Source organism: Armigeres subalbatus, chromosome 3, assembly GCF_024139115.2.
Source record: "Armigeres subalbatus isolate Guangzhou_Male chromosome 3, GZ_Asu_2, whole genome shotgun sequence".
In the NCBI taxonomy this organism is placed as follows: domain Eukaryota; kingdom Metazoa; phylum Arthropoda; class Insecta; order Diptera; family Culicidae; genus Armigeres; species Armigeres subalbatus.
This window is the reverse complement of record NC_085141.1, coordinates 121,805,559-121,916,376: the sequence shown is the minus strand read 5'-3', so window position 1 is coordinate 121,916,376 and position 110,818 is coordinate 121,805,559. Positions and strand designations below refer to the sequence as shown.

Genomic DNA, 110,818 nt, shown 5'->3' with positions numbered 1-110,818 from the left:
GCGAGAAAGAGTCAAAGCAGTCCGTGCAGTGCCCTATACAACGGAACGGCGACGGCAACGGCAAATTTGACAGAAAATATATGGGCTAACTGTCAAATTTTCCGTTTCCGTCGCCGTTCCGTTCACGCTTAGCTCAGTTTACCTATTTATGAGTACTTGATTCACCCATATTTGGATATTGCACATTTGACTCATATTATAAGTAAAATATACTGAGAAAATCGGTAAATTTCACTTATATTGTTGATAAAGTGACTTTACCAATTTATGAGTGAATGAATTTACTCATATTTGGGTGAAAAAAAAATGACTTTGTTGTTTTTGTTTTCAAGTTGTTGTCGAACATAATCCAAAAACTGTTCTGTTCCGATCAGGGATGCCAGATGATATTTTCAAATGTCTTCACAGTCGTTTAAAAATGTCTTCAAATGTCTTCAATATTAAAATTATGATTATCAGTGAGAAATTTCAAAATCCAATAGGTATGTAAATTCAAAACAAATTCCTTGTTTTACTGATGTGGAATAATGTTTATTTTTTAACATTTAAATAGTTAGAATTCAAGATATTTTTAAATTTTTCGCAAGACAGTGTTTAACGAGCTTTCCCTGGATTTTCTATAGATCTTTGGTTATACTATTGACACACTGGTGGTATAAGTACCATGGTACAAGAATCTTGAAATGAGTACCATACCAATTATTGTCTTTATCAAAGATAGTCTTGGAATAATTTTCTTGTCCTCTTGTACTATGGTACAAGTACCAAGGTGTGCCCTTAGTATTAAAAATCCACCGGATATTTTAACTGAATTTCCACATGGAATTATTGCAAATATTTGTTCGAAGAATACCCAAAAATATTCAAAATTTACCGTGAAGTACTTGAAGAAACATCCAGAGAATTTTCTAAATGAACTTCCGGATTAATTCCTGATGGAGTGTTTTATGACTTATACTAATTTCTTCTGAATGTAGCTTCTAATTACTTCTGGAAGACTCCTGAAGAAATTTCCTGAGGAATTCCTATTGGAACATCCAAAGGATTTACTGAAGGAACTTCCGGAGATATTTCTGAAGAAATTTCCGGAGGAATTGCTGGAGGATTTTCAGGAGGAATTCTTGGAGAAACTCAAGAAGCAAATCCTGTAGAAACTTCAGTATGAATTCCGGAGGGATTTTCTGAAGAAATTCCTGAAGGATTTCCCTGATGAATTTCTGAAAGATATTCCTGAGGAATTACTGAAGATATTTCGTAAGAAACTTCCGGAGGAATTCTTGGAGGTAGTTCTGGATGAATTTTTGAAGAAGCTTCTTGAGGTATTGCTGCAGAAATTTCCAAAGGAATTCATGGAACCCCGGAGAGATCCCTGGTGGAGCTTCGCTAGAAATTACTGGGGGAACTTTCGGTAGAATTTCTAGAACTTCCGGAGGAATTCCTGGAAGAACTGCTAAAGGAATTTGTAAAGGAACTACCAGAAGAGTTCTGGAGGAACTTCTTGAATTTCTTCAGAAGGAATTCTTAAACGTACTTTCACAGGAATACCTTACGGAGGTGCTCCTAGATGAAATTGCAAAGAAATTTTTGGAGGATTTTTCGGAGAAATCCCTGAAACTTCCGGACAAATTCAAGGAGGAACTTCAGGAGGAATTTCAGAAAGAATACTGAGAAAACACTGGAGTAATGTCGAAAAATATTTCTAGAAGAATTACCAAAAGAATTCAAGGAAGAATTTAACGAAAGTGTGCAACAAGTTTCCTCTGAATTTTCTACTGATTCTTTGATTAAAATTCCACCGAATTTTTTGTGGAATTTCTTTGGATTTCTTTTAAGAAGATTTTCCTGTAGAAATTTACCATGGAAATTCTGAGAAATATCTCATTTAACACCAAAACAATTTCAATTTCTTGTTGATGAATTAATTGACAAATTTCTTGTGAAAATTACAAGGGATTGATTGTGGGAGTTTAGAAGAACTTGTGCAATACAATACACCAAAAATTCTTTTAAATTATCACTGAAAATTCTTTTAAAAATCCACGGGAGTTCCCAATGGATATTTAAAGGAATGTCACATGAAAATGACGAAAAGATAAGATGAATCCGGAAGGAATTTAGAAAAAAAAATCTGGTTCTAGCTCAACGGTTGAAATAATTAAATCAATTCATAGAAGAATTCAGTCTATTTTTGCCGCAAACTAGATCGATCATTGCGTTCCGATGTAATGATCGAAATACATTTTTACAGACACGTCAAAAATGCCGCCGCCGCCAAGGAAAATTCAAACGAATGCTGCCATCGGGAATTTTTTAACCAGTGCACAACTCAAAGTTAAGTGCGTATGAGGTCTAAAATGCGTAGCAGTTATCAACCGGTAGTGTGAATGTATGTTTATGTTTGAGATTCTAAGCCCGAGACAAAGACTATTATAACTTTTGTAATATTTATATAATTTACATATAGAAGTCGCAGAATTTATAAATAACTAATAAAATTGTATTTTCTATTCGCTTGCTTTATTGATTGTTTTCAAGTATCTTCAAATAAGTACATAACCCAAGCAACCAAAAGTTCAGATAAGAGGAGATGTTTTGGCTTAATCAGCTCGCATTTTAAGTAATTTTTTGTATGGTGGGAGCGCAAAAGTGAACTTTGAAGTTCCATTAAGGTGTCTGGAGCTCAATGTGAACCAAAAGTGAATTGGTTCGATTAGGAACAAATTTAAGTAAAATCTGAACTTTTGGTTGCTTGGGTAAGTCTTCAAATATTTTGAAAAGTCTTCAAAATGTCTTCACGAAATAAATGTCTCCACAGAGATTCAAATATCTTCAAATTGAAGACATGTCTTCAAATCTGGCATCTCTGGTTCCGATGGTTTGTAGACCAATAAATGTAAGTAAATATTTAATGCCGAAGATATAATATTACATTTTCTGTTTCACATTATAATTTAATAAATTCTAGATATCAATCTCTCTTGCGAGTGGTGCTATATACGACGGTGAAGCATCCACAAAGGGGCTCCAACCCAGCAGTCCATCTTCATCATTATTTAGCGTTCAAATCCGCGACCCAAGAAAATTCGCAACCGAATCAGCAGTGCTCCTTTCTCATCCCTCCATCTGCAGGTTTTGTGCAAGGGGCGCACCCAATTTTCAATCACTGGAGCATCAGGAGGTGAAGGCAACAACATTGATTCATTCATTGGAAACTTCCAAATGCCCGGAGCACCTTCGTTAAAATCCTACGTGTTCTGTTGCCTTTTCACCACCAGAGAAGCTTACACCTGTTGTGAAAGCCGCACAAAACACACCTGGTAAGTTTGATTTATTATCTATGCCTCCAATGTCCACAAAGAAACTCCTTTTTCCATCTTGCAGATAGGTCGTCCGCCGGAGCGAGATGACATCTAATTCACGGGTACTCCAACAGATTTAGTCCACCTGATTCGCAAGGCAGCGGTCAACACCCATCAACATTTGTCAAAACGTAAGTTGAAATAATTCGGCACTCTAACCCTTACCATGACACTTCATCTCCGACTGCTTGTAGGGACGGAAACGGCTTGTGATCTTCGCCGGTCGCTCTATTATATCTACTTCGGTACCATCCAAACAGTCTGACGATGGGTAAAACTGCAGACAACGCATACGACGATGACAACGGAGGTGAAAATGGTGCAGCTAGAATTATGGACGCAATTGACCTGGTGGTGGAACCGCTGAGTGGAAGCGGTCGAATGGAAGGACATATATGCCTAAGTGATCCTAAAGATTGATTATGTAAAAAGGATGGCACTGTCCTTTCGCGTAAGAGTAGATAGATCAATATGGGATTTGCTGCACTTATCTGTGGCTGCACGAAGCTTGAACTTCGGAGGAGGGCTGCTATGCACTGAACGAAACATCTTTGGAGGCAGAGAATGACGTAGTGGCAGTGGTCACTGGATGTGTCTTGGTACTGCTGATCAGATATGGATGCACCGAAAAGTAACGATTATCGTGCGCAAGGTAATAGCTACCGAGAAAGAGTGCGAAATATTCGCGACATTGCCCGAGGCCGAGAGAAATCTAAACGATATAGATTCCTGATTCACACGGAGGATCAATTACAATTTCGATAATTACAATGATCATTATCATCTATATGATCACAAGCGTCGTCGAGACGAGAATGGGCTTCCATAAACTTCAATTTCCGCCAATACAGCCACCGGAAATCTGCTACTCTACCTATAAGGCATAGATCCTGCTTTTCCCTGTCCAACAGTAACCAGTAGCTCCGATATGGTGTTCCAGTCAGCAAGTTTTAAAATCATGGATTATGTACTGCATCTTTTTGAAATATAATTTTAATAAAAAATAATACTTTTAAACAATTATTTAGATAATTTCAATATTTTGAATGTATCAAGCAAAAGAAAAACAAGGAAAAATTACCCAAATTTGGGTGAAATTTACTAATAAACTCTTGTCATTCAAGTACCTATTTATGGGTGAAGTTCGGGATGAAATCGGTTTACTCATATATAGGTAAATGTCACTTTACCCATAAATACGTATGTGCACTTTTTGGCGATTATAGGTACTTTTCACCTATATTTGGGTGAACTGAAGTAAGCGTGTTGTATTGCGTTTGGGGCTTAAGTACTGTTCACCCATATTTGGGTGAACTGAACTAAGCGTGCATATCCGTGCGTGTATTTTGCAATACTACTCAAGTTTAAACATACATGAACGAGCGTGTTGTCGGCACAAACATCAGTACGCAGCTTAAATACGTACAGTTCAGTACGCACCCGCAACCATCTTAAATATTTAATGGCCCGTTTCTATATTCGCTATTGCTATCGGACAATCCGGCAAAACTAGCGCGATTAGCACAATGTAGACAGGAATTGTCTTCACTAGTAAATGTTTGAATTATGTCAATTTTGCTCTATAGTATTATCGGATAGTGCGTTGTCCGCTAGAATTAGCAAATATGTAACGGTCTGTTGACATGTTTGCTAGTTCTAGTGGATAATGCACTATTAGCCCGCTTACATATTCGCTAGTTCTAGCGGACAATGCACTATCCGACAATACTAGCGCGATATTAGCCCAATGTGAACAGGAATTGTCTTCGCTAATAAGTGTTTAAATTAGGCTAATTTCGCGCTAGTATTGTCGGACGGTGCATTGTCCGCTAGACCTAGCACATATGTAAACGGGCCATTATCTGCATATATATTTATGAATAACAATAATAACTTCAAGCAGAACTTAGATGAGCTATAGAGTAGAACCAGGACGTCAGTTCAGTGATTCACCGATGAAAAATTAGTAATGTAAGTAAATTTAGTACGTATATATTAAATTTTAATATATTTTCCAGTATATTAGAAAATTAAATCACAACATTCACACAGTTTTTGTTCATACTTTAAAATCAATCTTAACTGCATTTGCTTATTCTTGAAAATATCTTGAATGCTTTTTTAGGAGCATTACTCATTGTGGGGACAGGTGCCGAAGGATCCGCCCACATGAAGTCGTTTGAAGAATGGGCTTAAATCTCTAATGATTTATTGTTCAAGCTGCAAGTATAAATATAGGGGAAAAGACGGCTTTGGCAGGTTTTGTTCTATTATTGTCAGGGGGGTTTTTGTCGACCAAGTTTTATGAAATTTGGCCACAACATTCTTTGATACACAAAACATGTTTAGGCCAAATTTGAGCATAATCAGTCGTGAAAAACCCCCCTGACAATAATAGAACAAAGCCGTCATTCCCCCTAATTAATTTGAAATATAACTAACCAGGGATGGTGTCCGTTTATTTAGTTACAGTTTGACTCGTTTACCAATAGCCCATAACAGTAGCTGAATTTTAAAATGACTTGTATGGTAGACTTGTGCGCCCTTCCTAGCCGTGCGGCTACAAAGCAAAACCATGCTGAGGGTGGCTGGATTCGATTCCCGGTACCGGTCTAGCCAATTTTCGACTTCCCTGGGCATACAAGTATCCAGGGTTGGGAAAAATCAAATTTTCGAAAAATCGAGAATGATCAAACTCACCCGCGATTTTACTTTTAAATTATCAAGTGATAAAAACTCGCCAGCGATTAAGAATCGTTTGAAAATCGTATCTTGATTTGAAGCATTTACCGTTACATTTTGAACTCTTTTTCCTCATTAGCATGAAGCTATAATGCCAAATAGAAGATATAACGGGACTGTTAACAATTAGCTATTATAAATGAAGATTAATGATTGAATGAAAATTCTGTGTTTATTATCGTTTGAGTACAAAATTTGAGAAGTTGTCGCCGGTGACAACTCGCCTACTGTTTTCACGTGAGAAGTTTTCACATGAAAATTGCAATCATGATCGTCTGATAATGATTAAGCACAACACTGCAAAGTATCATCGCGTTAGCCTCATGATCATGATATACGAATGTAAAAATGGTAACTTGGCTTAGAAACCTCGCAGTTAATAACTGTGGAAGTGCTGAATGAACACTAAGCTGCGGGGCGGCCTATGTCCCAGCGTGGGGATGTAAAGCCAATAAGAAGAACAAGAAGTATGGTAGACTTAGAAGCACTGCCCTTTGACTTCAACTTTGTTCAATTGTTTAGTTACAGTAACGTATACTAAATAATTGTAATTGTAATTGTTTATTTCTTTTTAACGATAACCAATTAGTATATACATACTTTTTATCAGGTCAATAATCGAAAGTAATCAATGTGATATTTAGTTCCGTTATTTCCACCGTTATTATTAAATATTGTAGGGTTATTATGTACTGTGCTCATTCAATCATTTAAAAAAAAATAAAGTAAATAAAAACTCATGCTTTCCAGGTCCTCAATCGCGACTTTGCTGGCCTTACTATTGATAAATGGAATTGTAACATCATCACTGGCGGAAACGTACGACTGCACTATTGAAAAGGACGGTGAAAAAGAAATTTGCGTATTCCGGAATGTTGAATACTTCAAAAATACAACACACATTGCTTTCTCTTCACCCGGTCCTACAAAACCGGAGAATGTGGCCTTCAAGGACAGTAACATGGTGGCTATCCCTCCAAACTTCCTACTAACGTTTGGGAATGATCTAAAATTCTTAATAGTAGAAAATTGTATGCTGCAAACGGTAACGATCACGAAAAACATGGAAGTTCTCTATGCCAAAAACAACTACATTGAAAAAGTTTTGATGAGTAGAAACACACAATGCGATAATCTGAAGGAGCTAGATCTGAGTAGCAACCGTTTGGGGAATGCCGGTAATATTACTAACTGCAAACATCTCATCACACTTAACTTAAGTGGAAACGAAGATATTTGGGAGGATGAAACAGTTGATCTATCGCTGTTCGAAAGTATGATCCAATTGCGGGATCTCAACTTGGCTGGAACAGGATTGTTTTACATTGTTAATAGCAAGAATATTGGTTTGCCATCGCTGCAAACTATAGATTTATCCAAAAACGACATTTTGCCAGTGGATTTTAACATCGAGATATTTTATCCATTTCCGGCTTTGGAAACTCTCAAGCTAAATGATAATGGTATGACCAGCATCGACTATGCCTTTCTGTTAAACATAAAAACACTGAAAAGCGTATATTTAAATGGCAATAGTTTCCCATGCTTAAAAATCAAAGTAATGCGAGATTTTCTACAAGCGCATAACATTGCAACGCCCACCGATCGGCATAGCAACTGCCAACAAAATGCTAGAGAAATTGAGGGAATGTGCTGCACCGGACCAATGCCAACCAGCATACCTCGTCCAAGTTCTCCGTCTGTGCCCAGCGAAACTGTTAGCACCGGGACGCCAACAAGCAAACCTCGTCCAACTCTTCCGTCTGGAGTACCCGGCGAATCTGATGCGACCCCCGATGATAGAACTAATAATGATGCAAATGAAAATGGAACATCCCATCATTGGATAATAGCTGTTGTGTTGATTGTTATAGTGGTAGCCGCTGGTGCAGCTGGTGTCTGCTGGTATAAAAAACGACAGCGTTCATGAACGAATAAAATTTGCTTAGACTAATAATAACGTCGAAAAAGTTAAGGTGATTGAAGCCTAACTCTATGACTCTAAAACCAAAATTATGTTAAGGTACTAATAAAAAGTGCGTCAAATGATCTTTTCGGTTACATCCAGAGATATTTTTTAACACTGCCTCGAGAAAATCAAAAGTTGTTATTGTTATCTGTTATCAACAGTTGAAGTGGTCGGGTTGGCCATTAACATAAAACTAAATACATGAAAATATACAAATAAATCGTCAAGAACAACAAAACCACATCTAAAATGACACTATATGGGTTAATGCAGAGGCGCGGCCACCTTTCAAGACGTGGGTAGGACAAAAACTGGAGTACCAAATGTATAGAATAGTTCTATGGAATTTCTGAGACTTTCCGGAGATCGTCTCGGATTTCAAGAGATTTTTTCGGACATCCTCAGATAAGTTATAAAACTTCCTATGACTATTAGGAGAATCATTACATTTCCAGCGTTTAGAAAACATTTCAAAAAGCATGTCTTCAAAAATGTTTACGAATTTCCAAAAGTGATCATATATTCCTGTAAATTTTATAAAATATTGGTAGATTTGAAGCAAATATCACTAACTTCTAGGAATTTTAACCTTTAGAAATCTTCAGAAATTTCACTACGATCTACCAGTAAAGCTTATAATCGTCCAAAAATCTTTAAGGGTGCTCAATACTATTAAGAACAATGTTACTCCGAATGTCAGACTTTTTTCTTTCTAACAAGATTTCATGCAAACGTAGGTATATATGTGATTCCTACAGATTACAATAAACTCTAAGAAGCCTTCAGAGTTCTGCTTCTCATAGGCCTTCTACCAGACATCCGGATATGCTACAATCATCATTAACTGCTTCATATTCGCATATTTCTGCGATTGTTCTCTCAAATCCTAAATACCAACCTTTATTAATATGGATTGTAGGGTAAATTACACCAGTTCTAACCAGTTACGGAGAAGCAACCATTGACAAGTACAAGCAGACTTACCTAAGTTAAGCTAAGCTATATCCTTGTTTAAAAATTCAACGTTTGATAATTCACAGTCAGCCTTATACAATTTCAAAAAATCTTTGAGCCTCCTTGAACTAGCAGAAATAATTACGTACTTCCAGAGAGTTTTCAATAATTTTATGTAAGAGTACATTTTATTAGAAACTTTAAGACTTCTTGGAAAATCTCAATATATCATTGAGCACTTGTTGAAATGAAAAGAATTCTTCATAGAATCTGAGAAGCCTTTCGGAATAGATTTCTTCTTTACAATCCCTGGAAAACCCAACGATTGTCCAGTTTAACCTCTGATAAACTTTTAATCCTCAGATTAACTGTGAAACGTTTTAATAATATTTTAAAAGATCTATAAATTAAAATACCTAGTATTGATAGTAATTAGATCTTTTAGTTATCCATATGGTATGTTCTTACCATAATCATGGGTAGGACCAGGGTTTGCAGAAATCGCTCTCAATAGATAACGAACAACGATAAAAGAGAGACAAAAACTGTTCCGAATATGTATACAGAGATGATAAGTGAGAGACTTGCTCTTTCTCTTAAGGATTCAATCTCTGGGTAGGACAATGCTTCGACTGTTCTACCCAGGTATTTTCATGCGTAGGACATGTCCTACTTGTCCCACCCACTCCCGGCGCCACTGGTTTAATGCGACACTTCATAGGCGTAATTAAAGTCCTGGTCCCGGGGGGGGGGGGAGGAGAGCAGGGGGTAGGCTTTGTGCTGGCATGGCCCCAACTGGTGAGGGATAATATTCTAAAGCTATAGTGCACTGCTCGCATGGGCCTCCAAGGGTTTTGACGTAGGACTTACGTCTCTCTTTACTATACCGGGTGTCATTTCAAAATACATATTCAAATCGACCGCGTTAAGGCTGCCTTACACCTCGGGAAAATTTTCCGCCGGAATTTGGTCCCCGTGTATTTTAAAGGAGGCCGGGATTTTGATTTTCCGTGTCCAAATTCCGAAAACATCACATATGCAAAAATACATAAGGAAAAAATCCGTTGATCAGATTCCCGAGGTGTGAGGCTACCTTTACGCTGTGTTGAAAGATTTTAAACGTTAATAGCTGGGTGATGCGAGTAGAATCGATTTGGTTGTCAAACTGAAGCCAAACTTTTCTATTGTGCCGGAGCCGAACATTGAAGATTGTGGTTATGTTCGATTCAGATCCTATATTGAGAAGTATTGTTATTATTTGGGAAAAAAATAAAAATAAACTTAGTTTGAGTTTTGTATTCTTTGTAACAAATATTTTCACATTATATTTCGAGTGGAAGATTAATAGGAATGCAATTAAAAAGCACTCGTTACGATATTTCACGAGATTCAACAGCTGATTGGGACAGGAATGTATGCAACCATCGTAAAGTCGTGTAGAGTCTCGCGCATTTGTGCGCCCTTATGCAGCATGGAAAGAGAAATTCGAAGAGCGGGAAATTTTTGACAGGCAAGTAACTGCAAAATAATTTTGCTTATGGGATTGATTTCAAAATATCCCTTTACTTGCTTGAGAGCAGGAAAGCGGCTCTATCCGCACCACCCAGGTTAATAGCGTTCGTCTCAGTGGACGAATTTCTGCGGTAAGCTCCTCAATCGACAGATTTCAAGTATGCCTTTCATGTCCATGCTTGATAAGACCCGAAAAACTTGTTTCAATAGGCATGAAACTGTTTTCAATGAAAAACATTTAGATCAAGGGAACCTATAAATATGGGTACCGCATAATTCTTGCATCATTCCATTATCACGTTCTGATTGGTGCAGACACCAGCGAATGAGCAGCCGCTGGGTCTGCCGAGAAGCCATAAAATAGCGCAACGCGATTTTTTCCTTTCATTCTGACCGGGACAAGCGAAGCAACCGCATCATCGGCACTCACACCTTTTAGCAGGGAATGAAGTTATCGAAGCCACCATCATCAGCCGAAACCTAGCCAGTACAGCAGCAGTCCACCCTACAGACCCGACAAAGCAGCAATGCTGAGCAGATACCGGCAGCAGCAGCAGAGTCGAGCTGAGACAGGCTGAAGAAAAGCCACATGATGCAGCATGTATGTCCAAAAAACAAACGGTTCTTCAGAGGGCCAATGATAGAGATCAATATCAAAGCTTTCAATTCCCTTCGGGATAGAAATTGCAGAGTTGTTACGGAGATCCTGAAATATTTTCCGCGCCAAATCCGCGCCGACTAAAATCAAATCCACGACATTTCCGCGCGACATGAAAATCCATTCTGCGCCAAATCCGCGCGACCCAAAACTAAATTCTAAGCAAATACACGTTAAATATCAATGTCAAATATTACGCTGAACATTACAACAATTTAGGCTGTGAACCATTCCACTGATTCGTTTAACTTTCAGTTAAAATTTGACATTCCGATGGTTATTTTCCCATCGTGGTTAAAATTTTACTCCGGAGCCGACCCATTTGAGTTTTGACAGATTGATAGTTATTTGGAACGAAATGGATTTGGCGCCAATTTTCTCGCGAACAAAGTTTAACTATCGAACTGTCAAATCTAACCATGCTCCGGAGCAGGGTTATTTTTAACCAAGGCGAAATAACCCACTTTCCAAGAAATCGAGCATCTCCCAAGAATCTACCTCATTAGGACGCCAACCATATGAATGTGTCACGGGTTTCATCCTAGCAACTGCACATTTTTAGTCCATTTGATCAGATCCACCATTTTGTTTTCGTACCGATAACCCTTCGTCTATTCTCTCGACTAATAAATTTGATTTCGACGAGAAAATAATGTCGTTGCTCACCGATTGTAAAAAAAAGGAAAAAATCAAAAAAAAAAATTAATTTGCCGAGAGTGCAAAAGGATTTGGATGCTCATGGCCTCTTGGTCATAGATACCAGTGGATCCGTCCGAAATTCAAGATTGCTGGACAGTTACCTTGAGCCAATTGGACGAAACCGATCCGTTGTACTTGCGGAAAAAGTAAGGCTACCTTCATAAACACAATTCCATCGAATCTTCCAGCACATCCCCTTATTTCAGGTTTTTCAATAAAGTTTGGTGTTTGGTGGTGGAGATCTTCTGTACTCGAGTACACACCGGAGAAAAGTATTTCACGATTATACATTTCGAAATTGCCTTTGCATAATCCATCCCTTCCCAAATCTTCAACAGGCCATACAAATGCATTTGCTCGAACGAACGACCATTCGTACAGCTCAAATAGATATTTTACGCTGCACATCCGACGGCACACGGAGAAAACGCCATACGTAACGCCGTAACGAACGATTCATCCAGGGGACGGCCTTGCGGCCCATCAGTGAACCGCAGGTCACTATATGAAAGACGTAGATATGAACGGTACACGATGGCGTCACAATAGTTCGATTCAGTGTTTGTGTATTTTTCCTCAAAGCATGATGTGTTTTTCGGTGATTGGAGAGTTCTGCAGGAGGATGTTTGGCTGGCACGGATGATGAACTGCAGCTCGATAAGCAATTGTATAGAGATTCTATTTGGAATCCGTTCTAAATTCTACCAAAAAATACTTTAGCTTTTCGATCTTTCTAGGATTTTATGTTCCCTTCGGAATCCTTTCAAGATTCCATTTGAAATTATGTCGCGATTCTATTCGCTATATCCTTTCGGAATTCTATTTGGTATTTCGAGATTCCATTCGGGAATCCTCAGAGGATTGGAATGGAGAATTCTCAAAGAACTTCGAATGGTATCAAAAGATTTCAAACGTTATCCAGAAATAATTCCGAATGGAATCCAGAAAAATCCTGCTGCAATTAATAGAATGTCGCAACACTTAATAATCTAAAACATAATCCTGAAAGCCGTTCCTTAAAATAGCTAATTCCAATGCCATGGTCATCGACTATTCAGCACCAGCGGGTTCCATTTGTTGCCTCTCGTCGATTCCATGGAGCTCGTATCTCGCAAACAATCAATAATCAATTTACGGACGTTTCAATACTGGAATAGAACATATTCCTTAAATATTGTACAAAAATGTAAAAAAGAATTCTAATAAAATATTTGAAATGGTTCTGAATTTTACAATGTAAACAAAAAGAAGCATACAAAGAACAAAAAGAAGAAGAATCAATAGGTACCCATGTCTCCATCATATCTAGCAAAAATCTAGAAGAACTGTGGTACTCATGTCTAGGAGATATCTCTGCGTTTTCTAAGAGAACCGATATGTCAAATTTCTTTCGGTTTAAACGGTTCAAACGGTCTACTCGTCTAAAATTTTGAGGTAGACACCGGTTTAAACGGTTGTTGCATTTGAGGCGGATTTGAGGTCTGACAGGTTCTAGACATCGAAGAAAAATATCTAGGAGACTATTTTTTTTGTCTCAGAGATATCACGGTAGAAGTCTAGAAGATCTTTCCGAGCGGACCACGGCGAAATAACCATCGAACTGTCAAATTTTAACTAAAAGTTAAACGAATCGGTGGAATGGTTCACAGCCTAAGGGGCCGTTCAAAAATTACGTCCAAGGTTTGAGGGGGGGAGGGGGGTCTGAGTTTTGTGACAGTTTGTGACAGGGGGAGGGACGGGGGTTCGTCTTATGTGACGTCCGTCCACAAGAAAAAAAATACTGAAAGCATTTTAGAAACAACTTGCATTTTAAAAACATTCAAACTGTTAGTAAGGGACATAACTCACTATGTTATTGTGAAAATAGTGTATTGTCTGATTTTCTGAAAATTGCACGCGGCGAACCCTTCATGAAAGGTACCGCCGCGCTTTCTTCACCCTGTTTACTTGATTCTTATGGGTGAATAGCATTGCGGTGTATCGTTTGGCGCGGCCGTACCTTTGGACAGTCATTCGCCGCGTGAAGTTTTGTGCAAGTACCCATTTGGGAACATTACAAACGCCGCGCAGTGTATCATATCCAGAAAATCTGACAATACGAAAAAGATAAACCACAGTAATCGCTAAAATATAAATGAGACATGTACGTACAGGGGGAGGGGGGGGGTCAATTATTTGTGACAGTTTGTGACAGGAGGGGGGGAGGGGGGTTGAAAATGCCGAAAAACGATGGACGTAATTTTTGAACGATCCCTTAGTGAACATCTTTTTTCGAGTTCGTTTTTATAATATTACTGATTTTAATTAAATGTTTTAACTTCAACATTACACATGTTTATACAAAATTGAAAATAGGATTAAGGAAAAAGCAGTTGATATAACAACTCATCTAGATGGTCCTTCTTGGAATTTCTGAAGAAGTCGCTCCAAAATTGTCTGCGGGTGTTTCTCCGAGAACATCTGTGGAAATTTCTCCATTCTTCCAAAAGGTTCCCCGGAAATTTATGCGGAATTTATTTTTTTCATAAATATTTGTGAATTGCTCAAAAACAACATGCAGGAAATTTTCGGAAACTGTATGTGGACACCCCTAATCAATTCCTACAGAAATCGCTTGGGAAATTCTAACAGAAATTGGTTGAATTGGTCCTGCTGAAAAACTTCCGAAAAATCTGTTGTGAAATTTTCAGGATTTTTCACAGAAATTCTTGTGATCATAGCTAAATAAACTTCGAAGAAAATCGCAACGTGAATTCTTGCGGGAATTTCTCGGGAATCTCTACAAAAACTCTTCCGGGAAAACATTTTCAAAAATTTTCAACAATCTTTTTTTCAAAATCAACATCAAAAACAATTTCTGCGGAAGCACTTAAAAGACGGGTGTCCATGTCCTTCAACAGACATGTTTTGAATGCGCCATGCTTCAGAATGGTTTAAAAATGACAACAAGTGGCGCCCCTCTCCTCATAACATTTGTTTAATCAATGCTCAAGAGTGTAACCATTATTATTATTATTATTATACTTTATTAGTGACACTTTACCACTAAAGTGACATTCGTGTCTCATCAATTATAGCTTTTACAAATTATTCATTACTTATTTCTAGTTTTTAAATTTCTTTGAATAATTTACAATCTCTTAAAAAAAATAATACTAATCTTCCCTTTTTGGTATTGTATGCCAGTATTTTTGGCCGCGATCCGTTGATTGTGTTGTCTCTTCTTTGTTGTTCGTAACCTCTGCAATCCACTACACTATGTGTTGTACTGTGATTGGAACTCCACAGTTATTGCATACTGGTGGACCGTTGTTGTTGAAAATAAGGTGAGCGTGGCTGAATCGATTGTGTCCTAGCCGCAGACGGGTTAAGACGCGTTTTTTCCGAGGCGCTTTTTCGATCCGGGTATTATTCTGGCGTTGGTTTGATTCTCCGAAGGTGGCATTGACTCTGATGCCATTCCGATTCCCATTGAGACCAAATTCTTCTTTTGATTTCTAGTGCGACGTCTTGAGCAGGTATATGGGTGTCCAGCATTGGCTGATCTCGTCCTTGCTTAGCTATTTCGTCGACCTTCTCATTTCCTGCAATGCCAGCATGGCCGGGAATCCAACTGAAAGTAATGTTTCGTTTGACTGAGTTTTGTTCAATGTTGTGTATCCACGGGTGCCTCGATCGACCGCCACGTATGGCATCGAGACAGCTGGCGGAGTCAGTATGAGGGTATCTTGACGGTGTTCCACCTTTGACACTGCTGTCATTAGTGCGAATGCTTCTGCGGAAAACACACTGCAGATGTTTGGCAGGTGGAAACTGTAACAATTATCGCACGAAGCCACTCCAGCGCCAGTTTGATCACCGATTTTGGACCCATCAGTGAAGATTTCCTTGTGGTTGATGTATTTGTGGGCGATGAATTCCTTGAATATCGGTACTACAATTTCTTTAGTTGTGCCTGCTCTGATTTTTTCCCTAAGGCCGTTGTCGATTATTGGAGTTGGCATGTCCCATGTCCTATCTGATCTTCTGAGGACGCTGCATATTTTTGGAAATGACCATCCCGTTGTTTCCAGAAGCAATTTCTTAGCTCTTTGTACTACTGGGTATCCCGAGGCTTCTTCATTCTTTTCGCAGAGTCTGACAGCTAGGAGACACAGACGTTGTACCAAGGCAAGGCGAAAATTAAGCCAACCTGCTTCAGCCATAATAGCTATCGTAGGGCTCGTTCTGAAGGCTCCAGAAGCACTACGTGCAACCGCGTTGTACACTGGCTCTAAAGTTTGTTGTATCGCTTCCATGTTAATGCTCGTCAGTCCTAGTCCAAAATAGAGCTTTGAGATTACCATGGCTGTTCCTATTTTCAATAAAGTCTCTCTATTGCTCCTTGTGAGGCGATACCCTAGTATACGTATGATGTTTAATCTCTTACGACAGCTTTCTTTGGTAAGCTGAAGTTGTTTCAGAAAGTTGAATTTAGGGTCGATTGTGACTCCAAGAATTTTTAGACACCGTGTTCGAGGTATTGGGGTTTGATCAATTCTAATAGCTCTGCCTCGTTTCCGGTGGTTCATGTGGCAGGCGTGCAGTAGTTTGGATTTTGTAGGAGCAATTTGAAAGCCGACACTGGTGGTCCATCCTACAGCTGCTGAAACTGCTTCCCTAAGTTTCCTACGAATCGAGATGTGGTTTTTCCCCTTCACTATTAGAATAACGTCATCTGCGTATAGTAATATTTCTATCCCAGTTGGTATGACATTGAAAATTGGTTGTATGGCGACTAGAAATAATGTCACGGAGAGGATTGAGCCTTGAGGGACTCCATTATCTGCCCTTCTTAGCGTTGAGAGAGATCCATTGGCGGCTACTTGGAAGAATCTATCCCTGAGGAAGCTAGACAAGATATTTAGCATCCTTCCTGAGATTCTCCAGTTCACTAAAGTTTGCAAGATTGCGGGTCTATATGTTGTGTCGTATGCTTTCGAGATGTCAAGAGATACGATTTCTACGTGTTCATCTTTTTGAAGGCTAATAAGAGATTCCAGTTTGGCGAAATGTGAGTCTACCCCCTTGCCGGCACGAAAGGCGAATTGACGCGAATCAAGTCTTCCCGAGGCCTCTAGCTCTGCCATTAGTCGCCGATTTATTATTCTTTCAAAAAGTTTACCTATGCAGCTTAAAAGCGTTATCGGTCTGTATCCATCCGGTTTACTGCGGTCAGCGTCTGGTTTTGGGATAGGGATGACAATACCAATTTTCCACTGGGCAGGAAATGTGCCACTTTCCCATATTCGATTGAATAGCGCTAGCAAAGCCACTTTTCCACATAATGGTAGCCGTTGAAGTAATTGGTAACTCACGTTATCAGCGCCCGTAGAGGATCCTCCTCGTCGGTCTAGTGCCCACATCAGCTCCTCGATGGTGAAATTGGTGTTGTACTGCTTATGCAAATGGGGACGATGTGTTTCGAACTTCAGCCGTCCCTCCTTCTGGATTTTCTTACGAAATTTTTCTGGGTAGTGTGCATCAGATGATTTCAGTTGATATTCATCAGCTAATGCGTTTGCTACTTCGTTTCCGTTGTTACTATGTCCGGATGGAAGTTGGAGTGCTATCGCATTGTGTTGCCTTTTTCCTTGTAGCCTATTAATGCTGTTCCAAACCTGGCTGGTTGGAGTGTCTGGATTAATGCTTTCTACTAAATCGTCCCAGCTTTTCTGTTTGGATTCGCGTACACATTTTCGACATAATGATCGAGCTTCCTGAAACTGTTTCAAAGCTTCTGCCTTACGTGGGTCGTCGTCGCTTAAACGACGAAGGGCTCGAAGTTTCTTACGTCTTTTTTTTACAGCTGTTTCTACTTCCTGGTTCCACCATACTACTGCCTTTGGTCCTATGACCCCCGATGTCTTTGGAATGCTGGCTTCTGCCGCTGAGACGATTCTATCAGTGAATTCGGTTACCGAGAGCTCGATGTCAGAGCGAAGAGATCGAGATGTGAGCTGTTCGTATAGTTCCCAGTTGGCCTTCTCAAACAACCATCTAGGTCGGCTTTTTGGTTCGGTTTGACTGTTTGGGATATCAACTAGAATTGGAAAGTGATCGCTACCAGAATAGTTGACTAGTGTTTTCCAATTGAATTTTCCTGCTTGAGAAGTAGTGCAGAGGGACACATCTAGAGCCTGAGATGTTCCTGACACGGGGTTAATGCGCGTATGTGAGCCGTTGTTTAGTACTATCATATCATGTTGTACGGCTAATTCTAGAATGGATTCACCTCTTTTTTTCGCTTCGGCTGATGACTGAGTAGACCTGCTTCCCCAAGCCGAATGATGAGCGTTCAGGTCACCTAGTATGAGATATGGTTTTGGGAGCTCCTCTAGAAGATCTCCTAATAATTTAGCGGCATCTTTTTCTTTTGGTGGAAGGTATACTGAGGTGACTGTTATTCTGGTTGGAACGAACAGCTGGACTGCTACAGCTTGAATATTCGTCTGGATCGAGAGCCTCTGGAATGGTGTACCATTTTTAATTGCCAGTCCGGCGCCTTGTCTACCATGAGCGGAGCATTGACTCAATAATAGCTGGTAGTTGTTTCCGATGCCATTGGTTCCTAGTTTGCGATGATCAACGTTAGTTTCTTGAAGACATATTACTACGGGTTGATATTTCGTGATCAATAGCTGTAGTTCACTAAGGTGAGATCGAAGCCCGCATATGTTCCATTGGATGGCGAATGACGGAGTGCTTTCGTGCGTTTCTGTGCTGCAGGATTCAGAATCATCCGACGCTGGTGATTGTGGTCGTATTTCGTTGCATAGTTGGCAGTTTTCCGCTCCCCAGGGGTGGGGTGGTACATCTTGTGTGTTTGATTCCATTGTTCGGTAATTGTTGGTTGTCCCGGGACTGTTTCCCGCTCGGATGGTATCGCTCGCGCTGGTGGCTATTTTGCTGTTCCGCTCCAATAATTTTATGACTCCTGGGTTTATAGAGAAAGAATCTACAGTCGACAGATCTTCAGTTGGGAAAAAAGTTGGAAAAAAGTTGTACTTGCCCGGGGGTGCGGGCAAGCCACGTCGACTGCCGCCAGGGGCTCATCGGGTTGTTCCGGGACATCCCTGGTCAGGGTCGACGTGGTAGGCCTCGCGCATGGCGAATCAAATTGTGTGGAGGAATGGGCTGCGCTCGTCGATGGTCTTATGTTCATTCTGTTCAATTTGTCGTACTCCTCAGCTGATCCGGATATACACCAGGAGCGATTAAGACATGTGTGGATTGTGGGGATAGAAATGGAGTTGGACTGTTTTATGGTGACGTTATTTAATAGAATACTTGCCCGGTGGTGTGGGCGGACCACGCCGACTACCGCTAGGGGCTCTTCGAATTTCTTCGTAACATCCCTGGTCAGGGTCGGCGTGGTGGGCCTCGCGCTTGGCGAATCAGAGTGGTGTACTAGATCTCTATCGTTGATTACTTGTGGACTGCAGCGCGCATGTGAGGAATCGCGGCATGAGACACTCTCGACAGGATTGGAAAAGGACGAATCACATGGAAGGGGTTCACTGTTGTCCCTACCCAATGCACTTCGTGCTTCCACTTCCATGGGTGGAGGAGTGGGACTTATTGAAGGTTGTTCCTGGCGAGCTGGTTGGGTTGGAAAGTTTGTAACAGTAGGTTGACTAGTGGTTAACAAAAATGAGTGGATACTTGCCCGATGAAGCGGGCTGACCACACCGACAGCCGCCTGAGGCTCATCGGATTGCTCCGGAACATCCCAGGTCAGGGTCGGTGTGGTAGGCCTCGCACTTGGCGAATCAGAACGGGTTCTATTGTAGGATCTGATAATCGTTGAGTTATTGGTGAGCTGGTGTGTTCTGTTGTCATGTTTGTGTTCCATATAGCTACAGATGTCTTTAGTTTTGTTCCTTAGATTTTCCGTTGTCGTGTACTTGTTCTTTGCGGGGTCATCATCAGGAGTACACGAGTGTACATATTTATGGTTTATCTGGTCCATATTTCTTTGGGTATTCATCAGGTGAGTTTGATGTTCCGATTTCTGTTGGAGTTCGTTTTCCCCGGTTGGTGGCTTCAGTTGGTGATATATCCATTTGTTGTTTCACGCTTTTGCTCCGAGTTAGAATTTCAATTTCTTGGTTGTTGGGCTTGCGATTATCTCGCCGACGAGCTGGGGGAGATATGAATGACTGATCCTTCCTAGACAGCCGAACATCGGTGCTTTGCAATGAATTTTGTTGCCGTGGTGGATTCGGTTTCCTGCGATGGTTTATGATTGGAAGCTGAGGGTTGTGGTTCTAGCGATGCTGGTGATTGATTTTGTGGGTTTGATTGTACCGTTCTCTTCAGTAAGCCAAGCTCCCTAGCTAGGGTTGCAACTTGTCTTTGTAGGGTTACTATTAGTTTATCCTTTTCGGCCAATTCTTGTTGAATATGACCTTGAACTACCCCGGCTAGTGTTTTCTTTTTTTGCTGTTCGGCACACACGCGTCTTGCTTCAGAGAAAGACATCCGTTGATCCGTTTTTAAGCGAATGATTTTTTCTTCTTGTTTGTACTTCAAACAGTCGCGTGACGTAACTTGATGGCCTGATTTGCAGTGGTGACAATATGGCGGATTATTGCACCGTTTTTCTTCCGGAACATCGTGTGGCTCTGAGCATCGCAGACATATTTCCGTTTGTTGGCAGAACTTTTTTGAGTGCCCATATAGTCCGCACTGATAGCATAACATAGGCGATGGATAGTATGTTCGCACTTGGGTTCGAAGTAAGCCAAAGTAGACATGCTCCGGGAGAATTGTGCCGTGGAACGACAAGACAAGCAAAGGAGTGTTTTTTAACGTACCGCTTTCTCGTTTCTTGATTCTCCGCACTGCGTGTACACCCTGGGGTTTCAAGTAATCCAGTATTGATGTTTCGTCCTTATTGATGGAGTCCGGGTCGTAAACCATGCCTTGTACGGTGTTGAGCGTCGGATGTGGAACGATTTCGATTTTTGTTCTGTCTGTCAACTCGGTCATCTGACATAGTTTGTTAGCAATCGTAATGGAACTAGTACGGAGGATGTACCGCGAACCACGACCTTCGCGAGAGGCATTTAGTGTCCTGGCTTCCTTTATACCAATCCTGGCTTCGATCGATGCTCCCACGATGAATCCGTCCGGCAGGGGAGCGTCTTGATTTTGTTTTCCATTGCATTCTGTTTCATCTAGCTTTCGACGAAGAACAAATACTTTTTCCTGGCCTAAATCATTCGCGCCAATCATCCATTGAGGTTTGTTAGTTCTGAGCTGTGACCCTGCTGGCCCCACATGGGGGCAGAGGAGCTGTCGGTCATTTGACGAATGATAAAGTTGATTGAATGTCAGTTCCAATCTTCTACTAGTAGGAGGACAGAACTAGTTTGGTACACGTTCAAAGGCCACCTATCACTCGGGGTACACTGCTTTGTTCCAACTAACGCGACGACGAGAGTGTAGGTATAGACATACGCTACGACAATTGCACTTGATATTTACACTATCAGTTTATTGTTTTTCGTCACTTTTGCTCGGGATACGATAGTAAATACCAAGCTCGCATCGCTCCAAAAAAAAAATACGTATAGTTTGAGAAATACATATCTATATTTCCACCGTCGGTGACTACGCGGTAGTACCACTCGCAGTGCATCTCGGTTAAGTGCAGTTACATTGAAACTACTGGCAAAAGTGTAACCATGGAATTCAAACAGGGTTTGTTAATATCTGAAAATTGATGTTAGTAAATAATTACAAATGTTAATTTTGTTCTCGAAAACATTTGCTAACGAGAATAAAGCCCATCTAGATAGACATAAAACTAATTTTCAAATAAACGTCCTTAGATATAGAATTTCATTTGTTTAAATACTCCTAAAACTAAATCCGCACAAAGTCCTAAAATCGTTATGTAAATCCGCGCCGAATCCGCGAAAACCGCAAAATCCGCGAAAATCGCGAAATCCGCTTAGTCGTAACAACTCTGAAATTGTACTTGGGTGCCAAATCCAATATTCTATAGAGATAAAATTGTATGCGTGATTTTCATAAATAGCGTTAAAACTAACAGTGGATAATTTTTCTGACTTAACCGCGAAGTGGACGAAGGACTTCACTTGACCATGCCTTTAAAGATTCATAAGATGTTCAAATCTTTCACATAATCTCATTTGGATAAAAAAAACACCGATAACAGCTCAAACATTTATAAACTATCAATCGATTTTTCATCAAATGTTGGATTTTTTGGCATTATAAAAAAATATGTAGAAAAACCATTGTTTGATACTGACCGCACACAAAGCGAACGTGACTGAATGATCGTCCCATGTTATGAATTCTAAATCTTATAACCCGAAATCCCATGTCCGGGAACTGCAATTCGCGAGGTCGAAGCAAAATTCTTCACACAAACAATGACAGTGCTTTATGGGTTTTTACAGTAGAGCAACAGAGAGGAGGAGATGGCGGCCATGTTTCACTCAAACTCTGACAGATAGCAATGAGATTTCCCATAGGAGGGAAGAGCAGAATTTGCTTCGACTTCGCGAATTCTAAGCTCGCTTGCCCGGCTTATTGGCCTGTATCAAGCATTGGCGTAACTACAGGGGGGCTAGGGGGGGCTATAGCCCCACCTAGGATCTGGCTAGCCCCCCCTAGAAAATTTGTTACTTTGTATAAGTATTATGGAACGTACACACGGTCAAGCAGTTTGACCAACATTGACTCCACCTCTCGTTCATTCAAACATCCATCAAGTTTTACCAGCAGCGGAACGAACAATCAATTTATTCGACCAACAATATCACGAACGACCGAAGCGTCAACTTGAACAACAAACATTAATACATATATGGGGGCTTGTGCAACTTCACTACAAATGCTCAAACATGTTCGGCGAACCTTGGCTCCACCCCCGACAACTCAAACTAAAATCAAACCGTTTTAATTTTTTCCAACCGAGCCGCGAACTGTCAAATGGTTGTTCGAACAACTTCACACACGTTCAAACAAAGCAGCAACCGAAGCGTTTTCTTGGGGGCGGAGTCAATGTTCGTCAAACTGCTTGACTGGTGTGTACGTTGCATTACGCATATCTAGTCCACTGATTATATACGGGGGTAAATGCAGAGAGAGGATTGTCTTCATTATCCAATTACTCTCTTCGAAACACTACAGCAATCTATTCGCTCAAGTTTTTGAACTTCGAGCAATTGTTATAAGGCTTGCTCACGACAAAATTTGGACTCTCAAAACACGTTATAACTTATGAAATACCAAAGGAAATATCTCATCAAAAAGTAAATTAAAAAATATATTATTTATTAGTATTACAAGTACCTAATGGATAATGGACAATTCCTTGAGATTTTCAAGTTTTTCCAGGGTTTTGTGAGTAATTGTTATCTAAATCGAGCGTATGATCTTAACCTTTCTAACTAATACCAATCCTAAAAGCTGCAGCGCATTTTAATTATCACTGTAGGCTTCTTGAGAAAGGTTCGGTAAAACTCTTAGATTTCAAGTAGAGGTAACTAAAAGTTGAATAAGAAAGAACTTTGTATTCTTTCGGATGGATTTTAGAAACTCCGCATACTATTTAATTCTCTTTAAAACTCCTATTGTCGCTGCAGCAATGAAACCAGTGAAAATGTATCAGTAGGCGTGAAATAGACCTACTGAGAGAAAATATGTGTTAAATGTTCCTATGTGTTAACTTGTTCATTTGTTTTTTTTAACTAAATTGAAAATTAACGACCAATAAGTTGTATTGGGATGCAAAACTGTTTTTTTTAAATCATCCTAGAAGTTATGCTAACAGAAAAGAAGCGTTAGTTTCTTGTGGTCAGATCCCCGTTTGAAATCTCGTAGGAATTGTCAGGCCACTGAATTGAAAGCTGGCGAAAAGAGTTTAACTAACTAATTTATTCAATATTTAATTTATAATGTATTCTAGGTTCGAAGCAAATCAAAAAATCCTTTAAAAATCAGGATCGTGCTTCACATTCTATTTACGGTGAGCCCAACACCTATCTTTTTCTAAACCTATCAAGGATTTTAGGAATCCTACGAGATTTCTAGATTTTTGTAACAGGGCTGAGCGTCGATGAACATCATTTGAAATATTTAAGTCGTCCATTACATTGATATCTGGTAGACCAACAATATACATCAGTTGAATCGAGCGAAAATGGTAAACTTTCTGTGTTATGAGTGTTAAAATAGAAAAGTTTAAAAAAAGTTAGCCCCCCTAGAATTTTTCATTAGTTACGCCAATGGTATCAAGCGAAAAGTCCCGTTAAGAAATAGACGCCAGCAGCGAGCAACAAGCGTAAAAAAGAAGAAGCCCTTCTCGAACGCGTTGATGATGATGACGCTTTGGCTGACAAAGAAGCGGGATTACAAGACACTAGCTGATTGGAACACCAATTGGGAAGCAGAGAAGATTCAAAATTAAGTAGTATAAAAGAAAAGTGCATTCGCTCGCAGAGCATTCAGTCTTTTTTATACCATCACTAGAAATTCGCGATTATTTGAAAAGATCGTTTTCCTACTTTTTGCACTTAGCCGAAGAAAACAGCCTTTTTCAAGGCTCTAAGAGTTAAAAATAATGTTCTCCTTCAGTCGTTATCGCACGGATTAGAAGGCCCTTCAGTGGAAGGGCTGAGATACAGTCTACATCCCCTGCTGAGCCAACTTGTGGTTTATTTCAGGCAGTCCTTCAGTGGGAAGGTTGCCACTGTCGAGGCTAATATTTCGTGACCGGACAGATACTTCCTGAATTTTGTTTTGATGATTTTGGTTCGAGGTAGATTTGATTTCTGTGTCGGTTTGTTGATGTGAGAAAGTTGTTGATGTTGATGTGAGAAATTTGGACATATTATGCATCTTACAGGCATGGTCAAGTCAAGTCATACGTCCACTTAGCGGTTATGTCACAGACATTACCCACTGTTCGTTTTTTGCGGAGAGCCTACTCATTCGCTCAGATCTGATTTTGTACAAAGTACACAAACATTTCAAAAGGTATCAAACTCTATATATTTCCACAAAATATTAACGTCCTTTTCAATACCTGTACAGCGCACAGATTATAGTGATACGCATAAACAACCTCAAACATGCATCTGAGATTGATTTGTTGTGCATCCTTCTCCTAATTACACAATTTCCTACATGCATTTTACATGAATGTAAAATTATGATGCAGTTGACTACCTTCTCAAATGTTCGTCCAGATTCAATGGATTGTTTACATGACCATATGATCGGTCTTCTCTCTGTGTAAATGAAAAGTGATGCCGTTTTAGCATTATTATTTTAGCATTACATTACATTATCAACACTTGAATTATGAAAAATAAATAACCTGCGTTGCTTATGAATGCTTGCGTTTTTACAGTTCTAGCTCACATCTAATATTTAGTGTCATTAGTGTCAATATATAGCATGAAAAGCATCATTTTTATAGATTATTGCTTGATGTTTACGTACATATTCGAGAAAACAAGCATAACATGTAGAACAAATCAACACGCAACACTGAACGATGATTTTCGAGTATCTGCAAAGTATTATCAATTTCCCACCTTATCGGCCGCGACGATTTGAAATCGTCGCAAAGCAAATTGACGCCAAAATCGTCGCCAGCAGAAATGTCCATAAGATCTGTCAAATCAACTGTGAACAACATTTTATATACTTAATAATCACATTATTTCCCAAAATTTAGTCTTGTTTTTCATGCAGATTAATATGATTTACTATTAAAACTAACACAGTTTTAGAATAAAGATGTTGGCGACGATTTTGAAGGTGACTAAAAATGGTCGGCGCGTTTTGTTACCAAAGAAACAGTCAATATAAGATAGCGTGAGAGTAAATCGACGGTTTCCCCTCCTGGAAAAATATTTTTTCAACTTTGCAATATTTTCTGCAAAAGGCAGTTTTTTCAAATAATATTACGAAATTCATCCAAATGAAGCATCCCACGGATGTATAGAAGTCACCACTATATGTTGATGTAGTTTTAAAACAAGAGTGCTTCCCCGATTCAGCTGGGGAATGCATTTTCTCCTCAGTGGGCGGATTTTTTCCTGGGGGTGGTACAAGCACGTGGCTGGTTTCTTGTCAATGACTGGATTACGGTAATTTGGGCCTTAAAGGTTCAATATTGAAACTCGCTAGCTCACGGATCAGGTATCTGAGGGTCGTTTATCGACTGTTCCACCTCATACACACTCTAAACAGCAGTCTTTGTCTCGAAGCAGGAGTTCAATAAAGTTAACCTCCCACGGATGTTGCGAGCGATTGAACAACAAAGCGGAATCAGAACACAGGAGGGAAGATAATTGTCTTGCTACCACTGGATCACTCGAAAGGCGAGGCATGATGGTTCCTTGGTGAACCCGGGGACGCATAAAAAGCAAAGTTTGTGAAAGGCTTACTGTTCAAGGACTGCACTTCCTAATAACTGAACTACCACGATTTACTACATACTAATCAACAATATTTATTTACGACGTCACAAAGGGTATACTTGCTGTTCGCTAGTTGCTGCCGGATCCGGATCTGGAGTCTCGATGATCGGTGCGAAAGCTTTCGATGGTAGGCTGGGGTTCGATGCTGGGTAACCACTGGTCCTTGTGGTACGAATCGTGGTAGTTGGGAAACATTGGTTGGAATCCCGATGATAGGTCGGATGGAGGGTTGTTCTCAATGGTCCTGGGCTTTCTTAGACCACCTCCGGTGTTTGATGGTATCATGGCGGATTTCTCTATCCGCGGAGCGGATTGCAATGGCGGATGCTGAACGGTCGCAAAAAGGCGTAGATGGAAAGAGAATGGCCGGGATCTGTCCGATCTCGTTCGCGGTAACAATGGCGACATCGGCGAAGAATGCCGGGAATGGCCGGGAACGTTCCGATCTTGCTCGCGGTTTGCCTATCGTGTTTACGTCGACTGTTACACTGCCGCCGAGGGTTGTAGTTATTCGGCACGAGTTTGCACCACCATGAACACCCGAGGACGAACTTGAAAATAGAACGGAAGAAAAAGGCCCCTTGAACGGACCTAAGCACCCAGAATTAATACCCTGTGACGTCCTACGCTAACCCTTTTCTTATTCACTTTTGTTTTGTCAATTTTACCTTTTTCTTATTGTTTTAACATGTGCGTTGTGGACGATTCTTTTGTTTGTAGTAAATTCGTCTTTTCACTGTAATATTAACACATTAATTTGACTCGTTTTAACAAAACTAACCAAATACTAACCCTTTTCTTTGTAATCTTTTTGCCTTTCTCGTACAACAAAGTTGTACCTGAAAGGCTTTCATTTCACTCCCAAAACGTACTTTTTATAGAGCGCTTGTAGACCCATAGTATTATATACCATTCGATTCAGCTCGACAAACTGAGCAAATGTCTGTCTGTCCGTGTGTGTGTCCGTGTGTGTGTGTGTGCGTATGTGTGTGCACATTGAAACATTAGACAATTTTTCTAGTACTAAACCTGAATTGATTTTGCTACAACAAGTTGCATTCGATGGGGAATGTTTTCTTCTTGTTCGCTATTGAATTTCATAATGATGGCACGTCTCAAAAAATAGTAAATATTCAAAGAGTTATGAGACATCATTATTTCGTAACAAATAAGCTATCGATTTTCTAGGTTATGTTCTCCCAAGACACAATTTATTCGAAACCGGCACACTGACAGCATAGAATACACAGCTTACACGGAAGAAAAAAACTTCACAAAGAAACATAGAAACCCATTAATGAGTTAAAAAGTACCTATTTTAAGATTTCATGTATACACTGAAAATTCTAGTTTATTTTTTCAAAATGACCTAAGAAACATATTTTCATGAATGAATTTTAATATTGCGATCAACAGACCAATATGATAGCTTTTGATTGCGGTACACAAATTAATTCATGAAAAAAGGTGACATATGTTCTTTTTAAAAGTTAAGCGTCATTTCTGCCATTTCTTTCCCTATGGGCCGATGTGAGCAGTGAGAAGTGAAAAGTGAGACGTGAGAAGTGCGAAGTGAGGAGTGAAAAGTAAGAAGTAAGAAATGAAAAATGAGAAATGAAAAATCACCAGATGATCCGAAATGAAAACAAAAATGTTTTTCCAAATTTAATCTAGACTATCCTTTGAAAAGAGCTGAAATTTTTTTGCTAATATTTTCAAATGGATATAATAGAAAAACGACGCATCCCACAAAAAAGTGTTGTATGGGTGACCATCGCAAAATCAGTCAAAATTTCTAGTGAAAATATCAGAAACAATCCAAATTGAGCCCTACACTGAAAAAAATCAGTTTAAAAATTTTAAAGTCGATTTGCGAAAAAATGCTCGAGAAAATTTATTTAAATGAAATTTTGTCTCAAGATAGGTGATTATGTTCCCTACCAACCGTCCATACATCGCAAGCTGGGCACTCTTAAGGAAAAAAAGTTTTTCTAACAAAAACTTTTTTCTTGTCGGAATTATTTTCAGTGCATTTTCATCTGAAACTAAACCAATGAAAGCCATCGTTATAGAACCCCAAGCAAATCTATTTTTATGATACATTGTCTAATTTAGTCACTAAATATAGTTTGTTTTTAAATTAAGAGTAATATTAAAAAGGGGTTTATATCTTCAAAAAAATATTATATTCCATTATTAGCTTCTTTAGTTGCGACCAGTTACGACCAAAACATTGTACTCTGCCTGACTGTACAGGAATAATTAATATGAGTATATATGTATACATATGTTAAATCCACCCCTTAAAGACACTGAAAAATCAATTCCGTCAAGAAAAGTTTTGTTAAAAACTTTTCTCCCTTAAAAGTGCCCGGATAGCGCTGTATGAACGGTACGTAGGAAATCTAATCACCTACCTCCAGAAAAACCTTCTTCCAACTCAAAAAAAGCGCTTTTTTGCAAATTGACTTTTATTTTCTTAAATTGTTTTTTTTTAGTGTAGGGTTCTATTTAGAGTTTTTCAAAAAGTTTTATTAGAAAGTTTGAATGATTTTGCGACAGTCACTCATACAACACTTTTTTGTAGGAAGCGTCGTTTATCGATTATACCCATTTGAAAAAATCAGTAAAAACAAGTTTGACCCTTTTCAAAAGATAGTCTGCATCAGATTTGGAAAACCTAAGTATGCACTTTTCTTTTTACAGCACCTTCTAAGTATTGACCAATAAATTGACAAAAAGTCAACTTAACAATAAGAACACTTGCAAGTTCCCAAAAAGTCCTATTTGGCTTCATGCATTTCTATTACATTTCTCGCATAACTTGTCAAAAGGACCTAAGTAACATTTTTTCATGAATTCTCGCTTAACTTTTCAAAAGCACCTAAGTAACATTTTTTTCATGAATTAATTTGAATACTGCAATCAATAGTTTTCATGTTGTTCTGTTGATTGCAGTACTCAAATTAATTCATTAAAAAATGTTACTTAGGCCCTTTGAAAAGTTATGCGAGATTTATAGTACAGCAAAAAGCCATCTAGTAGAAAATCTAGATGGATTATTCCATTGCTGACAAACGTTCATTTCGAACCAAACACCGCAAGTTGCTGGTTGATTTTTTTGTCATATACTCTGTCTCGCTCAAACCAACAGCGAATAATCTAACGATTACTTTCACGAACACTTTATTTAAGGACCAGCCACTTTAACCGACCGTGTCCATTTAGCAAGTATGGTGTTGAATATAATCTGTAGATTAAAAAAAACAGTTTCATAAAGTAAAAAAAACTCAGCAAGTAACCGCACAATATTGAGTAAAACAAATTAAGTGTGTAGCATTTCCACATTCAATGAATAAATTTCGCACCGTGTATACTGACAGCATTAAAGTTTGTGTTGCTTCTTTCGTGCTTTATTGATGATGCTAACCTCTCAAGCAAAGCTTTCCAAAGCTTCAAATGTGGAACACGAAAACTAACACACGCGCTATAGAGACCGAAGCCGATGACTTTATCCGCTCGCATCAACACAGTTGTAAAAATTTCATCGTTGGAAATAAAAATCGCATTCGTACATGCTTTCTCGTGCGCTCGTTACGTTTGCTGCCATTTTTTTCCTGCTTTGGAAGGAAAGAAGAGGCGTGTCATTGAGGCTAACTGCTTATTGGGTTGGGTGGTTTGGGTGGAATGATGGTGTAGTTTGGGCATTTGGGTCTTGTGACCAGATAAATTTTGTGTGAGCGCGGGAAAAAAAAAGGTCATAGTTTGATATATTTTAGTAATACCTACAAATCAAATCTTTATTTTTTTATTTGTTTCCAAAGCTTAGTTTGCTAACTGTTCGATGAACGGCAACTCATTTTAGAAGTCAAAGCTTTCTTCAAATGTTGAATGTGCAGCTCAATGTAGCTGCCATGGAGTTTAACTTTGAAGTTTAGCGGACAGGGAGTCCAATATCTGCAAAACTGTTGCAACTATCGAATTGCAGTTGAAAAGCGTTGCAGTTAAATGACTTTCAGCTGTTGATCGTTTAGTGTATAGAATTTTGTTAGAATTTTTTTGTACCGATAGAAGCAATTATATCGAACATCGAAAATTGTTTTCCGAATAACCTAAATAACTCTTTCTAAAATACCAGACAAAAGTAAATACTGTGATTATGAATGAATTAGATATTAATAAGATTAGATAATAATAATCATATTTTTCTAAAGGTCTATTCTGGTTTTCTGGTCCAATATGGTCCACGGTTTAAGTTCCAATTTATTTCCAAACAGGTGATACTGAATATGAATAGATATCTGCTCAGAAAATCAAAATTTCCATCCCATTTGAGATCGCTTGCGATTTTGCAGGGAGAGCATCGTGCTTGACTTTTGCATGCAGAATCGCATCGTTCCGCTTATTAGCCAAAAAAAGGTTTCGCTTTAAAAAGCATCAAAACCCAATAAAAGCGTATTTTATATTACCTATGGATTTATTTTTTATTGTTTTAAGACAAGAAAGTATATTTGATTAATTCAATAGAGAATAACACGTAGAAATCAAGCAATGATGCAAACCGCGAGTCAAATCATGAACGATTCTCTGTCATGAGGTGTTGACTCGCGCTTGATTTAAATTTTGGAAAAGATCTAGGTTTTTTCCCTCACTGCTATCCATATCCAATATCAACACAGTAAAGGTCGTCTTCTAACTGGGGTAGATTTTCCGCAAGATTTTGGTCCGCAAATGGAGTGGAATTTTTGACGTTCCGTGTCGAAATCCAAGTAATTACGCAGCAGCAAATACATGGAAGCAAAATCTGCTTACAAGATTCCCAGGGTATAAGGCTTGGGTAAAACAAACTGTAGAGATAATTTGGTTTTTGTCACAGGAGAACATCTTAATCTTGATTTCTATGATCCATATGATTGCCTTACAAAACGTTAGTCTTAGTCAAAATTATAAATTTTTTGAAATCTAATAATTTCTTTTAAAATACTAATTAGTAATGTATTCTATTTTTTTGTATTTGGCGAGACATAAACTAGAAATAAGTGGAAAGCGGGACGTTTCGCGGGACGCTTTTCAGCGCGGGACAAATTGAGAAAATGCGGGACTGTCCCGCGAAACGCGGGACGTATGGTCACTTTACTTGGGTGATTTGAACATAACGTTCGTTTTCATACACCTCATTATTTCCATATTATGCGGCTTTTTTCCATTGATATTTATGTGAATTGTGTTGTTAATTTTCACAAAAATGTACTTGTACAATTATTACACAAAGGCATGCAAAATCAATGTATGACATACAACTAGTTTTATTGAACTTTAATATTACATTGGTGAAAAAACACTACGTGGGAATCGGCCCTAAAACAATTGTAGACGCGCTGTCTGGACAGTTAATCCATATTGTATTTTATAATGTATTTTTTAAAACGTGCCGCTGCGCTAATTATTGTACTATTTACCCACGATCGCATATTTGTAACATATGCATTTTTTCCTTTCTCGTACAACAAAGTTGTACCGAAAGGCTATATGATTGCTCCAAAAAAACTTTTGATAGAAGGCCCGGAGACCCATAGTGTTATATACCGATCTACTCAGCTCGACAAACTGAGGTGACGTCTGTTTTTTTTGTGTATGTATGTGTATGTGTACAAATTTTGTAGACACACGTTTTAGAACTTATTATCCGATTTACTCGCAACAAGTTGCATTCGACAGGGAATTGTTTGCTATTGAAAATGGGCCCGATCATTGCTTTTCGGAGTTATTGAAAAATCATTGTTTTTTCCCACAGGTCCCCCTTGGAAAAAAAATCAAAAAACAATTGTTTTTGAATGGTGGCAAGGCAAAAATATTAAAAATGATCGAAAAAATGTGATCTATTCACCCAAAGAGCTTTTTTGACCTTTTTAAAGTGATTTTTTCAATATATTTTATAATGCACGAGAAAGGCATCATCACTGCTAGGTGGATTAATCTGGGTTTTTAATCGTTACTAACACTTAATCTTTTAACGATCAGACTTTTCCACTGGACCTAGCTACTATAGAAAAGAACAACATTAAACAATAAGTTTTCACAAAACAGAGGTTTCAAAATCTAACCTCGAAACGGAAATTACACACGCGCGCACTTCGACTCCGTTCGACAATCACAGTTGGAAAAGGAAGGTTCCTCATCGTCCCCCGTCTTTTATATGAAAAGCCGTTTCTTCGAAACTTACACATATATGTATTCTGACGGCACACCCTATTCTACATTTCACCTGCGCTCCATCTGTGAGTAGGCATTAAAGCTACAGGGGTGTTGATGTTTTACCCACACTCAAACTGCTTGATATTCAATACTGTCAATTTAGGGTACGCATGAAAACGGAACAAACATTCACTCACTGTATTGTTTACAGAGATTGAGTGATCGTCGTTCCTTTTTTCAGGGGCATGTTCAGGGGAAGGGAAAATTAGGGACTTGTGGTGGAGCCAACAAGCAAAATTGGAACCAAACGGTTACAATATCTGGGAGTTACTCTTGATAGCAAACTAAACTGGAACGCACACAAATATTGCAGTAAGGCCACAAACGCCTTATGGATAAGTAAGAAAACCTCTGGTAATAAATGGGGACTTAAGCCAAAAATGATCCACTGGATATATACGGCTATAGTAAGACCCAGAATAACATATGCATCATTCATTTGGTGGCCAAAAGCTAAAGCTAAATTAATCCAAAAGAAGTTGGAAAAGCTCCAAAGATTGGCTACAATTTCTGTTACAGAGGCTATACCTAGTACGTCTACTAAAGCACTAGATGCAATGTTGAATCTCCTACCCTTACATTTATTTGTACAACTAGAAGCTGAGAGAAACGCACTAAGATTGACAAGAACAAAAATACTGTTTGATGGAGATCTTAGGGGTCATCTTAGTATTTTGAAAGATTTCAAAATCAATCCTTTATTCACTCATGAAGACTGGATGGAGAGGAGATATAATTTTGAACGACTCTTTAATGTAACTTTCCCAAGGCATGCTGAGTGGGGATCTGGGCTTCCCACTGTTTGACCAGGTTCAGTAATCTTTCTTTCAGATGGCTCCAAACTGAATCACAGGGTTGGAGCTGGTGTCACATGCCCTGGAGTTACCCTATCAATATCTATGGGTAGATGTCCGACAGTATTTCTGGCAGAAATACAAGCAATGAATTATTGGCAGTGGCTGATTTGCTACCCGCCGTTGTCACAACCAGGCGCTATAGTATATGGGTAAAATAGCCAGCATGAGTTAACCGCTAGAAGTTTATATGGCGAAAAACATCTAACGCGGGTTTTCTCAACAGTAAGAATTTTTCACGAAAAACTATTCGGTATCAGTCATGTAGGAAGGTGTCCGCTACTACGCCTACCAAATATTTTTTCGATTAAGGAGCTTATTTTCGAGATATTAAACATTAGATGCCTTTTGCCATACTGATTTCCAAAAGTTAACTCCTAGTGTGCCGCTGTAAGCACGCTCAAAGCAGGCGATTCATTATTGAATGTGCCTCTGTCTGTTTACAGCGTAACTAAAGGAATGCAAACATATGTGTATTTTGTGACAGTCAATCTGTCCTAGAAGCATTGAAATCTTTTACATGTACCGTCTACGGGGGTGTCATTGGGCCAAAATGTGGTATGATTCAAGTAAATGTTACAAAGCTCTAGTAGTTAATATTGGAATCAAGTTGTAATTAGTTAGGTACAAGCTTGAACAATAAATTTACCACTGTGTGGGGAAAAAATAATAAATGAGAGTAATTCTTCAAAGTTATATGTTGTTTAAAATTGGCCCATTCTCACCCCTCACAGGGGGTGACATTGGGCCACATACAATAAAGTTCAGCGGTGACGGTGCAACGATTCAATTGTTCAATAAAAATAATTGCCTACATTACGGCTTTTACCAACTATGTATGGCAAATCAACCAAAGGCTTGGCCCAATCTCACCCCTTTTTAGCATGCATTGCTCGTTGCTACGAAAAAGCAAGACCGCTAAATAAATATTCATAAAATTCGATAAAACAACAAACAGATTATCGTAACATGATCACCAGGTATCCATCGATGTAAAATTCAGTTATGTAATAGATTTGTGGGGCATTACTGACACTATTTTAATACGGGTTCATTCGATCAATAGTTTTACATTCAAATTCCAAGCATTATGGTACGAGCACAATTAATCCTTGGAATTTGTTTTGTGATTTCCTAGACGTGAATTTTAATATAATTTCGAACCGTTTGAAGTTTTCATCAAAATTCGTAACAGTTTCTGAGATATTAGAAGTTGAAACGTTTTTCGTTTTTGGCCCAATCTTACCCCCTAGGCCCAATGTCGCCCCGAACGACGGTACTTCTAAACTGGTTTGGGAACCCAAGTAACAATGAATCGCCTGCTTTGAGCGTGCTTACAGCGGCACACTAGGAGTTAACTTTCTGAAATCAGTATGGCGAAAGGCATCTAAGGTTCGATTTCTCAAAATTAAGCACTTTCATCATAAAAATATTTGGTAGGCATGGTAGTGAACACCTTCCTACACAATCGGTACCAAATAGTTTTTCATGAAAAATTTCTTATTTTGAGAAAACCCGCGTTAGATGACTTTCGCCATACACATTTCTGGCTATTTTGCGCATATACTATAGCGCCTGGATGTGACAGCGGCGGGTAGAAAATCAGCCACTGCCAATAATTCATTAGTAGCCACAAACAGACATCATTGTCGAACTAAGGTTTAATAAAAGTATTCGTAGCTGAATAATGCATAGTATTGAATAAGAAGTTGAGCAAACAATGCTGACATTAGTAACCATCTACTGTTCCACGTTCAACTACAATACGTTTTTAATAGTTGCCGAAACATTTCTTTCTATTTCGAAACTCATATTGAACAATTAGCTGAATACAAAAAACTTAAACTTGCAAAGTTTCTCCTATTCATCATGATTCATATGTTTAAATAATTTGTGTTTGAACCATTGAACAAACGCTTGAAAACTCTACTACAATCTAAGCACAACACAAGCTTATTTAGAAGTCTGATAATTGACGTTATCAGTAAACAACATCGCTTCTGTAGATGAATCCAATGAAATTTTATTAACATAATCTTGAAACGCTGAATAAACGTTTGACAATTTTCTTATTGCAATAACAACAAAAGCTTTGAATAAACGTTGTACAAACGATTTTTTTTTCATTCTTTAAATTGATTTATTTCAAGCAAAATTTTTCATAACGACGTATGTAACAAAAGTAAACAAAACGGGGTTTTTAATACAACGTGACAATCACACGCGGCTTTATATAATACGCATCGATTTTACTGATTTCAGATCTTAAAATTCTTTAATTCGATCTTTTTGCGAATCGACGTATGTAAAAATTTCTATTTTTGAAGTCTCACTGTTACATACGTCGCTTTTACAAATAGGAACTGAGAGGGACCCATTTAACAAAAAAGCAAAACAAAACAAAACTGCAGTTGCGTCAATCGTGCAACTATGGAAAACCGACCAATGTACACCGACGTACGTGTAGCATACCGGTGTATGTATAATTTTATCGTTTTTCACAGTGAATTTGAATGAACTGAGCTTTGCTGTGAAGCACGCTTATTACGTGTCATGCAATGATGCATGCCAGCGGAAAAAAGTATTGAAAAAAGATTTAGTTTTAAAACAGTTACAGAAAATGTTTTGCCAACTTTCTGCAAAGGATTTCTCGAATCCTCATAATTGTTACATACGTCGTTATGAAAAATTTTGCTTGATTTAAGCTGCTGTGCTGTTTATTGGTAACATTGTAACTTTCTGCACTTTTCAATTCACTGAATTCACACAATTAATTTATTCTAATACCTACTTACTTGGAGAATAATTGACAAATCCTGCAATAATCTGCGTTTTCCACGAAGGCAGCTAATCGCCACAATCGCCAGCAGCGTTGATGACAGCAGAAAGCACCGTGAATATTACTTTTATTTTGGGAATTGTCACACTGATTATATTTACCATTACGTGCGCAGTTCATGTGTAAATTTGAAAACGTGAACTGCATGTAGGTTGCTTATAAAACAAACTTTATCAACAAATATACAATAGCAAACTCATACCAGAACTATAATCGTTTGCTTTCCGGTGTGACATTTTACACTAGCTATAACATCATGGAATTCCTGTTCAGCTTTTGTACGATTGTTGTTAACTTTGAAGGATAATGACCAACAATCCCATTACAGCTATTTAACCAGTATTACTCAACAACGTGAGATTTATATTTCTAATTTAGCTTAGTACTATCCAAGGTGACAAATATTGCCGATAGTAGTCAAGAGGGCTGGGAATTCAATTGTCGTGGGCGCGTTGGTAAAATCACTCATGAATCTCAATAAACGAGCACTCCCGTGCGAACGAAATCGTCTGCGATTTTAAAGGAATGCATCACGCATGAATTTTTCATGCTAAAACGCATCATTTCACTCATTTGCCAAAAAATCATTTTGGTTCAAAAACGCATTTGAAATCAATTTGCGGGCAATTTATTGCTTATACATAAAAGAGTGTCTAATATTTTATGCGACAAACGTTAATTTACTGTTTTTAACGAAGGAGAACAAAAGAAAACCTACGATGATTCAAATGGATGATTCAACTCATCCATGAGTTTTTAGGTGCTGAGTTGGGTGCGTTTCAACTCACGCTTGATTTGAATCATCCATGAGTTTCGAGATTTTGAGTTTTTACCAACACTGCGTGGCATCGATACTGGTAAACTGTTTCCAAGTTGTTTTTTTTTTTATCTCAGCTCCAATGTTTAATGCTACGTACACACCAGTCAAGCAGTTTGACGAACATTGACTCCGCCCCCAGGAAAACGCTTCAATTGATGCTTTGTTTGAACGTATGTGAAGTTGTTCGAACAACCATTTGACAGTTGGCGGCTCGGTTGGAAAAAAATAAAACGGTTTGATTTTGGTTTGAGTTGTCGGGGGCGGAGTCAAGGTTCGCCGAACATGTTTGAGCATTTGTAGTGAAGTTTCACAAACCCCCATATATTTTTTGATGGTTGGTGGTCAAGTTGGCGCTTCGGTCTTTCGTGTGTGATATTGTTGGTCGAATAAATGGATTGTTCGTGCCGCTGTTGTTAAACTTGATGGATGTTTGAAGTTTGAATAAACGAGAGGTGGAGTCATTGTACGTTCCATAACAACGCCTGAATTAGCGTTGCAATGTAATGAAATAAAAGTATTTGAAAACACTTGATGGATGTTTGAAATTTGAACAAACGAGAGGTGGAGTCATTGTACGTTCCATAACAACGCCTGAATTAGCGTTGCAATGTAATGAAATAAAAGTATTTGAAAACACAAACTGAACCAATCGTAATCAATAAGCAATAATATAAACCTCACGTTGTTAAATAATACTGGTTGAATAGCTGTAATGGAATTGTTGATCATTACAGCTATTCAACCAGTATTATTCAACAACGTAAGGTTTATATTTCTTATTCAGCTTGGTACTATCCAAGGTGTCAAAGCTGATGGTAAACAAGAGGGCTGGGGATTCAAAGGTTGTCGGATCGATACCGATATCCTGTTCATAATTTATTTTTCATCGTATCTCCAGTATGTTGAACAATGCCTTAATAAGTGTAGCAATGTTGTGGAATAAAAGTATTTAGAAAACAAAACAACGGCATGAATGAGAAAATTTACGATGAAGTTACAAAATGTTTAAGTTTCAACCTATTTTCCGGGTGCTGGAATGTATTTTATTAGTCAATATGGCTTGAATGTTCTGGTAGGGGATCTAGTAGAGGATTTGAATTTGTTCAAATAGCAATCCGATCTGTTTCCTTGTGGATTTAAAGAAAGGAACTTTCTAGATCATCATGTTCGCACTATATTCTAGCACAACACAATTGCAACATGATAACAGATTACGTGTGGTTATTGGAAGTTGATCGATCGAAAAAAAATTACCAGAAATCGAGCAGAATAACATTTTAGGAGGAGGAGAAATGTTGAGCAAAAAATGAAAAAAATAATGGATATTTTATTAAAAGTCAAATGAAACATATATTTACAAACTGACTCGTATCTCTATACTTCATCCAACATTTTCATATCCCAGTTCCTCTGGTCGCATGTTGTTGAATTTTTGGTGGCTTCGAACTGGTGGTAATGGCGTTTGCATGCAAGTTTTTGAAACGGACTTGCACGGAATATTTTTTAAAATAAATTCACTGAAATGTTTATGTAATTAATGTACGAGCAATTTCCCTTCTAGACTGGTGCTTTAACCGACTAAGCTACGAAGGACCTCCGTCGGCTTTCGCAACTTAGCGGCTACCAAATGAGCCCGAGATTCGCAAATTTTGATATAATTTTTGATCTTCGCTCTTCTTGCCCCGAGAGGGTGGCCATATCGCCCCATATGATAAATATAAGCATCATAAGACACCTTTCTTAAAACCAGTTTATAAGATACTGAAACGTCATTAATCAGTGCTAATTGATACTGATGTCAAAGACAGGTCATCATAAAGGTGTTTCATGGACAAATCAGCAGAACTCGACGGAGTTTCACTATTTTACAAGGATTACCACTTAAGGTGGTCAGCTTGCCCCACTATGTTTAGAAACGTAAACATTCATTACTAAGCAAAGTTTTTAAAGAAAACCAGTTTCACACCGATTTACAAGCATAACAAGTCAGACAAAGTTACATAACAGAATAGCATAAGTTTAAAGGTTTTCAAACCTGAACACGAAAAAGCTACAATGCAAATAAATTGTAAAAAATGTCGGTAGGTATATTTAGAATATAACAATTTAAATTATGAAACTTTTTAATTATCCAAAAATAAAAATATTTTGAATGTTTATGCATTTTAACTATACTGTGATGTTAGTTTGTCTGACACTAAAAGTTACTTTCAATATTGTGGTTTATTCAAAATTCTAACAGCTTAAGTTTTGGATTCCTTCGGACATTCATTGATTTTTTTTTTTCAATATATTAAAGCTACGCACTATCCCACAGACTGACTCATAAGGTATTTATACAACGCTTCTTCACGCACGCACTCAGGCTTCGCACTTATTTATATTAACTATTATAGTCTCAATAGCAGGTTAATGGTTACCAAAAACCGCAGAAAACTGAGCTGTACAAACCAATTGTAAAGAAACCAAACAGTAGCTATCACGCATAATACTAATTTACTACGCGACTCAGTTCCTTCGATTACCACCTCGGAACCCCCCTCGTTGATTACCTCGGCCACCTCTCATGTTGCTTCTGTTGCGGTTACCACCCCGGTTGTTACTATTCCACCCACCGTCGTCATTGTTGCCTCCGTGATCCGGACCGAAATTGCCACCGTTGTTACCAAAATTGTTGAAATTGTTCGGCGGAGGACCAGAGCCGAAGTTATTGTTGAAACCACCGGGTGGCGGACCGTTGAAGTTGAAGTTGCCCGGCGGTGGCCCAGAGTTGAAATTAGGGGGCGGTCCTGAGTTGAAGTTAGGCGGCATGCCTGGAGGGACGTTGGGGTTGAAGTTGTTTGGGTTGAAGTTGTTGGGGCCAGGCCCGAACGTATTTGGCCCTTGACCACCACCGAACGTGTTTGGACCGGAGTTGAAACTGTTCGGCCTGTGGTTGAAATTGTTCGGTCCACCTGGCCCAAAAGTATTCGGACCTGAATTGAAGTTTGCGGAAGAAAAATTGTTTGGAGCGCCGAAGTTCGGAGGAGCAGGATTGAAATTGGAATTTGCCTGTTGGCTACCAAACCCAAAACCGTCCCTGCTGTTGTTATCTTTGCTTGTATCACCGCCCAATGTAGAATGGCGATCGGCTTCCAATTCCCACGAGTTTCCTCCCAGGCCGGTACCATCGTCATCGAGCGTACTATATTTTGATGTGGTCCATTGTCCGTTACTATTTGTGTTATGACTCTCGATAGGGGACCTCCTGGAAGATGGGTAATCACCGTTTCCCATATCTTCTTCGTCCCAGTTCTTCTCATTATGTTCAGCCCAGAACTTTTTCTCCTCTTCCTGTTCCCGGCGTTCCTTTTCCTTCTGCTTCTCCCGTTCTCTACCTTTCTTACTATTCCGTAGCGCCATTTCGTCTTCGACTTCATCCGTACTGAACTTTATATCTGGCGGAGGGAATATGTCCAGCTGTAATAGTGACGGGATACCCGCAGTTGGATCTGGAGCAGGTGGAGGTGGAGTTCTTCGTTTCATCAACGATGTGGACGAGAGCAGCGGTTCAGTTGCTTCCGGAGGTTCCGAAGGTTCGATCACGGTCGTTTTGTTGTAGATGAATGTTGGATCGATTTCCATCTTTATTCTGGAGTTGTCCAAATTATTGAAATCATCTTCGTCGATAGGCGGTATCATATCTTGAAGCTCCGGGATCCTTCCCATAAGGATGAACCTATTCAAAGACGTGGGGCCTTCAAGTATAACGGCTTCCAAATCGGAATCAGCTGTATGATAGATTTGAAATTCAATTAGGTAAATAATGAAAAATAACAATTTTTAGATATCACTTACGTAAAATGGGTATAACTCGATCATACAGGATGACCGCAGAAGGTGCCATCTTTTTGATCGGTAATATTCCCGGAGTACTTTCGGCGATTTGCGATATGACTTCTTTGATTTCTTCCGACGTTTCGCGATGTTCTTCGTACTTGCTGGCTTCATTCCATTGGGCCTGGAAATTACGCGGAATCGGCTTGCTGTACGGAATTTTCTTTTCCCTCATCTTTTCGTTGAAATTCGTTACGTTGGCGAAGTCCAGACCGGGAATGACGCCATTGTTGTTGGTTCCTAAACTATCGGCGATGTCGATTTTGTCCTCAGGTCCCATACCCGGAATGACCACGTGGTCGTCCAGCTCGCATTCATCCAAACCAGCCAAACTGGCCGGCAGCGTGTTGAGATTGTATTTGTCTCGCATTTGATCACCGGGCCGATTTCTGGTCCAAAATTTGATTGTGTGGTCATTCGATCCGGAACATAAAATATGACCTAGAGGATGCCACGCTAACGTCCACACTATGCTCTCGTGGGCATTGTCGATTCCACCCACTTCTTTATCAGTGCTGAAAGGTAAAAGGTGGAACGTTACGTTTGATTATGGAAATGAATAGCTTCATGCTAAAATAAAAAAATAATAATATGCATGAATGCATACATTTTCGGATGATCCGGATAATAAGATGTGAACACATCAAAGATATGTTCCAATTAATTGACCTAATTTATTTGTTATCAGGATGTAGGAGCATAATCAATACCCAACTTACCCAACGTTCCAGAACAGAATTGATCCGTCGGATCCACCTGAAGCAAACAAGCCCTCGTGAATCGGATGCCACGATACGGCGCTGGCTTCCTTCTTGTGACCTCGGAAGATTTGCACCTCCTCGCTGAGGTTTCGCAAATCGAACAGCTTTAGCAAATGATCTCGCGAAGCTGTGACCAACCAATTACCATTGTCGTTCCACTTCAAATCCATAACAGTCGATTTGTGAGCATGCCTAAAATATTCAGAGGTTCCCATTCAAGAAAGTGCGATGGTGTTACAGTGAAGAGTCGATACTTACAAAGTAGCTAACGCTACATTACTTTTTGGATCCCAGATTTTGATTGGCTGTTGATTATCCTTACTTCCGGATACGATTAACGCTTTTTGCGGATGCCAGTGGACACATTTTACATCAGCACCATGACCTGAAATTTAGGATTATTTAATTTCTTACACATACCACGAAATTTGTTCACACAAACAGACCTCTCAGAACACGTTCCTCCTGGCATCGGAGGAAATCCCAGACACGTACCGTACCATCATCGCTACAGCTGGCAAATTTGGCATCCGACGGGCTAAAGCTAAATACGTATGAGGAAAAAATGAAAAGACAGACCGTTTCGTGATTAGGAACACAATGTCAGGGGCAGATATATAACTCTTTGTGTGTATCAACCATGTTTTCAGGAAGGTTCACCTATAATTTAAATTTTATCATTATCGTAATTTTTTTTGGCATAATTTCTGATTTGAAATTGTGTGCAGGAGAAAAAAAAGGCCAATGTCGCCCCATGCCATAACACATCTTCAGTATACCCACATATTTATCGCGATTGAGAAGGACGTGGCCATACCAGATCTAGCATTATGTAGGATAGGCAAAAAAGTGTTAAAATAGTAGATATAAAGGTAGTAAAACCGAAATTTTCCTAATTCGGCAATACGAAACATCCTAGTGGGACTAACCTAAAATGCACTTTGCATTTCCATGCATTGTCCATACCAGACTGCTGGTTAGTCGAGGCATGGTGGGTTGCTCCTTAATAGCTGCCAACTAATGTCGAATTCGTTTTTAAAAAGTTCCAACCTAGGTTGGAACCAGTTCCAACCTAAGTGCTGTCAAAGTGTTTTTTTATTCGCTCAGGTTGGAACTAGGTTCGCACTAGTTCCAACCCCAAAGCTGTCGGGTTCGCACTGTGTTGTTTCACGGTTTCGCACCGGGTTCACCAATACAAATGTACTTCAACTGTCAAAACCACGTGGGTAGGTGGGACTGGGCGGAATAAACAAGCAGAAGGGAGAAACGAAACTGTCTGTTTATTAAAATAAAATGCGCATTGAAAATCTTTTTTTTGGGAATTTTGTGATATTTGTAATTGTAGTTTTAAATGAAATTAATCCAGTACTGATGCCTAGATTCAGTTTTAAAAATAATTGTTAGGGAAGTTATGTATTCATAAGTTCATTCAGGTTTTCCTCACATTTTGTGTCCTAAATTAGGTCGGTGGATGGAATTATGTAGTTTGAAACCCGTTCACAAAATCCGCTAGGAATTGTCAGAAAAATATAATTGAGGAATACCGAATAGAATTATTTCTTATGCAGAATTTCTTTTGAAATTCTTCCAAAAACTCTTTCGTGCGTTTCAGAATTTTCTTCGGGAATTCTGCCAGAAATTACTTCAGACATTTTTTCAGTAATTATTTCTTGAATTTTCAGGCATTCCTCCATATGTTTTCCAAGGGATCCTTTCGAGATGAATTCCTTTGGAAATTCTTCTAGGAATATCTTTGAATACTGTTCCAGAATTTTCTCTGGAAGTTGCTTCATGTTGCTTCATTTGGAAATTCCTACAATATAAATCCTTCAGGAAAATTCTTCTGGAATACAGGAACTTACTCGAAGTTTCCTTCAGGAAGTGCTCCGCAAGTATCGTACATAAATTCCCCCGGAAGTACCTTGAGCAATTCCTACGGGAGATTCTTGAAATTTGAAAATGCACGGGGCCCGGAATCCGGCGGAAAAATTTTCCGAGGTGTGAGGCTACCTTTATCAGGAGAGGTAGCGAGGAATCCTGGAGAATTTTTATTTCATGCTTCTGAGTGTTCTCCAAAAAAAACTTTTGCAGAAATAGATGAATTTTTGTAAAATAGACAATTTTTTTACACGAATTCTATACGGAATTCTTGGTATAAAAATGTGCACGGGATTATTGAATATAATTAAAAAGGGGAACTTTTCCGATCTCCATCTCACTGAACATAAATATATTCATCTCATCAAGAAACAAAAAAATACAGCACCAATTTCGTCGCCTCTTTCTGTCAACATGCGTGCTCACTGCTGAAAAAATCACAAAAATAATAAACAATCCAAATTCCTTTCCGTCGCTTTGCTTTTGATGGGATGAATATCGGAGCCATGAGATGAATTCTAGGAGCAGTTCCCCTATTTATATCCGCCCAAAAGTAAATTCCACTATCCGCAAAAATCAGTTCACGCACTTGAACATATTTATTTATTTATCATGATCTGATTAGTCAAGACCAACGCACTGCCAGTGCACTGGATGTCCGCGATCATCTGGATCATATGTTTCGAATCAAAACAAATACGATGCTACGCACACCAACATACCCAATGACAGATGGAACTGAAAATGTTTTTTTATTCAGGGTTCGGGTTGGCACTGACCCAGGTTTAAAAACGAATTCGACATAAAAGGCGTTTCATCACGTATACTAAGTATACGTGAAGACTATATGATCGCTTCAAAAACAAACTTTTTATAGAAGGCCCAGAAACCCATAGTGTTGTATACCGATCGACCCAATTCGACGAATTGAGGTGATGTCTGTGTGCGTGTGTTTTTTTAAAGGGTTGAAAGCAGGCTACTGACATCCTATTGTTTAGCCCATCGCCAGATCGTAGCCAGGATGTCCTGGGCTATAATTTTTTTTCATACTGCGTTTCAATGATGACAGCGGTCTATGTCTATTGATGATGATGACACCGCACTTGTCACCGGGTCGGTTGAAAGCCTTGGTATGTCTGTGCTCAAGGAATTCTTCTAAAGTTGCGGCGCTTTAGGCCTAAGATTAGTTCGCCGACTGGCTGGTTAGTATCCACTACTACGTTGTCTTTATCCCTCGGCGGTCGTGCCACAGATGTTGTAACTCAAATCCTCCTGGGTGGGTGGTCTACCAGTTCCGGTGAAGCAAACTTCCGCACTGATCGTGCCCTGACTACCGGCGGCTTTCGCAGGGGACGCTTTCGCGCATTGCGCCGACTTCGTCTTCGGGTTGCAGAGGTGGTCCGACAGTAACGGTGGTGGATGACGTCTGCACTAGCGGGCCCCTACATACCCGAAGAGCTTTCTGCTTCTTTCTTCAGCAGGTTAGCTGATCGAGCTGAGTAATGACCATTCTTACGTCTTACGGTTGGCAGAAGACTCGGTTTTCCGGCGTCCCAACGACCCGAAGCCAAACACTGCTCACTGCGCTGGATTTTCCTCCGAGCCGACGCTTATTTGCTTGTCCCTTCTTCATCTACGCTGCAGCTCTGACAGTATTTGCGTCACGACTCTGCTTACCGCATTCCGTTATATCTTCATCGTGACACATTCGCTCTGCGATGTTGTCTGCCCTTAGGGCAGACATTCCTCTACGTCAGCGGTTCTCAACCTGGGGTACCTTCGCTGGCCATAGGGGGTACCTCGGACAAAAATGCATAATATCTGACGTATTACAATTCCAATCGGAGTTTATTGATGAAGTTTTGATAATTGTGTATTTTTTATATCAAAACTTTGTCTTGCGCATAATATGCATGACGATAAATAAATCAAAGCCAATTGAACCCTGCTCTCCTCAACCAGAACAGCGTATGAAGGGCTGCGGAACAAAAGATCAAACGGACAAAACGTTGAATGAGCAAATTTAAAAAATCCTCAATGCAATCTAACTAATCGAAACAAAATGTTGAATACTATTTTAGAGCCCAGTTACTTCGTTGCAAGAGGAAGCCTTCTTCATAGCAGCTCGTATGCTTCCTACTAGCCTTCTTTCAAGAGGCCTACGTCTCCTTCCAAGATGCCCGGAAGCCTCGTTTTAAGAGAGTCGGAAGCCTTCTTTCAAAAAGTTCGAAAGCCTCCATTCGAGAGGGTCGGAAGGTGCTTTTCAAAAGGGGCTTCAGAAGAGACTCGGAAGCCTCAATTCAAGAGGCTAGGAAGCCTCATCTTAAGAGTCTCGGAAGCCTCCTTCCAAAAGTCTCGGAAGCCTCCTTCCAAGAGGCTCGGAAGCCTCCTTCCAAGAGGCTCGAAAGTATCCTTCCAAGAGGCTCGGAAGCCTTCTTCCAAGAGGCTCGGAAGCCTTCTTCCAAGAGGCTCGGAAGCCTTCTTCCAAGAGGCTCGGAAGCCTTCTTCCAAGAGGCTCGGAAGCCTCCTTCCAAAAGGCTCGGAAGCCTCCTTCCAAGAGGCTCGGAAGCCTCCTTCCAAGAGGCTCGGAAGCCTCCTTCCAAGAGGCTCGGAAGCCTCCTTCCAAGAGGCTCGGAAGCCTCCTTCCAAGAGGCTCGGAAGCCTCCTTCCAAGAGGCTCAGAAGCCTCCTTCCAAGAGGCTCAGGTATCCTTCCAAGAGGCTCGGAAGCCTTCTTCGAAGAGGCTCAGAAGCCTTCTTCGAAGAGAACAGAAGCCTTCTTCCAAGAGGATCGGAAACCTCCTTTCAAAGGCTCAGGCCTCCTTCCAAGAGGCTCGAAAACCTCCTTCCAAGAGGCTCAGAAGCCTTCTTCCAAGAGGCTCGGAAGCCTCCTTCCAAGAGGCTCGGAAGCCTCCTTCCAAGAGGCTCGGAAGCCTCCTTCCAAGAGGCTCGGAAGCCTCCTTCCAAGAGGCTCGGAAGCCTCCTTCCAAGAGGCTCGGAAGCCTCCTTCCAAGAGGCTCGGAAGCCTTCTTTCAAGAGGCTCGGAAGACTCTTTCCTAGAGGCCCGGAAGCCTACTTTCAAGAGGCTCGGAAGCCTCCCTTCAAGTGGCTCGGAAGCCTCCGTTCAAGAGGCTCGGAAGCCTACTTTCAAGAGGCTCGGAGGCCCCCTTTCAAGAGGCCCGGAAGCCTCGTTTTAAGAGGTCCGGAAATCTACTTTCAAGAGACTCGGAAGCCTCCTTTTAGGTAGAAAGCCTGTTTTCAAAAAGCTAGGAAAGATGTTTTAAGAGGCTCGGAAGCCTACTATCAAATGAATTGAAAGCCTGCTTTCAAGAGCCTACGATGTCTCCCTTCAAGAAGCTCGGAATTTTACTTCCAAGAGGGTTGAAAGCATACTTTCAAGAGGTTCAGGAGCATTATTTAAAGATGCAAAGGAAGCCTTCTTTTAGGTAGTTCAAAAAGCATTATTCAAGATGCTCGAAAGCCTCTCTACAAGGAACTCAGAAGCCTCTTATCAAGAGGTGCGGAAGCATACTTTCAAGAGATTCAGAAGCTCCTTTCCTTTTGGAGTCCTCCTTTTTATGAGGACCAGAAGCCTTTTTTCAAAAAGCTTGGAAGGCTCCTTTTAATAGGCTCGAAAGCCTACTTTCAAGTGAATCAAAAGCCTACTTTTGGGTAAATCGGAAGCCGTCCTTCAAGAAGCTCGGAATTCTTCTTTCAAGAGGCTTGGAAGCATACTTTCAAGAGGCTCAGAAGCGTCCTTTCAAGATGCAAAGCTCGGAAGTCTTTTTTCAAGAAGCTCGTAAGCCTCCTTTTGAGGGGCTCGGAAGCCTCCTTTCAAAAGGCTCAAAAACCTCTTTTCAATAGGCCCAGACTCTTGATTTCAAGAGGCCCGGAAGCCTCATTTTAAGAGGCCCTGAAGCCTCTTCTCAAGTGGTCTGGAAGCCTCGTTTTAAGAGGACAGAATGCCTTCTTTCAAAAAGCTAGGAAGGGTCCTTTAGAGAGGCTCGACAGCCTACTTTCAAATAAATCGAAAGCCGTCTTTCAAGAGCCTCGGATGCCTCCCTTCAAGAAGCTCGGAATTTTTCTTCCAAGAGTGTTGAAAGCATACTTTCAAGAGGTTCAGAAGCATCCTCTAAAGATGCAATGGAAGCAGGACCGCATTTAGCCGGAAGGGGGCCCCGGGGCCGACGGTATGTGGGGGCCCAAAAATGTACAAAAAATGTTGGTTTTGGTACACGGCCCCCTCGGCCCCCCATAAATCCGGCCCTGAATGAAAGCCTCCTTTTAGGTAGCTCGAAAGCCTCTCTGCAGGGGGCTCAGAAGCCTATTATCAAGAGATGCGGGAACATACTTTCAAGAGATTCAGAAGCTCCTATCAAGAGGCTCGGAATTCCCCTTTTAAGAGGGCCAGAAGTCCTCTTTCAAACAGCACGGAAGGCTCCTTTCAAGAACCTCGGAAGCCTCTCTTCAAAAAGCTTGGAATTCTTCTTTCAAGAAGCTTTCAAGATTCAAAGGAAGTCTCCTTTTAAGTGGCTCGACAGCCGCCATTCAAAATGCTCGAAAGCCTCTCTACAAGAGGCTCGAAAACCTCTTCGGTGCTGTTTATATACCACGTGGACAGTTTAGGATGAGGGGGGTATGGCGAATGTCCACGGTTCATACACATTTTTGAAAATTTGTATGATCAAAGGGCTTGGAATTATTCTTTCAAGAGGCTTGGAAGCCTATAGTATACTTTCAATATGGGGTTTCTCAATTAATGCAAAAGCTCGAAGAGAGGTTGAGAACCGCTGCTCTACGTGCTTCCGCAAACCTCGGACAATCGAATAAATTCTTGGATGTGCATGCGAAACAAGCGACAAAAGAGAACCAACGACAAAGCTTTGTTTTTTCGGAGATAATAATGACAAAGATAAAAAAAAATGTCAGCAACAAAAAAGAAGACAATTTTGTTGCTAACTTTGCATCCCGTTATTTTGCATTATATCTACAGCAAATTGCTGTTTTGTGTGTGATCGGACTATGGGCTCGGAAATTATGGCCAAAATACTATTTTTCATAGAAAAAATGCGTTTAAAAATGATGCTCGTTTTTAACCGATTTACTCTCAACAAGTTGCATTCGACGCAGAATACTCTCCCATTATTTCCTTTTGGCTAGATCGGACTATGGGTTCAAAAGTAATGGCCAAAATACTATGTTTTTATAGTGCACGAGAAAGGTACCATCAGCGCTAGGTGGATTAATCAGGGTTTTTGTGAGTTTGCATTTGCCACCGGGTGTGTATGGCGTGATTTTTTTCTTTTCGAGGGACAGTGAAGGTACCTAATTGATTAGTGTTTGGAGGATCGTGTGTTAATGTTGCGCGTTCGGTCTAAACGCGATCCTCCACAGTTTGCATTTGCGTGTATGGCGTTATTTTTTCTCGTTGAATAACAGCGAAGGTAATTGATTAGTGTTTGGAGGATCGTGTGTTAGTAATGCGCGTCGTTTCGGTCAAAGCGTGATTCTCCACAGTTTGCATTCTTGATTTTTTTAAACCTTACATTGATTGCGCTGACCAAACCGAAATAACATGAAATCAAGTTTCCCACCGGAATTCAGCTGATCAGTGCCTATTAAGACACATACGCGTCGATGGGTGAAATCAATCCATATTTTATGTTTCCAAAAAATGCATAATGTACCGTGGAGCCCCGGGTATTTGGCCGTTTTTAATTTAAACACTTTTTAACCTTTAAATCCGCAATGTTGTTTTAAATACGTTTAATGTTAATAATTTCAATAGTTAGGCTGATACAAAATATTTAAAATCTATTTTGTCTCCCCTCCTCGGATATTTTTTGCCAAAAAATAATATTTTGAGGGTGCAACAAAATAAAATTCGGATAATTTTGAGAATTTCCAAAACATTCTTTAACAATTCCGAGGACCTGTCATAAGACGAGTTTATACAATCCCATTGAATTCCACCCCTTAATTGTATCTTGACAGATACGTATTTCGACCTCAACAGTAAGGCCGTCTTCAGTGTCTCGTACTTGACACGACTCGAGTCGCTTTGCGTCTTTAAGGGTTAATTTGAACCCCGTTGGTTTGAACCAAGATTTTTATATCAGGGTTGACTCACTTCGACAGTAGAGATTAGCGCGGGGTGAAAAATTCATTTTCAGTACTCGGTGACTGTCCCATACAAAAATCCAAAATGGCTATTTCACGTAATTGACATACTGCAACACCTATATGTATTCATTTGGTTAATTATATATTATATGAATAAAGTACCGTTCAAATTATCGAGGGTCCACCTATTTGATATTTGTGTCCGCCATTTTATTATCTCTTTCGTTTGTGAAAGCTGTTTCGGTTCCGAGCCCTTTCTTAAGCAGACGGTATAAAATAAAAACACTTGCAAGGACGTGGCCAGGTTTGAAGAAAATCGGGTCCGCATAATTGTAGATTTTAACGGATATGTTTATCTTTGCAACTTCATCTACGAATTAAGAAAGGGTTCATGTTATGCTATGCTATCTAATGCACAAAGCAGACACCAACACCGCTAGGTGGATTTATCAGGGCTTTTAGGTTTCTTTCAGTGTTGATTAAGGTAAAATGGAGGGTAAATACTGAGAAATGCGTAACATTGGTACTTCGAAGTACTTTGGCCTCAGTGTTGTCTCATTCACTTGAATGCTGAAAAGCAAATCTAGTAAGCCACTTCTTGTCTCAGTCGTTTTCCATACCGTTTCAATTGATCAGTGCCTTTTGTCAATTGAAAGTTTCTATTATGTCAATAAAAACCAAGTTATTCGATTGACAGGCGGTTGCGACAGGATAATCTACGGTGGATTACATCCCCGCAACTCCGACATCGTAGCGCTGCAGGAAATCTGCTGAACTGGACAGAAAGTGTGGAAATCGGGTATCGAGCGGCTACCTCGAACCTACGCAAGGATGTGCAAGCTAAGGATAAAAGGCCGTTTCTTCAGCTATAAGCTTAGTATGCAGTTCTCAAGGAAAACGATCAAGAAAAATTTCATCTAATTACCAAAGTAATTTTGACAAATGGTAAACCCAATTGAGATAGTAGGCGAAGAAAGAATATTTGGTGTTTATTCGTCTGTCAATTTGGTAAAATGTTATCTACCAGGTAAGCAATTAAACACAATAAATATTTAAAAGCTTAATTTTAATGTTCTTTTGCTCTCTCGTAGGAAAATATATGCATGACACAAAAGCCGAGATACGAGAGGTGCGATGATACCGGGATAGCCCTCTCCGCCTGGAGGCTAACAAATTGTTTCAATCTGCAGAGTTTTCCGGATGAATTCCTGGAGGAACTTCCGGAGGAATTCCTGGAGGAACTTCAGGAGGAATTCCTGGAGAAATTTCCGGAGGAATACCTGGAGGAATTTCCGAAGGAATTCCTGGAGGAATTTCCGAAGGAATTCATGGTGGAATTTCCGGAGGAATTCCTGGAGGAATTCTTGGAGGAATTTCCGGAGGAATTCCTGGAGGAATATCCGGAGAAGTTCCTGGAGGAATTTTCGGAGGAATTTCCGGAGGAATTCCTGGAGGAACTTTCGGAGGAATTCCTGGAGGAATTTTCGGAGGAATTCCTGGAGGAATTCCTGGTGGAATTTCTGGAATTTCAGGAGAAATTCTTGGAGGAATTTCTGGAGGAATTCCTGGAGGAATTTCTGGAAGAATGCCTGGAGGAATTCCTGGAGGAATTTCCGGAGCAATTCATGGTGGAATTTCCGGAGGAATTCCTGGAGGAACTTCTGGAGAAATTTCCGGAGGAATATCCGGAGAAATTCCTGGAGGAAAATCCGGAGAAATTCCTGGAGGAATATCCGGAGAAATTCCTGGAGGAATTTCCGGCGGAATTTTCGGAGGAATTTCTGGAGGTGTTTTCGGAGAAATTCCTAGAGGAATTTCCGGAGGAATTCCTGGAGGAACTTTCGGAGGAATTGCTGGAGGAATTTTCGGAGGAATTCCTGGAGGAATATCTGGAGGAATTTCCGGAGAAATTCCTAAAGGAGTTTCCGGAAGAGTTCCTGGAGGAATTTCCGGAGGAGTTCCTGGATGAATTCCTGGAGGAATTTCTGGAGGAATTTCTGGAGGAATTCCTGGAGGAATTCTTGGAGGAATTCCTGGAGGAATTCTTGGAGGAATTCCTGGAGGAATTTCTGGAGGAATGCCTGGAGGAATTTCTGGAGGAATTTCTGGAGGAATTCTTGGAGGAATTTTGTTGATTTTACTTTCCGAGGAACTCCTGAAGGAATTTCCGGAGAAATTCCTGGATAAATTACCTGACGTATTGCCAAATGATTTCGCGGAGGAATTACTGAAGGAGTCTCCTTAGGAATTCATCCAGAATGAACTTCTAAAGTAACTATCCAGTATTTTGCGCTTGATAATGGCGGCGTGAGTTCTCTTCAGTTTGACATTTAAGAGGTTGAAAACATTGTTACTCATCTAGTATGCTATGGATCATAAAAATTTGGAGAACAACATACGTCAACTATCACGAAAGAAAACAAGGATTTCCGTTTGGATATGATTTCAGTTTGAAAATTCATTTTTATAATTATTAAAATATTGTTTTCTTTTCCAGGCTAAAAAAACTATACAAAAGACACAAAGGTTTATGGACAACTCCTGGAGAATTTCTCGATTTCATGAAGAGTCAGTTGCATATGGGAATGGGATTCGAAAGAGTATAGGACTGAGTCTGTTTTTTCATAATTCATTCAATTCAATTCATCATTCATAAATCATTTAACGAATGCGAAGGCTATTTCACCACGAATATACAAATAAACCTAAATATATTTTTAACATCAAAAGCTTTCGAGTAATTTGTCAGTTTTGCCAGTTCGGTATCTCTACGATCGAGAAAGATGGAAATATGCAGGAGTGTTCCATATGCATAGCGGTCTACGTTTGATTTGCCTCATGCCTAAAAATACGACAAAATGTAATAATTTACAACATTCATTTACCTTATTAAAACCATATCAAGCAGAAATCCATGTTTCTGTTCATTGTATTTGACGTTTGTTGTTGCCCATTTTTTTCATGATCCATGGCAAACTAGATGAGTTCCAATGTTTTCTACCTCTTGAATGTCAGACTGTAGGGAACTCACGCCGCCATTACCTAGCGCAAAATACTGGATTTATGGAACTCTTGGAGAAGTTCCTGTTAGAATTTCCGTAAAATTCTTTGGGAAACTCCCGAAGCAATTACCGGAGGAATTCAAGGAGAAAGTACCGGAGGAAATCCTGGACGATTTCCCAGAGGAACTTCTGGTGAAATTTCTCAAGAAATTACTTGTTGAATTTTCGGTTGAATTCCAGGATGAATAATCTAAAAAGTTTTATTGCGGTGGAGTTACTGGAGGAATACCCAAAGGAAATCCCGGAAAAGTCCTAGAGCAATTTCCGAAGAAATTACCGACGGTATTCTTGAAATAAACCTTAAAAGAATACCCAGCGAAGTTCCTCGAGTTCTTCTCGAAGAAATTCATAGAAAACGTCGCAGAGGAAGTTACTGAGGAATCTCCGTAGGAATTCCGGTAGGAATCCCCCAGAATTCCTTTAGAACTCGTGAATGAATATTTGAAAAAAAAGGGGAAATTTCTGGGCAAACTCTCGGATGAATCCCTGGAGAAATTGGATTAACTCGCGGAAAAACACCAGGAGGAGTTCATGAATTTGGTGGAATTTAATGAGTACCTAGTCTCTGGAAGATTTCCTTGGTGAGATAGGAAATCTAGGATGAATTAACGGAAATCTCATGGAGGAATTCTTTAATGAATTTCTGGAAGAGATCTCGGATATTTTTTGGAAAACCTCATAGAGAAATTTCTGGAAGAACCTCTAAAGCACCTGATGGCACCTGATGGACCCGATCTCATTTATCACTTCGCAAAGAGATAACAAAACTTAAAACTGTAAATTTCATTTGTGAACAAAAACTTTAAAATAAAATACATTTTAGAGAATTAGTGCATTTTTATTTGAATAATTTATCTTACATCTTTTTCTTCTTCGGTTTCAATAATTCCACTCTTTTATCATGGTTCAAGTTTCAGACCTGCTTTTCAACTAGTATTCTTTATATTATTTTCATTCAACGGATTTTTTTCAACGATTTTTGTTTGGTACTAAATGTTACTATGGTTTCTCTAACTATATAATCTGAACTCTCGGGAGTAGTAGATTCACATAAATTCACAGCCTAAATTGGGTAATTTTTTTCACTGTTGTTTTCGTGATCCACCCCACTCAACGTCTGGTCAATCTGTAGCCAACCTATGGTGTCGTAATCATGATTAGCCGGAAGAAGCCCTTAACCATCGAGATGAAATCGCAAGGTCAGCCATCCATTCCATCCAAGCTAAGAAGACGACACCATTCATCTTTCCGAACTACAGAGTCAATTTTCCAATCAGTATTCTCTCTGCGGACAAGTAAACTCAAAGGCGTTTTTTTCGGACTGCATTATCTACTCAACTCCGATGGCATTACAACAATTCTACCATTGTATCCAATAATCCGGTATCCCATCCAATAGTGTTTCTGAAGTAGATGGCTTCACTATTGACTTGACCATCGATTGGCACCTGGGAATCCGATCTGAAGCAAAGCAGAGTGAGGTCATGTTAAGATCAATGACGCAATGTTTATCTGATTAAAAAATCTTCCGGATGCCGGTACATACCTGTAAGCATATTCTTATTTTTTCATGAAAATTTCGCCGAAAGACAAATTTTGCATCATGAATAGAACAATTCAAGACAACACGAAGCAAATCTAACAAAACGTCACTATTATTCGCGGAATAATGCATCGGTGCATTATTCCGCAAGGCAAATTGTCAGTCGGTGCTTCCTTCACTGCAATTGGCCTGCTGTTGCAAAATTGTTCTTTTTCCTTGTCAGCTCCGTACTACTCAAGGAATCTTAGTAGCCTAATCATTCCTTGACCATTACTTTTCCTATCTTTTTACACAGTACTTTAGAAGTCCATACCACCCTACAGCATCAACGTGCACACATACCGTGAAAATCGGACGACTGCGGTGGGCCGGGCACGTAGTCAGATTGTCGGACAGTAACTCGGTGAAACTGGTTGTCGAGAACGATCCGACGAGCACAAGGAGACGAGGTGCGCAGCGGGTAAGGTGAATCGATCAGGTGAAATATGACTTGCGGACCCTCCGTAGACTGCGTGGTTTGCGACGTGTAGCTATGGAACGTGCCGAATGGAGAATACTCTTATGTACTGCACAGGCCACTTTGGCCTTAGTTTGAATAAACAAATAATAATGTTTTACCCCTGCATACTCGGTGGGAAATTAGAAAATAGTTTGTGGCGCAGACGCAAGAATCACGAGCTGTATCAAGTGTACAAAGAAGAAAATGTTGTGAATCATATAAAATAGGCAGACTTCAAGAAGCTAAGTGACTGCGAATATCGGAACAAAAAAAAGCGAAAACAATATAAGAGAACCAGATAGAGGCCGACGATTTCGTGGGAGGACGTTGGCTGCACGTGGTGAAGTAAGACCTGAGCGACCTAAACGTTCGGGAAACATTGCCCAAGACCGATGATTATGGAGCTCCACAATACGCCAGGCATAGGTGTATCAACGCTGTAGCCAACCAGTTATCCAGGGCAAGGGTAAAATATTTATCAAATTCGTTACAACTCCCAGGTTACTACTAAAGCAATTAAAACAGTTCTTTCTGGACTAGGACATATCCCATGTAACACTAACTACAGCCTGGATTTTTGCAGAATAAGCCACTTGGATAAAATAACTCATGAGCCATCTATCAGAGATAAATATATGCTTTATGGAACTACCCGACATTCAAAATCCTTAGCTAAAACTTTGTTGTACGAGAAAGATAAACCCTAAATCTAATCTGGCAAAGTGACGTATGCGCCAAGAGCTCGATGACTCGTTAACACCCTTAATATTAGAAAATGGCGTCACTTTTTCAGATTACGGCAGTTTTGTTCTGATGATATTTGGATAATGAAGGAAGCGGGGCGATCAAAGGCGTAGGATTGCTATTGCGGAGATGGTGGGATCGATTGTCGGTCCGGTCAAGTACATTTTTGGGTGGGCTAGATACATCCTCATGCAATGGTAGGTATAGAAAAGGTTTCAATCAATAACTGAGGAAATAAAATACTAAGTTAAAAGGAGAACAAATCTCAGTTAGAATGTAAAGTCATTGAAGGACAAGAGAAGTATCGTCGTCGTATCGTCCGCCATCTGCACCCCACAAGGTTATCAAGATGAAGAAAGCAAAAAGGTATGTAGACTGAGGGGACAGCGAAAACCATTGACATAGGGGTTATCGGGTTATCGAGATATCGAGATATAGAGCTTCGAGATGTAGAGAGTCGATTGTGTTATTTTTCCAATGAAATTTCGAGTTCTTTCCTCAAATAACAAAATTTCACCACAAAAAAAATCGAGTGGGAGGGAACGACGAGAGAAGGATATAATATTTATTCCGACCTTACCTGGTAGTAACACAGAGGCTATGTCCAAGGCTCTTTTCTGGCCACTGCAAATTGTTGGGCTTGCCTAGGATGTATTGAGCTTTGAAATTGGGTTCTGCGAAACTTTTATAAAATGCTGCATGTATCCGCAAGCCGACCCTTCCAAAGCACCCTAGCCCTAGTTCTGGTTTTGGTTGGGATTCGCTTGTAATAATTGGTATAAGAAATGCTACGACTCGCCAACAGGAAATCGAGATCATGAAGAGATTGAGTAAATGTGACGCGCTAAAACACACGGAAGTTTTGAGAGAAGATGAACCGTTCACCAAAAAACTAGGTGCTGGCATGTCTAGGTGTGATCCATAAATGGCGACAGTACTACTAGGAGCGCTGACTGCCGATGTGGCAGACAAGGTGGTACTTGCGAATCGGAGGGACCCATATTAAATCCCTAGACACCGGCTAATCAGAGCTTGTGCTCTCAGGGTCGGCACTCTAGGAAAAATTCAAGAGCTCTTTCGTTCTAACAATAATTGCTTAACACGATAATGACCATTAGACCATTTATTATGTGACTTACAGAGGTGTGTTCGTGTAGGTAGTGTATGTATTGGTTGACGGGCCGGCTGATGAGGGTGATGCTCGGGTGATCGGGCTGCCACGTGTGCCTCGAGGTTGGTTTACTCGACGACGTATACGTGTCCGGAGGGTGATATGGCATTCGGACAATCGACTGCGGAGCTAGCCGGACGCGCTAGAGAACTACCCGTAATGAATTTCTGGGAGTTTTACAAGTGACCACTGGGGAAACTGCTGGACGAGGGAACGTCGACCTAACCTCTCCTGGTTACCTGCTACAAGGTTGCGTGATCGCAAGGAACAGGTCCTCAGGAATTCCGGAAACCGGAAAACTTAAGTTTCGCAATGCTCAAAGCGCGTGTGACGTTGTTTGTTTTAACAATTTTTGTTCTAAATGTATCTAATTTTTTATCGTTCATTCAAATTCTAGAGTGTGTTCCTCGCCTTCTTGTACCTGCCGGGTTGGAGGCGGACACCTTATTTGCAGTGTTGCTGTCCGGCATTCTATTTTTTTGGGTTCGCCGTAGAGTTGGGCCAGCTCGTGCTTCACCCTTCGCCGCCACACACCGTTTTCATCCCCACCGCCAAAGATGGTCATAAGCACGCGTCTCTTGAATACTCCGAGTGCTTGCAAGTCTTTCTCAAGTAGGGCCAAAGCTTCATGTCCGAGAGGACCACATGCTTTATGAGCGTTTTCTACATGATACATTCGGTGCGGGTGTCATTCTTTTTTGACGGCAGTTTCTTTTTGGGGTCGTAGTAGGCCTCACTTCCGTAGATGATGCTTCTCGTATTTAACGACTAACATTATTATCAACCGATAGCAAGGATCGAAGGCGAAGGTAGGTACAAAATTTTCGACAACCTCGAAGGTATCCCAGTCTATCGTGACACTGCTTTTCAGGCAGGCCCAGTCGCGCACACCCGCTACACTGAGGATATAGATACTTTTGAGCAGTGTGTAGCGGTGTAAATCTGATCATATTATCAGGAACACTTCAGTGCAGCTAATAATATGACGTCCCCTAACCCCTAATCCTACGGCATCAAGCAACCCGTGCCAAGGGGATGTATGGTCTGATGGGTGAAATAAATAGCAGGCCGCTAACGGAGCCTTTGGGGTTCCTGGACACCTCCCACAGTATAACGCAAGATGAATACAGTACTAGGTGCTTCAATCTGCCAAGTTTGTGGAAGAGAAGACGGCGGGGGTGAAAAATTCATTTTCAGTGCAAAACGGAAACAAACCGGCTGGCTCTCCCATACTAAAATCCAAGAAGGCTGAATCGTGAATTTGGCAGATTGGAACACCTAATGGTGTATTCATCTTGGTATAACGTTTCTTTACCAAGTTATTGCGGAGCTCTGGCGTGGCGGACCTATTTTCTCGCGCGACTTGTGGGACCAAACTGTCAACCAAACCAAAAAAAATAATTTAAGTGGAGAGGGAGAAGCGTCTGACGAAAGGGTGGATTCCTTCGCCAGGCAAAGTGACCTTAAGGTCACTCCTGACGGAATCCAAGTTTCAAAGTGCTAACGTTTTCGGAGGCACACCACTCGATACGGAGGCGGCGCACAACTGTCATTTTTGTTGACTTAGCTTTGCTGCGTCACAGCATGCACTTTGAAACTTGGATTCCGTCAGAAGTGACCTTAACAGGACGACCCACCGATCGGGGCAGTAGATACAGAAGAGCGTGGCAGGTCGGAGGAGCCGCCCATCGAGATCAAGATGGACGGAGCTACCCTGACCAGGGTCATCACGGAAGTGATGATTAGTCACAAGGAGAGTGGAGGCCAGAAAATGGAGGTAACGGGCGTAATCATGTCTTTTCTGGACAACGGCGGGAAGCACAGCAAGGACCTTAAGAAGTCCGTGCTGATCCTCTGCAACATGATTGTAGAGGCGAAGCAGGAGTGGAAGTCCTTGCTGCAGACAGAACGAAAGATCCGCCAACTTACCGAGAAGAAAGAGTTTGCAATGTGCCAAGCGGTGGAGCTCCGGAAGGAAGCCGATTCGAAGATTCGAATCCTCACTGCAGAAAAGCAGCTGGCAGAAAGCCAGATTGTAGAACTCCACAGACGCAAGGCTGTCACTGGAGCAACTCCAAAGCTAAGTAAGGTCAGTATGGCAACCGACCTGAAGGGAGCTAGCTAAAAGCCGGTATTGCACAAGAGGAAGCTACTATGATCCGCCGAGAGAAGGTTGAGCAGGTTGCCGACCCCAAGGAACGTCGGAAACCAGTTCCTTCTTCTACGAGGACTACCGAAGTTAGCCGGGAGGAAGGCCTGCCCTGGAAGAAGCAGCGAAAAGCACTAGAGGAGGCGAAGGCGCCATTGGCCAAGAAGGGGAGTGCCCGTTGAGGAAAGGACACACCTTCCCATGGACATGGCCAGTCTTGTAAAATGTCATCTACATGTCATTTGACTAATTTGTTCATAACTTTCTTCAGAAGTCAAATTTACTTCATAATTTTAGATGTACTCATAACTCTTGAGTAGTGCTATCTTTTTGTCCAAGGTTTTTTTAAACTAATTTTATTTCCTAATTATCTAATACATGCATTCATCTCTTAGACTAGGTGTTCCGTGTTTTCTTAACACTATCATCCTTATTTGCTATGTCATATTTTTAGTTATTATTAATACATTTCAATTGCCTCTAGCAGTTAGAATTTTTTTCCTCTATTTGAATTGAACCATGTAGGAATTACAATGTTTTCAACTTAAACTAAATTTAACCTATTTTATACTAAGGGTACAAGGAGTTAATCGTTGCAATAGAAGATTGCCACGATTTTTGTCTAAAATTGGAAATTATTTTGTTGGACATTTGTTGTAAAGTCTCAATATTAGAAATTCTATGAAGTTCATTGGTACTATACCACGGAGGCAACTTCAGAATCATTTTCAAAATTTTATTTTTCATCCTCTGGAGTGCCTTTTTTTTGGTATTGCAGCAACTAGTCCATATTGGCACAGCATACAACATGGCAGGTCTAAAAATTATTTTGGATCAGTTTAATAATGTACAGAGGAAAATTAGAATTCATCAATTTTACTATCAAACCTTCATGCCGAACACTGTCAAATGCTTTCTCTATATCAAGAAGAGCAACTCCAGTCGAATATCCTTCAGATTTGTTGAGCCGGATTAAATTCGTATCTCTTAATGACTGATGGGTGGTTGAATGCCCGTTGCGACAACCAAATTGCTCATCAGCAAAAATAGAATTGTCATTAATATGAACCATCATTCTATTTAAAATAATCTTTTCAAACAGTTTGCTTATTGAAGAAAGCAAACTGATTGGGCGATAACTAGAAGCCTCAGCTGGATTTTTGTCCGGCTTTAAAATTGGAACAACTTTGGCGTTTTTCCATTTATCTGGAAAATATGCCAATTGAAAACATTTGTTAAATAAATTAACCAAAAAGGATAAAGAGCTCTCACTAAGTTTTTTAATAAGTATGTAGAAAATACCATCATCACCCGGGGCTTTCATATTTTTAAATTTTCTAGTAATAGATCTCACTTCATCCAAATTAGTTCCCAACGAAGGGTCAAAAACATGCTCTTGATTGAGAATGTCTTCGAAGCTCCGTGTAAACTGATCCTCAATTGGACTAGTGAGACCTAGACTAAAATTATGGGCACTCTCAAACTGCTGAGCAAGTTTTTGAGCCTTTTCGCTATTTGTTAATAAAATTTAATTTATTTATTTATTATCAGACTAAGGCCGGAGTGGCCTGTGCTGCACATAAAAGTCTTCTCCATTCAGCTCGGTCCATGGCTGCACTTCGCCAACCACGAAGTCTGCGGAGGGTCCGCAAATCGTCCTCCACCTGATCGATCCACCTTGCCCGCTGTTCACCTCGCCTTCTTGTTCCCGTCGGATCGTTGTCGAGAACCATTTTCACCGGATTACTGTCCGACATTCTGGCTACGTGCCCGGCCCACCGCAGTCTTCCGATTTTCGCGGTGTCAACGATGGACGGTTCTCCCAACAGCTGATGCAACTCCACGTACCGTCCGTCATCTGCACCCCACCATAGATGGTACACAGCACTTTCCTTTCAAAAACTCTCAGTGCGCGTTGGTCCTCCACGAGCATCGTCCAGGTCTCGTGTCCGTAGAGAACTAAACGTTTTGTAGATAGTCAGTTTGGTACGCCGGCGAACTCTATTCGATCGGAACGTATTACGGAGTCCAAAGTACGTACGATTTCCAGCCACTATGCGCCTCCGAATTTCTCTGCTGGTATCGTTATCGGCGGTCACCAATGAGCCCAAGTACACGAATTCTTCAACCACCTCGATTTCGTCACCACCGATAGAAACTCGTGGTGGGTGGCTTACATTGACCTCTCTTGAGCCTCTTCCTATCTTGTACTTCGTCTTCGACGTGTTGATGACTAGTCCAATCCGTTTAGCTTCGCTTTTCAGTCTGATGTAGGCTTCCTCCATCCTCTCAAAGTTACGTGCCATGATATCAATGTCGTCGGCGAAACCAAATAACTGGACGGACTTCGTGAAAATCGTACCACTCGTGTCAATCCCTGCCCTTCGTATTACTCCCTCCAAAGCGATATTGAATAGCAGACACGAAAGACCATCACCTTGCCGTAACCCTCTACGCGTTTCGAAGGGACTCGAGAATGCCCCTGAAACTCGAACTACGCACATCACCCGATCCATCGTCGCCTTGATCAACCGTATCAGTTTATCCGGAAAACCGTTTTCGTGCATTAGCTGCCATAGCTGGTCCCGATCGATTGTATCATATGCGGCTTTGAAATCGATAAATAGATGATGTGTGGGCACGTTGTATTCGCGGCATTTCTGCAATACCTGACGAATGGCGAACACCTGGTCTGTAGTAGAGCGTTCACCCATAAATCCCGCCTGGTACTGCCCCACGAATTCTCTTGCAATTGGTGTTAGTCGGCGGCATAAAATTTGGGAGAGTACCTTGTAGGCGGCGTTCAGCAATGTGATTGCGCGGTAGTTGCTACAATCCAGCTTATCGCCCTTTTTGTAGATGGGACACACGACACCTTCCATCCACTCCTGCGGCAGAACCTCATCCTCCCAAACCTTGATAATCACCCAGTGCAGCGCTCTAGCCAGTGCTTCACAACCGTGTTTAAACAGCTCTCCTGGTAGTTTGTCAGCTCCAGGGGCTTTGTTGTTTTTCAGCCGGCCGATCTCCTCCTGGATTTCCTGGAGATTCGGAGCCGGAAGTCGCATGTCCTGCGCGCGTGCTCCTAGGTTCATTACCATACCGCCACCGTTGTCTGCCATATCGCCATACATGTGCTTTCGTAGTGCTGCCGCCATCTTTGAATCACCTTACGCTCGTTTGTAAAAATGGTTCCCGTTTATGTCCCTACACATATCGGGCTGTGGCACGTGGCCCTTACGTGAACGGTTCAACTTCTCATAGAACTTTCGTGCGTTATTAGCGCGGTACAGTTCCTCCGTCTCTTCACGGTCTCGATCTTCCTGCTGGCGCTTTTATCTCCGGAAAATCGAGTTTTGTCTGTTCCGCGCCCGTTTGTATCGTGCCTCGTTCACCCTCGTGCGGTGTTGCAGCAATCTCGCTCATGCTGCATTCTTCTCCTCAACTAACTGCTCACATTCGCCGTCATACCAGTCGTTTCTCTGATCCGGAGCCACCGTGCCTAGTGCAGCGGTTGCGGTGCTTCCAATGGCGGATCGAATATCTCTCCAGCCATCTTCAAGAGATGCTGCACCTAGCTGCTCTTCCGTTGGGAGTGCCACTTCCAGCTGCTGCGCGTAGTCTTGGGCTAGTCTACCGTCTTGTAGCCGCCCAATGTTTAGCCGCGGCTGACGACTCCGACGCGTGTTGATCACCGTCGAGAGTTTTGAGCGCAGACATACTGCAACGAGGTAGATGTCGGATTCAATATTCGCACTGCGGTAAGTGCGTACGTTCGTGATGTCGAAGAAGAATTTGCCGTCGAAAAATCAATAAAATTTTATTTCACCCTTTAAGCGCTTGAATTGGCTTTTGAGTTTTTTTTTTAAGAATTTTCGGTAATTTCCAAAAGGGTTTCGAACTGGGATCCAACTTTGAGACATTAATCTCAAAGTTGGTATTTCTCAGAATAGCGAAACGTTTTTAATTTCATTTTGCAAATCTCGCCAAATAACTTTAAACGCGGAATCGCGAGTTCTTTGGTATTGCCTTCGCCTCACATTTTTAAGACGGGTCAGTAACTGAAGATCGTCGTCAATAATAATGAAGTTGAATTTAATTTCACATTTAGGAATTGCAATGCCTCTGGCTTCGACAGTTAAACTTGTCAAAGATACGAGAGCATTATCAATATCACTTTTGGTATCGAGAGGAATATCAACATCAAAATTCCTATCGATATACGTCTTATATATATCTCAATCAGCTCTACGGTAATTAAAAGTAGAGCTGATTGGATTATTAATGGCTTCTTGTGAGATTTCAAACGTCACGCGAAGGTGATCAGAGTCAAAGTCAGCATGAGTTACCAATTGGTCACACAGCTGACTTAAATCCGTTAAAACCAAATCAATTGTAGAAGGATTTCGACTGGAATAAAAACAAGTTGGTCCACTGGGTTATTGAATAGTATAATATCCCGCAGAACAATCTTCAAATAAAATTTTACCATAGCAATTGTTTTGAGCATTATTCCATTAACGGTGTTTGGCATTGAAGTCACTAATTATGAAAAATTTGGATTTGTTGCGAGTTAGAATTTGAAGATCAGCTCTAAACAAATTCCTTTGCTGCCCATTGCATTGGAAAGGCAAGTAGGCAGCAACAAAAAAAATGTCCAAAATTGGTTTCAACAGAAACTCCCAAGGTTTCGAAAACTTTGGTTTCAAACGAAGAATATAATTTATGTTTGATACGTCTACTAATGACAATGGCGACCCCACCACAGGCGCTGTCAAGACGATCATTTCGGTAAATAAAATAATTTGATTATAAGGCCAGATTTTAAATATGTGTCAGTTATAATGGCAATTATCAACTGATAGGAAGTTAAATAATTCATCTTCCTTACCCTTCAAAGAGCGGGCATTCCAATTTAAAATTTTCAAAAAAATATTTGGATCCATTAAAACGAAGTCCAATAACAATTTTTCGAGTAAATTTGATACCAAGCTGAACAGCTTCAGTTTTGGTATTTGCTTTGAACATTGCATTGGGGGCAGCAGGGACTATGTCCAAGGGCTTGACGATCCCTCCCCAGGCCATCTGCGAGTTGTGGGGCTTGCCTAGGATGTGGTGGGGTTTGACAGTGGGCCCTGTTAAACCTCTATAAAAGCTGCATGTATCCGCAAGTAGGCCCCACCAAAGCGACCGTGTGCCGCTCAAAGCGCACAAGCCCAAGTCCTGGTGTTAGGTGGGACGCTTAACAGCCCTGACACGACGGCCCTCCGACGAGACAGGAGGTTTGCGCAGGCCCAATAAGCCGCCTAGAAAACCAATCATTACGAACAATATAAGAGATAATGCGACTCGATATAATCGGCAAAGACCTAGGCTACGAATACAGGATCACGATTGGAAGCTTGGAACATGGAATTGCAAGTCGCTAGGTTTCGCAGGTTGCGACAGGATGATCTACGATGAATTACATCCCCGCAACTTCGACGTCGTGGCGCTGCAGGAGATTTGCTGGACAGGACAGAAAGTGTGGAAAAGCGGGCATCGAGCGGCTACCTTCTACCAAAGCTGTGGCACCACCAACGAGCTGGGAACCGGCTTCATAGTGCTGGGTAAGATGCGCCAACGCGTGATTGAGTGGCAGCCAAGCAACGCAAGGATGTGCAAGCTGAGGATTAAAGGCCGTTTCTTCAACTATAGCATCATCAACGTGCACTGCCCACACGAAGGGAGACCCGACGACGAGAAAGAAGCGTTCTACGCACAGCTGGAGCAGACATACGATGGATGCCCACTGCTGGACGTCAAAATCGTCATCGGTGACATGAACGCACAGGTAGGAAGGGAGGAAATGTATAGACCGGTCATCGGACCGGATAGTCTGCACACCGTATCGAATGACAACGGCCAACGATGCATAAACTTCGCAGCCTCCCGCGGAATGGTAGTCCGAAGCACCTTCTTTCCCCGCAAAAATATCCACAAGGCCACATGGAGATCACCTAACCAAGAAACGGAAAACCAAATCGACCACGTTCTAATCGACGGTAAATTCTTCTCCGACATTCCAGTGTTGTAAAATGTCATTTGCATTCGTTTGTATAATTTTCCCAGAACTTGTTTCAGAAGGTAGCTATCAATTCATGTTGTAAGACGAACTTATAGCGGTTAAATGGGCCTACAACTTTGTCTAACGAGACTTTGCTGTAAATATGTAATCTGGGGCGTGGGAGGCAAAATGTCATTCAAATGACATTATGTCAAATGACACGTGACTTTTTGGAGAGTTTTCACTCTCCAGCCTTTGATGTTATACTTAGAGCAATGTACCCTTGGACAAAAATATAACCCTACTCAAGCGTTATGAGTACATTCAAAATTATGGAAGAAATTTTGCTTCTAAAGAAAGTTATGAGCAAATTAGTCAAATGACATGCAGATGACATTTTACAAGCCTGATCACGAACGTCCGCACTTACCGCAGTGCGAATATTGAATCCGACCACTACCTCGTTGCAGTATGCCTGCGCTCAAAACTTTCGACGGTGCACAACACGCGTCGAAGTCGGACGCCGCGGCTTAACATTGGGCGGCTACAAGACGCTAGACTAGCCCAAGAATACGCGCAGCAGCTGGAAGTGGCACTCCCAACGGAAGAGCAGCTAGGCGCAGCGTCTCTTGAAGATGGCTGGAGAGATATTCGATCCGCCATTGGTAGCACCGCAACCGCTGCACTTGGCACGGTGCCCCCGGATCAGAGAAACGACTGGTATGACGGCGAATGTGAGCAGTTAGTAGAAGAGAAGAATGCAGCATGGGCGAGATTGCTGCAACACAGCACGAGGGTGAACGAGGCACGATATAAACAGGCGCGGAACAAACAAAACTCGATTTTCCGGAGGAAAAAGCGCCAGCAGGAAGATCGAGACCGTGAAGAGACGGAGCAACTGTATCGCGCTAATAACACACGAAAGTTCTATGAGAAGTTAAACCGTTCACGTAAGGGCCACATGCCACAGCCTGATATGTGTAAGGACATAAACGGGAACCTTCTTACGAACGAGCGTGAGGTGATCCAAAGGTGGTGGCAGCACTACGAAGAACACCTGAATGGCGATGTGGCAGACGAAGATGGCGGTATGGTGATGGACCTGGGAGAACGCGCGCAAGACATAATCTTACCGGCTCCGAATCTCCAGGAAATCATGGAGGAGATTGGACGGCTGAAGAACAACAAAGCCCCTGGGGTTGACCAACTACCAGGAGAGCTATTTAAACACGGTGGTGAGGCACTGGCTAGAGCGCTGCACTGGGTCATTACCAAGATTTGGGAGGAGGAAGTTTTGCAGCAGGAGTGGATGGAAGGTGTCGTGTGTCCCATCTACAAAAAGGGCGATAAGCTGGATTGTAGCAACTACCGTGCAATCACATTGCTGAACGCCGCCTACAAGGTACTCTCCCAAATTGTATGCCGTCGACTAGCACCAACTGCAAGGGAGTTCGTGGGGCAGTACCAGGCGGGTTTTATGGGCGAACGCTCCACCACGGACCAGGTGTTCGCCATTCGCCAAGTACTGCAGAAATGCCGCGAATACAACGTGCCCACACATCATCTATTCATCGACTTCAAAGCCGCATATGATACAATCGATCGGGACCAGCTATGGCAGCTAATGCACGAACACGGTTTTCCGGATAAATTGACACGGTTGATCAAAGCGACGATGGATCGGGTGATGTGCGTAGTTCGAGTTTCAGGGGCATTCTCGAGCCCCTTTGAAACTCGCAGAGGGTTACGGCAAGGTGATGGTCTTTCGTGTCTGCTATTCAACATCGCTTTGGAAGGGGTAATACGAAGAGCAGGGATTAACACGAGTGGTACAATTTTCAATAAGTCCGCCCAGCTATTTGGCTTCGCCGACGACATAGATATTATGGCACGTAACTTTGAGAAGATGCAGGAAGCCTACATCAGACTGAAGAGGGAAGCTAAGCGGATCGGACTAGTCATCAACACGTCGAAGACGAAGTACGTGATAGGAAGAGGTTCAAGAGAAGACAATGTGAGCCACCCACCGCGAGTTTGCATCGGTGGTGACGAAATCGAGGTGGTAGAAGAATTTGTGTACTTGGGCTCACTGGTGACTGCCGAAAATGACACCAGCAGAGAAATTCGGAGACGCATAGAGGCTGGAAATCGTACGTACTTTGGACTCCGCAAGACGCTCCGATCGAATAGAGTTCGCCGCCGTACCAAACTGACAATCTACAAAACGCTCATTAGACCGGTAGTCCTCTACGGACACGAGACCTGGACGATGCTCGTGGAGGACCAACGCGCACTGGGTGTTTTCGAAAGGAAAGTGCTGCGTACCATCTATGGTGGGGTGCAGATGGCGGACGGTACGTGGAGGAGGCGAATGAACCACGAGTTGCATCAACTGTTGGGAGAACTATCCATCGTTCACACCGCGAAAATCGGACGACTGCGGTGGGCCGGGCACGTAGCCGGGCAAAATGTCGGGCAGTAACCCGGTGAAAATGGTTCTCGACAACGATCCGACGGGCACAAGAAGGCGAGGTGCGCAGCGGGCAAGGTGGAGCGATCAGGTGGAAGATGACTTGCGGACCCTCCGTAGACTGCGTGGTTGGCGACGTGTAGCCATGGACCGAGCCGAATGGAGAAGACTCTTATATACCGCACAGGCCACTTCGGCCTTAGTCTGAATAAATAATAAAAATAATAATTTGAACATTGCATCAATCGTGTGATGCAATTGTTTATTTAGAAAAACAAAGTCGGAAGCAGACATGCTACCTGAGTCGTCAGAACGAACGTTATTTTCCGTTGAAGGATGGGTATGAAAATCATTCATCGTCGGTAAATTTTCAGAAATGAAATTTTGCCTGCCTGCAGCGATGCTTGCATAGGTAGTCGTGTTTGAAAAATTAGAATTCGACAAACTGCTGATTGCTCAGTTCGATATGAGAAGAATTATTTACAAGGTTAGAGTTAGAAGGAATTTCTGAAGTCTCCAGTTTCCACCCGCGAATGTAGAACAAAACCGCGACAAACAAAAACTACGCCCGAAGTAAAAAAGTAGCTCGATTTTTTTTTGTACATTACTGCAATAATGTAATGGATGGGGTATAACTAATTTAATGGTTTTTAAATAAATGGGTCCTTGCATTCCTAATAAAATAATCAAGTCAACTCCAGGCTGCTTCACAGTCAATTGAGGAGTTTGTATCTAGTTACACACTCGAACTGACATCGATGCGATTTGTTGTAAGTAGGTTGTACATATGACGTTGAGTCACACGTACATACATCCAGGGATGTTAACGATCATTCAGTAATTTGCGTTCGATCATTTAGTAGTTTGTCAATAACACATTCCAGAAGCTGAATTTCAAAATATGTTGTGTGGTGGACTTCTAGTGCGAAGGTTTTTCTACAACTCTGCCCAATGGTTCGTTGTTCTCTGTGCAAGAACAGCTGATCTGGTCATAATGGAGTAGCAACTACGGGCAGTCAATCAAGCTCAAGCTCAAAACTAGTTAACGAATGAAAACTATGACGAAACGAAATAGGCAACATTGATAAATTAATCCCATTCCAGAAAACATAGTACGATACAATCCAGATACCCTTTGGTGTGCAATAGGCGGGGCCTGATAACATAGAGTGCGCTGCTCTCCGGATATGTTTGGGTTGGCTTGAGGCATGGAATTTATCCCAGAAGTCGCAAACTAACCTGATATTTCCTTTGGTCATGAAAGTTTCGAACGGAAGTGAATTCTAGACCCGACAATAGTCTATCTGTGCAGAACGCCGGATTAACAACAGAAAAATATCTGTGGCTGGTGATCAGCTTTAGGGCCGATGTCCACGTTAAAGTTTTTTAAGCTGCGTGCACGCCGCGTCCGCGATGCAGGTACCCAGCATCAAATGGATTAATGCACACGCATACGTATGCACGACCACATTTCATGCTGAGTACCTTGCGTGGACGCAACATGCAGGCAGCTTGAAAAACGCCACGTGAGCATCGGCCCTTAGAACACTGAATTGTACTTACATTGCTGCAGTAAATGATCAGAGAATCAGGGATGGAGAAGTGCGAGCCCTCCACAGACGACTTTTTTGAAGTTCGTAGGTAATGTTGAGAAGGACATAGAACCCGGGTTAAGGTCTCCGGCTGCCTGGTAATTGGAGATGAGAACTCACAACCTTGGGGAAACCAAGGATTGCCCGAAAGTCTCGTGTTGTGGGAACTTACACCCGAGATCGATCTCAGGATACATGTAAGCCATTTGGGTTATATTTATTTGTATAGGACCCCATCTTTTAAGAAACAGATGAGGGCGACGATGCTGGCAGCTTCATCAGATAGATTTCCCTGGTGCTACCAAAGCAGCTATCCCGTAAGTATGTCTATGAACCTGATATTCGGAGCATCGACAGACAAAGTGTTACGCAATACTGCGAACTTCACAGACATCGCAAGTTGAACAAAAAGGACTCCCATCGAAGTTATATACAAGAGCCGCGTGTGCCGTGAAATCCGCGACTGTTGCAAACGAATAAGTTTCTGCAACGTATTTAACAGTTGTGTTTCTGTCGTCCGGCAACATGGCGGAGGCGATGAACATGTTTGCGTTGTTGACATGTAGATATGGGGTAGTAGAGTGGAACAAGATTTACCTGGGGACGTGAGATCGGTTTTTGGCGTTCGCTAATCAACTTATAGGTAACCAAAATCGTCCGCTGAGAGTCACTCTGTCACTTCGTGTGTGAAGCGGACCGCAGTGTGCGACACAGAAAGACTATCAGTTGAATTGCGACAACAATTTCATAAGTTGCATCAATTGGAGCTGGGACGTCAAAGCGGCGTAAAATACGTGACAGGTGCGGAGTAATTGCTACCTAATTGCTACAAAGAACTGTCGGCAATATATAAATACTGTACAATAAAGAGTCCTTTTATATACTGAACAGCCCGCTTCGGTATTAGTCTGATAAAAAAATTAATAAAAACAAAAGAGCGTAAATTTTAGCCAAAAAAACACGTGGTTTTATAGTTTTGATATAAATAATAATGAAATAAAAATTGAAACACTGTGTTGCTCTTTTATCGAAACTAGGATAAAGTACCCAGTAATGGACCCTCCAGCCATTTTTGCATTATTACAGCAAAATGTATACATTTTGCTATGAAATTCCATCGGGAGAACCTATCTTACAGTCCTATGATTTGATTCCATGCATTGGAAATGCTATGGAAAGTAAAACTAGATGATTTTTTGCAATTCTATAAAAAATAAACACGAGAGTGTCCATTATAGGACAAGGGAACAAGAACGTTCCGAAACGAAACATGAAAATCAAATGAAGTGTTGACTATAGGAAAGCAATTTCCTATTATGGACCCCCAGAGGGTCTACTATAGGACGAATTTAATCAGACTTTAAAATGTTAATTTCAACTAATAACGTCGTGTATTCGAATGTTTTATGTATGTATCGTGAAGAGGAGATGCATAACTTGTTATTAGACATCAAGCAGAATTAATATGTTGAAAACTTCTACTCCTTATGACAGGAAGTGCAAAATTCCGCTACTAGGGGGTCCAATATTGGGCATTTTACCGTATTTCTTGGTCACTTATACTTTGCTTCAAACCAATTTCAATTGACATGAACTAATCATGTTTTTACTTGGGCAATCGATCGTGAATTATTAAATATTTGTTGTGTATGGTTCAAAAATCAATCAAGTGGTACAGTAAAACTCCTATTTATAAATAATATGTATTATCCAAAACGAAAACCTTTTTTTTTGTAGAAATGCGACAAAAATATATTGAATTTTCTTTCATCTATAATTCATATTTTTCACCAGGGGACGATTTGTAATAAATTCAAAAACCACTCGATGTATTCTTTTACTATTATTTCACTAATTTGTTTGAGTTTTATTCTTTTTCCTAAAATGTCGGTGAAAATAGGTTCTTTCCGTGTTGAGAGCTCGGTTGAAGATGATATCCTAATCCTCGTCTAGTCCAGGGTCCATACCAAGAGCGTTTCAATCAAGTCGAATGGAGAAGGCATCGATGTGTGGAGATAATCTTACGTTTATTTATTTTCAATCACATTTGGCAGGAAAACTTTGCATGAAGTTTGAAAAGAATTCACAAGTGTTAGAGACAACTTGAATGAATCAGGTGCTATTGGGTCTCTTTCGAAATGGAAAGCCGAAATAAAAAGCCCTTGGTTGCAGTAAAATCAACTCAGTTTATTGATTCTATTCAATAGGCGAGGGGAATATGCTTTCGAGACGGGGCTTTCAATCAATGATTTACTTTATTCGATACATCATTCAAAAATTACAAAATGTAAGATAACTTATTCGTTATGATTAAAATGCTTCCACATGGAACAGTCTTATGGTTTCATGAAACTTGTATGGTTTCAACATATTTTCACAGCAATCGACTTCAGAAATATTTATGGCAAACACTACACTCAATCACATTCATAAAGCTACAAATAGTAGAAGAATCACAGATGTTTTATTTTTATATTACAATTCGCGACTTACAAGATTGTACATTCAGATTCTCAACCCGGAGTGTGCATGAAAGGAATAGTTTTTGCTTGGCGTAGTCATTTTCAATGGTTGCGTGTTCTTGGCAGTTAAGGGGTTGAAAGGTGAAATGGACGCGGCTCACTACACAGTTTGGTTTATCTTTGTTTATTCTACTATTCGCACATCACATACATTCGATTATGGTTAATATATTCATCGTGTATAGCTATAGCAAAATAATCACCAAGGTATTCTTAAAATCAGATATATACAATAAACTAAGAATTATAGCGAATGAATACGGGCTTAAAAAAAAGTCTGTCATCAAGGAGCAAACTCTACAAAATCCTCCATTAAATGATAGTAGTATTTGTATCAGTACCGCAATGCAACAAAATTTTAATTTCATTTGAGTCCTTTCACTCGAAAGTGATGCTTGAAAGTTGATTTTGTATTTTTTCATTTATGTGCTTTGTGTTCAAGAAGGTAGAAAATAACGTCGTTACGAGTAGGAGACGAAACAAATGTAGATGCAAATATTAAGTACCCACAAGCATTATAATATTGCACATATATCAATCATAAACCGGCATGCTGAATAATGCCATTTGCATTATATTAGGTTTAATGATGTGCAGTTGCATTAATTTATCAACTATCAGACAACGATACTCTAAATCAGCATTACGAATGCAGCGATGCATTACTGATGCTTTATTTCAGCATGTCATAGTAATGAACCATTAATTCGGTCTTATTAAAGTGCCCTTTTCCACGATAAGTCAACTTTTAGGGTTTTATTTTTTACAAGCTTCATGGTTACTTGGGTATGCATATCGCTACGATCTATGCGCTGTACTTGTATAAAAGTTAATGATATCATTCTGTAAAAAATATAGCATATGATATCTTTTGAAATGTTTGCTTGATTCCCTTTAATTATGAAACAGTTAAGCATTTATGGGCATTTCATACAAAATTACATGTGAGCGAATGGGATGATTCTTCGCAGTATAATGTCCCATATCAATTTTCATCATTTTTGAGTATTAATGAAGCAATGGCTTAATTTTAAAAGCAATGGCCTAATTTTAACTCATATTTTTACGCTTTCAAATATTTTTTATTTGCCTTTCTCGTATACTAAGAGCATCATTATCGGTCGCGAGCGTTTTAATCACCCGCGCAGCGCTGTCATTTTAGTTTCGTCACTCGTTTCCGTATCGGTCACTATTTTCGGCTCTCAATTTGGTTGCTGTATTCCGTACTGGTGACGTTTGACAGTTGACAGTCTATCAAATAGCAGCGCTCTTGCCGCGCTACCAAATTTGGTCACCTGTCAGTCGCGCTACTGTTATAGCAGCGCGTTTAGTAGCGACTGGTATAGTGTCAAATAATGATACTGCGCTGCCAAACGGCTTATACTCACCACCGGTAATCTTGCTCTAAGTATACGTAAAAGGCTATATATGAACGCTCCAAAAACAAACGTTAAAACGTGCTAGTGGAGGTGTTTGTACTCTCCAGATATGTAAATTACATACAGGGAACCTCAAATTTCCATTCTTTCCAATGTGGTGTTCAATTTTTGTTCCACTGTTTTTATTTTGTGGATTTTTAATACTTCAGTAAAAAGAATCAATTGAAGTAGAGTAAAAAGAATCAATTGAAGTATAGTAAATTTAACAATACAGCTGTAAAAAACAGATCTTTCTCTACAAGAAATATGTTGACACCGAAATTGGTTTCAGACTATAACTACATACGATATCTAATAAGTTATGATCGTTATACAAAATATGACTAAAATTATCTCTACAAAATCAGAGCTAGGATGAAATCGATTTGAATATTGTAGATTCCAACCTTCTGAAGTAAGTTGAAGCAGTCAAGTTTTTTGAATATTATAGATATAGAATATGTTGAAGAAAAAAATTGCAACTTGGGAATCTGAAGTTCCGTATAGGATAAGGGTTTTTTCAATACGGTCAAACATCCATGAGTCGATAGTCGATATAGACTCAAGGAAGCAAATATGCCATAATAAAATATATTTTCTGGGTTACTGTGATGGTCCGTTCAAACAGGTACTTAAGAATTTTCTAATCCATGTTTCGATATTCCCATGAGTCGACCGTCCCTTCAATATCTACTCATGGAGGTTTGACTGTAGCTTCCTTTTGTACTACATAAGATATTAGGGTCCTTTCTTAGTTAGTGCGGTAAGATGCGCGGCTACAAAGCAAAACCATGCTGAAGGTGGCTGGGATCGATTTCCGGTCCGGTCTAGGCAATTTTCGGGCTGGAAATATGATATGCGAATGCAAACATGGTAACATGGTTTAGAAACCTCGCAGTTAATAAATGTGGAAGTCCTGAAAAAATAGTACTGCGAGGCGGCAATGTCCCAGTGGAGAATGCAATGCAAATGAAATCAAATATTAAAGTTAGTTAGCCGATTAATGTTAGTTTACATGTGGAGTGGAGCCTAAATGCCAGGAAACTCTTGGAAGATCTGGAACATGTGATGATGGCATATTCAATTTGGGATTGCGCTGATAATTTATCATATTTAAAAGTGACCAATGATCAAAAAATCAAATGAAAAACAAGTAATTTAAGTAATTGCGACGACGCTTATTGGAACGACGTAAAATAAGGTTTAATTGTACAATCACTTTGGTGCTGAAAATGGCACACTTTATAGTTGAAAATGACATTTTATCCAGCTTTTTATGCTAGCCATAAATTAAGAAGGGGTGAATCGAATTTGCCATATGTTGTATATAGAATTTTCAGTAAGAACTTAGTAGTCATGAATTATCGTCTCCCTACAGATCTGACGTATTTGAGAAACTTCAAGATGGATTTACTTTTTTGTTCCAAAAAGTAAGAACCAATATATTTATATACCTAAAATCAATATTTATTTTAAGGATTTTGTGGGAAGATCGCAGTCCAGGAACAGCAGAGAATATTGTAAAGGAATTGCTCGCATACAATAAATCTGTTTCATCCTTTTGTTTCTTTAAATAGAAACTGGTCTTCCAATTGAAAACCGATCAAGTTTTCTCCAAAAACGACTCCAACATTTTAATTAAAATATGGTCAAAAATCATTCCCTCCGACATATTACTCTTACTCAATACTATAGCGAAGTAAAGCGTTATCTAAGTATGATTGTCAGGGCCGGATTTATGGGGGGGCGGGGGGTCCGTGGCCCCGGGCCCCCACAAATCTTATGTACCAAAACCAACATTTTTTGTACATTTTTGGGCCCCCACATACCGTCGGCCCCGGGGCCCCCTTCCGGCTAAATCCGGTCCTGATTGTGTTTATGAAGCGAAATATAATCGAGAAAACCTTTCGGAATATCCACAATACTTCAGAACTGAGAAATTAAGCGAAATCGCCATGACGTTATGCATTGATTTTTTCTAAAAAAAAATCTAATCCTGCATGATTTTACTTTTATTACGCATATTCAACCATGATAGTCTTCCCGAAGATCCAAAACATTCGTAACAACTATCGTTATTTTACTGATTTGATTCTATAGCAGTTTCAGTCTTTAGAACTAATTTTTGAATGTAGTCAAATACGGAATTACTTCTGTATACCAGCAAACCTGAATGGTTCTTTGATTCAATTTGATTTGATTCAATTAATTCATTTCTATTACATACATTGAGTGTAATTATTTCTATTATAGATCAAACAACCCTCGAATTCGCAATATCCTGAGTTTTGTGAAACAAAAATAATGATCATCCTTGAGCTGGGCAATCTTTAACAAACGGTTTTGAAAGACAATTCAACAAGAAAATAAGTGGTTGTCGGATCCCGGAACCAAATCATCATAACTTGTTAGATTAGTTTATGAAGGAATCCCGCAGCGCTTTCAAGAAATGTCCTTCTTCCAGGAGTTCAGAAAGCTTCCGTCTTCCAGGTATTGAAAGTGTAAAAGTTTAACTAATTTTCCCTACACACATTTTAATATTACCGTCGTCGGGGTCAATGGTTAAATGGGGGTGAGAATGGGTCACTGTTTCAAGTATAAATAATGCTTCTAGAAAAGATTTTATGTATCTGAGGATAAGAAAACTGAATTATAAAAGAGCTTTTTGAACGATTTTGTTATCCGACCTCTAGAATGTCGGTGAGTGCGCTGATCCATTCTCACCGTCAGACCAATTGTCGCCGATGGTACTTCGAGTAGGTAGATAGTGAATAGATATGGGCTAGATGTAGCAGTTGTGCCTATAGCACCAGTTGTCGCACTAGTGGTCCCTATTTGGCCAGTCCCATAAGGAAACAATGGGATTTGCCAAATAAGGAACCAAAATTAAGAATAGTGCCACAACTGCTGCATGCGTTCCTATTATGGATTAATCAATTTTAATGATTATAACAAATTTTATTGTGATTTTCACAGCTGTTCTAAGGAGCAGGAAGTAAATCCTTTCGCTTGATATATAAAGTCCACCCACATGTCTTTAATTTATTTAAAAAAAAATAGTTTTTCTTATGTATGGCAACAATTGGTACACCCACCCTGCATATTTTCAAATTATATTGAGACAATTGAACTATCAGACTGTTGAATCATAGATATAATTGAATTTTACAACACGCCAGTCGTGATTAAATATAATTTCGAATGCCTAAATGAAATAAATCAAAAGCAGAGAAACCCACTCGAATGCGAATTTTAGCTGCCAATAAGCGCATGCCACCGTCTATTTTTGTGGATCCCTAAAAAGCTGAGATTAGAAATGAATTTAATAAATCAAATACTAAGTAACTGCTAGGAATGTTAAGGTGGTTATACAACAAAGCCACAAATCGGCCATCTTGGAAACCACGTGCTTTTATCAGTCGATTTTCAAGAGCACGGGTTGTGAGAACGCACACAGTGGTGATACAATAGTAGAATCATTTGTTTACTTATGTTCGACTTCAGTTTCAGCACTGTATGAAAAGTATTATGTCGTATTTTATCTATTGAAGATGGGAGTGAAAAAACATGTGGTGAGTTTAAACTGATTGTATAATCACCTTAAACCATATTGAAGAAAAACTCTTGGATTATGTGCAAAATTGTGACACTTCAATGTTTTCATAAAATACAAACCAGCCAAAGATTGCTAAGATCAAATTTATAAAATTATAGCGGACACGGTAAGTGTCAAGGGGGGGAAATTCACAGCATTATGGCACTTTCGCGTAGAAAGCTGGATAGTTTTTCAACCAAAGTTTGGGTTGTCTTGGAAAGTTTTGCTTTTCGGAAGTTCATCAGTATGAGCATTATAATTCGAAATGACTTTCAGAATCACATGGAATTTTTAAACGCATTTTTATTCTTATTATTATTTTAGACGTGCACTAAAAGTTATTGTTTTTATTGGCGAGATTCACAGTCCTAGACTCATCTCTAGGCATTAAAAGTTAACAATTTTGTTTGAATTTCAATGTCATGCAATTTCATTCTGGATTTAGGTACAAAAAAGTTACTTCATCATATTTTTATAAAAGAAAGAAAAGAGATAAAATTATGATAGATAGAAAACAGAAGACATGAAACAGAATGGGTTTTCATTATTTTTTTATACCGGGAGGGTTAAGAGCATGTGCCTTTTTTCTAGTTCATGACTGACACGGCTATCTGATCATTGTTTGTAAAAATGAACTGGTGTCCTACGATAGGCGGAAAGCACATAAGGCGAAATATGAAAGGCAGAATGAACGAAAAGCGGATCGAGACAAAAGGCAGAAACACTAATGGCGGAATCACAAAAGATAGAATTATGAAAGGCAGAATTGCATTGATCTGTTTGAACTTTTTTTTTAACTAGGCGTATATTTTGAACCAGCAAATTGAACGACCGACTTTTGTTCTGTTGGTTCAAAATGTCCGTTCAAAGCTAAAAAAATCTAATGAAATTCTGATTATCGTGATTCTAATTTTTTCTATCAGTCAGTGGACAGTGAATCTCGATATGATCTAAAAATTTTTCGGTTGGGAAATTTTGACCACTATTTGAAGAAAAGAAATTGTACACTTAATAACATTGGTAACGCTTGACGAATACTATAGGGTGTCCCAGAAAGTATAAGCACGATTTAAAAATAACATTATGACTTTGTTTTTTTTTTTTTTGGAAATACTTGATTATTGTTTCGCTTTTACTGCCGTGAATCGCATATTTGTCCCATATGAATAGGAAACCCAGCAAAGATGGGACAGATATGCGATTCACGGCAGTTTATGTCCTTTAGTATGCTTTACTGCAGATCAGTATCACTTTTCAGAAATCCTTTTGATCGTACGCCAAGGATTGAAATTTTGATCAGATGGTACCCATCAGCTTCAGCACGGACCGTTTGTCAATGATTTCGACTACATTTTCAATATTTTTACAAAGTTATGATGGAGTCCGCTTCCTTATTATGCTTTTAAAAATGTGCCTTAGTCAAGGCACAAAAGTTATAATAGGAATTTCCTGGGAATGATTTAGAGAATCCATCTCCTTGAGTACGGATTTGACTCTTTTTGCTTTGTACCAGATTACCGCGCCAAAATATTAATGTGTTATATGCTTTCGGATAATGGACAGTAACCGCCGCTACAAGAATTCCTGAACGTACACATCAACTGCTATTGTATCAATCACTGCAAATGGATTTGAGAGAATTCCACACTTACAAAATGCTTACAAAATCATTGCCTTTTTACAGAATTTTCCTAAATGAACTTGCTTAAATCAACATCGTCAATACTTTACCAATACGGATCATGTTGAAATGGTCCCGTGGAAGCATTTTATAACCGAACTTCACTCATGGTTTATCATCATCATCACCTTGCATAACGATCTTCCACACAAAAGTTTATCGTATAACTTATGGGCCCATATTCTGACATATGCAGCATGTTATTCACTTCTTTTTTTCTTCTTCTGCTCCCTGAAAGTCCGTAGTTCATTTTGTATCTTGTTTTGTCGACTTTATTCTTCGATGTTATCAGGTTTTTCCAAATCTTGAACAGAAGTACCATTTTTACGGGAAAAGATTGAAAGATTTTCAGATCAAGCATATGGCTCATGGGAAACAATTTGCGTTCAGATTTTTCCATGCCCTGAAATGTAAAATCCACACCTTGCTTCAGAATCGCATTGCAATCTGCTCCAATGCTCTTATCTCATATTCCCGCCACCTGACTCAGTGAATGTTGGGAATAGTGCATCATTCGTGCAAAGTCTGTTTGCACTTTTCAAGGAAAAAGTTTCGAATTCCCATGAAAACTTAACCAAATGGCACTTATGAATCACAGAGCCAGATTATAATGTAAACAATGATTCTTAGTTATTACCGTGACATGCCCTATTACCGTGGGGTTAAGGACATGTCCACAATAAATTCGCTATATAAAATTCAATTTGTAACAATCATCCTTGAAAACTATGTCACTTTAATCAATATTAAATACATTTGAAGGAAAAAATATGTTTTGTACTTCAACTCATAAAAAAATGAAGAAAATAGTATTCGACATTTGACTTATGAATATGTCTAATACCGCGTACATTCCGAAGAAGATTCCAAATACCGCGCAGAAAATTGCCTAATACCGTGCCCTATCAAACAAGCTCAAATCTCGGGTACTTATTCAAAAGGACGTATGTGATTTTGTAAACAAATATTCAAACGTCGATCAGTCCGATCTGATCGCCCTCCTACGCAAACCATTACCACCAACAGGTAGCCGAAGCCGTCCCCTATCTGTCCATGGTGATGGTGGGAGTGCCATCAGATCGGACTAATCGACGTTTGAATCTCTGTTTACGAAATCACATACGTCCTTTTGGATAAGTACCCGAGAAATGATGAACTTAAGAGCACATTTACAATAGAATGTGTAAATAATTGAATCATATACAAATTTCAATTAAATTATTAGGTCATACATACTAAAAAACGTCATAAAAATTTACTATTTTACACAGATACCTACTGGGAAAAGAATCATTTCCTCGGGAAGTTAGCAATTTCTCAATATTGACGGTTTAAAAGCGTTTATTAATTTTTCAAAAAATTGACTACACATTTCTTTAGGTTTTAGATAGATGATATTCAATCGAGTGTCTAAGTAGATTTGAGGACAATGGGAGGATTTGTATTCAGATGAAAAATACTCTACCTTCATTTCTAAAGGAAACTGCACAGGGAAAATATTTACGTCTATAGTCTGTGGTAAATATCGCATAAATGATATTGTATTCGTATGTGCTGAACGACACAATAAAGAAGATTTGTATGTTCATTAGATGTATACCATCTTCAAGTCTTCCAACAGAAGTTTTTCTTTGAGGAAGTATTGGAATAATAGGGTATGCTGGGGCAAGATGGGTCGCCTAAGGCGAACCCTGAATATCTCAAAACAGAAACATTTTAATTAAACTTTTCAACATGGATCTATAAAAATAGCTCATAATCTGTAAGCCAGGGGTATGAAATAACAAAAAGTCCACTTATTATTCCACTTCGAGTCATTAAAGTAGAAGTCAATTTTTCTGTCAATCAAAAAATGGCGGGGTAAGATGGGTCAAACAGCGGGGCAGAATGGGTCACCTTTAAATACTGCAATTAATATTGTTTTTATTCCCAATATTGATTTACACACAGATAGAAAGCTTTATTGTCAATGATTATATTGAATAAAAAATAATGTTTAAGCCTTGGATGAAGAAATGGCGCTACATTTAAAAATGTCTGAAAATTCTTATGAAAACAAGCCGTCTAAGTATAGCTTTCTTAAAAACGAAAAATAGACATTTTCAATAAATAAATTAACATCATTATGTCAAAAGTAACCTTCAAATGATTAAACCAGCAATGGAAAATATGTTTTGAATACGAACTATGCACTTCAGTATGTGCTGACCCATCTTGCCCCATTTGTAAGTTCATGTTAGAATGTCTAATTTTCGATCAAATTTATTTATTTCAACGCAGTTAGTATAACATCACCTACATTACTTATAATAGTTACTAAAAATGTTTAAATTTCACATTGCTCGACGAGATTACACGTTTTATAGAAAGTGTGTTTTGCATAAGAAACAATGCTGAAAAATATTTTACCTTGCCATACTCGACCAAAATAAAATTTTATCATCAAATCGAGTGATAATAAAGTAGAACCAAATTATTCCTCCTACAAAGTCATAATCTCCACATTAAAATGTACACGATGCTAAAAAACGGCCCTGACCCATCTTACCCCGTGACCCATCTTGCCCCGCCTAACCCTACATTTTAATGTGGAGATTATGACTTTGTAGGAGGAATAATTTGGTTCTACTTTATTATCACTCGATTTGATGATAAAATTTTATTTTGGTCGAGTATGGCAAGGTAAAATATTTTTCAGCATTGTTTCTTATGCAAAACACACTTTCTATAAAACGTGTAATCTCGTCGAGCAATGTGAAATTTAAACATTTTTAGTAACATAGTGAACGTATTATAAGTAATGTAGGTGATGTTATACTAACTGCGTTGAAATAAATAAATTTGATCGAAAATTAGACATTCTAACATGAACTTACAAATGGGGCAAGATGGGTCAGCACATACTGAAGTGCATAGTTCGTATTCAAAACATATTTTCCATTGCTGGTTTAATCATTTTAAGGTTACTTTTGACATAATGATGTTAATTTGTTTATTAAAATGTCTATTTTTGTTTTTAAGAAAGCTATACTTAGACGGCTTGTTTTCATAAGAATTTTCAGACATTTTTAAATGTAGCGCCATTTCTTCATCCAAGACTTAAACATTATTTTTTATTCAATATAATCATTGACAATAAAGCTTTCTATCTGTGTGTAAATCAATATTGGGAATAAAAACAATATTAATTGTAGTATTTAAAGGTGACCCATTCTGCCCCGCTGTTTGACCCATCTTACTCCGCCATTTTTTGATTGACAGAAAAATAGACTTCTACTTTAATGACTCGAAGTGGAATAATAAGTGGACTTTTTGTTATTTCATACCCCTGGCTTACAGATTATGAGCTATTTTTATAGATCCATGTTGAAAAGTTGAATTAAAATGTTTCTGTTTTGAGATATTCAGGGTTCGCCTTAGGCGACCCATCTTGGCCCAGCATACCCTACACGATGCTAAAAAACGGCCCTGACCCATCTTACCCCGTGACCCATCTTGCCCCGCCTAACCCTACATATTGCAATATGTAATTCATCTGCATGATGCTTTCCCAGTAATCCTACGCATAAAATGTCGTAGATATTTAATATGAATGTTTCAATACCTATACGATATTGTCTAGTGGTCTATGTATTCAATATGATGGTTACGTTTTATTTTTCTGAGTATCAACTTCACGGTATAGCCTAGTCACGGTATTAGGCACTACTGGCGAAGAAGATGGCCTAATACCGCGACAATTGTTTTTATCAATAAAAATGCAAAAACAAGAAATTTAAATACCATTTCAGTACCCAGCTCATTTTTTATAGCTGTAAAACTGGGCTCAATGAGATATTGGAAGTAAATATCATTTAAAAATCAAGCTACAAGACTTGGAAATATAACCATAATTTTAAGCGTTTTGCTAAGCGGATGTAACTTTTGGCTGGTCGAGCCATACATTTTCACATTTATTTTTTAGCGCCTAATTTACGTCACAAATACCCGCAATAATAATTTGCTAACATTTTCTGATATATATTTGTGTATTTCAACAAATAATGTGATGTGTATGACAGACAGTACCTCTATATTCATCATTTTGGATAAAATCCACGGTATTAGGCAATGCGCGGAATTAGGGCAGGTCACGGTACCTGCTATTTAAAATTTATCTGAAAACAATAAGAGCGCATCAAAACGTACTGGCTTATACTTTCTGGGACACCCTATAAGCTATACGAGGCGGCTACTATTTTTGTTGTGGATTTCAGTTGATAGAAAATAGAAATATACAGAAGGGAGTACTCTTAAGAAAGAAATTATGCCACTTTCAACTATAAAGACCGGCTAAATGCGAATTTTCCAAGAAAAAAATATATCCTCCCTTAAGCCCCCTAAGCAATGCAGCGACGGAAACGGCAGTTGACAGTTAGCCCACATATTTTCTGTTAAATCGTTGCCGTCACTCTTCGCTGAACAACGTATGAGGCTTTACCCACCTTTACCGCAAGCAGACGACTGCTTAAAAATAAGAAATGATAAAATTATGCCTTTTGTATTTACGCCTTATGATACATTCCGCCTTTTGTTACATGTGGTACATGTCTGCCTTTTGTTATTCCGCCTTTGGAAATGGTCCCATTATTTTTTTCGGGAGGGTTTGTTAATGACTGACACGGTTATCTGATCATAGTTTTTACAAGTAAACATAATATTAGGTTATTTTTACTAACAATAAGGTTGGCATGTTTAAAACACAAACCTGTCCTAAATGTATAGAAAGGTAAAAATCCGACAAAAAATTGAGATCTTCTCCGATTTTGCACCGATACTGTTTTTTGGCGACACTGATAATGATTATGAACGCAAAATAAAAAACCAAAGTGTGATAAGTTCTATACCGGCACTTCATCAAAAAGGTTTTTGTAGATTACTTTATTATGATTAATACACTTATGGATGTTTTAATCATTGTTGCAAATGTGTTGTGCTCAGGCTCCACTTCAAAAGAAGGGTATAACAAAAATGGCAACGAAAGATCTTCCAAACACAGGCATCACGTCGCTGGTGACCAGTGTTGTAAAATGTCATTTGCATTCTTTTTCATAATTTTCCCAGAACTTTTTTCAGTAGTTAGCTATCAACTATCAAGTATGGCGAACTTATAGCGCTTAAATGTGGCTACAACTTTGTCTAACAAGAAATTGCTTTAAATATGTAATCTGGGGCGTGGGAGGCAAAATGTCATTCAAATGACATTATGTCAAATGACACGTGACATTTTGGAGAGATTCCACTCCCTAGCCTCAGATGTTATATTTAGAGTAATGTACCTTTGGACAAAATTATAGCACTAGTCAAGCATTATGCGTGCATCTAAAATTTTGAAGTAAATTTGGCTTCCGAATAAAGTTATGAACAAATTAGTCAAATGACATGCAGATGACATTTTACAAGCCTGCTGGTGCCACATGGCATACAAAAGATCCAGGTGTGCCTGAATAGAATGCAGCTATGAATACAGCATTACTGCTCTGTTGACAAAATGCTATATATAACAAAAACAGCCCCTGGGATTGACTGATGGAGCACAAACTAAAATGAATGCTTGTCATCGCCTAATCGAAGCTACAGAAAACGTTTCTCAGAGCACTGAGAGAGAACGAATATTGGGTATAAATGTAATTGGTCGACTTAGTGTATGTGATCATTTTAATTTGAAGTAATATGCTAAACGTGTACACGATATTCATTCATACTAATCCTTTCATACATATAAGGGACTTTGTGGAACAAGAATCATTTTTATTTGCATCACAGTTTGTTTTCCAGGGGTCCAATATCGGACCAGCAGAACAATATAGTTGCATCTATAAATTTTCCGGAGGGCAACGAGTTGACGAGAAGTGGGGGAGATGGACCCTAACATTTTTATTGTAAAATTCGCTCTCTACAGACCGACTTGGATTGGTACGACCCAGCTTTTGTGTATTATGTGTTTCGTACTAGACATTTCGGGAGGGACTTTTTGATACGAATATATTAACAAGATAATAAAAAAGGTATACTTAAGCTTGAGAAGGTAAGTGGCTACAAGGCGATACACAGGACCAGTGACCAGTAAACACCAACAGAGTATCCTCCATTGATGATCTTCTGGCACAACCGGACTGATATTGTCGCTGCTGTAGTTGCAGTAGTACCTGATTCCACGGATGGGTTCTTTATGCGCCTGGAACATTTTTACGTTGTTCATGTTCGATTGCCAGTATTTGACATAACCACTGTGGTCACCCGTCACCATCCAGTTGTCGTTGTGAGACCACACCATCGTCCGCACAGAGACATCATGGGCCTGAGAATAAATAAAATAATGTTACAGGATTGCACTTGGGCGAGAGATGAAATCATTCAAAAGAATTAAGGAATTTACCTGTAGAATAGTCTCAAAGTTGAAAGTAAGTCCATTCCAAAGTGTGAATTCGCCGGAACTGGCACCCGTTACGAGACGACGCCCTTCCGGAGTCCATGCAAGGGTGAAAATAGGACAACGCATTTTATTGGTGGCTGTTTTGACGAAACGGGTCGTGACTGCATTAGTAGGGTTGTCCATGTAGCTTGGCGGTGGCAGCAGTTCCGGTATGTAGATATTCTCCGGCTGAAGGGCGCGTCGATCTCGGTAATCTCTTGTCCAAGTGCGAGTCTATAAAATTGGAAGTGAAAACAAATGGAAATTTTGTTACATATCACATATATTCTATTCTAGATTGCTACAATAGGACTCAAAATAATGTTTCAAATCAATGTGTCAAGGAAACATAATAAAGCATTTGCATTAGCATTCTTCATTGATCGAACATTTGTCATATACCTATGTTGAAATCCTTATCCAGATTGCTATCAGAAATCAAGTTGGGTATAATCCATGATTCCATTTATCCAAAATGAGGCATTTTTAATAGGTGAACTGTTCCATTTTCCATCTCATTGTACATTCTTGTTATTCTTGTTATACTCAACGTATCCCCGGGCCGTGGCCAATCTACGTTGTATGACACTAGGCAATACGTTTACACTGCTGGCTTAAATTTTCAACGTGACGATTAATATATAGAACTCATGAATCAATGTGAACTCGACTCGTGAAAAACTTATTCCAGGTTATCCGAGGCTTGTGATATACCCTTTATCACAACGGACCTTTCCGTCCACTGACTGGTAGGCTCCATCGTCCCGTCCTCTGCTTCAGACCCATAAGGGGTCCGAAACAGTTCAGTTTCAGGGTAAACTTGTGTGAGAATAGAAGATAGAAGAGGAGAGTGTGAAGCGGCTTGTGAACCGCTTCCGGCTCTAGCGACTGCTATGGAACCTAATTATTAGAGAATTGTTTGTAAAGATAGAAACGGTTGTGTTTATGTTCATGATAGATGTTTAGACAGTTCGGGATCGCAACGATAGAGTTTGTTATAGCTTAGAAACTTTTCAAATGATTTATACTTATGGTAGAAGGGAAATGATTGAAATCCGTTTTCTGAAAATTGTCGAAAAAGCTATGTAGATTGATATGATAGAGGTACGTGCAGTTTGGGATTAGCATGATCACGTTGGTTTAAGTTTGGAAACATAAAATAAAAAAGGAGGGAGCAGGAGGGGTGGGAGAACAAATACCTAACCATTTGACGTAGAAAGATTAAAATAATTGAACTGAATTGAAATTAATTAATTAAATTTTACACTTTTGATCGAACTTGAGTTAAAAATGTGTTCCAAGGGTCTGTCTCATTTGGATAATTAAACTGAAATTAAACTTAAAAGTGACATTTCAATAATTATCAAAGAGCAAGATTACTTTTGACAGATATCGAATCATTTTGCATCGATGTCTCATTGGAATTGCTGGGCAGCACCAGCCATTCTTATTACCGGGTTATTTGCTAATTTTTGAACTGTCACTTTTAAGTTTAATTCTCCAAATGAGACAGACCCCAAGCGTGCCCACCGAATTAAGTATATTACGAGTTTTGATAACCTATGCTACTGAATAAAACTCGTGATTAAAAAATGGAGGTTGGCTTATCAAAATATAATATTATTCTAGATATACTCTCAAGTATGAAAACTGGATCCTAACTGTCCCGAAACTGCTTTCACCATTTTGCCGCCCCGAGCACAGCCTCCTCTGCCACTCATAGGCAATGTCCCTCCCACCGCCTTGACAGCCTCCAGAAGTATCTACCAAAATATTTAAGAACTAGAATGAATTATTACCATGTCCAGCCATTACATAAAATGGTTTGTTCAAGCAAAGTCGTCATAGATGCGGGAACGACATCGCCATAAACGACACGGAACAACAATGCACCAAATCTGGGACCTTCTAAACTGTTCTATGCATCGCAGAGTTTTACCCTCTCTTGCGTTATGTGATGCTAAAAATAAGCTCCTAATCATTTGATGGCAAAAATAAAAATAAAATAAAAACAATCAAACAAAATTAAAATATTCTAGCTAAATTTTACTATTTTGGTCGAGCATGGGTCAGCCGCCTGACACCCGCGTTGAAAAATATGTTCCATACGTGCCCCCACATAAAATAATAACACGTGCGAATCACTAATGATACTAAAAGATTCAAATGGAATTAGGTATTGTTCCCGCTTATCATTTTAGCACCGCCAGGGGGAACTTGGCCGATACCCACTGCACTTTTCTTTCCCTTACCACAAACAATTACCATCATTTGTGATATTTTTACGGAATCTTATTGGGAATTCTGAAAAGGCAGACAATCAATGCAGTTAGATTGCCAGGTAATACGTGCACATCGTAGCACTGGTGATGCATCATAATCGTATATATACAGGTGTATATGCACTATATTATGACATTGACCGGAAGATTAGATAAGCATCTCCCCCCCTTTTCCATCTCATTGTTCCCTTGATTTTTGAGAGATTTAAAAAAAGCAATTGTATGAAATGTGCTTCATCAGATCCAACATTTATGTATTTCTTTACCTTACTCTGGACATAATAGGCAATAACATACTCGTACAACTTTGCTAAAGACAACAACTCTTCAAACAAAATTTCTAAAAAATCTTTCTCGGATATTAGTGTAAATTGACCCTTAAGATTTATGCTCCTGCTGATGCAGGGCTGAAGCGGGTAGCAGGCACTATGCCCAAGGGCTTGACGAGCCCTCCCCAGCCACAACTGCGAGTTGTGGTGCCTGTCTCTGATGTGGTGGGTTCTAACAAAAACTTTTTCCATGTCCATATTGAGTGAAAATTTATCAGCTTGTTTATGCATACAGCGGCAAATATAGGTTTAGCAGCCTATGATCAACCAACGATACATTTTGGACGTATAAAAATTAGTTTAGGAAGCAATTTAGCATAATCTAACATATTTGTGGACCAACATTTGAAAAGGGCGTATTTCTTATATCAATGCTACACATAAATGACCAGGGATTACAAAATTGTAATGTTTGATGGACTATTGTAAATTTGTCTGAACTGTAAAATCTAAAACATAAAATCAATTTAATAAATCAAAATAAATCAATGAATGTAAAGATTAAAATTGGTTTAGCAAAAAAAAATGGAGTTTGATTTTTTTATCAGATAAATATTTTGATTCCAAATGATGAATAACGATGAATAATCGGGTAAACGCACATTCAAAGAATAATTACTTTTTCGCATTTGTCTAATTTTTCTTCAATTTTATTTGTTACTACATTTAGTTCTTATTTCTACTTGAATACTCATTAATTTGTAAATTTACTCGAATAATTTGAAGACTTTTGGGTCTTCATCTGAGTTGGAATATTTTTTAGCCAAGATTTAATTATGAGCCATTTGTTATAAAAGAATGAAACTTTTTTGTGGCAGTTACAGTTTATGCCTTTTTGAAAAGTTCGCCAAACTCTTCTGCCATTGTTGAGTATTGCTCTTTGGCAAGACTTGCTCATTTTGCCATTCGTTTGAGAGCTCCAATAGCTTCGCAAGGGCCTTTTCCGTGCGATGTTGCAAAAAAGTGCCATTCTGCTTCTAAGCCATGTTTTGAATTGAAATTACACAGACTTTTTCTTTTTATAATGTGCTGCAGCTCCACCAGGCACAAAAATAATTTTTATAAAATCTATCGACTGTTTCAAAAAGGCAATTAATTTTGAAATGAATAAGTGAACAGCTTTTGTGTCATGGGTCATTACTTTTGATTAAAAGAGCTAACGTTTTCTAATTTACCGCTTCTTTTAAAGTAAACTTTGAATGGATGTATTGTTGCCTGGGAATTATTCCAACCCTGAGCAGCATTTTGGATAATAAATGAATAATTTTCAGAGAAATCCAATAGTACAAGTATTTTACTTTGACCTAAAGTTCTCTTTTTGTTTTTCAAAAAAGTGTATTGTTGTTTGCAATTTCAACAAATACAAATTAATCTACAGGATTTATAATGATTTCCGAATTACACTGATCAGTGGTTAGCCTTTGCTGAAAAACAACATCTTCTTTTCCACTATTACAATCAAATATCACTTTAGTTTCGGCAACATTGCCCGTTTTCAAAGCAAATATTTGTTTCTTTTGTAAACTCAAATGTTTTCAAGTTACTTCGATACAAAAAGTCAAAGAAAATATAAAAAGTCATAAAAAATATAAAATTTAAAATGTTTTATTTTATTTTATTTTATTTTATTGATGTATAAGGGGGCCGGGGGCCAAGTCACCGATGTGAATTTGAAATTCATATCGTCCATGATACACCAGGGACTAAAGGATAAGGCTTCACAACATCTTTACCCATGGGGGTTTTAAGTTTTGCGGGATATACTGCTAGTATATCACTGCCTTAGGAGTTTGGGCAGGTTGGGGATATTTTTATGATGAATATTAAAGCTGTGGAGAGATGTCGGTTATAATATTAGATTATATGTATTAACTTTGATTCCAATTATAAATCACAAAGAGCTTCCCTTATATTTAGGCGGTTAAACAAATGTGTTTGTTAGTATGTCGTGTTGATATCTGTATTCTTCCAGTTAGAGTTGTCTGATGTTACAAATTTTAGTTGTCCATGATCAGTCTATTCGTCATTACAGTCTGCTGTTAAGGCCTGATCTAAACAGTTCTTATAAAAAGTCTCTTTCAATATTGTTCGGAGTATTCAGTGTGAGTGGTATTGTTTCGAAGTACATAGTTTTCTCGTCAATTGCGTTTAAGTAATGTCCCCATCAAACAAAAGAAGCTTTAAAAGTTTGTTCAAAATCTTAATTTTCAATCGCGAGCAAGATCGCGAGTCAGTGTTAATACAATTATGTTGATGTGTATATGGTATAGGAATTGCGATACATCTAGTTAAATTTGAATTGCTGACTATATTTCAAATAAACACCTTTCATGAAAAGGTATTTTGAAACTAAAATATCGTATTACAATTTGATGAATATCAATAATCGTCCAAAGTTTTGAAAATTATCTAGTGAAAGCAGTCGAAACTGAATTGAAAAGCCAAAATGGGCCACAGTTCAGAACCGTTCACCAAACAATCTTTAAAAAATTGAGCCTGCTATTTTAACAACTACATATTTTGAAGAACCATGTTCCAAGAAAACCCCAGATACTATCTTTGTGGACTTATGACGGCCTTGCATAGCATCATCATTGTCTCGGAACTAGATTCAGTCAGTAAAGATTTCAAATCATTCCGTGAGCTTCCATTTGATGATGGGTTAAAAAAGACATTGATTGATCCTCCTCATGACCTTAGGTGGTCAAACTATTAGTCCTGTAGAGAAAAGGATAGTGGATGAAAGCATCATATGGTCTATTCTCATGCACATAGGTGGCTAAGGTCTCAGTTAAACGTGACTCTATCTCTTGTTTTACCGTCTAGCGCTGATCATGAGTTCATTCCCTAACGGTCATTTACTGTGTTATAATGTAGTCAACTAATTTTATATGTCTTTCAGAATACACTTAGTCACGTCTCCTATGTCCTTCAATCTTTCTTTACATTGGAGTATGTATTATTTTTTCCTAACCCGAAAAATGAAGAGCAGAAACAGGTTTGTTTATACGTTGATCCATGCAGTGAAAGTAAGAGTAAAATAACAAAGATTACTGAGAAGAAATAACGGATACAATCACCATATATAATGCAAAATTAGTAAATCTACAGTATCTACTTTCACTACTTACTGTATACTGAACTATGAACTAAAATTGGTGCAATGGATGATCGTTTGCTTCCCAGTCTTTTGTGTTAGTATTTTGTTAGTTAAGACTGGTACTAGACCTAGTTAAGACTGGTCCGCAGCATATACTCAAGAAGATGTTGTTAGATCATGCGACACCTTCTCTAAGTATTTGCATGGAGGTATGATATATCAAGTGTTTAATTATTTTCTATATATTGGCAAAAAATACTCGACGCGTTTCTGTTAAATTGAAATGTTACCGGGTTTAAAGTACGTACTTTAGTATTGCTTAATAGTGTAACCATACTCGGATGCAATTAAATTCATCTCGTTTTCGTCTAACGGTAATGTGTTGAGTACTAATAATACTAGCAATGTGTACTATAAATGAACAAATTATTTCACAATTTCAACAATATGCAGACACTTGACTTATCAACGTTGACCCCATCATCCGTGGACAGGGAATATAAAATTTAAAATGTTGGTCCACAATTATGTTACATTATGCTAAATTGTTTCCTAAACATATTTTTATACGTTCAAAATGTTTCGTTGGTTGATGATAGGCTGCTGAACCTATATTTGGCGTTGTATGCATAAAACACGCTGATAAATTTTCACTCAATATGGACATGGGAAAAGTTTTTGTTAGAAAACCCACCCCACCCAGCACCCACCACATCAGAGACAGGCACCACAACTCGCAGTTGTCCTGGGGAGGGCTCGTCAAGCCCTTGGGCATAGTGCCTGCTACCCGCTTGGGAAACCCAATTTCAATAGAACAATGGGAAACTCAAAGATGTTGGCTATAAGCTATTTTATAGAAAGCTCATATGACAGGAGACCTTACACTAATATTTACGTTTTACAAGGAACATTTGCGAAAATGGAATGAATTGATGATGATGATGATGAAATGATGATGGTTTGCATGCAAATTTACCAAAACAAAGACCGAGCCGTCCACTCAAAATTTCGATCAGCTGTTCGAAACTGTCTCATAAAATGGCTTATTGTCAAACGTAGTGGGTAGGATTGGGGTTGCCAAATACCTGGGTTATACAGTTCTTGAATGGGCACATTAGATGTTCTAGAATATAAAATACAACACAAAAACTTTGTTTTCTATTATAACATTTTCAATATATTGTTCTTCTTTTGTTTGGTCAAATTTTTGTTAGGAATAAGAAAAATGAACAGAATAACATTTTTTCAAATCATACATCATGAAAAGGGATCGTTCAAAAATTACGTCCAAGGTTTGAGGGGGGGAGAGGGTTCTAGATTTTGTGACAGTTTGTGACAGGAGGAGAGTGGGGGGTCTCGTCTTGTGTTACGTCCAACAAGAAAAAATACCTTATTACATTTTAGAAACAATTTGATTAGCTAAAAAATATTTTAATTTGCTGTTAAGGGAGTTAATTCACATTAAATTTCTTGTGAAAGCAGTGTACAAAGAAGACAAACCATTATATATTTTACAGTTGTACGTACAGGGGGGAGCGGGTAAGTGATTTGTGACAGATTGTGACAGGGGGGGGGGGGTTTGAAAATGCCGGAAAACGATGGACGTAATTTTTGAACGATCCCTAACCTTACATTTCTCGCACTTAGTTTCATAGGGGCGTAACTGTATTGATCGATTTCTCTTCGTCGATGTTTTCTTTTTATTATTGTGCCGAATTGTGCTAGATTATCGATGATGTTATGGTTAGGTGTGATAAATGATGATTGTAGGTATCTTGCACCAGAATCAATAATCATGGTTATAGCTTTTGAAACAATTGAGATCTTCTTCTTCTCTTCTTCTTCAATTGAGATATTAACAAAATATAAAATCGATTAAGAGAAATCGATCAATACAGTTACGCCCCTATGCAACAAAGCGCGAGATTTTTAATGTTAATCGACCCATTGTACAAATTAAACAATCCTTATAAACAGTCTGTTAGAAATAAAAATTTTGGGTTCCCACACTAAATTTTCGATTTGAGTGAAAAGTACCTAATATTAGGTACTTTTTTTTAACCGTGTATGTTTTCTGACGAAGACGAAGTCAGTTTGTTGTGACATCCTCAACCACAATTGCGTGAAAATATTTTCTTAAAATGCCTCCGAAGGAAAGAAATAATGCCTCCAAGAACGGTGAGTAAATACCCGAAGTTTTAAATTAGATAGAAAATAAATCTTTCATATTTATTTTCAGCGGGAGCAGCAAATAAATCCGCCCTTGATCTTGCCCGAGACACAGCAGCAAAACAAAATGGCGCTCGTAAACGTGCGAAGCTCTGCAACCAGGGATAATAATTGGAAGCTGTAAGTTTAATGGAAAAAGTTTGTAGAGTACCTCACGTGTTCAAGGGTTGAAAATGATCGATTTTTACGTGACGGAACTATTTTCAACGGAAATAATTAATAATAAATTTCTACTCCTAATTCTTTCCAGCTCGATGAAGCGATGTCCAAAGGGAATGGTGCCGGTTGTACCAACAGTGGCCTTGTATTTGTAGCGATAAACACCGCTGAAAGCTCGACAGAAGACAATGGGCAAAGATATCTTGATCTGATGAATTTAAGGCAAAAAGCAGTTCAGGTAGACAAAAATCAGTATGCCGAAAAACGTTCGATTGCCGGCAAAAATATCAAAAACAATTGTACAATGACAAAATTAATTCTCAGGGCCAGTGTTGTAAAATGTCATTTGCATTCTTTATCATAATTTTCCCAGAACTTCTTTCAGTAGTTAGCTATCAACTATCAAGTATGGCAAACTTATAGCGCTTAAATGTGACTACAACTTTGTCCAACAAGAAATTGCTGTAAATATGTAATCTGGGGCGTGGGAGGCAAAATGTCATTCAAATGACACGTGACATTTTGGAGAGATTTCACTCTCTAGCCTCAGATGTTATACATATTTAGCAATGTACCTTTGGACAAAAATATAACACTACTCAAGCGTTATGCGTGCATCTAAAATTTTGAAGTAAATTTGGCTTCCGAAAAAAGTTATGAACAAATTAGTCAAATGACATGCAGATGACATTTTACAAGCCTGCTCAGGGGAATCATGTGTCTCCATTAGCAAGGTCACTGTACTCAGGAAAATCGTCAATCGATTCAATCGTTGACATTATTGAAAATAGCCAGTCAAACACCACGTAGTTGAAACCAGGTTCAGCCAGAAAGCTAGTAACCGAGTTTACTGCCGCTGCCAACGTTTCAAATAATCCAACGAAAAGCTCCCATCAACGATGGAAGTGTCTGATCCCGGATTATCCACCGAGTTGTACGGGAAATGAACTGTTGAAGATGCCTTCGATGACTGGGATGTTGGTCTAAATACAAGTTTACAAGTCCTTGCCAGCAAAGTGTTTGCTGCTGATATGCAACCAGACTCAAAGCCCGAGGGGTCAGATGATCGATCACGTATCCCAGTTCCTTGTCTGTCCCAAGGTCATGGTAATGCATCTCGGCCAAGAAATCGCACCTTCTCAATTCTTCCAACAAGCTCTGACGACGATTTACCGAATGACAGGAAGCTTGCTAGACCTGGAAATAATTAATACTTTTTATACATTTACTAGACTAGAGAAAGTACAGCAGCGGGTTGCTTCAAGAGTAGGAGCCAACCATTTGTCACACATTACAACATTGGCTCATGCTACACGAATCAACAAAGGCATCGCTGAGAAAAACGCTAACTTGAACAAAGCAATGAAATACGCAGTTGCGCGTAAAGTTATTCGGGACGTTGAGTGTCAATCTTGCAGCAGATAATACATCAAAATAACCAACGTGACAAACTGTTTTTTCTTGAATTTCTTGATTTATTTCTTAAATCTTATGTGGCTTTATTTTTACTTCACGTGATTACAGAACATTTTCATAAACTGTCTTCATTTTCACTTCACGTGAGCTGTCGGATATTTTACTTGAATTGTTACATTTCATCTGTTTGTTATGTGTTTGTTATGATAAACCAAACCATGTTTGTTAAATTTTAACACTGTATGGCTTTCATTTGATTAATAAATATTCACATCAAAAGCATTTTATTCAATTTTCTAGCAAAATACTATCGAACAGTAAAAATTGTGGTTATACTATACACCGTATTGTAGAAGTACTTATTTCTTTACTATTCATAACAATACGTGTATACAGCCAAACCTCCATGAGTCGATGTTTTATGACTCAATATCGACTCATGGATGCAAATTATGCCATATTATGCGTTATTGTGATGGTCCCTTCCAAGAGCTTCTTAAAGATTTCCCATTCCACATATTGATATTTCCATGAGTCTAAGTTCCCTTCAATATCGACTCATCTCATGGAGGTTCGACTGTAATACACATTTTTGTATAGTCACTTTTGAGAAACAATTGAATTTAAGGTAAAATTCATTTAATGCTCAGTTTCATCAACAATAAGTTTACTATAAATCGAATTGTTATGCGAAAAAAAATGTATGAAATTTATCAAATTTTTGTATTGTTACGATGCTTGACACCCCTATAACAATACATTCTAATGTATTTCTATAATTGCATCTACAATATATTCTATATCAATTTTATTGTTTTGTATGGTGGTGTTACAATAAATTGTATTGTTTTTCTAAAATATGTTTTATTCGGGTGGCCGTTCAGCAGTATAAAGAAGAATCTTTTCGCAAATTCAAGCATCAAATTAACATCAGCATTAAGCATCAAATAACAAAGGACGAATTTTGAATTGTGCGCATTTGCAATTACTAACATCATGCGAGCAAATTTCAATCAACTTCACTTCAGTGCTGTTCGTAGAGTAGAGTGCACATAACTATTAAGACTTGTCTTATTCTACGAAATAACTTGAATTAAAATTAAAAGATACTGTTTCATTGAATAGAATCTTAATTTTTTTTTACAACAAATATAATTTTGAAAAAGTATAACCGGCGCGTGCTTACTCGTAATTTTAATGCTGATTATATTGACAGCTACCTCAAAAAACTGAAAACAGAAATACGCCGCTCGGTGCACAGGTTGGACAATTGACCACGCGACGCCTCTGTTTCTAACAGACTGTTTATAAGGATTGTTAAATTTGTACGATGGGTCGATTAACATTAAAAATTCTCGCGCTTAGTTTCATAGGGGCGTAACTGTATTGATCGATTTCTCTTAATCGATTTTATATTTTGTTAATATCTCAATTGTTTCAAAAGCTATAACCATGATTATTGATTCTGGTGCAAGATACAATCATCCTTTATCACACCAAACCATAACATCATCGATAATCCAGCACAATAATAGAAAGAAAACATCGACGAAGAGAAATCGATCAATACAGTTACGCCTCTATGAAACTAAGTGGGAGAAATGTAAGGTTATCATGAGTATGATTTGAAAAAATGTTTTTCTGTTCATTTTTCTTATTCCTGACAAAAATTTGACCAAACAAAAGAAGAACAATATATTGAAAATGTTATAATAGAAAACAAAGTTTTTGTGTTGTATTTTATATTCTAGAACATCTGCAGTGGTGCAATTTATCAACAATGCCTGCTGAGTGTGATTCTTTTGTTTTGTATTTTTCTCTGCTCCTCTTTGCCTATGACGGTGACTTTCAGTCAGAAAGACAAAGCAGGAGTAGCTTAGCCAACTCGGTTTGCCAACAACGGGCTGAAGCTGATGATCATTCGGCACAAATTTCCTGTCTTTGTCTTTCAAGTGATAGTGAATACCCATGCATTTTTATAGGGCCGTCACATTCACGCAGCAGCGAGTGAACTGAATGGACTGTCACTGCGGGCCGCGTGTGCAATGAGAATAGACGTCCTTGTTTACTTTATCATTGATTGTTGCTGCTAACCATTTTCAGTTTTCACTTCTAGGAAGTGAGTGTGAAGAGGCAATGGTATCAATATCCTACAAATTTCAGTCACTGAGATTGAGAATTCGCACCCCTGCATCTGATGTACCCATCCAATAACTGTATAACCTATTGTTTACTATATAATGTAATGTAATTGGGTTGTTCCCACATAATAGTCAATGGTATATTTTTATCCGGGTGGGGCAAGAGTGCGCGTGGGGTAAGAGTGCGTTTTCGATTGTTTGTAGTTATAAAAGAAGATAAACACTTCAAATGAGGTTGATCGAAGAGCTTTCGGAGTATTGAGCGTGAGGTGTTGTGCCCAACTATTCGGAGGTAAACAGGAGAACGGCATGTGGTGGCGCCGCATATATCACGAGCGATAGTGTTACCAGATGTATAAATGTATCGTGTTAGTCTCATGATAGGTAGGTATACCAAAGCAAAAATGGTAACTTGGCTAGGAAACCTCGCGGTTAATAAATGTGGAAGTGCTGAAAGAACACTAAGCAGCGAGGCAAATGTAATAATAATAAAAATCAGAAGAAATGTATGGTTATTGTTAAGTTTATATAACATGGCAGACTACGGAGGGCTGGACATGATGTTCGTATGTCGAAAGAGAGTCAAACTAAAATTATAATTAGTCGAGAGTTCGGAACAGGCAGATGGCATTTTGCAGTTGAAAAGGACTAGAGGGCGCTCAACGGTCAGGGCGACTGGAAGCAAATGGCCCAGGATTGCGACTCCACTCTGGGGGGACTCTGTCATGCATTTTTGTATATGTATCTTCCCCCCTCAATCTTTGGACATTTTTCAATAGCCTCAAATAGAATTATCATGGTTTGTTAACTCTACTTGAATGGCATAAGCTCGTGAGATGTCTCAGTTCGGCACAAAAGAAAAAGTTCAAGGTCAACCTACCTCCAGCGCTTTGATGATCGATGCATTGTAATCGACTGTTTTTCGCATCACCGATTTCCGAAGCCGTTTCCCATCAAAATCATCCTGCGTCATGGGAAGCCCACCACGAAAACCATTGAAGTGGTGATACGGCCGGTGGTGGTAAAAGTTATGCTGGGGCTTCTGCGATTGTGGATTCTGATAGCTCAGAATACGATTGATTGGGGGAGGGTTGGCATAGCTTCCGCCTCCCATTGGATCTGGTGGAGGTTGCGAAAACTCCATCTTTGTTCTTATCTAGCACTTCTACACTTAATATTAATTTGGTCTTATCCACGTTAAACTAAACTGTATTTAATTGAAAATAAATTCTCGTCCCACGAAATTTTATGCATTTCCACAATAAGCACTTTTCACCAATGCAAATTTTTTACGCGCACATATTCCAAACTCGATTTTCACTTCAATTATCGGATTAAACTATAATTCATAAACTAAAGCACTCGCGATTATTTGAAATATCGATAATTAACGAAAAAATGCCCGTATTTACCAGGAGACGCTATTTTTATGGATTTTCTCAAGAAAAACTGAACCAACGCGTGAAAAAGCGACCATTTTCACCGAATGACGTTTATGACATTTTTAACAGAGGGGGACGAGGACGAGTCCTTTTATGTCGGATTAAATTATGGTCCAATGCACCGAGTTCATCATTGACGTTTGAGACGGGCGCTGTTTACTTAGAATGAATACTTTTTCATTCATCGAGTTCATGCAAGTGTTCATTTTTAGTAAACAGCGCCCGTCTCAAACGTCATTGTGTTCATTCGGTGCATTGGACCATACCGACAAAGCAACAAAAATGCAAATGGCTGCGTACTTTTAAATACTATGTCGAAAACACGGTAAAAACGTTTTAGCCAGAACACTTTTTGTGCTACATATACACGGAATCTTGAAGATACCCATTAAACGGTATTCATTAACCCATTTTTTGCCGTCTAAGACGAATTAAGTACTGTCCATTTAATTCCACCAGTTAATTTTCGTTATCTTTGCAGATACGTATTTCGACCACAACTGTGTGGTCGTCTTCAGTGTCTTGTACTTGACTCGACTCGACATTTTTTGCAATATTGTTATAAAATGTAAAAAATAAATAAATATGGGGATTTTTAATAGAGGTTACAAACTATACTAATAAAAATCCACACATTTTTATTGGCAAAAATCTTAAAAAAATTGCAAATAAATTTTATGTGTGCGTTAATCAGGGGGGGAGTAAGCCTGTCATCCACGAACAAATCAAGCCTACCCAAGATGTATTATCTGGGCCACGCCGCTTGGAAAAGGCGGGCCACCCCGCTTGGCAAGTGTAACATGCTTCTATAACACTCCCCGGAAAACCGTTCACCAGAAAACCATTCCCCAGAATCCATCATTCCCCAGAATGAAACATTCCCGCCCGAACTAAAAGAAAGCCATTTAAAAACTCAAAATAATTCTAGAGAAAATATTTCATATGGTCCTTTCTAACAAAAGTTAACAAATCGAGTTCTTAGTTTACACACATTACTTACCATTAAAACTTTACATTAAATTTAAATCCAATCAATTTTTTTCACTAAAAAAATATAGCAGTGCAAAACGGCCAATTTGATTTTTCGAAGAGCGAACGATCGGAATCTAAATACATTTTTATTTTGGACATTATATAATTGGATCAATTAGGGCATCTTTAGTAATGTTGCAGTTATAGTTATATTTATTTCCCGAGTTTTACATTTTATAACTGTCAAAGATATAAAACAAGTAATGCATCTTCAGTAGCAGTTATAAACTGCACATGTTTTATACTGGAAAAAGAAAAAATAATGTTCCGAGGCCAATTCAAATGTCAAATTGTTATGCTGTCGATGAAACAGTATTTTTGTAGCTGATGACGTCATCTTCTATTGTTTTGAACGAAATAAAACTCGAGTAAATTCTGTTGCAAATTCGTGCAAAAATACAACTGAGCAGTATTCCAGTTATAAATTTCCAGACGAAACTGTTCGAATTTTTAAAACTATAACGTCTGTTGAAGACGGCATTTTTACAGTTCCAATTTCATTTCCTAACTCCCATACGATTTATAACTCTACTATAGATGCCCTTAGGAGTACAATAGGTGGTTGAAAAACAAATTGAGTATTGTGCGAGATAAATATGAGACTTTTTAAAATTATCAATCATAAACCTACGGCTTCCAAAACAGTATAAATAATTTGTTTTCTGTGCAGTGAGCCGGGAATCGGGTCCATAGGCCGAAGTAGTGATTTACCCTACTTTAGTATAAAAACGGAAATGTCCCTTTCAACGGGCTCCCCGAGGGCACCTCACGTTCCAAGTGTTATCAATGTGGTCGTTAATCGATTTCAAGCGCCTTAACATTTTTTTTATGGAAATTCATTTAGCAAAAGCATTGTTAGAAATTGATCCTGAAAACCACTCTTAGAGCGGAATAAAACTTGAAATGTTACTTGGGATCACTTTGTAGGCGGCATTAAGGATGGTGATCGCTCGGCAGTTCTCACACTCCTTGTAGATGGGGCATAAGACCCTTTGCTTCCACTCCTCCGGTAGCTGTTCAGTTTCCCAAATTCTGACAATCAGTTTGGGTAGGCAAACTGGTCAGCTATTTCCGGGCCCATCTTGATGAGCTCAGCTTCGATACCATCCTTACCATCCTACTTTATTGGTCTTTAGCTGTTGGATGGCATCCTTAACTTCCCTAAAGGTGGGGGCTGGTTGGCTTCCATCGTCCGCTGAACTAACGTTATCATCTCCTTCGCTGCCTTGACTTTCACTGCCTGTACTCTCAGCGCCTTTTAAATATTCCTCGAAGTTCTGCTTCCACCTTTAGGTCACCACACGTTCGTCCGTCAAGATGTTTCCATCCTTATCCCTGCACATCTCGGCTTGCGGCACCAAATGAAGCCTTTGCGGGATGCATTGAGCTTCTGAAAGAACTTGCGTGTTTCTTGAGAACGCCACAGCTGTTCCATCTCCCCGCATTCCGCTTCTTCCAGGCGGCATTTCTTCTCTTAAAAAATGCGGGTCTGTTGTCTCCGCTTCCATCTATAACGTTCCACGTTCTGCCGGGTCCCTTGCTGCAGTACGACCGCCCGCGCTGCGTCCTTCTCCTCCAGTATCTGTCTGCACTCTTCGTCGAACCAATCGTTCCGTCGACTTCGTCCCACATACCCTACATTGTTCTCCGCTGCGTCGTTAATGGCTGCTTTAACACCTTCTTCCACCAACGCGGTGGGTCACGATCGATGGACAGCAGGCGTACATCGTCTATAAGGGGCAGATCGCCTATATGCAAACACTGCAAAGAACAGACCGACACTGGCATATTTTGTGTACAAAACAAGAAATTGCTGGGGCAGAAAAGCTACGCGAACGTGACGAGAAGAAGACGAGTGGTGCGAAAACCCCGATCGTCAAACCGGCAGGCAAGCGATCTGTCGTTCCACCACCATCGTTGGAGGCCTTCCCCGAGATACCGAAGCCGGCGAGTCAGACCGAACCGTCTATTTTTTTTTCTTTTTATAGATGGTAACGGAAATCTGCTATCAGACACCTGGGGAGGCGAACCCAGGTAGTGTGGGGATGGGATCACTACTCCCAACCCACTAAAACCAACTCCTTCTTCTCCAGTCACAACCCCGGCCCGCAATTAAGCAATACATCAGGGGTGCGACTATTTGAGCAACACTCTCCTTGACGCCTCAACTCTCCTTAACGTCCCATGCACCACCTGTGCACAACGACACACTGGCACCATATGTGCCACAACACTCACCTGCCTGTGCTACGGGAATAACAGCAAGGAAATTGCAGGTACCTTGCAGGAGGCACCTCTTGATGATATCACACAACACGACAGTCCTCGTTCAGGGTGGTATCCACTCCGTCCTGCAACAGGGTGGTACCACCTGTCTGCCAAGCCGGAGGCGACCCTAGGGCAGTGAATCATCCCAGGCAACGGTACCTCGGCACCAGTCAGGAGGTAAAGGTATCTTACAGGAGTCTGGTGCCCCGCTGTCCAGGTTGACCTCACTCAATGTAGTGGCTCTCTAGTCCTGCACTAGAGAACCCTACTTGTCCACCCATCCAGAGGGGATGCGTACATGACTGGTACCCTGGTTGCTAAGCACCTTACCATGACAACAATCCCCCCGGCATAGGTAAACCACTCATTCTACTGCCGAAGCAGTTGCTCACTTCCCTGTTAAGCAGGGACCCTCACTGCGGGTGTGTGGGTACCACCCACTGCCACCCTACTGCCTAAGCAGCCACTCGATCAATCATCCTTACCGTGTGAGACTTACTTGTGTGCTCACCCTTACATTGGAGAACACACTCCGTGAGGATATTACCCCCATTCTCCTTGAAAGTAATACCCTCATCTCCTTTGCACTTGCACCACTTGTGCACCACTTGGAGGTGCTGCCACCCACTTACCGCCGAAGCAGCCCTCACTCTGTGGAACCGTTACCCAAGCAACCAGAAGTTCGGATAAGAAGGGCTATTTTGGCTTAATCAGCTTTCATTTTAAGTAATTTTTTGTATGTAACGGAACTTTAAGTGAACTTTAAAGTTCCGTTAAGGATGCTTGGAACTTGATGTGAACCATAGTGAACCAATTAGTTCGGTTAAGAGTAAATTTAAGTAAAATCTGAACTTCTGGTTGCTTGGGTAACTACCTGGCTAATTATTTCACCCCCCATTCATCATTAATTCATCCTCTCGGTACGGGTCGCCTGACACCTTGGGATTCGGGGTTAGGGGCTTGTATGCTTTAAGCGGCACACGGTCGCTTGATAGGGTTTGCTTGCGGATACTTGTGGTTTTTGGGAGGGAATTAACAGAGCCCCCTGTTAACCCCACCACCTCCTAGGCAGAACCCCCTGACTCGCAGACAGCTGGGGAGGGGTCGTCAAGCCCTTGGATATGGTCCCTGCTGCCCCCAAGACCGAACCGTCTGTCACAATAAATCAGTCAGCCAGCTGCAAGCACCGTACGAACGGTGTCCCCTAGCCCGCTATTGCTAACACAACAAGCATGCAGCTCATCGTCGTCATCGCTACAAACACATGAACAGAGTGCCGAAGTGGTATTGGTCGACGTCTTTAGAAAGCCTATTAGCGCATTTCGATCACATAGCCGAACAGCCGGCAATGAGACGGATGAATCGTCAACTTCGACAAGAAGTAGCCGAAGCCGAGGTCGCCCGCCCGGCAAGAAGCAACGATGCGAAGCCGATGATGACGAGCTGGATGAAGGCAAAAAACTATTCCATTCCCTACTACAAATCCTTTCTAGTCCATGCAAATCCCCGCCTCGTAATTCCCATGGTCATTCCAGACATAAAATCAATCCTTTCAGATATCTCCCAAATTTCCATCCATATCCGACCTATCCTATGACCGATCCTATGATGATATTTATGGACGTCGTGGCTTGGGTAGCTGTCGTACTCACGTCCCAGCTGCGCGAAGAAATCGTCATTATCATCATCAGTGCTTCCGGAGTGTGGACCATGGACGTTGATTATGCTGAAGTTGCAGAATCGGCCTTTGATCCTCAACCTGCACATTCTCACATTGATCGGCCACCACCCGATCACGCGCCTCTGCATATCGCCTATCATTATGAAAGCTCCCACTTCCACTTCATCATCAACATAATTATATTGAGACTGACACTTGTGAACGATGATTGACAAATCTTCCACATAATGTACATATTTACATCAGAGTTTTCAGAACATTTTAAATTAAAGTCGGGTGGTTCAATACCCGGAAAATAGGCAATTAACATTTATTGAATTAAATTTGCCTTACTTCTGGTTTTCCCATACATTTTTTTCTATTTTCAACTACTATTGTTTCACGAGCTAAAAAAGGTAATGGTAAAAATGTTAATGCTTTTAAATTGTTTTTATAAGTATTATAATGAAAACTTTAAAATACAACATTAAACACTCATCAGTTATTAAGAGTTATGAATTCAATTCGACTTAATAAATTTGACGACGGTTCAACACACACCGACTGGAAGATGCAACGGTGAAACGGTCCTTCGTTGAAAAACTGGAGACACGTGCTACAGATATTTCGGAAGGTGGCAGCGTGGAAGACCAATGCACCGCCATCAAGCATGCCTTCATCGCCACCAGCGAGTACAATCTGGGTGAACTGTGCACCCAGAGAAAACAATGGATCACCTATAAGACCTGGAGGAATATAGAGGAGCGAAGAGCAGCCAAAGCCGCGATAGAGCCATCAAAAACCAGAGGAGCCAAAGTCTTAGCCCGTCAACGATACTCGACTCTTGAGACCGAAGTAAAACGCTCATGTCGACGGGACAAGCGAGCGTGGGCAGACTCTCTGGCCGACGAAGGAGAGAGAGCTGCAGCAACCGGGGACATTCGCCTCCTCTACGATATCTCACGAGGCCTTCTCGTGTAGAGTTCTGCATAGTGCAACATGGTGTGTATCAGTGGAGAACACACAACGGTTCATCAAAAGATGCCTGTGGTATATAATTCGAGCCTAGTGGCCTCACAACTGGATCTCAAACAACGAGCTCCATCGTTGTTGTCACCAGAGGCCGATAGCAACAGAAATTCGGAATCGGAAGTGGGGCTGGGTCGGCCACACTTTACTTAGGGGTGGGAACGAAATCTTTAATCATGCCTTAGACTGGAACCCAGCGGGACATCGCAGTAGAAGCAGGCCCAGAGACTCATGGCAGCGTAGTCGACCGAAATCCTACCTGGCAAAAGGTTAAAGCGATAGCTGGACAACGCTTGTGTAGTATTCAGAGTTGCGGCTAATTATTTTAGTTTGTATAAGTGATTCTAGACTATGAATTGATTCTGCTATTGCGGATAGCACATCAAACATAATCAATCAAATATACCAATTTCGTGAAATCACATATTTCGCGTGTCCCAATTTACCGTACAATGTGGCAAGTTTCACATTAGACTTGATTCGAACTCTCAATGTTGCATATGCACAAATACTGATCCCTATCGTGAAAAAAAATGTAAACATTGCCCTCATGAAACTTCACTCTCCATTTGAATACGGGTAAATAAAAATTATCGTATGACGTCATGATGCAACGGTTCATTGCTGCGCCGCAATGAAGTATTCAGAGTTGCGGCTAATTATTTTAGTTTGTATAAGTGATTCTAGACTATGAATTGATTCTGCTATTGCGGATAGCACATCAAACATAATCAATTCATAGTCTAGAATCACTTATACAAACTAAAATAATTAGCCGCAACTCTGAATACTACAGCTTGCACCATCGGAGGTGTACAGGATCCATAAGTATACATATGTCAAGATACAATTAAGTGGTGGAATTCAATGGGATGACAGGTGAAAACATTCCATTAAAAAGCTCAAAATAATTTTCTTATCATCCATAAGTTATCTGAAGGATATCCGACGAGTTACTTTTATTGATTGTAACCGTTTGGTTACAAATTGTAGATTTTTGTTTTGTATTTATGATGTTTTGTCGGAACCTTCACGTTTCTTGTGCAATAACAGTAGATGCTACCACAGAAGCGTTAGGGATTGTGCCGCTGTAAAAGAATGAACATGCTACCAATTATTCAACATGGCATCATTATGGAAGCAAATGTCATGTTGACGGAAAATGGATAGAAAATAGTGGAAAAATAAAGTGGGAATTTGTTATAAAAGAGTAGCTAGTAGCTATTGCCCAATTTCGGCCTCTTAATAAAACAGGCGTCCGTGTGCTGACGACGTGAATTTCAAAGTGCAGTGTAATGAAGTGAGTAAACCCCCCCCCCCCCCCCCACTAGCAGGAGCTAGATTTAATAGTTGGGAAAAAGTGTTCAGGTAATCCGATGATGTTCACTGCAAAACTCGGTTTTAATACCAATTTGTCCTTTAGGACCTCTCTTTTGCCTCTCTTTTTCTACGATGTTTTCGGACTGCTTTTCCGTCCAGCACACGTCTAGCCCGCGAAGCCTTCAGGCTTCCGCGCCTAATCCGTCAAGGATACTGACGTCCTTCACCGGACGATTCCTCGGGCCGTAGGCCCTAACCGTAAAGGAGGAATTCCCCTCTCGGCCGTCCAAGGTGGCTAAGAAACGGCCGGCCGATCGCGCCTACGAGGGAAGACGCCTGCCCAACATCGTCCAGCAACGCCCGCTGTCTCCGTCGGACGACGATCGTCCGCATCGCCGCTCGTCTCGATAGTCGGCGAGATTTCTGGCCTTTTTCGCTGTGGCGGCTATTTCGGCCCCGGGTATGTACCGGTACGATCGATTAAATTAGGATACACTTAACAAATTAACACACAATTTGATTACACAGAACAACACGCACACGCCACGGTGTTAGTTTTTGTTTACCGCGAAAAACCCTTGATTACCCAGTAGTTAGCCGACCCTGGGATTGCCGGAGAGTCTCTTGTGTCCTGGTCGGACTAGATACTGCGTATTGACGAGTAGTTTCATGATATAGCATTTGTCAGTATTTGGCATGAAGGCTTGATTGTAAAATTCACAGCAAATAATTTTGAAAATTCAACGACGTGTAAAATTGCAGGTTATCCCATCAAACGAATTAACATTCGATATTCAATTAAATTTGATTGAATTTTACAAGCAAGCACCGTTTAAATTTATTTCGATTTAAAAGAATAGTGAGATCGATTGAATGTTACGTTTATTTGCTTGCTCCAAATATGTGCATGAAAATACATTTAAAATCACAACATATTTTTATCTGTGTTGATGAATTTCAATTTTCATCTGTACATTATTAAATTGATCCAAAAATACTTATCAGATTGCTCACCGCAGGTAAACTATCAGAATTCTAGATCTGATAGATTATCTATAAGAGCGAGTGTTCCCCAAGGCAGCATAATGGGGCCCATATCGTATAACATTTTTACTTCTGACTTACCTGATTTACCGCCATGGTGTCAAAAATCTTAGTTTGCAGATGACACGGGTCTTTCCGCCAAAGGGCGAAGCCTTCGAGTCATTTATAGTAGATTGGAATAAAGTTTGGATATTTTTTCCTTTTTATTTGAAACCTTCTAGCAGACATATTGTCACTATGAATGGGGCTCAAATTATTTGGTCTAGCGAAGCTAAATATTAAGGACTTATGTTTAATATCATAAAGAATTGAATTTCAAAAATCCTATTGAAGGCATTCAAGCGAGATGTTACAAACGTTTCAAGTGTCCATATCCACTAGTTAATAGAAAATTATAACTTTGTCCTTAGCACTTAAGCTCTTAATTTTCGATTTAAAGCACCGCCATCGGGGTGACAATGGGTCTGGGGGGTGAGAATGGGTCATCGCCCTCACCGGCAGCCTGGAGGTCGTAGAGCAAAATCCGTCAAAAAGGTCTCTTATATTTTAGTCTTCTTGCCCTCAGATTCATTCAATCCATTCTACATTTATTCTAAGTGTTTGAAACAGCGACCCATTCTCACCCCCATTTGACCCATTGTCACCCCCGACGACGGCATGTTTACTTGTCGATGTACAGCATGTCTTAGTTGTGTCCACTTGTATGGACCTCCATATAAAAGTAATGGCTTTATACAAACAACAAAAGCTTAAAATAACAGTGAGTTTTAGAACAATTTTCAGGCCAAAACGCCTTTAGCGTTCATGTTCTCTAGATCCATCATTTCACTATTCAGCAAAATATAATTCGAAAGGTATATAAAAGTTAGTTGAAAATTTGTTCCCTTTCTAGAGCGATTACCTTACGAAACCGAAAATTTGAGTTTTGCATGGCCTTCAAGCAAGTAGGGGAAATGGCATGTTACGACTTATTATTGTCAAAGAAAAATTAAACCTAAATTTGCTCCGAAGAATAATAATAGTTAAAAAAAAATTTCAAATGCCGTAATTTCCCCTATGTTTTTTAAAATCATATAGGGGAAATGTTCCGATCTCCATCTCACTGTATATATATTAATCTCATCGCTAAACAAAGAAATACGGCACAAAATTCGTCGCTTCTTTTTGTCAACATGCGTGCACACTGCTGAAAAAAATCACAAAAATAATAAACAAACCAAATTCCTTTCCATTGCTCTGTTTTTGATGGGATGGAAATAGGAGCTATGAGATGAAGTGGCGAACCGTTCCCCTATCCAAAATCTCATTTTACTCTAATTAATTTCTTTAAAAAAAGATATAAATATAGTTTGATCTGGCTAATCGAATCGAAAAAAAAACACTATTCGAAGTATATCATTTCAGCAGCAATTCAAAACCATTATAAGTAGCGAAGTAGCGGAACAGAACCTTTCATAATCAATTTAAGTCGAAACACGTAATGTACAGTAAGTTGAACTAATTAGCTTTAATTGTTCTGATTGGCTCTATACATGACGACGTTGTTTGTTTTCTCTTCATGGTAATTCGATATGAAATCACCACAACTAGGAACATGCTCTAATACTGTTCTGTATGAACAGTACATATCTTGAGAATTCCTCTATTATTGCCTAGAAGAAACAATGCACATTCTGTATAAGTGCTTCATTATAAGAACGTATATAATGCGCAAAAAACTATTGGCTCGCTTGCACATGTGCTATCATAGGACATATTTTTGCGGATTGAGATAAGAATTACCTGTATATGAGACTATAAAGCTGAATGAGTTATAATCAAAGTAAATTTGAGATTTTTTTTAAATTATATTATTGACTAATTATCTACTACATCCATTCATCTCTTAGACTAGGTGTTCCGCACCTTATGATGCAGGGTTATGATGCGGGCTTAGTTCAAATCAGTGCTTTGAACTTAATTTCAACATTTTTGCATACCTGAGCAACTGACATTTTTTATCAACTCAATCGTCTATCGAGAACGCGCCATATTGCTATTACGCATATTCGAGAATGTGTTTACAGATGAATTCTCAAATTTTATGTTTTTGGTACAGTGCCTATTTTTCTCCAATCAATGGCGCATGAATTTATGAGAAGTAGAATAAAAAGTTAAACCAATCATAATTTAACTTCTAATAGAACTTCACGGTCTTGATCTTATATTTATCTGGCCCTTTCTTCTCCGGAAATCGACCTTTGTCTTTTCCGCGCCCGTTTGTATTGCGCCTCATGTTGTAGCAATCCCGCTCATACAGCTTATACCCATTCTCCATCACTCACTGCTTACATTTTTGCCTTTATACTATACGTAAAGGTAATATGTGGTAATATGTTCGATCTGCGCGACATACACCTGAGCACCACACAATGCTCGAAGGTGAACAGGGCTGGGCTCCTGCCTGACCTGCTAAAAATGTGCTTCCCGGGAACACAAGGTATTTACCGGGTCCCTTATCCTACTTGCATTGATCCCCCGGAACCACTGGATGCTACGACTTCTTCGGGGAGGGGTGAGGGTGCGGTCGTGCTAATAAACTTCTTCTAAAGTTCCGGCCCCTAGCTTAGGCTAATTCGCTGACTGGCTCGCTTAGATCCGTCATTCCACGTGTATTCCTCGTGACACATTCACTCTGCGATATTATCCGCCCTTGGGACAGGCATTCCCCTTCGTATTTCCGCAAACCGCGGACTCCGGCATCTGTTCAACATTCTCACATTCTACACATACCGTCGTCGGGGGTGACAATGGGTCAAATGGGGGTGAGAATGGGTCACTGTTTCATCTAGTTAGAATGCATGTAGAATGGATTGAATGTATCTGAGGGCAAGAAGACTAAAATATAAGAGACCTTTTTGAACGATTTTGCTCTACGACTTTCTGGCTGCCGGTGAGAGCCATTTTCACCCCCCAGACCCATTGTCACCCCCGATGGCGGTAACGGTAAATTCTCGGGTACTTATTCAAAAGGACGTATGTGATTTTGTAAACAAAGATTCAAACGTCGATTTGTCCAATCTGATGGCACTCCCACGCAAACCAACACCACCAACAGGTAGCCGAAGGTTGCCCCTACCTGTTCGGGGTCATGGCTTGCGTGGGAGTGCTATCAGATTGGACAAATCGACGTTTGAATATTTCTCGCTTAACTTTTCAAAAGGACCTAAGTAACATTTTTTTCATGAATTAATTTGAATAGCGCAATCAACAGAACAACATGAAAGATTTCGATTGCAGTACTCAAATTAATTCATGAAAAAAATGTTACTTAGGTCCTTTTGAAAAGTTAAGCGAGATTTGTTTACAAAATCACATACGTCCTTTTGAATAAGTACCCGAGAATTGGTATGTCCGAACCGATATAAATACTTCCGGAAGCATCCGGAAGGACCGACTTCGCCATTCTTTCTGTTCTGTACCGGAATGAGCCGGTCCACCTTCCTTTCTCCGTACTATCCCAACGCCATCCCACTGCTGCCACATCGCCATCGAACGAATTTTCGCCATCTTTCTCATATTCCCGGTAACTCTCCGCTGGTAACATTCGATGTCTTCCGCCATGGTGATCCAAATAGGTACCATCCCGGCGATAACGCATATTGCCTCCGACGATATCGTTCTATACGCGCTTGCAACTCGCTTTTTAGTTTTTCACGGTTCTGTTTGGTTTGCAGTGCATTCCCCAGTATCGACGACGAGACACTAGCAAGCAGACGCCTCGTGCTGCTTCTGGGGCCGGGATCGTTTGATATGGTCCTCGTTATCACGTTCATTGCCTTTGCCGACTTTTCACAGGCGTAGTCGTCATGGCTGTTGAAGTTCAATCATCACTCCCAGATGCTTCAATGCCCACCGATGACGATCTTCATCTGCTAGATCGCTTTACAGTTGCTGACCAATAGCACCTCCGTTTTGTGGTGAGCTATTTGTAGTCGAACTCCATTCATCCAGCACTCGATCGTGACTATCGCCTCTGTCACAGACGCCTCCACTTCTTCGAGTGTCTTGTCCATCACTGTTAATGACACGTCGTCCGCAAAACCAACAATTTTCACTTTCCTTGGCAGCCACAGTGTCAGGACTCCATCATACATCCCGTTCCACATGGTTGGGCCAATAATGGAGCTCTGAGGAACACCCGCTGTAACACGCATCGACTTTTGCCCTTCGTTCGAGTCGTACACCAGGGGCCTCATTGCGCATCTCCATTCGACAGCTCTTTCGTATGTCAGTTTGCATGGTTTGCTCGTTTCGAGTCGAGGTGCGCAATGCCACCCCAGGACTCTGGAAGTAGCTCTTTAGAATGTGACAAAGATAGTCGGGAACCCGCATTCTGTGCATCGCAGCGGCAATTGCAATCGCTGGTGCTGTTGAACGGGTTTTTCACGTCTATCGTAACCACTAGCGCAGTATCGAACTCCTCTTCATTTCTGTTTGGACGCTTTCTCAGCACACTCGTTCACTGTCCAGATTGCATCCACTGTCGATACTTCTTTGCGAAATCTTATCAGCATGCTTGATAGTCCACGCTCACCCTCCATACAGCCTGTTGAGGATAATCCTCTCCAG

General features: G+C 39.8%; 2 protein-coding genes and 3 long non-coding RNA genes across 5 annotated transcripts; 3 read left to right on the top strand and 2 right to left on the bottom strand.

Annotated features, from left to right (window-relative positions):
• The first annotated feature begins 3,273 nt into the window (after positions 1 to 3,273).
• On the top strand, positions 3,274 to 4,339 carry LOC134226086 (uncharacterized). The gene is made up of 3 exons (XR_009983391.1): positions 3,274 to 3,317; positions 3,382 to 3,490; positions 3,554 to 4,339. It is a non-coding gene; the product is annotated as an uncharacterized LOC134226086 (long non-coding RNA).
• Positions 4,340 to 5,172: 833 nt separating this feature from the next.
• On the top strand, positions 5,173 to 8,162 carry LOC134225388 (uncharacterized). The gene is made up of 2 exons (XM_062705420.1): positions 5,173 to 5,330; positions 6,852 to 8,162. Coding segments are annotated over exons 1-2 (1,182 nt in total). The 5' UTR covers positions 5,173 to 5,328; the 3' UTR covers positions 8,032 to 8,162.
• Positions 8,163 to 11,915: 3,753 nt separating this feature from the next.
• LOC134224584 (uncharacterized) lies at positions 11,916 to 13,454 on the top strand. The gene is made up of 3 exons (XR_009982986.1): positions 11,916 to 12,039; positions 12,100 to 12,165; positions 12,232 to 13,454. It is a non-coding gene; the product is annotated as an uncharacterized LOC134224584 (long non-coding RNA).
• Positions 13,455 to 26,413: 12,959 nt separating this feature from the next.
• Positions 26,414 to 27,432, bottom strand: LOC134220321 (uncharacterized). The gene is made up of 3 exons (XR_009981861.1): positions 27,199 to 27,432; positions 27,075 to 27,142; positions 26,414 to 26,997 (listed from the first exon to the last, which is right to left on the bottom strand). It is a non-coding gene; the product is annotated as an uncharacterized LOC134220321 (long non-coding RNA).
• Positions 27,433 to 39,378: 11,946 nt separating this feature from the next.
• LOC134225169 (pre-mRNA 3' end processing protein WDR33) lies at positions 39,379 to 97,919 on the bottom strand. The gene is made up of 8 exons (XM_062705025.1): positions 97,293 to 97,919; positions 84,721 to 84,990; positions 84,491 to 84,642; positions 42,258 to 42,355; positions 42,070 to 42,196; positions 41,770 to 42,003; positions 41,012 to 41,565; positions 39,379 to 40,944 (listed from the first exon to the last, which is right to left on the bottom strand). Exons 1-8 carry the CDS (start codon positions 97,554 to 97,556, stop codon positions 39,683 to 39,685), a joined length of 2,961 nt encoding a protein of 986 aa, XP_062561009.1. The 5' UTR covers positions 97,557 to 97,919; the 3' UTR covers positions 39,379 to 39,682.
• Between the last annotated feature and the right edge of the window lie 12,899 nt (positions 97,920 to 110,818).

Bases quoted from the DNA above. Each gene is read 5' to 3' on its own strand.
- LOC134225169 (XM_062705025.1), bottom strand. From the start codon at position 97,556: ATGGAGTTTTCGCAACCTCCACCAGATCCAATGGGAGGCGGAAGCTAT. The intron at 84,643-84,720 runs GTAAATTCCTTA...ATTTATTCTCAG, and splicing joins ACTTTGAGACTATTCTACAG to GCCCATGATGTCTCTGTGCG. The intron at 42,197-42,257 runs GTCTGTTTGTGT...CCTAAATTTCAG, and splicing joins GGAGGAACGTGTTCTGAGAG to GTCATGGTGCTGATGTAAAA.